Raw genomic sequence first — 144,179 nt, 5'->3', positions numbered from 1 at the left:
TCGTACCTTGAAACCCTCGCAAGGCTTAAAGATACCACTTCTCGAACCACTCGTTACGCTCGTGGCTCAATTTTGGCATCTTTTGCTTGCTCGGGTATTAATATTAGCACGCTCTTACCGCTAGGCCACCAGCGCTTTTTTTAGCGTTAGACAATATTTAAAATAAATATTAAAAAATGACACATAACTAATGAGTATAACAAAGAATTGGAAAGTAAACAACTAAGTTTTTACAACGAATTTATAAAATATAAAAGAATCGTAGTGATCAATCCAGAAATCGTGAACGCGACTAACTTTGACATAAGTGACATCTAGCATTATCTGTAGCAAGCAATTGAGTCAAATTTAGCAAAACGCAACAACCGATCTACTTCATGCTCTACGAGCACACTTAAAAGTTACTACTGCACAACAAAACATGGGTCGTGATTCACGGATCACGTCTTGACTACAAATGTAGGGTAGGTTTAATATGTGATACTTGATCACATATTAATACTATACACCGTGTTTTTTTTATTTCCGTTAATTTCAAGGGTGCATTCCTGAACTTAAATTAAGTAACTTTCTCTAAGACACCGGTATTCCAATTAACTCCATTTCGGAGATAATCAATACTTTATTTTTATGTTATAAGGCCCTCACGAGCGTATACACATACCTTAGGGCCTGTTTACATATTGATTAGTGAGTGAGAGTGTATAAATTTGCTACTAAACGTAAATAATATCTCGTCGAAATGACATTGATATGTCACAGTTTTCAATTGTTTGGTTGGATTAAATGTAAGGCTCATGTTACAGCAACGCTATATGCAACATTTAATTACTTTTTATAAAAACAAAAAATATGACATTTTTTTTTTTTAATTATCTATTACATTTAGTTTCCTTAAACGTACATACCCATACCCTGGAGTTAACGAAATTCAATTAAAACACGGTGTATAATCCAGTAACTTTATACATTAGCGTTTGCGTTATGTACCAAGCGTCTTTCTACTTAAATCGTTCATCGTTTCATCGTTTTTGCATGCTAGCCTCTCCTACTTAGATTGAAGCATAGATATTTTGAGGAATAAGTGTGTTAAAGCATAATGTCCCCGCAGCCGCGCCGGCCGAGCCCGCGGCGTCCCCCCCGCGCGCCTCGCCGCCGCCCGCCGCCGAGCGCGCGCCGCCCAGCCCCATGCTCGTGCAGGTAACGGCTCTATTCGTACACCCACCCACCTACTTACTTACTTACTTACTAATCACCAGTGTCATCGCAGGAAATCTACCACACTTGAAGAGCGATCCACGATCTGTCCCCTACAAACGTGTATTTTTCATTTAAAATTAGACTTTATCATCGTATGGTGCCCGCAATACGGCCCCTTGGGCACCAAAATTGTTAAAGGAAACTTAACTTTATTATTTACATTTAATCTCCAATAAACATAAATATTTTGAGATGTTGCCATATTGCAGGCAGCATACGCTATGTTCTAAATCCGTAACTATTTAAGACCGAGCGACACCAATTGAATGGCGGCACGTATGCGTTAACGTATATACAACACCCCTGTGACACCAAATTACGGACACCTCTACATTTACGACGCACACACGTAATACTGGCACATGGTACACGCGTCGAAGCACGCAGCCTGTTTGTCTCATTAGATATGCTTTACTTCGTACACACATACGGCACATAGGCAGTGTGACATGTCTTATGAGAATTCTCATTTTACAACACAATATAACGTGCTCGTTTACGCACACACGCCCGGTGTAAGCTATTTTTGACACCCCTTATCATAGAAAAGGAAAAATCTATGTATAACCATAGTCCATAATAAGTTTTTGGCAAAATTTCAATTTTTGGTACAAGCTTTTATCACTGACTGTACTTTTCACTATTCAATTTTCAATATTCACAGAGACAATTCTAACAAACCCAAACACCACCACGTCGCCATCATCAAATCAGCTCCATGTCTTCATAATATTGCATTGTCATCCAATTTACATATGTATGCGAAATTTCAGCTCAATAGCCGGGTCCACACTGAGCGAGCATACGCGCGAAGCAATTTCCTCACGCACAAAACGGCCAGTGTAGATATGTCTCGGCCGAGGAAAACACACGTCTACACTGCCTGTTTTGTGTGTGAGGAAATTATGTAATACTACTAACACTGCCCTGCCAAGCTAAAATGATCCATTTCTAATTATATTGTTTTTTTCACAGAGCACCGGTGCGAAACCGATCGTGATCGGCCAACAAGGCAAACTACTGATAGCGGGCCAGGGCGGGACGAAACCACTACTGCTGTCGGCGCCGACACTCCTCAACACGTCTGCGGTGCTGCTGCAGCCCGGGGGCAAGGCTGTGCTGCTGCAGAATATCAAACCGGTATGTAATACCAAGATAGTTGATTTTTCAAGTAGGCATATAACCATAGCTTATGAACGTCAAATAAAGTTACACCGGCTCTAACCCTACACCTTTGATCTGTGAAGATTTAAATCCCTCCTAAATTGTACCCCAGAATGGGACTGGCAAGAAACTTGGCAAGATAAGACACGACCAATAACAAACCAAAGTTTTGTTGTTTGATTATCTTGAACGCGATGACTTTAGGCGGGTCCATACAAAACTAGTCGTACCTTTTCGAAGAAATTAGATCGTTTTTAGGGTTCCGTAGTCAACTAGGAACACTTATAGTTTCGCCATGTCCGTCTGTCTGTCTGTCCGAGGCTTTGCTCCGTGGTCGTTAGTGCTAGAAAGCTGAAATTTGGTATGGATATATAAATCAATAAAGCCGACAAAGTCGTACAATAAAATCTAAAAATTTAATTTTTTTTAGGGTACCTCCCCTACACGTAAAGTGGGGGTGAATTTTTTTTTTGCTTCAACCCTACAGTGAGGGATATCGTTGGAAAGGTCTTTCAAAACTAATAGGGGTCTTCAACAAACATTTCTTGATAAAGTGAATATATTCGGAGATATTTGCTCCGAAAGAAAAATAAAATGTGTCCCCCCCCCCTCTAACTTTTGAACCATAGGTCCAAAAAATATGAAAAAAATCTTGGAAGTAGAGCTTAAGAAAACTATAGCGGATATGATCAGTTTAGCTGTTTTTGAGTTATCGCAAAAAGTTTCCCCTTCATAGTAAAAAGACTTACTTTAATTAATTAGGTACTGATTATGCAAATTTGCCTAGTTGTTTAACTCGCGTGAAAGATACCGTTTCATCCCTTGGTTAACAATTTACTATACTTTAAGCTCCAGTTTAGCTTATTATGACGGAAGAGTAACTACGGAACCCTGAGCTGAGCGTGGCCCGACATGCTCTTGGCCGGTTTTTTTATGATATAGGTGGGTAATGAGCGGATGAATCTCATAATGCTAAGCATTACCTGCCTATGGACAATATTCGAGGGATTGGTTTCCCGACGTTTAAGATGGGAGTATACGCTGTTTTCTTGAAGGTTTAAAGGTTTCGGTTCGGAAATATTGCAGGCGATAGTTAACTGGGAAGTTTCTGAAGAAATGCACAGTTGAGGACTGCCACCTATCTATAAGTGGTGAAGTGGTCTGTGTAAACAAGCCCATGCGACCTTGGACGTCTATCGAAGTTGCGCGTGCGTTTGTCTCGGGTGAGGCGCGTCTATACGTACATATAGTCAGTGGCGGGGTAAGACCAAAATTTTATGTGGGCAAGGTACATTTATCGAGGCCCTCTGGTGGCGAAGGACGTAACGAACATTTTTCCGTTGTGTCCGATATTTGTTTGAGGCGCGAGGCCCCTCGGACCGCGAGGCCGCAGGCGGCAGCCTACGTCGCCCACGTCTAGTACCGCCTCTGCATATAGTTAAATTAAGTTAACTCTGATTTGGCTAGTAACAGTGTGGTAGGATTACCACAAACGTTAAATTCCTTTGAATATGTGAGTGATTTGATGTTCGTGGGGGCTTCTTCTCGTCCAAGGCCCCTCCCTTGGTGGGGGGTTGTTTTAGTGTCAGACTGCCATAGTGGTATATTTACAAAATATTATTACTTTTTGTCGCCAGGTGACGCAGACAGTGGTGCAGGCGGCGCGGCCCACGCTGCAGGTGGTGCCGCCGCCACAGCCGCAGCCGCAGCCCGTGGTATGTAGTTTATTTATAGGGTTGTATTTTGATTTCGTTATGGACATATATTCATATATTAATGGCAATTTTTGTTAAATAAAAAAAAATGTGAGGGTTTTTCATTTTCAAATTAAAATCATCTTAAAATTTTGAAAATGTTAACTTGTATTTCTTAGCGATTTTAATATTACTTTAACATTGTCAGTTTATTAGTAAAGTTTGAATGAATTCCAGATGCAGGTGGCGGCGCCCGTCAGCGCGGCGGGCGCGGCGGGCGCGGCGCCGGCGCTGCTGCCGCGCCGCGGGCTGTCGCTCACGGTGCGTCACACGGGGCCGCGACTAATATTCTACACTACTTACACCTTTTTTACTTCGACATCCAGAAAAAGGGTGTTCTCATCCATAGAAATTCCTTTGTCAATTTTTATATACATTCTCCAATTTCTTGAAAACGGCTGAAAGATAACTTCTTATAGATCTGTTTGTGAAATATTATAGTAGCTTTTTTTCATAGTTACTCATTAATTTGCTCTTCATAAGTGACATTTGGTAACGTATAACTAAATTATACTGTATTTCTCTGTATTACAGCGCGAACAAATGCTGGAAGCGCAAGACATGTTCCGCAACGCCAACAGAGTCACGCGACCCGAGAAAGCGCTCATACTTGGTTTCATGGCTGGCTCCAGAGGTACACCTTACATGTTTACTACATTAACTAACAGAAAATAACAAGAATTGTATATTCGTGAACTTTAAGAGAATTTGAATATTTGCCAAACCTTAAAAATACACAGAATTTGGTTTAAAAATAATAAATGTATATTTGAGATATCTAATCACACTCTCTTTCAGGAAGGATGGACTCTGACTTTCCAATCCAGAGAGTAAACTAGGCCTTGTTGAGATTAGTCCGGTTTCCTTACGATGTTTTCCTTCACCGAAAAGCGACTGGTGAATATCAATTATTTTAATATTTCGTACATAACTGCCGAAAAACTCATTAGTATGAGTTGCAAGTAGCAATCTCTTATTGCTAGGCTACCTACGACTATATTTCATTAAATGAGATCTGACTAAAACGAATCCCTCACTAGACTTAAATTGACCGGGATATAAACCGTGGTTACTTTTTATATTGTTTACGAGCTCCCGATATTTCGACGCAGCCACATGCATCTCGTCCACGGGGCACTGGACACAGCGATCGATTTAAGTCCAGTGAAACTAACCGTGAATCATTAAAAACTGTAACCGATCCCCTCTCTTCCAGACAACCCCTGCCCGAACCTTGGCAACATAGTGACAATAAAACTGTCAGAGAACATCGAAAACGTGCTCCAGTCCGACGACACGTACCTGACGATGCTGTCGGAGATGCACTTCCAGATGAACTACAACAACGGGCAGTGGACGCGGCTGAAGAAGTACCGGCACATCGACGGCATGCTGCCGCAGAAGATCCCGCCCGGCTCCACCGTGCTGGCCGCCCCCGCCCCCGCCGCCGCCCCCGCCACCGCCGCCGCCAACCAGGGCGTCAGTTAAGGTTACGCTACTTGTATTTCTTGTTTTGGCCTGACGATATACAGAGCGTCCCGAGACTATGGGATATCGAGGGAAAGTATCTTAAATATCGTAGATAGGATATTTTGCTGAAAGAAGACTTTACGTTATTTTTAAGATTTTCTATGAATTACTTGCTTCATCGGGGAATCGAACCGACTTAATAATTTTCTTGAAATTTGACTCGAACATTTTACGTTGTTCCTTTCTTTTAAAATACTATGTTACTTAAGAAGATTATTATTTTTTGTCCATTCTTTCGACTGGCATCATAAAAATAGGGGTGATTTTTTTTACATTTAAATCGGTTCGATTCCCAGACGAAGCAAGTTATTCTTAGAAAATCTTTAAATGCAGAATTACTCACTTATAAAAATAACGTAGTCTTCTTTCAGCAAAATATCCTATCTACGATATTTAAGGTACTTTCCCTTGATGTCCCATAGTCTTGGGACGCCCTGTAGACTTTGGGGCGATATCGCAGCGTTTTTGCCTGTGTTCTTTGGTCATATTTTTGAAATATTTCGACATTATGATGATATTACTAGGTGCTTTCAGGAAACGTAACCGGTATGTGACGTTATGTTATTTAATACTTCTATTAACCTTTTAACTGCGGAGGCTAATATATAAGACATGAAATATTCAACTCATTATGCCGCAGTCTGATAAGCAAGACGAAACTTCGTGTAATTTCATACCGGCGGCGACACTAGCACGCTCGGTAAAAAAATCTAAGCAGTTAAAAATTTAAAACTAAGAAACCTATATTTGGCATGATAATGTTTGATAACCTACCTTTAAATGAAACGGTATATAATACAGATTTCCAGCCATACGAGTCCCCGACAAAATTGCAAGACTTATATCGTCTTGAGGCAAAAGTGTACGGTTACACCCAGTGAAGCTTTATTTGACGCTCATAAGCGCATTGTAATTTTCAATTCAAGTCAATATTTTTATTTCAAATAATACAATCCATATTAGTTTTTAGTACATAGCACAGCAAAACTTATAAATCTATGTTAGTGATATAAACAACAAACAAAAGTTAAAACTAATTAAAAGCGGCGCAAGCCCCAGCACTGCATCAGCACGTTTCGAATACTGTTTGAGCTACACCTACTTAAAAAGTAAACATTAAAAAAGTAGACCGTTTTGTGGAATGCCTTTAGAAATCCCTGACTAACATAACAACTAGAAATATCATCAAATTGTTTTTACTTCGTTTAAAATATGTACAAAGAAATTGTCGCTTCAAACGCCCGTGATATTGACACGTATTCAGGGCCTGTTTTGTATGAATTAAGTTTGAAAGTGTGAGAACTGTGCTTAGTATGTTGGATGTGTACATTTTTTGTTAGCGAAGGCCTTAAATCGGTGAAATATATATCGTTAACGACAGAAATTGATTATGTGAATGTGTGACTGTAATCTTGAAAATTTAAAATCCTAGAACCACAAATCATTTGCTATGGTCGTTATTTATAGCAAACTAAAAGTGGTGTAAAACAATGTGGAGGTCAATAACTGTTGTCTCTTTTTAGATCGAGAATGTGCACAACCGGTCAATTTGTTTGATGATCGGCTCTTACACAAATGTGTTTATTGATTATGATTATATAGAAATGAGAATTTTGTACTGATAGCCTTACCAACACTCTTTATCACGGCACCATTACAATGGTTGTTACAATCAAAGATTTATTCTAAAAGACGTGTAAAATACTGCTAATTATTGTTGTTGTAGGGTAATGATGGCGGCGCTTTTATCGTCTATCGTGTTATACGTCACTCTTGCACTTATGCACTTGTTAGAACGTGACACCCACGTTGACAGACGATAGGACTCCGACCGTCATACACGTTGATCACGGCGCTAGAGTCAGACCAAGATAACTTGGCAGCGATTTTGACAGCCTAGGTGTTATTTTAAATGTCAAACTTCTATGAAATTATGACATTTAATTAACACTTGCACAGACTGGGCTATCAAAATCGCTGCCAACTTAGCTTGGTCTGACTCTACGGTTGTCAAGTGCTAGTGTATTTTTCAAACTTGATGGGTACGCTGACAGGTATATTTTAAATCAATTTTGAGAGATTTGGCGTTTTAGGTTATAAATTATATGGAGGTGACACCCGTCACCTTATTCATCGAGTTTGAAAAATACCATAAGGACAAATAATATACATGCAATGGCAAAAATCACGATTTGTACCCGGTGAGTAAAGTCTAAGACAATTTAGTGCTTAGACAGCTGAGCGGTAACTGTGATCGTCAAAAATGTACGTTCGACAATTCATTGACCATAAAACTATGGAAAGGTAGAGGCTAGGAATAAAATGTCCATATACCAAAAAGTGTCCGACAAAAAACCATAAACAGGTGGCGCTGCAATAGAATACTTGAGAAAAAAATCTAATCATAGACAGCGCACTTCACTCTGTCAATAACGCCTAGGTTCTTAGCTACTCTAGCGCTACTCTGGAGAGATTTGGAACTATTATTTATAGCTGACAGCTGGACACTTGCAACAGTTCTGCCTAAGGAGTTTCTGTTCCTTGCCTCTACCTTCCATACATAAAACTTATGGCACAGTGCAGTGTCTGTTTCGGTAGTCGCACCAGGAGCCAGATCTTTTCTTAGACTACCTCTCTATTACCAATATTATTAACAATATCTCTATGCTAATGGCTTACCAGATTGTGAAGCAAGTTCGATATAGTTTAACTACCTATCGGATATTTTGAAGAAGAAAAAAAGGAATGTTGCATTTTATGGAAGTAGGTACATTTGATAATTAACGACGAGATGTGTTTGTGTACACGCTACAAGTCATGAGAAAGGAGTAATTCAATTTGTGTTATAATTATGTTGTATACATGAATAAGCTAGGGACTATATTTGAAAGGAACATTTACATTTAAAAAGATGTTCTTCTATACGAGTATATTTATATAAGGAGCATTCCATGAAATCGTCTGCCGTTGTCCAGTACAAACACGAATTTTCTAAAGATTTGCAGGTGCAAGAGTTTCCTTTTCTGAGACTAATGGTCAAAAATATGCACAGAAAAACAATCGTCTGCTTTAAACGCCGAAAAAAAGTCGCAACACAGGAAATAAAATGGGTCCACACGGGACAGCCCGTGGAATGCTCCATAAATACAATTAAAAATGTGCTTGTCTGAAGATGATTTGATTGTGTTTATAAGATGACCAATTTATACGTGCGATTAGAATTACGGTCTTTTTATTTGACTTTAGGCGCTTTTATATTTTACATAAAAATAACCTTATGAAAAACAGCGACACCTAGTGGTCGTGTTCGAAAATACTATCATGAAGAAAATACCGAAGAGTTATTGAATGTGGAAGAGGTCTAAGAAAAAAAAAAACGTGCCTCCGAGTCTGATATCCAAACTAGATGGCACTTTACAGCGTCCTATGACTTATGGTAACTACAGGTTGATTCACGAAATCTGGCACGAATGGCATGAACGAAACTTTCATTGTATGAGTGACACCTGTGTCGGTATACAGTCAGAGCCACCATTTAATTAGTTAATGTGATACATCCATAGGTATTTTCATTCATTCATTCATCCCATTCGTGCCGGTGTACTGGTGTGCCGGCGGAAACTCCGCAATCGCGATATTTTAACATATTAAATTTCGGAAACTTAACTTATTTTTCTAAATATTCCTTTTTCAAAATTAAAGTTTCCTTTGTAGCTCGTGAAATTTTCCTTAAATCTCCGAGAACTTTTTAGAAAATCTATAATATAATTTATTTATTTTGGAAAATCTAAATACTCTTTGACTAGTAACTGTCCAGCCGACAGACTATTGACAAAAGTCAATTTGACAACCGCATAATGTACGGGTACGTACAGCGACATCTATTTGAAGTTCAAAAGTTGAGGCACGTTATTTTTGACTTTGACCTTTTCTAATATGAGTAACTCTGCAAATACACTCAAAACAAACTGTGTTATGTTTTATTTTGTATAAAACACTGCAGAATATTGAGTGAAACCGGATCGATTGTCTTCATAAATAGTGCCTTTATCAAGCCTTGTAGTTTAAACATAGATACCGAACAAGCGTAGAAACATTTGTGCCAATATTTTGCTTATCATAGAAGCAGGTACAGTCAAGGTATTAAACATGGACACGGACAAAGCGCCAAAAATATCTATAGACGAGCTTATTAAGATAGTGAGTACATATTTTTAGGACCATGCCCGTGTCGATATTTAACGCATTCAGCGCTAATCGACACGTTGTCGTTATGCCTCTACAGCTCCGCTACAGCTTTTAACAGCAGTGTGCTTCATAAAAAATATGCAATAATAGTATAGGGAGCGTGCATGAACTATACGGCAGCACAGAAGCCGGCTATTCATTGGCGCGAAGCATTATCATTTTTCCAGTTTTAGATTTAAGCCACTAGATGGCAGCACCTGCTTAGAAGCGTGAATTGTATTCTCTTTCGATTCAGTTCACATGATGGCAGACCCTCCACCACGCACGGTCTCTATAATAAAATAGTTCAATGTTGCCTGTACCGTAACAGCCATGTATATATTTAGTGGAAACGTCGACAACCGATCCAGTTTTACTCATATTTGGATAATTCCGCATTTTACAATTTATCATCAGTTCTTACCTGCTCACGCTCACAGTGAGTTACACTCGTGAGTACTGATGTGCCGTCGGAAAGTTTCCTAAATTTCCAATTTTCCTTTTGAATGAAAGTTTTGAAACTTAAGAGAATTTTAATAACAAAACTTCCGTGAGACAGACATATTAAATATATTAAAAGCGTGTCACTCACGTATTTTAAGTCAAAAAATCTCTCGACATGTTTCACTCCGTACCGAGGAGTGTCGTCAGGAGCTTGCGTTGACGGACCAGCGCAAGAAAATAATTTCGAAGAGAAATTTAAAGAATCCGAGAATTTCACCTTGAAACGATGATTATGAATTATTTCGGAATTATCCTGGTTCGATGAACGATTTGATACCCTAACTCATGCGGTAGAACACCTGTTTGTTTATTTGTAAATATAGTCTAAAGTAACGAGAAATCATGTTGTAGTTACTATAAAATTGTGTTATCTTATTGAGAATTTTTTTAAAGGTTTTGTCTATGCTATTGCAGACTTGCTTAGATTGACTTGCCTCGCTTGGAATGCTACAGGTCTTTTATCGTAAACGTGTATAGTAGGATTCTTTTTTGTAAACAAAAGTGAATGACTTCATTTGATGATTGCATCATTCTCGTTTGATAAAGAGAAACTAATCTAATAAGTCGCTGCTCTTGTAATAGTACATTACGATACAAGTGCGAAAAGTAGGAAATTCGCAACGAGTGGCGATAAATTAAAACACTACCGAAGGTAATGCTTAAATCGACACGAGTTACGAATTGACTATTCGCACATGTATCGTACAACATTTTACAGTACATATGGCCCTTTAAATTTTCGATACGGTTAAGTAATGTGCTAATTATCGCACTAGTAAATTCCTTTGTGATCTGTAAAATTTTAAAGAAAAGAAAACCTTATGTATTTTTTTCTGGGTTGCTTTTCAGTTTTCAAAAATCGAGCACATTTCGAAATGTACATGCGCAGAGACGTTATTATATGTACCATTTTTACTGATTGGTTTGTGATTATGATGACGTTATTCGTCAAGATTGAACAAAAATCACAAATATAAAAGATGCCACCAGCCCACGGGCCACCACTTGAATTAGGTAATGTTCTATATAAAGGCTGAGTCGAATGTATTCGTGGATACGGTGGCTTTTGAGATGTAAGAGAGAGTTTTGTTTGCGTTAAGATTGCAAGGGGCCGGGCAGTGTTGCCAGGTCTAATTATGTGCGATATTGAGTCTTATTACCTAAAATATAAGGTCCAAAAGTATCCATATCTGTAGACGTGATTTAGGAAAGGTTTCGAGGCGGATTAAGGAACTAAACTATTCATTGTTTCTTCTACCTTTATTGTCAATAGTATGTTTTTTTGTTCTATTTTTTGTATTTATGCTAAAATTGTTTATGAGAAGAATGCTGCTGTTCCAAATTTTCACCATGTATTTTTCATTCTCATTTGGCATTTAAAGCCTGACTGATGTCCTGTCATGTCGTTTTGACAGTAAATCAAACTGATAATAGGGGATATTACGTAAAACTATGCGTAGGGGGCGTCACTAATACACATAACATTATAACACGAAAATCGAAATCTCGTTATTTGCCTCTCCATCGCTCTTGCGTATTCGAGCGATAGAGGTAGATAATGAAATTTCGAGTTTCGCGGTAGGCCGCTGGAAACAAACCGCCTCGATGAATCAATGTCATAGTGAAAACTTCTCTAAAAATCTGTGTAAGGCATAGTGTATATAAGTTACTCTATGGTTTGCAATATGTGATAGTGCTGCTCTCTGACGGCAGAACATTGCAGTAATATTCCCTATTAACGTTATGCGGTTAAAGTTTTTCTGTCTGACTACAACTAAGTCTAATTTGATTTGATTTAGAATTGAAGTTGAGTGATTATTGTATATTTTGTTAGTTTGGAGTGACGCTGCCGCGCCCCGCGTGTATTATGTAGCTAGATTTACGTTCGATGTTTTTTCTATAGATATTTAATATTCACCATGTATATAGTAGATAGTACAAAAATATTAAATGAAAACTATTTAAAATACACATTGTTTCACTTGCTTCTTTATTGCCTCATTTACCTAAATGTCTAGAAAACGATAACTCTTAAGAGGTATAAGAATATTCGAAATCCTTAAGAACTACCTAGAAGAAAGTAAAATTTATTTCAAAACTCCACTCCACCCAGAAATGATGGCAGGAGATATATATTATATACGCGGTGCGGTACCCTAGGAATATTTTTGCTGCCTACGCGAAAGCTACCAATAGCTATTTGTTGCCCTTTCACGCAAAAAAAAACTAGACAAATTGGAATTAAAATTATTTTTGACTTGAATACAACTTGAATACCAATACGATTTTGCTGTCTATGACTCGAAGGTCTTTTTAGAAAAATTACCTATCCAAAGAGAAAAATATATTCTGTATTTGCTTACTCTGTATGTCAAACTAAAGACGTGATTGACAGATGCATCAATTTTGTAAATAAACATTAATTTTTGAGCAACGAGTATAATAATTAATAATCATGAGATTTCTCTTAGTTTTTCTTGCATACACTGTTCATGTCATGGCAAATAAGAAATCCTCTCAAACAAGTAAACTTATTGGACTCACTAAATAGTATCTTATTGGTAGTTCCTTTGTTGTTCATGCCTATGTAGTATGAGCGGCCAGAGTGCTCACAAATATCTGAACAAAGTCTGGATTATAGTTACATTAAAGCGGTTGTTCAGATTTTTTTGAGCACCTTAGCTGCTCCCATATGATGGCTTCTGTACGGCTGATATCAGTGGTTAGCACAAATTGAATACAAAAATGTTTAAAAACTTTTATATTTTCTCCAGCTTCTGCTATCCTATTGCCGTTGACGCCAATAAGTGTCAGCCTGCCTAAAAACATCGTCCATGTACTAGAGGATTTCCAAATGAGTGCAAAATTCGCGCAAGAGAGATTCCATGAGCTTTCCCTTGATCAGAAAGAGCTGAAGGCAGTCTTAGCTCAGGATTTAAAGGAGATTCTTGCCTATCATATGGTCGGGCATGAATATGCTTTTGGAATATTGAAAAAGGCAGATGACTCTGTTAAGCAGAAGTATCGTATCTTTATGTAAGAGTCCGTGTTATAAAGTTATGTCATATATGTGTAATACTGGAAGTCATTTGTGTGCCTGATACATTTCAAGTTGTTGAAATATTGAAATGTTTAAATAAAAAAATATTCAATAATTTAACGGTTTTAATTTCATTAAGTGAGTAGGTACGTATTTAGATGCCATCGTAGGTAAACATTATAATTACATACAAAAATCCATCCATCCAGCGTGTTGCTGAAATCAATCTTGTAGTCACCATTTCGCTCGCTCCAGTTCAGTTAATTGTATTCTGTAGGTGTTCACTACAGGGAGACACCGAGACAACACTGAAACAATACATGAGTATTCGCTTAATCCTAAATTCGTACTTGGCCGGACACTACCCACAGTAGGTAGGTACCTACCGCGTGAGAGCTATTAGTGGTAAAGTGCTTCACACACCTTACTTAACTACCGCGAACCACATTAGATGTGTTGCCTACCTGCCACACTTACGTACGGATTTACGAGTGCGACAGGGAGGCAACACGTCGAACATGGTTCGCGGTAGGCCCTTAGTAACTGATGATAGGGACACAGCCATGCGTTAGACACGATAGTCGATATCGAGATATCTGCATGGCATTCTACATATTGCTGTTACTGAATTAAGTAAGGTGTGCGTGAAGCGTTTAAGGCGTGCGTCTCCCTGAAGGCTTTCCACGAGCCGTGGCAAAAAGCCTGGACAATGCGAAGATGAATGAATCTTTGCTGGATACCAACCGAAGAGGAACACGATCTCAGTGACAAAGTCGACGGCGATACGTTCCTCATGCTTGAGTCCCAGCAGCATGTCGGCGATGGCAACCGGCACTCCGACCACGATGTAGGCGAGCGTGTACCACACGTAAATCTGCATTAGCGAGCCGTTCTCCTGAAAATAAGATCGTAAAAAGACTCAGTGATATGTTCCATTTTAAAACGTTTTTAACGGCCTCCTTAGTCATCTTGACTACGACCCGGGTTCAAATCCTGGTAAGGGCATTTATTTGTGTGTTCATCATATAATGTTTATTCCCGTGTTATGGATGTTTTCTGTGTATTTAAGTAACATATCTATTATATATATATATATATATATATATATATATATATATCGTAGCCACAAGCGTAGCGTATCTAGTAGCCACAACACAAGCCTCGTTGATTTGTGTAAGATTGTCCCATACTAATAAAAAATAAAATAAAAAATGTCCCTCAGTATTTTGTCATGTCGGACATTTAGCACTCAGTTTTTGTCATGCCTATCAAATATTCTCACGCATGCTCTGGGGTCCAAAGACGAGAGAAGAAGAGAAAAATAAAATACTACGAAGACACATTATAAAACAAACAATAATTTAAGCAAAAGAATAGCGCGCACGACTCGATGTTTGCCTGTTGAGCGTTGCGCGCTGGAAAATGGCCTCTGTGTCGCCATCTGTGTAACACATTTGTAAAGTATGAACATAGAGTAACTTTACAATGACTGAGGCGTATAACAGCGACTCGAAACACCGCAGAGCTGCTACGTGCTCCCGCTCAGCGCAGCAATCAACGTGCGATCGCCATCTGTGTAACACACTTGTAAACTACTATCAAGAAACGTTAACTAACAATAACGGAGGCGTATCTATATCAGCAGTAGATTAGCGACCCGAAACTGCGCGCATGATCAATTGCAGAGTCGCTACGTGCTCCCGCTCAGCGCAGCACTCAACGTGCGACTGTGTCGTCATCTGTGTAACACACGTATTATAAACTACTATGATGATACGTTAACTAACAATGACTGAAGCGTATATCAACAGCAGATTGGCGACGCGAAACAGCGCACGCATGATCAACCGCAGAGCCGCTACGTGCTCCCGCTCAGCGCAGCACTCAGCGCGCGCGAACATTGCCTCTAATTGTGCTGCCATCTACAAAAGGACGATTCTATATTTAAAGTATCTACAGACCTTGCAATAAATCGCATGCGGTTTTATATACATTGCAGACTAAATAGGTTCATCGAATAAAATTGATCGACCAATGTAATTATGTTTAGTATTAGGCATAGCAAGTGTAGGTAATTGGTGTTAACCGTTCTCGTAAATAAATAAATGAATCAAATATCGTATACGATTTGTTGCAAGAGGAGTAGAGGTCTTAAAGTTTTGGTTTTGTAGATTTGCACGACTCCCAGTTCATTTCACGTGAACCATTTAGCGTGAGCGATCGTCTACGTATCAAAACAATATACACCTTAACAAATTGTATTAAAACGGGGTAACATTTTGTATATTCGCTTCAATATTCGCTTCAATTGTTGTTTACTCTGAGAGTACACAAGAAAAAAAAAGAGAAAGAAGAGAGGAGAAGAGTGAAAATGACCTTAAACGTGCACCAAAGGAAGTTGAGCAAATTACCCCCCACTCAGATCTGTAATTCTACTATAGATCGTGTTATTCACGGAGACGCGTGCCTTAACTCGTATGGTCATATTATTAAAGGTTAGATTTGACATATCTGCGCGTCATCATGTATGACACGAACTATAATATGTAATAACAAAAAGCGGCCAAGTGCGAGTCGGACTCGCGCATGAAGGGTTCCGTACCATTTAAGACGTATTAAAAAAAAATCTACTTGCTAGATCTTGTTCAACATTTTACCACTTTGGACACACATTTTACCACTTTGGAACTGTCTCTCGCGCAAACTATTCAGTTTAGAAAAAAATGATGTTAGGAACCTAAATATCATTTTTGAAGACCTATCCATAGATACCCCACACGTATGGGTTTGATGAAAAATTTTTTTTTTAATTTATTGACGTATTAAAAAAAAACTATTCACTAGATCTCGTTCAAACCAATTTTCGGTGGAAGTTTGCATGGCAATGTATATCATATATTCTTTTTAGATTTTTCATTCTGTTATTTTAGAAGTTACGGGGGGGGGGGACACACTTTTTACCACTTTGGAAGTGTCTCTCGCGCAAACTTTTCAGTTTAGAAAAAAATGATATTAGAAACCTCAATATCATTTTTAAAGACCTATCCATAGATACCCCACACGTATGAGTTTGATGAAAAAAGATTTTTTGAGTTTCAGTTCTAAGTATGGGGAACCCCCAAAATTTATTGTTTTTTTTCTATTTTTGTGTGAACATCATAATGCGGTTCATAGAATACATCTACTTACCAAGTTTGAACAGTATAGCTTTTATAGTTTCGGAAAAAAGTGGCTGTGACAGAATCGGACAGACAGACGGACATGACGAATCTATAAGGGTTCCGTTTTTTGCCATTTGGCTACGGAACCCTAAAAATGCAAAAGATTGTGTTTGTTTCTGCATTATGACGGAAAATAGTACATTGTGCAACGAGGGGGGTAAGTGTAACTTTGGAAGCGAGGGTGGTAATTCCCGACAGCCGCAGGGAATTAAAGACCCGAGTTTGCAATATGTTTACCCCCGGAGTGAGACACAATGTTTTTCATCACACTTGCGAAGAAAAAACTAAATTATAAACGAAATAATTCTTAAATACGGTGACATTTCAAACATTCGTCCGCCATTTTGTAATTTCTTGACAGGTTAGGTATCGAAGGCAGAGACCTATTCGGCATTCAGCCACGATTGAAAATTATGTAAAAATATTTTAAACGGCTGTTAAATTAATAAAATTAAATAATTTTAAACATAAACAAAAATATTAAATTATAAACGATTATAAAGTAAAACTCATTTATGGTACTTGGTTTGTATGAATAAGTGTTACAATAAGCTATAACTCCCTAGCGAGTTATAGGTTTTTTTCACAATCCATAACTCCCGCAGGAACAAAATAGTACACCTGCATGAAATAAGATCTTTTTCGAGCAAGTGTGATGAAAACGGTTAAATACCCTAGTTGAAAGATATGTTTACATTGCATTGTTCGCCTTATTATAAAGGTGCAAAAGTGCAAACATATTTTTGACATCGACTGTATTGTGATGATGATGATTGTGAATTGTACAGGTGCATCATAATATATATCTTCAACGCAGCTGGCCAATTTTATTGTCAGAGCAAGTTCGGCCTGGCCAGCCACATTAGGGCTCATGCTACACAACGTCCGTAATGTTTACTTATTTAAAGTCACCGTCATGACAACGATGAGGAGGACTACATATAATATATATCTTAAACTTATGTCGACCGGAAAGATAAATTGTCATCATCATCATCCGTCTTCTAGCTGTTTTAGGGCACAGCGACTGCTTTCTACCGCTGAGTGTCGCTGCTGCTAGCGCACCTCTCAGGTGACTGACGTAGTCAACCTTAGCAGCGAATGTGCGGCCACACTCGCAGCCGGTCAGCAGGTCAGCACCCCTCCGCCGTAATTATATGTGATGGCCATAGGTGGTCTGGCCTTTAGCTCGTCGCGCTTAGCATCGTTCTGTACGTCTCTTGACTTCGAATTCACGCACCTGCGTCTGCACAATATGCCTCTACTGTGGACGTTCACCAGCTAGAGTGTAGAGTCTCCCATGTTGTTGGCTCTATATGTGCTATAAATTGTAATAGTCTGACTGTTACAGGAGCAGGTTATGGACCATCGGACTTTACATTTGACTGTGCCACAACAAGAGCTAGCCACACTTCTCCCAACTTTAAGTCCTGGGCAGCTATAGTTATGTGATGAAATTGCTCTAAGAATGTAAGCGTGGCCAAGATACCAAAATCGTTAACGCTCCGTAGCGAAAGAAACGCACCTCTCACTGTCGCACTAATATGGAAGAATGATAGAGAGAGAAGACTACGCTACGCTACGGAACGTTAACAATTGGCACATTGGCTACGGGGGCTGGAGGCAAAGTACCTTAAAACCTTATATTAGCATATTTTACTTAAAGAAAATATTCTTTTAATTTAAAAAGAAACCAAACTACATTCAAAGGTTTTTTACTATTCGCTTGTTAAAAATATTCTTGTGTACTAAATTTTCGATTTTATAGATATTTTGTACGGCAGACGAGTGTAAGCCGTGTTCCTTGGATACATTTTAACATTAACTGTATCGACTTGTGGAATAGAATAGCGAAATTTTATTTTTTGGAATTATAATCGGTTCGATTCCCGGGGGAGACCAGCGAATTTTTTTTTAATGCAATTTTGTTTCTTTTTAAAAATAAAAGAATGTTTCATTTAAATGAGGTAATTTAAGGTTTAAAAGCAATTTCCTTCCAGTGCCCATTCATTTATTCCGCACTGTAATGTTAAGACACGTTTCGGGCATCATAGGGAAGTTAGAAACATTCCCACAACCAAAACCTTGGGGAATAACTTTTTTTTTCAAAGGAAAATATGTAAATACAAACCAAACAAAGAAGAGATATGATTATCAAAGAGGTTTTCAATTGCAGAATATATTCCTCTTCCGCGATCCAGAAAAGCCCGGACATATCCTTCAAAAATTTCATTATTCAATGATTTAATTTAAGGAATTATTTATTATTTGAATCATGCCGCAGGTGAGCCTAGTGGGTAAATCTTTGACAATAATTGACATTGACAAAATTGAGGCAAAACTTCAGCTAATTTTGGTCCAAATAAGACTAGATTCGATTAGATAAAAATAAATAAATTCATTTATTAATAATTATTCAATTTTATTTTATTGAATAATATTGCATGCACCTGATGCATTCTAGGGCAATATTTATCATTTGGAATCTTATATCATTGAACTATCATTACTTTCTAATAATAACTCAATGTATCGAATGAAAAAAAAATAACGTGCTGTCCTAATGCTGTCGCGATATATTGCAGATCGAAATAAGAACGTATGATTGACAATGATATGTCGTAATTATTTTTGAGTGACACATTTCATGTCCGCTGATAGAGGAAATTCAAGTGTTGAAATACAAGGCGATGGATAGGACCATGTTATACGTTTGTCAAGCAATTGTGGTTCTACAAGCTCTGGTGACGATTGGTTCTGCTGATCTTATGGTGGAAAGGTTGGATACAGTGCCTTTGGACGACGTAGCTGATACTGATGGTATGTGTTTGTGTGGAAAATTTGATTGTGATCTGTAACTTACTTTATTGCCGTAAAGTTCATTATATCTGCAATGCAGTGCTGCCCCTGCGTGACATGACACGGGCAAAGGCAGCATCCGGTGTACCCCTTATATTTCATTAAGTGTCCTCTACAATCTCTACATGTTCACGCACGCCTCCTAAAGTTTCGGAACTCCATTGTTCCGTGATGGGAAAGACTTATAATATAGCATGTGGGTAGACTTTGTTGTTATTATTTCAGATTCTAAGGATAACATCCCACATGCTACGCCAACTCAAGAAGAAGCAGCCTCCATGCCCGAAAGCATGGCGCATGCGATGCAAGAATTCATGGCAGCTGCAGATTTGGGACAAAAGATGGCACAAGACGGCGTCCATACTCAAGAGGAAACCGAGAAACAGTACGTAAAGATGACTCAGTTGTTAGAAGAGATGCTTGACTACATGTACAGCGCCAACAACGCTTACAGCTTCCTCCAAGCTAAAGGCCTTGATACTATAATCGTACCAAATATGCATATCACCTTCTCGCAATTAAGAACTTCACTACTCCAGTTATTAAAAGCTCTCTTCGATATAGCACCAACCACGACAGTTACTGTCATCCCTGACACCATTCTAGATAAATTAGTCGACATATATGAACAAGACGATGATCTTGACATCAAAACTCACGCTATAGAACTATTATCAGTCTGGCTTCCAGGAAACCCTCAAGCCCAAACGCGCGTGATGAAGATGAGAGGGCTCCTACCGTTTTACAAACAACTGGCAAAATTGGATCCACTGCTGACAAGATTAACGTTAGAACTTTTCAATAAGATTTTGAACGAGCATATCTCCGCGAGAAATAAAAAACTGCAGAAAAATAAAGCTGATTATAAGACTTTTCAGATGTATCAGCAGATTGGTTTGATTGAGCGCTTATCTACGCCAATGTTGTGTAATGGTTTGCTAAAAATATTCGAGGCAGTATTTCCTACTAGTTCGCCACACAAGGATTATAAGGATATGTTACCGCCCATGTTAAAGCTGCTTCAAGTTATAAAACCACACTGTGCTAGAGTGTACAACGGCAGGCCTAAGGTTGAAACACTGATTAACCAAGTGTTAGAGCAGGTACAAGAACCAAGTACTCGGGAAGACCTGGAAAAACAGATGATAAATGTTACAGAAGTCATAGAGAGCTTGACCGAATTTGCACAGTTAGTGAAACTGAGAGAGCACACCGAACTTTGAAGCAGTTTTGTTTGGTGAGTCGAGAGTTTGATATATTTTAGTTAGATTTTCCTGGATGCGTGATTAGCAGAACTCTAGCTGGGTTTCCAAAAACAGTAGGTACGTAAGTGTTAAAAGCACATCATGGTTTCTATTCTTAAAGTGGAACCACGATGTGCATTTCTTTCTACTCGCTTACATAACAAAATTGAATCTTTATCGAAGTATTAGCATACCGTAACTTAATTCTTAATGTTAATTAATTAAAAATATAGATTAACTAACATCGTCTTACTATTTTTTATAAGTCTAATCTAATCAGTTTTTTTAATCTTTTATACGTTGAACGTGGCAAGAAAGCGTAAAGCCTGGCCACTTGCTTTGGATGCTTGAGAGTATCGAAATACCATAGCGTTTATTACATCTACATGGATGGTTGCCGGACACTTTTTCTAGATGGTAGACTGGCTTCATTACAAATAACCGGCCAAGAGCATTTCGGGCCACGCTCAGTGTAGGGTTCCGTAGTTACTCTTCCGTCACAATAAGCTAAACTGGAGCTTAAAGTATAGTAAATTGTTAACCAAGGGATGAATCGGTACCTTTCACGCGAGTTAAACAAATTTGCATAATCAGTACCTAATTAGGTAAAGTAAGTCTTTTTACTATGAAGGGGGAACTTTTTGCGATAACTCAAAAACAGCTAAACTGATCATGTCCGCTATAGTTTTCATTTAATGTCTTTCTTAAGCTCTACTTCCACGATATTTTTCATAATTTTTGGACCTATGGTTCAAAAGTTAGAGGGGGGGGGGGGGGCATAGATATAAGAAGTAAGGAGATTTATAACGAAGCATAATTTCAACGAGTCTCGCTGTCTCCAACTGTCCCCCACCACATCATTAAAGGCGTGGCCAGACAACCAACTCACGCGCTGTGATTGGCCAAACCGCGCGGTGTAGAAGTCTAGAGCGGCGGCACTAGAGTGAGGACGATTCGATAGAGCTATCGATATTTTACATGTTCTGAACATGACCTTAGAGTTTTGACATTTTTGTTTTAAGTAATAATTGCCATAGACTTAATTTATATTCCTTTAAATTTTTGACCTTATTTACGAGCTAAGAATTTTAAGGTGTAAGGTATATGAGTTGATCCAAAAGTTCTCTTACAAAGGTTTTTACTGATAAAATGTAATACAAAGCTTTTAATTTAAAAAAAAAAACATGTACCATGATGCGAAAGCTTGTTTATGCTTAACTAATCAAATTGGTTTAAATTTTAGTCATTATTTGATGTAATTTTTGTTTAAATTGTTTACTTTGGGATTGTCGTTAGACGTGAGCGCTTCATTAAAAAAATAGTTTCAGTTTATTATATCATATTTCGTCACCAATTGAAAGCAATTCCAGCATGTTACATAGAGTTATGAAGAACTGCGAAAGCAAGTTATAGTAAATTATATTGTAAGTATAATGCACCATTAAATAAGCTTTTAAATCATATGTACGAATAATAAGGAAAGAGTAATCATAATTATCAGTAAAAATCTTTCTGATAGAACTTTTGGATAGACTAAGTATACAATATACTATTATTTTAAACATATTTATATTCTATCGTTATATAAATGAGGCGAAGTGTAACTGGAAACATTTTTCTTGAAAATGATCCAAACAAATAACACTTTTCTCGCTCGTAAACCAGTTAGGGGCCTCTACCTGTAGCATCTATCCACTTTTCTTTAATACTGGAATTTTTCGGGAAACTGAAAAAAATTGCAATTATGAACATATTTGATTATACCTAGTGCAGTTATTCGAATCGTTGCTAAGAACCTGAATAAAATACAGGATGATTCAGGAGACGTGAGCAGGATCAAGCCTGCATATTCGGTAAATTATCAGCAACTGTTTCGTACCAGTATTTGTGAGATTAACGTTAATTTAATTTTTACTGTTCAAAAAAAAGAGTTTTATTTTATTTACGATATTTATGGTCACCCTTTTTGTTTTATCCATAATAAGTGACAAATTGAGTGTCATCGGAGTGTGGTTACTTTTATAAAATCGTATCTTACTCAAGTGTGACATTTTATTTTCTTCATAATCAAAGTGCTGTCATAACGGTTAAAGAGGTTTTATCTTTCTTAATTAAGTGTTGTAGGGTGTCCATGATTGTAGATAATCAAATTTGTCCTTAAGAAAAAGTTAAATAACAGATAAAAAGCGTGATTGTTTTACTTAAATATGATGGTGAACGATTCATTAACATTTACTGATTGTGTAGGCTTAGTCCAGCTCACGTCTCATGAATCACCCTGTATACTTATAGGTATAAACTATAATGTTATAAATAAATTGTACTTAATTAAATCAGTTTATTTTTTGGCTTACCTATTCGATTTTTAATCCAAATTAATAAGTATGAAATTAAACATTAGGTGCATATAAAATAATTGTAAAATTTTACTTGAAAAATAATTACTTTCATACACACTACATCCAAACATTTTTATCGATAACGCTCAAAGATCAATTATATGCACGAGCACCACTCTACTTCGCGGCGTCAATGAAGGGAGCGGTTGGCGGCCGTACCAAGAAACAATAATGCCCCTGTGAATATCGTTAGCGGTTTAATGCATTGCGCCGTTGCTATGGACACTACAAATAGTTTTCCATGCCAAAGCGTCAATGTAGGATGCATAGTCAAATTGCCACGCGTTTGTATGACAACATGGTCTGACTCAGAAAAATCATATGTCACTGGATTTATTTGTTAAAATGTGTGGTTTTATTGACTAATACGTGAAAAAAAATGTGGTATGTAACTCCATGATCCTTATAGTTTTTGGATGCACTCCTATTTCGACACAAAATAACGCTATAATTCGGCATTTCAATAAAATTGACGCGCACATTGTTCAATGACAGCTAATTTGCTACTGTCTTACGGCGGGCTGGTATGGCCACGATGTGGCCATGTCGCGGCGACACGCGCCACGCCTCCGTCAGCCATCTAGTACTTTCTATGATCTGAGGGGGGGGGGACACTATTTTTTTTCTTTCGGAGCGATTATCTCCGAATATATTCACTTTATTAAAAAATGTTTGTTGAAGGCCCCTATTCGTTTTGAAAGACCTTTCCAACGATACCCCACACTGTAGGGTTGAAGCAAAAAAAAATCACCCCCACTTTACGTGTAGGGGAGGTACCCTCAAAAAAATTAAATTTTTAGATTTTATTGTACGACTTTGTCGGCTTTATTGATTTATATATCCATGCCGAATTTCAGCTTTCTAGCACTAACGACCACGGAGCAAAGCCTCGGACAGACAGACAGACAGACGGACATGGCGAAACTATAAGGGTTCCTAGTTGACTACGGAACCCTAAAAATGGCTGGCGACAGAGCAGATGTTTATAATAAGCGCTCATTGCATGGAAGTTCAAGATTAATTTAATTATAAAAAGGTTAAATGCTTAATATCTCCGAGAACACTTCTATTTTTAGCCACCAATCAACCCAGCGCATTGTTATTCCTTATTTGGTCCTAGAAAAAATGACTAAATTAGTATTAAATAGAACACAAAAAGACAAATAAAAAAACTGACACATTACATTATGCAACTCAAAGGAAACAATATCAACTATTTAGGACTGCTAGGGGTGTGCTAAAGTAAGAAACACGTACACAAACCAACTGTAAAAACAATACCATACAAGAAGAATGGACTTCTTCGTCAATCGTTTAGAAACTAACCAAAATAAAATTAATACCAGCCACTCTTATCGATTTGAAATATCGTCGAATTAATAGTCACTCGATAATTCTAATGCATACAAAAACTGCATACGTGTGGTGTGGTCTATAAAACCGCACCCATAGAGTATAGAATGGGCATAGACCACAATGCTCTTTGTGGCATTGTTGGCGGTTGATTTATGTACGAAATGTTGACGACTACTGTGAACGCTAATTTATGTTGATATGTCGTTATGGTACTCATTTCACGATTTCGAATTGATCGATAAATTCGCGGTGATGTTTTGTGTTTAGCTATAATTAATTTTCCATGTTTACTTGCAAATAAAGAAAATAGGCTGCGAGTCATTTCAATTATTTCCAAAATTATCGGAAGAACTAATTTTGATGACGATAACGAGGTAATGACTGCTGTGGGAAGTTTTTTGTTTTGACGGAATAAAAAATAACAATAACGGCACATATCTAGTAGTAAAAAAAATATTATTTTCTTTTTGACCCTATTAAGAAGTTCCAAATTTGCTCCCAGATAAAATTATAGGTATGGACGGACACAGACTAACAGTTGATACATCTAAATTCAAGCCAATTTGGCTGTCAATACTAATGGTATGAAATGTTCAATGTAATGTAAACCATAAATGGTACAACAATTGAAGTCCGTGACTATATTTTCTTCAGCTAAATCTTTTTGGTAGAGGTAGGTTTATTTCAGGTAAATAGTTTAGTTTGTATGAAAGCATGCGCAACATCATTCGGTTTCATTTAATAGATCTCGGAACATGAAGCGCTGGTGGCCTAGTGGTAAGAGCGTGCGACTTGCAATCCTGACGTCGCGGGTTCAAACCCCGGCGAAACGTCACGGTACGAAATATCATTTTATCGTGAGGAAACCGGATTAATCCCAATAATCCTAACAAACCCTAGTTTACCCTCTGGGTTGGGACGTCAGATGGCAGTCGCTTTCGTAAAAACTAGTGCCTACGCCAAATATTGGGATTAGTTATCAAGCAGACCCCAGGCTCCCATGAGCCATGGCAAAATGCCACGACCACGCGAGGAAGAAGAAGAAGAGATCTCGAAACATGACAAATACTAGATAATTATTGAAATCGACCCATTAAGAAAATATTCTAAATAAGATTTTGTTCGGGAACGTATTCCGGTGATTTCCCCTATTTGCATTATTATTATCATCGATATCTAATGAAAGATGCCCGACACTTGGATTTTATTTGATCATTAACGCGATGACAAATCGCGCGCTATGGGTGGCCGCCATTTTGGCTAGTTGCGGTTTCCGTTGCGTTCGGAAGTTGCATCATTAGCATCGATTTCTAATATTGATGTTCCTTCCTGAGTCGTTTATTAAAAGGCATTGAGACACCTTTGTCAACGGATCTAAGAAAATAAATAATATAAGGTATACCAATTAAGTGATATGGTTCGTCGCAGGTTAGTTGTTATTGTGGTAACTACGGTGAAGATAAAAGTTCTGCTGTGTTCGAGTGCTTTGTATTATGAACATGATCTGTGAGACGAAATTATTAGGTACTTAAAAACTTAATCTCAATGCACGCTAATCTATCCCTTAAGAGACCATCGCGGAAGTACTTGCCTTACGTACCCTGACTTACGCCATTGATAACCTACCTATGGTTGCGCCACTGCGCGATATATTTAACTCTGAAAATAAAATAATCCTCTCCAAATCTCGCTAAGTCTACATCTAATTCCTCTTTGTGAATTAACCATATTATCGGCATGTAAGTTTTGCATATATTACTTAGAACTCTGTTCCAATAGGTATACTTACCAGATAATTTAACACGTGCACTGTTCGTGCCCCGTATTATGGGGCACGGTTAGCCTTACGGTTTAGATCGGAACAGTTAACGTGTTAAACTTGTCTGGAAGAAATAGTTATAAAATCGTCGATCAGTTTAGTTTACAAAACTTTTTAATAGATCTCAAGAATTCGCTGTACGATCGAGGAAATTGATTCTTCAGCAGTTTACGGTTTACTTTACATTGAACAGTTCTTAGCATAAGTACAACCAAAATTACTTCAACCGCAAATAGGGTTGTTTCCAATTTTTTGAAACGCTTGTATTACGTTCTATATTAACTAAAAGTTGCCCTAAAATTCAACTTTTATACTAAAAACGGCTTTAAATATGTTAAATTAACAAAATATATTTTGACAGATGCTTTCGCGCCCAAAACGCTCTTTGAAGATTGTGTGACGTCACAGTTTACGGTTTGACACATAACTACATACACACGTAGAAGATACGAACTGTCAACTGACATTTGTCATTTGTTGTTTATCGCCTAACTGTCAACAGTGTCAATCCGAGAGTTGTGACGTCATCAGAATCTTCAATGACGTTTCGAGTTTGGTCACGTGACGTGTGCCAAAAGATATTTTAAATTCAATATTTACAAAAATATGGTCATTACAGGTCCCCTTAAAGTAGTTTAACATGTTCTTATAATCCAAAAGAATTTATTGAGATACAATTCTGCCCTAAGATTTGTAGATGGAAACAACCCTATTGCTAAAGTATTTCCTCCACCGTACTTCCAGCACTTCACGAATTAATTTTTCTATTGTATCTCTTTTTCCCAGGCTAATTCATAAAACCATTTCTAAAAGGATGTTTCAAACTTCAAAGGTGGTCCTTTGGCCAGTCAAATATTATAGTAAAAAATAAACCAACTTCAAAAATCGTGGGAGATATCATAAGGTGTACAACAAGCAAACATGCTTCAACATCGATTGCACAATCACAAAATCGTATCAAATCGATCATAATTAAAAAAAAAGTACGTCAAAAACTGCACTTGTCTATGCCGGAACAAATTCAAAAATGTCACAGATTTTAAAAAGTAAAAAGGTCGTAACTGATGGACATACCTTTTCGCGTAAGTGTTTTTGCTCCTGTTTCGCTGTGTGGGAATGAAATTGTAAGTTTTAGAGTCATGAATGGGCATTGTGCGTAATGGCGGTAAATAATCCTATTTGCATTGTTGGTCATCTTTACGGATCGTAATGCGGAGTGTAGGGTGACTAAACTTTGCAATCAAAGTACAAATAGAAAGAGTACAAATAAAACCCAAATTCGATTACACCAAGCAAATAGTCGAATCGAGCCTGTGACAGTTGACTATGCAGCCATCGAAATTTATACAAAATATTATCGTAAATTGAATTGTAGCGTTGCAAATTCAACAAAATATTTAGGTAATAAATAAAGAATTTAGTCTCCTGTATTAGGTACTCCATGGTCACACTACAACAAAATTCGCCCGGTAAAAAATGTCTCATAATGTCTATGATGCGCAAAGTCAGGTAGCCAGTGCGCAGGCGTGAGCACCTGACCCGCGTTCCCATGGGACTCTCTCTTTACTCGGTGTACAAAGGTTATAAATGCCTAGGACATTCTACGGAGGAATGCCTTTTAGCTAATTATACTCGTTGACCGGTAATTTAGCGTACAATAATGGGATAATATATGGCTATTTGTCGAGGTTTTTATGCTCTTGGTGAAGAAGATATTAAATTGACGCAAACGCGGATTTAAAATTTTGGAAGCTGGAGTGTAACTCAATTGCGTCATATGCTCTGTACCGATGTTTGTTTGATACCTTTTCACGCTTTAACCGCCGAAGAAATTACGATGCACTTTGGTAAGTATGGAGATATTTTGAGTTCCAGGGAAGGATACATAGGGATAGCTCATGTCACGAAAATCGTTATTCTAGGCTAGGCAGTGACTTACATAGTTATTGATAGACAATACAGCTTAATTCATTTAAAGCACAACCTTATCGTTGGCTGAAAACTATGATGATTCAGACTCATTTATTATTTGCAGTAAAAGGGTTAGTTATAGGTCTTAAAATAAGGATAATAATTGTTCCACACTACACCACTACTACTACTATTAATATTTCACACTATACATGATTTGTTTTCCTTGTAATAGTATTAAGTAGAATTTACATACGTATTTACATTTAGTTAGGTTTAGGTTAATAAAATGTGTTTTAGTACAGAAATATGTTATCTATACCATCTCATTGTACCATATCTTAAGCAAATAAATAATATTTATTTATTAAAAATCCTAAGCCGTTGAAAGGAGTAGTTTCAAATTCGAAGCACACATGCTCTCCAAAGGTTGTAGAGGTCCATTAATAAAGAACGGTTTTATAGAAGTTAAACTTCTAAGGGGATCAAAACATGTTTGAATGTATTTAAGCAACTTTATCAAACCTTTCGACCAGTGCAATAAACATAAAAAAAATGTTTCCACTGATATTGTGCACGTAGCCAATAGAATAAATAAACATAATAAAACTAACGGCTCAAAGAACCACGAACTTACGACCTCCTAGTTCGAAGCCACCAGCAAGTGTCAATTAATCTTCCCCGTTACCTAGTTAACGAGATGTAGCATATTCTGATATTTCTTTGCTTATATATTTAGTTACACAGATAATTTAAAAATAAAATATATCACCGTTTGCAAAAAGTCCGCTGTAACCTTTCTACATTTTCTGTCTTGTCTTACAAAAAAAAAACGTTCGCATCCCAAACAATATCATGTTTACACTATTCCCGTCATTAATATCGTTCGTTCACTTCATTCATTCCGCGAGCCACCTGCTGAATGAACCCAGAACAAAGTGCTATAAGTCAGATATCCACGATAAATTATCCTTTGAACAAATTTGTTCGGATTGTAGGCGGGCAGGGTTCAATAAAATATATTTGGGCTTATATTTGTCTAACGGATGAACGTTCGCGAGTTTGTAGATGAACTAAATTGTAGACGGAACAAGTCAACTGCGAAGTATAGATAACAAACTTGCGAGTATTTTTTTGTACGTACAGCTTTAGATTTTTTTTAGTACAAGTACACAATATATATTTTTTATATACATAAACATATATTTTTATAACACTTGTTTAAAGGTACCGTTGAAATTTAAATCTTGTGCTTACCGTCCCTGAAACCAACTTAAACGGTTTTGATTTCTTACACATTTTATTTATTCGAAGCGCTGGTGGCCTAGCGGTAAGAGCGTGCGACTTGCAATCCGGAGGTCGCGGGTTCAAACCCCGGCTCGTACCAATGAGTTTTTCGGAATTTATGTACGAAATATCATTTGATATTTACCAGTCGCTTTTCGGTGAAGGAAAACATCGTGAGGAAACCGGACTAATCCCAACAAGGCCTAGTTTATCCTCTGGGTTGGAAGGTCAGATGGCAGTCGCTTTCGTAAAAACTAGTGCCTACGCCACATCTTGGGATTAGTTGTCAAGCGGACCCCAGGCTCCCATGAGCCGTGGCAAAATGCCGGGACAACGCGAGGAAGAAGAAGAAGAAGACACATTTTATTTATTGACTTATTTATACAAGGAATTCCATCCCAACAGCTATGAAAGATACATGTAAATTTTTAAATATCAATACAAAGCCAAATATAGGAACTCGCAAATAGAAACTGAATATATAATACGTTACACAATACACACTCTGATACCAAACACACTATGTGATACAAAATATTACTGTATGGAACATATAAAAAAAACAATAAAAAAACCACATTTGAGCGATGAGTAAGAACGTAAATGAACACAGCAGTGAAACAACTTAGGTATATTCGTAATATGATGAACAACATAGACCGGATACATTTCTAGGACATAAATCATATTTTAAGAGATTTTAAGAATTTCTCAATTAGGTATTTGTAATAGCATTACGTTACGTCTTTTTCGGTTAAGTAATAAGTGGATATAGAATAAGTAGAGCATATAAGTGATATTACACTTCTGGAATTACTTCAGGATCAACGTTGCACGTTGGCGTGAATGAATACAATTTAATACTCCTCTCATATAATTTCATCTAAATCAAACCAAAAAACTGTAATGTTATCGTATTTAGGTTACCGACTAAAGTACTAAACTATGAAATAGGAAATATTAGATAGATAGGTCCGAGTACTTAAACTTTCATTCCAATGTACGACGAAAGTACTTATTCATCAATATTTCGATACATGTCAACCAAAGTTAGATTTACCATTCTGCTTAGTGCCTACATGCATATAACGCATCTATAGCTGCCGGCGCATCTACGCGACGCTATTTTTTGGAGACGACGGTCACACCTCTGCGCGGTGACCGCTTTTTACAACTCCGTCAACGTGGGAACGAGCGCCGAATTCGCTGAAGATAATACAAACGACACTTTTTTAAACACGCTTTTTGCCCGTTAATCGGTGTTGTTTGAACTTTTAAACTTATGCCGTCTAGATTATTTAGTTTCAATTCATTTAACTCTATCCACATTTTGGACACTTTGGTTCGAAAGATATTTCTAGGGTTTCTGCTCGATAATTCTCGAGATGAGAAATCTGGAGAAATTTGTGCTTTGTCAAGAGGCGAAAAATTTATGCCTCTAGAATTCTCGAGATTTTTTTAAATTAACTAATTAAAAATAAAAAAGAGAAAAATCTGAGCTATATGTGCGGAACCCGCACTTGTCTGGTTTTAATTGTTTATTTAATTATAGATTGTTGTACATGGAGCAACTGGTATAATTGACGAATTATAATTTGCGCCGATCTTTCGAACAACTTGTAGGTATAGTGAATCGCTGCAAATTATTGTACTTAATAAATTGTTAACAATGTTACTGTTAGGATAGGTACCTAATAATTTAAAAAAGTTAGGTACCTATTATCTCTCCTATTTTTATTTTTATATACCAGACGGGTAAGTATAGTTTTTTGTTTGTTGTTGATAAGTAAGTGCAATTCATGGTTACTTAAAGCGATTACCGTTTTGTTTGATTATTGATCTCACCTACGCGACTTCTATGACTCTGATTTGTGATATGACAAATCGAAATAACATGATGTTTTACTTAATCTTCTAAAAGTTCTCGAGATACACAAGAAACTTGAGAAATTCTGGACGAGAATTCCCATGCCTCGAGAAATAAAAAAAGCTGAGAAACCAGAAACCTCATTATTTCATTATTTTGCAAATATTTCACGTACCAATAATATAAATATTCATATCATCATTCATTTTAAATATAAAGAATAAGTAACCAAAAATATTAGCTTTATACCTACTAACCTACCATTAACGATTCTCTATTTAGTTATTTTCGCACTATACTTTTACATGATAATTGGCATAATATACAGATATACATATTAGTAACCTGCTTTCAAAAGTCTTAAGATTAAAATTTCTACCATATGCGCACATTTCCAACTTTTAAATGTATGAGGTAACTTGCATCACAGACCCCCGCTAAGTTTAATGACAGTATCACATATTACTCGCAAAAAGTCAAATTTCGCGTAAAGAGGCCGCATGCTGCGAACGGAACTTCCGATGTTCATTCGTTGAATGAGTGAATGGTTCCGTATTTGGGTCAAACGTGGGAATTGGTCTAATTTGTATGTAATAGCTGATTTTGTCGCTGTTGACGTGTCGAGCCCTTATTAATTTATTGCCGTTTTAATAGAGATATTTTAAAGTATTGAATCAATATATGCTATTTATGGCTAAACTGTTGTATTGTAATGGCATACAGTTATTGAAATCTTATAACAAATTGTAAATATTTCTATTTGAGGGGGATTAAAACTATAGTCAGATGTGCTGTGGTAGTGTCATATGCCATGTCATTTTGTAGTCCACACGTCAAAGCTAGACAAGGCAAATTAAATTATGAATTACTAAAATAATGATAAATATAATGGCAGATCTTTTTATAGACCTCTGGGTGGCTGAACTTATTATAAATTAAATTTCTTACGACTCAAAGTATTTAGGATACCTATTAGTCCTATTACCCATTTGTTCCTTCGAACAGTACAAATTTGTAGAAACACTAGTAGTCTCTTAAAGTTAGGTAGATACTGGGAATAGCGAGTATTTACACAATAATTGCTACAGTTATAGCGCTGATTGGCATTAAAACAGGCAGGAGGCGTGGGCGAAGCTCCTCCAGAGAGCCTTGCTTTAAACGTGTTTCACCGCGTAAAGACGGAGGCTATTTCCACTTTAAATTGAATAGCATGTATTACAAAAGCATCCATAACATATCTTATAAATTAATATCAACTTAAACATTTCCCGAAATTCCTTTTTGCTCGCAAGTGTGCAACAATGACGCAAGTCAAAATATTTTACGACAAATTGTCTTGTATTGAGCGATTGTGTTTTTTTTTTGACCGGAAGTCCGCACTCGATTCCTGAACAATGATTGAATGAATGGATTGATGAATCGGTTTTCGTAACATTGGGCTTTCAGAGGCTATCTCTGTTGGGTATTATAAAGTTTATGGCGACGCTATTAGGGAGTTTTAATTGTATTATTTAAGACTGGCTTCTGGATCTATTCAAGAATGTTTTCTTAGATACGAAGAACGCTTAGTAAATATTCTATCAAATTAAAAAATAGCCCATTAACACAATAATTATTACTTACCTACATTCTTGTATACCGCGCGGGTATGGCCTGTAACAGAAGCAAAAATTAAATTGAAGGCTGTACTCCTCAAACTGACCAACATTTGTTCAGCGACATTTAAAAATAACTTGTCTTGATTGTTAGTACACTTTAAAGTTTATTCCAAGAAGCAAAGTATTGCGTATTTTGATAAGGTATGACAAACGTCTATAACAATGATGAAATCTGATAGTTGGATTTATCCGGGTTTGAAGTTAAGCGACTCATATTTATTTTATATGAACAATAGGAAGATAAACTTCATAATTTTAAAAATTATTGAACAAAAGTGTCACCGTTTGAGGAGTACAAACAATCTATGTTTTAATTATTTGCTCGTGTTACAGGCCACACCCGGTATAGCTATAATTTACAATGTAATTTTTTTGTTTGTAGTTGTTTTGTACGATAGGTTCAGCTGGCAAATACTTAGTCAATGAAAAAAAATGTTGACTACGTTATCTTAAACTATAAGTCAATCCTTTGGGTATTTAGTTATTTTTGTGTAAGTGAATACATCTTTAGTAGATGTACAATATATGTGACGAACTATAAATCTTTTACAAGATTTTACAAAAAACTGAAGTTTAGTGGGCTGACATTTTGTATTTTAATTACAAATGTAGAGCACACCATGCATAAACATTACAGGACCAAACTCGAGGGGGCAGAATCACTCAGGTTATCCTGGCACGGCCTATGTTTTCGTATGTCTGTCCAGGGGGGCTAGCCAAGATGACTCGTCCATACGTGACGCCATATAAAGTCACGTAACTATTTCCATACAATGACATTATTTAAGTATCGATGACGTTTTCTGACAATTCTTTAATAAACGCCGATCGAAAAAAACTAATTTATCGGGATGATATATACAAGTAGGTATACAACTAAACGAAAGGCCACGTGATACATTATTTCAATTTATATTGGCATTTTCTATCAACCATTGTCACTTGGCTAGGACCTCGGACAGCTGGGCTATAACCGCGAAAATCGATGTTCGAAAATTGCCGGAATCTTTTTCCGTCATAATTTCTGTACTAAAGAGAAAGAGCCCCGCAATTTGCGAATTTCGGTTTTTGCGGTAGGCCCCCTGAGTTCGGTTCTTCTCTACATGCAGGTCGCATCCCTACCGATGATTGTGATATTTTTCGAACAAGTTCTTTAGTTATTTTCTATATTTACATGGATTGTTTGGCCAATAAATGTTTGAAATTCAACGTTAAACTGTGACAGGTTAGACTTGTGAGGTCTATTCTACTATAGCTCGCGGAGCCATTCATTAGTTTAAGTATAGGTACAGTCAGCAGAAACAACGCACCAAGAGTATAATATATTCCGGATAACTTTTCCAAATATAGATAAATCTGAGTACATCTTTTACGGTCTTAATTGTTCTACATAAAGAACCATCTTTTTTTTGTTAAGCTGTTACAGAATGACATATACTTGTGACACCTGACGTTTGATCCGCTACTTTGCTGGCTGTACTTACGTACTTAGGTGATTTAAGTATGTATTTTGGCCGTTTCGCTACCGTCACATGGGCGTAAGGTGGAAAATGTATTCACTGTTCATCACTTTTCTGTTATACAATATTTCTTTTAGTAACGAAACGACCAAGCCACATATTTTGGCTTGCGCTTGGCTCTACATGATGTTTGATCGTGCGAGCCATATACTCTCGTCTTGGCAACATTTTACATGAATATGTTTTTGGCGGGATTTATAATATCTATTTTATGTTTATTTTTCCTAATATTTATCGAATTAGGCGCCTACCTAGGTAGGCGTATGTTTTTATGTTGTTATCTAATGGAAAAAAATTGACAATTATATTGTTTGTTCATTTGTGCATTCTTTTTATAATAGCTAGGTACTTATTATATATTCAGGATAGGAAAAAACGTTACTATAAATATGTACCTATAACTACGTTTGAACTACTTCAGAAGGTACGTACTTTTTTCGGATAGGTGCTGCGCTGGATAAATGATAATAAATGTTTTAATATGTTCGTTTTATTTTCTGTTGTACAAAAATATGTATATAAATGCCTTTCGCACATTTCCTTAACCTAATATTTTATTATCTAAAAGAATATGTTTACAATTACATAGCTATACTATTTACAATAGACATTTCCAAAAATATTAACGCAGATTTATTAAACAATTATTACAATTTTTTAATTATTACAATTTCTCTTCAATCACGAAAATAGGAATATCCATTTTGTTTTTTAAAAGAAAGTAGTAGACTACTTTTATCTGCTCTCTCGGTATTACTGAAAGGACTTAATGAAAAAATGAAGCTCTTAGTATTACTAAGTCTGGAGCACATTAATGGTAGGCCTGCCAGCGTAGCCAACATGGTAATCGTTAACGCTCCGAAGTGTAGCTTAGTCATCTCTTTTTATTACTCTTTCATATTAGTGCAACAGTGACAGTTGCGTTTCGTTCTACCGTTCACGTTAGCGTAGTTCTACGGAGTGTTAACGATTGGCATCTTTGCTACGCGCGCTGCAGTGGCAGCATGGTTCCAATTTTATCGCTAGTCACTATGCCCGTCACGTTAGCACTTACATAGTTGTTAGAACGTGACAGGCATGGTGACAAATGATAAAGAGCCAACCCTCTTAGCCCTACTGAGTTTAAATGCAAAACTTTAGGTATTGTGTACTTAGGAGGCCGAATAATTAATTTAACTATGGCTTAATGATGAAGTAGATAGTGAGACAGAACATTGCAGGTAATTTTTAAAATATTAAGAGCACTATCAGTAGCCGTATAAATAAGGATATCCACCAACATGAGGAACTGCTGAAAGGGGCACAAATACCGGCATCATTCTCTCGGCCTGAAGGTAGTGCGTTCTCGTGTGCTTCTTCAGATGGTCCCGGCGCCCAAACTTCTTCCCACAAGTCGGGCAAGGGAACGGGCGGACTCCGGAATGTATCCTCTTATGCCTCGTCAACTCCTCGTTCCTCGTAAAGGTCTTCCCACAGTTCTTCTCGTCACATTTGTACGGCCTTTCTCCAGTATGAATCCTTATATGCCCCTTTAGTTGACCGTTGTTAGAGAAACCTACTTGGCAATGAGGGCACTTGTATTTTTTGGGTCGCTGTTTTCTCGCGTTGAGGAGTTTCGCTTCGTTTTCTTGCTGGAGAATTCTAGCGTATTCTAATTCCATAGCGTATCCTTGTGCTATGGATTCGAGAAGAAGAGGGTCGGTGGGAGCTACTCCGAACGCTTGCGCGATGTCTGCCGCCGGATAGCCCGGTATAAAGGCGTCGTACAGCGGCGGCGGCAAGTTTTGCGGTAAGCTTGAAGGGTGGTGTGGTTTCGGCGTTACTGACTTGGGTTCAACTGGGCTCTTTTCAGTCTTGATAGGAGTTTTGTCTTCTTGTAGTAGCCGGTCGCAGCACAGACTTAGGCTGGCAACTGGAGACTCAACCGTCGTTCCGGAATTGCTAATGGAAGATAAGGCGGACGTTTTATCGTCATCGATTTCAACCGTCGTCGTAGATACTGTAGCATCTTGATGCAGATTGGATTCGCTTTTCTTAAAAGTGCCGCGAATTTTTCGCAGACGGCTCTCTCTTTTGTCTTCTTGTAGTTTTCTCTTGCTAGTTTTCGGAGTTATATCTATATTAGTAGTTTCATTACAGCTTGTTTCCTTCGCTGGGATTTTATTATCACTGATATCCCAAGGCCTAAACAGCCTCGAGTAACTCTGCTGAACGAACATTGTTGCAAAAATAAGAAAATCACGAAATAAAAAAGAGGGTGTCTTCGCTCGCGTCTAAAGTCACAGACTGAGACCCTACTTCATTTCAACAACTTTATATACATTCCTTTAACAATAAATTTAATAAAAGCGCCCAAAAGCAGAGGGATAACCGATGCCATTCAATGGACGAAAGAGACGAAATATTTTTCAATTGTTGCTCACTTAACGTGCTTATTTTTTTCGTCTATGGTCACTTTTATTTTTGTGGCATTATGTTGTTTGCGCTCAGGGACGTAGAGTGTATTTTTCTTGAGTGTTATTTGTGATTTAAGCTTTTTTTTCTAAAGGAGGGTGTCATAGTGTTTGAGATAGGGGTGTGTATTGTTATTTATGTTGATTTTTGTGCGAGGTCGGGGGGCGGGCCCGGGGGCCGGCGCTGCGCTCGAGTGGACGAGCCCGCAGCTGCGGTCTTGTTTGTTTTAATGGTTTCCACGATTGCTCCCCAATTTATGGCGTACATACGCCTATGTGTATGGGCTCACTGTCAATGTTAGCGGTTTATGGGAGACTTAACAATTCTTTTCCCCTCGGGAGTGTCGGGAAATGTTCGGATTAATTTTCGAATGGCAGTTAGAAGGAGCTTTTGGGGGATTTTTTGTATTTTAGTCTGTTCTCTATTCTCTACAATCTATTTAGATTTACCGGCATCCTATATAGTATAGTTAAAATTTTCAAAAATATTTTATTACCAATCTTGCGATCATCCAACTGAAATCATTCGATTGAAATATGAAAAAAACCGAAACCGAACAATTTTCAAATACAAATAACGTTTTAAATTATGTTTACAACCTCAAGTTGTAAAAAAGGATTCCCCTAATAAGAGTCAATTCACCTAAGTTACCTATGCGGAATGTAATTTGCGCGTTTCACGTTTTCGTCTGTTTGACAATTGGTGTTCTCAAAATAATAGTTAACTTGCCACGTATTTCCATTTTTAATGACATTTTTGACTACATGATTTTCAGAGACCATGGGCTTAACTTTTCTTGAACGCTTGTCCATGCCCATATTTTTTTATAGTTTTGTCGTCACATTTTGCGGCTTGGTGGCCATCCATTTAATCGAGCTCTTATAGAAAACTGACTTTAATGTTTCCCTAAACCAAGCCTTAACTTATTTCAAGGAAAAGAACGCAAAGCTATAAGTAGACCTTCGGCTCTTACCGATATGCACAAAATGTTTCACTATTTATTTACGGTATCGGTCATGTATTTTCATATTTTCTATTATATGGTTTCATGAAGTCATTCCTTTCGATTTACCATAATTTAAGAGATTGTATCCAGTGGTATATTGCCATTGGTCCCCGTTGGGCACAAATGGGTAAAGGCGCTTCATCGGTACGAGTGTCCAAATTTTATTCCACGTGCGTTAATTACCTCTAGGCGCTATGTACCTATGTCACCTACCTAACTGTAGGCCAATTGAAAGTTGGTAAATTCGCAATTTGTGAAATTCGGCAATACATATATGCTGCGTGCCTGTCGTCAGTAACTAAAGTAAGATGCGCGAAAACCTTTACTTCTAGGAGCTTACATTTAAAACGAGTGTTTTGTGAATTAGGTAGGAAACCGCTGCCGTTGAGAAAACGCTTACAATCGATCGGATTTCATCTCTACCCCACTACGCATAACAGCTATAAGTGCCATTGTCAAATGCACTTAATTATTTGTCGTATTCTAGCGCAATAGAGTCCAAATTCAAATTGATTGAATCAGAATCAATGACTCTTACGACGTTATGTCTGGTGGGATAAATCGGCAAATCTATTTACACAGCGATGACATAGGGCAGAAGAGACCATGTTTAAAAACAAACATTTAGTACAAATGTAATACCAATACCATCAAAAACAAATCCCAAAAACGAAACTCTAAGCGCCGGTTCAGACGGACTGCTACTCGACTGCAACTTGTATGGGAACTGCACGTCGACGTTGCAGTTGGAGTGCAGTCGGCATGCAGTTCCCATACAAGTTGCAGTCGAGTTGCAGTCCGTCTGAACCGGCCCTAAGGCATGTTTATAAATAAATGAGTTTAAGAACGTTTGTAAAAATCTTATATTAAATTAATATATTCTATTAATATTTCATTTTATTTAAATTAGTTTAAAAAGCGTTTGTATATATTATTTAAAAGAAAACCGTAAGAACTCGTATATCTACTATAACGAAATAAACACCTTTTTTTAATGGCTATTTTTTATTTAATGTGGGTCTAGCCTAGCCTGTAAGTACTTACCTAGGAATTGGCTTTTTTTCCAAAAATGTGTGATTTACCCTAACAAAATATATCATACAGTTCAAGTAAACAACTCAACAAACTCAACTTTAACTTGTGTAAAAATATTTTTTACACAAGTGTACAGTCAACCAATTTGATTCCTAGGCCACTATAGAACCATGCCATAATGACTTCTACGACAGTGCTCATTGAGTGATGCATGTCAAGTATCTAGTAGTTAAAGCGACAAGGTTCTATAGTGGCCTAGGATTCTAATTGGTTGACTAGTAGCACGACGAAAACTTAAGTATAAACAAATTTATTTTGTACGGGAATTAGGCCCCCGACTCGAGAGATTCTGTGTAGCTGTGTAGGTGGCTTAGACACCACTTTAGGGCTTCGAGCCGTCGCAACTTTGTGGAGGCTTACGGGCAAAGCGTCCAGTCCAATGTACGAGTATATTGATGTTACGAATATCTGATCTGGCTTAAAACGGGAAGAAGGTACTGGTTTTAAAGATATTGCTTAATTATCTCATCGTAAATGTAATCGTTACTTTTGTGTTACCTGCCATGATCAGTACCCCTAGTGTAACTGTGATCGACATCATAACGTGACGAACGCGTTTGCGTTAAGTGTCATTTTGTATAGGATTTTGAGTTTCCAAAACGTCCCGCTTGGCGCGCTCTTTCGAAATTCAATACAAAATGAGACTAAACGCAAACGCGTACGTCACGTTTGGAAATCGAATTTATTTACACTAGGGGTACTGTTCACTAAAATACAGCAATTTTCACGGAAACCCAGCAAATATCAAATACATTCATAACTTCCCTGTGGCTCAGTAAAAAGCGTCCAAACTGTCACTGACCATAAAATGGATTAAAGGTATCAATCTAAACAAACCGAATTACAATATTCCCACACAATGGCTCTGATTACTGCCCTTTTGATGGTTTCTAAGCGAATTTCGGAATCGCGCGATCTGTCAAATTTTGGCGCCAATCCATCAAACTTTTTAATACAACTTTGTGGCTTGCATCAGAGCGCTATTCTATTAAATTTATTTTTATATGTGTTTGTTTGTGCACAAAAAGTAGGTTTTTGAAAGGTTACGACATTTTACTGATTTGCGTGCGTGAGAAATTATTTACAGTGTGATTTCTTTTTTTGTGGAAGTTGAAAATCGGATCTTTTAAATTATATTTGAAGTACGAGTGATAAATAATGCCTATCCAATGCGAATTAAGATGCAGTGACTTTTAATATTCATGTTCAAACCATTCATTGTATATATGTGTTTACAGTAGGTCTTATTTGTATCTTAGGTTAGAACATGCATCCGTTAGGGTATAGCAACATAGTTACTTAAATAATACCTAATCTAAAATCTTATATTTTATCAGCTATACATTATTCACCGGCTTTAATTGTATTAATATTCCTGTAGTTGATCAAATAAGTCACCAGACAAACAAAATCTTTGATTGTTATAAACTATTTAAAATAAAGACAAAGCTTCCTTCATAAAACGTAACATTTGGCGTTTGTTGACATATCAATTTAAACTGAAATAAAAATATTAAGTACTTTGCTAAATCCGCGAAATAATAATGTGCTGGTCAATAACTACCTACTTACTTGCATAGGTATGTTTTGCATGCAATTAATGTTCCTAATATTTTTGTTTCAATTAGTATTTAATCCAGTAACCTCGTTTGCGTCAAATCCGGTAGTTTTAATTTTTTGCAGACTTGTTTATGATGTTGGCCCTTTTAATAATCCAAGTTTGTGACCTCAGGCGCCGAACGCAACTTTGTCAAAAATCGACAAAACCCAAAACTATAAGGACACTATTAGGTCTACAGAGACAGTTCTAGTCTCGTAGAAAATTTTCATTTTCATTTTTAAATCTGTAAAAAACCAAAGCTGTCGCGGTCTTTTAGATTTTTGAGAAAGGTGCGTTCATCGCTCGAGGCCACAAACTTGGATTATTCATTGGGGCAACATAATAAACACGTCTGCAAAAATCTGTACCCCTAGTGTAAATTTTATCGACATCATAACGTGACGAACGCGTTTGCGTTAAGTCTCATTTTGTATAGGATTTTGAGTTTCCAAAACGTCCCGCTTGGCGCGCTCTTTCTAAATCCAATACAAAATGAGACTAAACGCAAACGCGTACGTCACGTTTCAAAATCGAATTTATTTACACTAGGGGTACTGAACTACCTGATTTAACGCAAACGCTAATGTGTAAAGTAACTGTAATAATTTATTTCTGTGAAGTAACGCGTGAATCTATTAATTATTCATTTTTAAATCCTTTGGATCATCTACAACAACACTCCAATAAAACTATCAAGATCAAGACAGTTACATTTTAGTCACACAAACCCATCAAATATTGACCGATCACCCTAGTCCTTGAAAAAATGTAACGGATCTTTTAAATTTAGAATATCAGCCCGATTTTAAACTCTTGCACAATTCCCGTGCCTCCGAAACGGGAGGCTTTGACGTCGGCGTTATGATGGATTCGCTGATATTCTTCGTAGTGGAATGAGGATGGTACCGATCGATGTTGCTCGAAAATATTTAAAAAAAAAAACAAAGATTTTTGTTCACATTATACCGTTTGAAAAGATGATGTTATGTTATTGTAAATGTTAATCTTGGCGGTAAAATAGATGTTTTTGCATCGTTATAGGTACACCTATATTGTTATTAAAATGTAGGGGAGGTCAACTATCTCTGCAGCTGACTGTACCACCGCAACCTAGTTATATTTCTTCTAAATACCATATACCTACTACCCCACCACAAAAATAAATCAATGACGATACCTAAACTAAAACAAATTGAGACGCAAAATGATGTCACTTACCTAACCACTATCAAATGGACACTTGAGAGTAATAAGGGTTTTGTAATTTATATCAGCATATTTTTTTTCGCTATACCCTAAGTATGAACTATATAATTTTTGCACTTTTTAAATTCTATAAATAGAAAACCGATAGAAATCCATTTGGCCAAAATTATCCTGAACCAAATCGATAAATCTCGAACACAATCTTTAATATACTCCTCATTCATTCCAAATACCTTAATTTCTTTATAAAAATCGTATAAATCTTGAGCATAAAGCGTAGGTAATTCGAGGTATCTTTTGGTCCAATTTTCTTAACGCGTGACAACTTTATACGATTTTTTGGGTTCTTTTTTGGGAGAGCTCTGCGGTTGTCAATTACTACGCTTGTCGTGAATGACGCAACTTGTGAATGGACTCGAGTTGTAGGCGAATATACGGGCTGTTTGAAATGTTCATGTACTATATATTTTATACACTTGTTTCTCAAGACCCACAATAGTTTTATTACCTAGTTTCTTACTATCATCTATAAACTGTTGAACGGATTTGGATGGAGTAGGGTCCATAACACTAATATATACTAGATCGTAGGCCAAAGTATGGCGGCATCGTTTCGAGCGATGGCTCCATAATCTTTGGTTTAAGATGCTCTATTAGATGGCGCCTCTTTTTGATATTTAACAAATTTAACACATATCAGTCGAAGAATAAGGATCAAAGTGAAATGGCGTTCTAAAAGTTTTCATCATATGTCGAAAGATGGCAGTAAAACTGTGGCTACTAAATTTACTTTGACATTCCACCTTTATTTCAAATAGATTATTTATTTGGCTTATACAAATTTCATTTTTAGTATTGTGAAGCGAAGGTAGGTTGTACTGTACTTGATAGACATAATAGACATGTAGGATTTATTTATATTAAAATTTTCGAAACCCCTCAAAATAATTAAAACAAGAAATATTACTTTGCTAATCCGCGAGAAAAAGCAAAGTAATATTTCTTGTTTTAATTAGCATGGATTTCCGCAAAGTAACGCCTGATTCTATTAATTACCCTCAAAATAACATCAACCTGTACGAGTATACTGTATTTGCGATATCCTGTGTGGTCCCAAATTCATTCACCACTTATCGCCCAACTCATAACCAAGAACAAACGAGCCCATAAATCCAAAATGGCTGACACGCATTGTTCTGTTCATTCATTCTACACTCATTCACTCACCTAGACGAGATGACGCCACGGCGACAATGCACTTCGAAAGGCCTTTGGGTCATGTTTGGATATTGTAATTTATAGATTGGTGAAAAAGTGTATTTTTAAGTGTTTGGGCATGATTACGATGTAGGTAGTCCTATTAGTAACAGTGTATTGAGAGTCTTAATGCTTACAAGTATACTCGAGAAGACCTACTACGAGTCTGAGAATTACTCTATTGGAAGGTGAAAACCGCATAAAAATTCGTTTAGTAGTTTTTGATTTTATCGCGAAATTACAGACATACGCGGCGAGGGACTTTGTTTTATAAGGTGTATTTTAATTAACAATGTATATAAGAAAAGATTTAAGTAAGTAGGTATTTAAAGTATTGATTTGATCATGGTCGTCCTTAAAAAATGCGAGTTTACGAAGGAATAAAGCTAGTTTGTTTTATTTATATTATTTGCAATTTTCATTGAACTCTACTTCTATTTAGTAGGATACTAAAGTAGGCACTGTTAACAGAATTAGCTAAGCGGGTGAATGTTAAAGATGATCACGAGCACAACTTAGTTGTAATGGAAATAATCTGTGTACATTATTTTGACCACCCAACTCGCATGGTTATTTCTGCTAAACAGGCGCCATGTTGTCTTTGTTGATTGTTGACATTTTAAACCCATCATAGTGAAAAGTCGACCTAGCAGCGATCCATCACGCAACCCTTGCCCAGACAAATTGTGATGGAATGGAGAACAAATAATAAATATACCTATATTATAATAGCTAATGGATTGTCACGTAAAGTCCTGTTTAGTTATTTAAAAGTTCCTGATGGATAGGAATAGGGATGGGTCGAATATGGAGTTTGTCGAATACAAATATTCGGTCGAATGTTCGGTTCACCTGTATCATTCTAATAAACTATTTGAAAACGCTTAAACTACATTAGTAGCTAACGATGGATCGCTTTCTAGGCAATTCCCTAGAAACAAACAGGTCAAAATGCAAGGGACTTCAACATGTCTCATCATTTGTTTTACTGACAACGGAAAATCGTAACCTGATGGAAAAGAGTAGATACTTGAAAAGTCCTGAGGAGCCTACATTTTACACTTACAGTGTTGCAATAATAAAACGAACATAGTAATAAATAATTAAATATGTACTGAATATTTGGCACTTTAACCGAATAATTCGGCCGATGTATTCCAATGTTCGTAACATTGGAATACTTGTTGAATATGCCGAATACCGATTAATTACCGAATACTCGGCCCGTCTCTAGATAGAAACATGGAGGCATGAAAATAAGTGGTAATTAATTTAGTTCGCAGTTTTAGATATAGGTACTATGTATGTTAACGGCACCAATCATGGGACATTTAAGAGAAAATTTGGAGTATTTTTGATATTTCACCGACACCTGTAAAATGTCTACCGCTTTAAGCTTTAAAAGTTGAATGTCCAATTCGTCCTTTGTTTTCTATGTATTGAATGAATGCCACTGCAGTTGGTTTCAATATTATTAACCAATTAAAAGTTAAAACTATGGTTTTTTGCTCCAGTCATGGGATGTATGGCGCCATTAATTTTCAAACTAACAAATATCAATGAAAAATTAAACTTAAGCAGCTCTTTGGCTCTTGTTTATGGTAAAATGTTGTCAGCTATTAAAAACTGATGGTAAATACTTGTTTTACAGGATTTGTCTATACCACCCCATTACTGGTGCCTGTTCCATTATAGAGGTGTTTACTATAGTACAATAAGATATATATTGCATGCTGGATCTCGACAGATTGTGATGAACTTTTGTAAATACTAACACCTTTTGTACTCACTTTTACGCAATAAAAAAAAATGAATTATGAATTAACAATTTAAGAGCTATACTTTGATATAGTATGTTCCTAATTGCGATGTATTTAACGTGTTCGCCGACGCTTAGCTGTTAACTCTGTTATTGTCAGCGAAAGTTTTGCTTTGGGCTCTAGCTCTCTAGTTACCTGACAGATCAAATTCAGTATCTAGATTATGAAAATGTCAAACCGATCCGATGTTAAAAGGAAAAAAAAACCGGCCAAGAGCATGTCGGGCCACGCTCAGTGTAGGGTTCCGTAATTACTCTTCCGTCACAATAAGCTAAACTGGAGCTTAAAGTATAGTAAATTGTTAGTTAAAAGGCGAGTTAAACAAATAGGCAAATTTGCATAATCAGTACCTACTTAGGTAAAGTAAGTCTTTTTACTATGAAGGGGGAACTTTTTGCGATAACTCAAAAACAGCTAAACTGATCATGTCCGCTATAGTTTTCATTTAATTTCTTTCTTAAGCTCTACTTCCACGTTTTTTTTTATAATTTTTGGACCTATGGTTCAAAAGTTAGAGGGGGGGGACAATTTTTTTTTTCTTTCGGAGCGATTATCTCCGAATATATTCACTTTATCAAAAAATGTTTGTTGAAGACCCCTATTATTTTTGAAAGACCTTTCCAACGATACCCCACACTGTAGGGTTGAAGCAAAAAAAAAAATTCACCCCCACTTTACGTGTAAGGGAGGTACCCTCAAAAAAATTAAATTTTTAGATTTTATTGTACGACTATGTCGGCTTTATTGATTTATATATCCATGCCGAATTTCAGCTTTCTAGCACTAACGACCACGGAGCAAAGCCTCGGACAGACAGACAGACAGACAGACAGACGGACATGGCGAAACTATAAGGGTTCCTAGTTGACTACGGAACCCTAAAAAATGACGTCACTACACGCTGATCTAGCGGATCGTCGATAAGTTTTTGTTCTGTTCTTCTTTTGTCGGTGTTCACGAACTCTGTGGACTCACGATCTCAGAGATCAGAGTGCGTAGCCAACATGCCAATCCTTTACGCTCCTGCAATTTTCACTGTTGCACTAATATGGAAGAGTGATAGTGATAGAGAGACACAAAGCGTTTCGTTGTCATAGCGCAAGCGATTGTCATCTTGGATAGGCACCCAGAACTTGTGCTTCATGTGCATAAGGACTTTCCTCTGATGGAAAGCCATATATTTTCAGCAACCAAATAAACTTTATAAACTACGTAGACCCTTAGACTAATTTAAGTTATTTTTATTCTGTGTCTGTAGAGTATCGTGCCATATGCTTTAAACATTGTATTCAAAAATCACTTTATACATATTCCAACTAAAAAGTAATAATAATCTCAGAAGTTTACCCTCCTGCTGCGGCCCCCTGGCTCCTCCCCCAGATCGATGCGGTTAGTTCGGCGTGTGACGGTTAAATCAAGGATTAGCTGTGGAGAGTTAAACGTTTGAATATGTAATTACAATAGTTATCCGGGCTTATCAAAACTAAAAAACCAAGTTCTACTCGAGTTTCTGCTTCTCTGCGTAGACTGCGTCGAATGAACACTCTACGGCTTTCCTGCGGATGAAATTGAAATAAGTTTTTGGCAAAACTTTCATTTTTGGTACAAGCGTTTAGATTCACTGTGACTATCACTGTGACTGAATTTTTGTTTCCACTGACAACTAATACTCATCGAGACAATTCTAACAACCCAATTTATCACAGAGTTCCCATCGCCAACTCCTGTCTCCATCATCAGATTAGTTCCACGTCATCATAATATCGCATTCTCCTCCGATTCACTGAAGTATGCAAAATTTCAGCTCAACCGGAAATCGGGAAGTGGGTTTAGTGGGTAAATTTAACTTCTAAGAATTGACCCACATTAATAGAGCAAGTTAAATATAAAAACTTGTAAAAACTGAATACAGACACTGTCACATAATTGTATTAGTGTGGAACATACAAAATGTCATTAATCATAATACTTTGCCACCTCTACATCTCTCTCACGTTAAATTTTGTCCCTTTCTAACAAAACGGAAATGTCTAAATTACGGATAAAGACAAACGATTATTCCACCGTTTGTTAGACTGAACATTTTGAGATAGGTTATTTAGATTACTCAGTTGAAAAAAGTAGGTAACTACATCTCCAATCGGCGCAATAAATAAGCATGAAGTAAAATGTATAGAAAAAAAATGCAAGGCTTTGGTGTTTTTTTAATATTACGTCGGTGGCAAACAAGCATACGGTCCGGCTGATGGTAAGCAGTCTCCGTAGCCTATTGCCGCCTGTAACTCCAGAGGTGTTACATGCGCGTTGCCGATCCTAAAACTCCGTAGCCTCGTTGATCTCTGGCAAACCCACTTTGTCAGTAGATAAAGGCGCGAAGTCATAATTTTCTATTGGAGCACAACCCTTCGCGCTTAAATTTTTTTTATTTGCCGCATTTTTCTACTGACGGAAATGGCGAGCCAAGCTGTAATAAATATTACTTCGAACTCGGCCGAACACACTGCCATGTGTCTCGATACTTCATTGTAAATTACTTAATTATTAGTTTCTGCTCGCTCATCTGTGTAGAATGACGTTTGATAAAAACAATCCTATATCCTTCCCCGGGCCTGGCGCATGAGGATGAGGAGAAGAGCCGACCCCAAATAATGGGAAGAAGATCCTTCCCCGGGCCTAAAACTATCTCCATACGAAATTTCATTTAAGTCGTTTAAGCGGTTTAAGCGTAAAGAGGTTGCAGATGGACAGACAGAGTTACTTTCGCCTTTCGCATTTATAATATTCGTCGGTCATGTTCGCCAACGCTCATGTGGATAGTTTCCACGCGACGCTGCGCAAGCGCTGCGCGGCGATGTTCCGCAGGGTACGCGGTAGCCGCCACAGCCTCCTGGCTGTACTCGTAGGTACTGGACCACCCATCATCATAGTTTAAGTACTAACTTAGTAATTTAAGTTTATTTGTAACTAACAAACTATGGATTTAATCGTTCGAAATAAATGAGTTTTATTTTATTTATTATTATTATTTAATATTAGTAGGGATAACGATACCACTATATTAACAATAGGATGTGTAGATTGCGTAGGAGTATCATATCTGTTATAACTAGTAGTATTTAATGTGGGATATCACTAAGTAGGTGCACGGGGAGTTATCAACTTTGATAGCTATGAATGCCGGCTAAAATGGGTTAGTTTAGTATCAACAGACGCGGCGTATTTAGTTGCTGTTTACGCTTTAAATAGTTAAATGGAATTATAATTTATGTTACTTATATTATGCGTGTGTGTAATTGTGTATGTATGTGTGTTTAGTAGCCTTTAGTAGATACGAGTAATATATAAAGTTCAGTTGAATTAATGTTTGTGAATCATATTGAAACACCGCGCGCTCTACAGAAGGTAGGTACCTACTCGTAAGCTTATACTACGTAAGCGTATGTCAAAGTATGAGTGATAAAAAGATCTTCAATGCTTTGTTAACCAACAATAGATATAAGATAGAGATAATTAATTCGAATTAGTTTTTAAATGTTGTAACATTTGAGCTTCGTAATAAAATCATAATGCATTAACCGATTTAAACAGAATTAATTTTAGTTAATCTTATAATGTCCGTATGAGCTAGCTTTACATGCACGTTGACTGAACAAAATGACGAAGTGTTAATAGTGTTATTATGAAGACATATTTTCATACAACTTTGACCACAAGTTTGACGTTTGCCAAGTCATACTCATAGTCCGACCAAGCCATATATTTTGACTAAGGTGTAGTTTGTGAAGTTAGAGCTTGTAGAGTTAGAAGCTGGGGTCTATGAAAATGTTTTTGATGGGATATTATTTACCTACTAATATTAATCGTGAAACTTTATAGTCACAGTGAATAAAATTTTACATGATATCTATGAATATACTAATGATTGACTTCTCAAGTACCAACCACTTAAACAGTTTAAACACACATAACGTTCCACCTACAAAAAGTGCTAAGAAATTATCATACAAACACAATATTTTTTGTAACATTGACAGAATCAGCCGCGCGAATCTACCGTGATAACCACATTTGAAAGCTCATTCAAATTTTTACCTTAACTTACTAGAATATGGTTTAAATGGTATGGTCCTTTAGATGAGTGCGTAGTGGTAGAAATCACGCATCTTTCCGCTCGGCTGGGCGGACATCTGTGTAGGTGTGGAAAGACTGGAGAGAACAACAGACTCACAGACGCCGTCAATCGCGCCGCCGCTCCGCCCCTGTGGCTATCGACGTGGTGTCTTACAACGAACAGTCTTGGTACTTGAACACCAGAGAACGCTCCAAAGACTGAGCGAAAAGGAGAAGAATGTCGGAAGTAACTGAGGGTGCAAAAGAGATGAAAAGAGTCTTCGATACTTGTTATATTTTATGAGGGAAGACGCTAATACCACTATAACGAGATGGTTGTAACACAAAAGTAGCAAACAATAATTACTCGTAAACCACTCATTACCTAAGTGCAGTGCCATGGAAACACACTGTGCCTAGAGTATTGATAGGGATCTGGTTCAAATATGGACAAACAGTGCCCACCGAAAGGGTTTTACTGTAGGTATACCAATGTTCTTTTAGTAGATAGGAAGTCCTTTTGTTATAAATATGCCAATACGTATGTTTTACCCCGCTTTCCATTTTATTATCCACCATCAGCCAGGCCGTACGCGTCTTCCCATTATCATAATATTAAAAAAGCATCAAGAAGTATCTGTCCGAGTAGTCGCAAAATGTCAAAGAGATTGGTTTCGCAATAAAGATACCAAACAATATCAGGGGCACAAAGCAAAGGGCCGGCCGCTATACACGTCAGCGCGGCATCAGTGTTGCGTGACAAGTCAAAAGATTAACCCTTGCCAATGCTTGCACTTATATACATTATGTGAGCTGTCAAAAATCTAGGAGGCCAATTCACACTTACATTTTGACATAGCAACGCGCGAATGATACTAAAATGACATGATTAGAGTAAAAATGTAAGTTTAAATTGGCCTTGCGGTGAGTTCACAGATATCGCGCTAACGCTTAAGAGGAAAGGGGACGGCGGCTTCTCCACATAAACGTAGTCCCCATTTTTCTCTCTAGGTATTGACATTATGGAAAATATTTTTACATAATTTGATGTCTATTAACTGTAGTTAATAGACATCAAATTATTAATTATTAGTTGTAACTATGCCCCTACGTTTCTATATCCCCAAAGTTATTTATTGCAGTGCTGGAATCAATTATGGGAAAATTAAGTGGACTCACATGGGGATACGAATAAATGGCAAATACCTTCACCACCTCAGATTTACTGATGACATCCTGCTCGTTTCTGAACGATTTTCCGAAATAGATTACATGTTACGTACTTTACAGAGAGCTAGTAGAGACACAGGACTTGAAATAAATTTTAATAAGACAAAAGTCATGACAAACAGCAGTAAAATCCCACTTATTATCGAAGGTACCGAAATAGAATACGTTAATTCATTCATATACCTAGGCAAACAAATTTCTTTCAACAGAAGCAACAATGAACTTGAAGCAGAGAGATGGATAAAGATTTCGTGAAATAAATTTTGGAGTCATAGAGAAGTACTCAAGAGCAAAAATTTACCGATTCATTTTAAAGGGAAGATTATGGACTCATGTCTGCTTCCATCGCTCACATATGGCGCACAAACTTGGAAATTTTCGAATGTAAAGAACAAAATAAAAACGTGTCAGAAGCATGGAACGCAGTCTTACAAATATAAAGAAGATACAAAAAAATAGACATACACTTATTAGGAAAAATAACAAATATGATAGATGCACTAGATTATGCAATAAAATTAAATGGAAGTGGGCAGGCCACGTCGCAAGAATGGCAGACAAAAGATTGACTAACCAGATAACTACGTGACCCGGACCAAGAGGCAAACGCAAAGATGGAAGACCATACATGCGATGGTCCGAGGACATTGCAAAAATTGCTGGCCCTAAGTGGACTCTAACAGCACAAGACCGATCTAACTGGCTCTCTCTGGAGGAGGCTTTTACCCGAGAAGTTCTTGCTTCGTAGCGTAGGAATATTCTTAGTGCTATTAAAAAATCAATTTTAAATTTAATTTGTGTAAAAATAATGTAATTTTTTACTACTTATCATAGTTATCATAATTATGTATATTCCTTCCATTTTTCGAATCATGTTGACATTGTAACTACTTGCAAGAAATAAACTAGTACTACTTCACTGGCTCAGCGACCCAAATAGGATCTTGGCCTCTGACACAAGAGAGCGCCACTCTGCCCTATTCTGCGCCACTTCGCGCCAGTTGGGTATTCCGAGGGCGAACAGGTGTTTTAGGACTTCGTCACTCCAGCGGTATCTGGGACGCCCAGACGGACGTTTTCCATCCGGGTGGCCCACATACGCTCATTTCACCTAACTATGCAAACTTGCAATACCTAACTTCATACTTCACATTCAATATTCCACTACATTAAATCTGTGTATGAGTTAGGTAATTAGTCTCTAGGACATTTTGAATCCAAACCCACATTGAACGAGCTTTATATTCGTGCACGTAGCCAATCAGTATAAAGGTTCTGATTTCCGTGTGTGACTCGCTTTCACAATAGTCCACTGATAAGAGATGATAACGAGGAAAGCTTGTATATAAGCTGCGATGCTAATAGTGGATAATCCTAAACACCTAAAGGGCTTATTCCACTTATCCTGCCATCGGGCCTTACAATCGAGGCCGACGCTACGTAATATTTCATGAATCGCAAAACGATCTCTTGGCCAGATATCGGGGCCAATGTCGCGGCCGATCGTTCGCCATCTAAAGGCAGGATAAGTGTATCGTACATCGTCAAACGCCAAACGAAAAGCAAAAACGTATCGGGATTCGGAGGGCCTACTGCGAACCACGTTCGATGTGTTGCCTCTATGTCACCTGTGAATTTAGAAGAGTGTCAATTGGCGTTTTTATCAACGATTGTCATCTTAGCTAGGCCCCCAGACGTCTGAAAAACGCGGTTCTCGAGCCACATGTGGCTCTTTATAAGTACAGCCTGTAAAACCATTAGCTTAGCACCCGGACCCGGACCTGGCCCCGGGTACGTCCTTAAACTACGTCCAAAAGAGAGGTATGGGCATTGTGAATGTCATCTCGCTTTGTGTGGTAGGGCACACCCAGTGGATGTCATTCCAGATCTATAGCAGAGCCCAACTGGGGATGTACCTCCACCTTACAGAAAACAGCAGCCAAATAACGCTAGACCCTACTCATAGTGTTGTGTTCCTGCCGGTGAGTAAGGTTGCCAGAGCTCAACGAGGGGGGGGGGGGGGGGGGTTAGGGTCGGCAACGTGCATGTAACTCCTCTGGAGTTGCAGGCGTACATAGGCTACGGAGACTGCTTACCATCAGGCGGGCCGTATGCTTGTTTGCCACCGACGTAGTATAAAAAAAAACGTATGCAGGAGTGCTAAGCTAATAGTTTAGCGGACTGTACCTACAATTACCGATTTCAATTCACCCAAAAAATGTACACTCAAGAGTTTTTAAACCAATAAAATCAACATTTGTGGCTCTTCACGGCTCCTACAACTGATTTACTGTGGATGGTTATTTGTGGCTTTGCTTCTCAAAATTTTATCAACCCCTGCCCTAGACTACTATATTTGTCAGACGTTCCGGATATGCTGAATCATTGGGGGCAAGTTTATTCTTGTGGTGATATTATGTTCTGTGGCATCGCCATTTTTTTGTGTTTATGTTTGGAGTCTACATGTCTATGAGACATGAGACTTGAATATTACCTATTTTTACCACATTTAGTGTAAAGTTTTATTTTAAGAAAAGTACAACAAATGACCGGACGGAACATTCTACACCGTGGGGTCGAATAGCCCGACAGATTTTAAAGGGTTATTCTTGACCGCATTTAGAGCCTAAAATGCCACACAAAGTTTTCTGACATCGGCCTTGTTTTAGAGATAATGACAATTCTTTCTGTAATTAATTACTTAGTGATAAACTATGTGACTTGGTTTAGACATAACTACTGACAGACATTAAAGTTTCAAAGGAAGTACGCAATTTTTTCCGTAAATGACAAAAAACTTAACTTTTTCGTTGTAATCTTCTTTTTCTCCAAGATATAAAAATAAATAACGTACCGCGTGCAGAAAACACACACACACAAACATGTTTAATTGCCGAATTTGACCGAAAATCCTATAATTTTTTTGCTCCTTATGACCTTAGGAATGCGTGGTTAAAATTATTTTTTCAATTATGTTTTATGGTTCCTCTACACGAAGGCCCAGCGCAGGCCAGTTCAAGGGACGCATTTATGTGTTATAGGGAGTAAGTGATATTGCTATCTCATTCCACCTCATAGCTGCGTCCCTTAGACTGACCTACGCTGGGCCATCGTGTACAGGAGACCTTACATTTTGACACCCCGTCTATAGGTACCTACAATTGTACGAAGAGTGTCGGATTTAAAACGTATTTTCTAAAGGGCGATCAGTTACTGGAGTTAATTTAAAATTGGCACCAAGTATCAGTCAGTGTTTAATGGCTTTCTACCCTAGTCGGTAGTGACCCTACCTACGAAGCAGAAGGTCCCGGGTTCGAATTCCGCTAAGGGCATTTATTTGGGTGCTTATCACGAATACCTATTTGTTCCTCAGTTATGAATATTAATTTCTATATAGGATATCATCACCGTACCCATAATACAAGCTTTGCTTGGTTTGGGATTAGTTTGATCTATGTAAGTGTCCCCAAATATGTATTTATTTAAGTCCAATTGAAGTCCAACACTTGCTCTCACGCGCATTTTTAACGCCAATATCACACCTCTACCGACCCAAGTGTCGTTTACCCATACACAAGCTGCCGACAGCACAAACCAAACAAAAATTCGCCACATCAAGGCACCGACGATCTAATTTACAAACTCAACTGTCACTTCACAATAAAATAACTTACATTGTAACAAAGTTATCGATGTAACTATAGACGCCGCTTTCATCAAAAGATATGCTTGATATTTGTATCCAGTGGTGTTTAAATCAAGTTTTGCGTATCGGTAAATGTATTTTGGTCAAGTATTGTACTTATTATGTCTTTTTGACTCTTGAGCCATTGATGGTATGGACTGGGCGGGGCAGGCGGCATGTCATAGAGTCACTTTATTTGTTGCAAAGGCACCGCTCAGGTGTCGGAGGTTTTGAAGTATTGTGATGGCTCAATTTCGCAGGCCTTTAGGTGTAACGAGATCGTGTAGTTGTTTGGTAACTTTTTGATTTGCGAATGACATTGTACCTATGCGAAATTGTAGATCTTAAGACTTAATTGTGCCAAGGTTTAAGCGCTTAGGTAAATGTCATTTAAGTTTACCAATGTATGTAGTAAATTTTAACTAACATTATAATCCGCCGTTAAAATTAAATATTATTTTAACATAGCACACCTACGACTCCTACGAGTATTATATAAGTACTTAAGTAAACCATAATGTTGCAAAATTGTCCAAAAATTACCATTTAAATTCTAATTATTTATCTTAAAAACCGCGAAATATATGTAACTATCATCCTGCAATTAATTTACCATCTGCGACAGTTTGTGGCCAACGGCTATTGAAAATTGATCCACCAAATGTAACTTTAACACTATGATAAATAAATTCCAATACTTTTATACTTGAGTTATACAGAGATAACAAGAATGATCGCTAGATGCGTGGACGCAGCAACGTGGACACTGCCACTCTGTACGTGCAAGAGGTTTATGGCAGGTATACATACCTACATATATTGAAATGACTCGTCAACGTAATCAATATGTAAAAAAACAGAAGTCTCCGCTTCTGCACTCGAGGGTTATGGAGAGCTGAGGCCTAATTTCTGGTTATGACTTAGTTAGGAATGTTTATGGGTTGACCAAATATTGTGAACATTTGTCTCATCAAAGTTCCTAACTTTCGGGAATGGGAAAGATAAATTAGTGCCGAGAATTGTTCATGACCGTCCTCTCTGTCGGTAGTTTATCCATTAGTATCATATTTTAATCATTAGAATCTGAGGACTATTACTATCTCACTAGCCCTCTTCGATACGATTTGACTAGATCCAGGTGCCATTTTCCGCATATTGGAGAGAGATTTTGGACGTCTACAAAATAAGTGGAAACATAACGTCGAAATCAAGTGTCACTTCTACGACTTTGTCTACTAAACTGATTCGAAAAAAATGCTAAAATACTTATCTACCTACGAAACTAATTCTAATTATGAAAGAGTTCAAGGTCAGACTGAGACACAAGTCACAGAAAACGAAGCTAATGCAGCTTTGTACACAAATATAAAAAAGGTAAAAAGAAGAACATTTCCAAAGAGAATCAGAAGCTGCAAGTACTTACAACATCTTGTCCATTACTATCTCGTATACCTAATTGAAAGCAATAAACATATACTTGCTTTACTATAAAGTAGGTTTTTTTATTTAGATTTCATTCTTTTAAAACCTCTTTTAGGTACATAAATTTAGGTCTACTTGGGCGGCTTACAAGTTGAGTGTTGTTTGATATCTTGTAAACAAAAAACTATTATAAGTTACAAGAAATCAAACAAAACATTGACTTGTAAACCCCTCAAGTAGACCTAATATTACGAAGCAATAAAGGCTATAATAATAATAAATATTACGTAGGACGAAAGTACCTACACATATATGCATATGTAGATGTGCACGCACTGATACAGTTTTATTCGGATCCAAATTAGAGATAGCGCTTCGAAATTAGTTTCGTTAAAATGCCTCAAGAGGGCTCTCTTTACATATATACTTTCCTTACTCTTTGGAAGATAATCCTTCGCACTTACATTTTTTAAATTTGCCGCTTTTTTACACTGACAGAATTGGCTCGACCGTCTATAAAATTCTTGTTATACCTTTCGTTTTCATAGGGGAGTGTGTAATTTATCCGTCGTTCTCTACACAGCGAGGCATACATTACAGGAAAGAAAATTTGAGAGGACAGTCTTGATCGATGACAATGTCACCGCGAAGTCGTCCTAACCCTGCAGGTATGCAAGCCGCATGTTTGACCCGTGTGGTTTTTTCAGCGGCAGCTGCGGCCATTGTCCCGTGGCCACATGTGCGTATACATACATACATATTATGTAGTTTATCAAATGATTTCCACGTGATTTAACAGGCTTCAGAGCGGTCAGCCGCTTGGTATGCCTAAGGGGCTTGATTGTGGGGAAGGTCAATTAAAACTTGGTTAGTTTATGCTGAATATTTATTAATCCATTTTGCTATCGTTAGTTGATTTAGCTAATAGTTCCGTTGTTGAACTAACTATTATGTGTGAAATATCTTCCTAATCCCATTAATATTTCGTCAAGTTTATTATTTCTGATTGCAGAATAATTGTATGCAGGTACTAAAAGGACTAAATAATGTTGCGTTTCCACCACTTGGTAGCAGTACTTAAAATACATATTTATAAAAATATATATTATACCTAAGTAACGATAATTAGGCATTTTGCACCTAATCAACATTTTCGACAAATCTAAAGTTTCTTAAATACCTATGTTCTAAAACTTTACTAAACCTTTGCCAAACTAAACTTCTAATCCGTTTAAAATTACAAACAATATGACATTCTTGACAAGGCCCGTTCTAATACCAGTTTTTATCCAAAAACCAATCTCACTTTCAACAAAAACAAATACACTCGAATCCCGTTGACCAGCACACCTGTTAAACCTGATTGGCACAACAAAACAATACAAAACGACAGACAAACAAACGTGTAAACACTCATCTCATCTCTAAGCCGACATAATGCCTTTAAAATCCTAACCCAATTTACCGATCAAGCAAAAAAACAGTCTTTGTAACTTCCACCAACTTAAATGTACCATCCATACATATCTTATTCTTAACTTAGTAAGGATTATTTTCCAACGTTTTAGGTAGAAGGATAATAAGGTAGGTTCCTTTTAGCATCGTTGACATTTACCATTGAAGATGCGTCTTTGTATTGCAGTTTACAATAGCTAATGCACTCATGATCTTTTCAACATTGTCATCTACTAAGTACGAGTAACCGCACATTTTTATTTGCGCTCCATAAATTCATATTGTTCTTTATTTGTAGTCTAATAAGGTGGTGTAAAGAGTTTGGTAAGTTGGTTTAGTGTGTTGGTAATTGAAATTTTGACTTATTTAATGTGTGACGGGGCGAGGTGGTGTGGCGAATCGCTGATATTGTAATTGGCATTTTGCCAGCTCAGCTGGTCACAGAGAAAGTCATTGTCGCAATTTTGACGAATATTAATGTCTGTTACTTTAATACCGTAGACTTCAATTTCAGTTATTTATGTTAATAGCGTCTAGGTATCTTTAACACGGATATTGTAATAAATACATTAGCGTCCATTGCTTCCCGCAGTCGGGTAATCCTCATTTGATCATACGATAGACTCTGACCACTCTAATTTTGTACAAACTTGGCAGATATCGGCGGCCGATCGTAAGATCAAGCAGATCGCGACTTTCCTAGGCATATCGTGACAGATGAAAATTTTTGTCTGGTTCCCTAAATCGACAGAGCCCCGTTACGCGGGGCTCCTATTTCTGGAGAACCTACCCTACCTACGTATTAGCTTAATGTGATTAGATGATGTAATCTCCACGGTGCTCCATGTTCGGCGACAGACAGAAAGAGGTGGCAGCAAATTGCGAAAGAGAAGCTATTCCCTGTGACCACGATTCTCAGTAATGCAACCAATGCAAGGAGGAGGAATGTGACTACCGTCAAAACATTACTATCTGCCTGATCTTACAATCGCCCGCCGACACATACACATATCCTTACAAGCCTTACGTAGCACTTGGCATGAAAACATAGCGTGGGCCGACTTTATCCTATTGAGTCCTTCTATAAGCAGCAGGGCTTAATAAAATTGGAAAGCGTTTCGTTAATTCTCATTACTGTTACTACCTAGAACATCCAATAGAAAGTGTCAGCCTAAGTGGTCATACATCAATATTGTAATACACTTTTCTTACCATAGAACAAAGACTAGCCTAGAACAAATCAAAGCAGGGTATTACTGGGTTATCGATTGCATGGCAATTAGCTAAGTTAAATAAACTTTTGTTTTTAGAACTCGGTAGGGTCATGTTATAAGGATGTTTCCATATCTACAGTAGGTAGTTAGGTACCCCTTATCATTGGTTGACTTACTATTACAGTCTCTACGATTTAACCTTTGACTACTTACTTACTATTACAGTCTCTACGATTTAACCTTTGACTACTTACTAACTATCATCATTTATATTTGTTATTCCCTGTAAAATCCACTGGTATAATAGGGTCCCAGCGGTACCGTTTCGACACGGAACCAAGAAACCATGCAAAGCCCAACCCCAGCAATTCCAAATTTGAAGCGAAAACTGTCATCAATATTTTCCCCACTTAATAGAACAAATAAATAAAGAAAACAATTATTTATGGCCCCGCATCTGTTCCGCCCCACCCTACTGTCCCCTTATCTAGCCTCTATTTGCCAAGGCACAATACTCCTTATTTCTATATTTTTAAGGTCCTCGGTATCAGTTATCGGTGATTTTATAAAGTCAAAACTAACAATTGGTATCAACCGCAGGCATAAATGGTGAATATGTCTTTTGTGGCTTTGTTGACTTCGATGACGGTACTATAATGAATTAAATTATTTTTTGCGGGAATAATAAAATAGATAAGTTCACCGGTGCCGCTACAGTTAGTCAGACCACGACAAGTCTGCAACAATTTTGATAGCACACGCAGTACAAGTGTTATTTTAAACGACAAACTTTTATTAAATCTCGCTTGTCACTATGCCCGTCACTTTCGCACTTGACATACTTGTTAGAATGTGACAGGTATAGTGAGAAATGACTGCCACCGCCATTATTATGTCATAACATAATTTAAGAATATATTTATTTCTTTTTCATACCCAACTTGCTTTTGGTAGGATTTCAGACCACTTCATTACTTAGCATAGTTAGTTTAATTTTCGTTAAATTTCCACAGATTTATCTATAATTTGTAAAGTTCCAATAGGTTTAAAAACTCATGAAAATCTTTTTTTAGTCTCTTTACTTCGTTTTTTTAGCATTAGAAATATGGTAAATAATTTTGATGTGTCTTTTTATTGAAAAATAACAACTATTACTTATGAAACCAAAAGCATGTAACTGTTCATATAAGTATGCTATTTTTTTATACAATGGCGATAGCAAACAAGCATACGGCCCGCCTGATGGTAAGCAGACACGTCAAGATCGCTTACCTTCTTTCTCAGGCTTAAACAAAACTGAAGTATAGACAGACTAAAAACCGCACCAAACGTGCAAACTAAAAACCCCACGAATTGGGAAACAATTCTTATAAAGCTGTCCATAAAAGTAATGAGTGTAGATGTGAGTAGTCAAACGTAGGTAATATAAAAAGCATTGAGTATGTTCAGTTTGAACACATTTTCAATTTCACGCAATTTCGGCTTGTACGAATAAAACGACATACCATAACAATATTATAAAACTGAAGCCAAAAAAAGTAAAAGGTAGAAAGCTCTTTACAAAACGTGCTATACGTATCACGATGACGCGATGCACACGATAGGCGTGATGTTCAAATGGTTAACTAATCCTGCCACGGAGTTTAGCACTTCATTAATATGATAAACTAATTACCTAACTGCGACTGCTAACGCCATCTGCGGTTCACTAGCAGAACTAAACACCCAGCTTTTCTATCCACCCACAGTATCCACCCCTCCACAGATGGCGTTGTGTTGCGTTCAAAAGATTGCAAGAGGGAGTCTTATAATATCTGTGCAAATTTATTCAGCATTGAGTTCTAACGAGAATGGAATGCTAATAAGACGCGTCAGATGTCTGATAAGATTAGAGACATTAGAGTAATCCAGTTTGAGTTATTCTTCAATATCTCAATCAAATTGGTTTCAAATCCACTATCTGATTAGGCGATATCTGTTGATGTTGGATTTTGGTTGCCATCGCATCATTGATGTTGATGAATCGGTCATGTACAAAAATAGTTATTTGTTTTCCAAGGGGGCAAAGTTGTTGTTTAACTCTCGTGCTAATATTGATATCCGAGCAAGCGAAGGATTCCAAAAGTGAACTATGATTGCGAGTGTTGCGAATAGTGGAATCATGAGCGTTGTGAGGATTCAAGGCACGAGGGTTAAACAAACGTTCCTCCCGATCCTGAGTGAAACACAACAATGTTCACCACACCAACGCGAGGAAAACACTATCTGTAAAGCATTACAAAAAAACTTAAACTTATCAAAAAAAAATTATCACTCATAAGCGTTACTTAAAAGTCAATTCTATCAGTCAATATGAGCAAACAACTCAAAATTTGCATCAGATTACTTTGCCTCACATGTGGATAAAATACAATGTATCCGTTTTTGAAGTAAAAAAAGAGCCTTTACGAGCTGGTGTGGTGAAAAAAATATTTTATCATTTAATTATTGTTAGAACCCATTCCGGGTTTCTACAATATTTCGTACCTACAGTCAAAATTGATTAAGTCAAATGTATAAGTATAGTCAACGATGATATGATATTTTAGGTCATATAAAATCACCCACAAGAACATCTTGCAGAACGAAGCAAACGAACATATTTTTAAGCCATAATAGCGTGGATAGATGCCTTGTGTCATTTTATTTATCTCTACTTTTTTATTATTTTATGTTTTTTCTACTTGAAATCAGTAGCTTTCCGATCCCAATAGGAGGAGAAAGTATCCCAAGAGTCTTTGGCATTTTTATGACGGAACGAAGAATGTATGGCAGTACTCTTTTTTCTCCTATTTGTATCGAAAGAGCTCGTTACTGAAAATTTAAATAAATAAGAATTTGATTGAAAATCGAATTTGATAATAATAGTAGAATAAAAGTGGAATTTTGAATAAAATTAAACACCTACTGTTCGATATTCTATGACGTACTTGTACCCCTGGGGCCGGCAGTGTTTGTCCGGGCAATCGGTGCCGCCATCTTGAAGCTTCCTTTATCTTAAAATGGCGTTTTTTAGAAAAAGTGTACCTTTTACTTTGATAAACTAACAACTTTTGGGTTATTATAATTTCGAATCACGAGACAATTGACCGCAGCAATTAAAAAAAGTGTCACCAATAATAGTTTCTAAGAATAAAATGCCTGGATTTGATCAAGGCAATTGATTTCGTTGATTATCAAATTCTATTGATTAATCAATACGAAATCTGGCGAAACGTTTTTGATTTATTTGAATCCTACCTGAGCGAGATAAAACAATTCACTCAATTAAATCCAAATAAAGTCACTGCTTTAAAGGACCTCAGAGAAATAGAAGCAGTCATCCCGCAAGGCAGCGTTTTATGACCACTTTTATTTATCATGTTTATAAGTGATTTCTCATTAGCTATCGAAGAAACCATGATTCCTTTTGCATTTTTATGTATCTATAATACTTATAATAATATTTAGAATTACAATCTGCAATGGAAACAACCCGATCCCGACCCGAATATAAAAGCCTCGAAATTATTAAACGTATTTGTTAGTAAACTAATTTAATTAAAGAAATAGAAAGATACTAACTTTTTTGTAAATATTTTATTGCTGGAATATCTCTTTACACAATAACTTCAAATTTCAACCTTTATTCAACAAATAGGCCACAAGGGCACTTTTAAACAATTATAAAACGCAACCAAAGAGAAATTGAAATAGAGGTGGATTTTCAAAGAAATTTTTTCTAGCCACAGTAAATTTACTGCCATCTTTCGACACATGATTAAAACTTTTAGAATGGCATTTGATTTTGATCCTTATTCTTTCACTGATATATGTTAAATTTGTTGAATGTCAAAAAATTGCGCCATCTTACCGGGCATAACACAAAGGTTGTGCTGCCATCGCTTGAAACGATGCCGCCATATCTTTGACCTTTGATCTATTAGATAGCGTGTATGTATATAAAGTCTGTGCGGAAAGAGAAGAGTCGTGGAATGTAAGGGGCCCAATACATGCACAGACGAACAGACTCTAAATAGTAATAACATGTGATGTGAGACACAGTTTTTGCTTGTATGTTACAAGAAAAACGGTATAGCTTCACATAAATACTATAATAATATTTAATGTTAAAAACAGTGACTTTCAATATCATTAGATCATTCGTATCATTACATTTAAAATAAATAAATAATGGCTTATACAAATTATATATTATTAGTGCTATTCTTATAACAACAATGTTAAGATATTTAGGGATGCTACACCAGGAGCAGAAATCAGACGAATTAAATATTATTAATTTGATATTGACAATTTAGATGGTGGACTGCTCTAAAAGTACAAAAACTAGGCAATTACATTTTGTTTTAATTTCCAGTAATCGTTAATTAATGCGACACGTTTTTATTATTCTCAAGCTTTTGTTTAATTGCATATCAAAAAAATCATTTTCACAATACACGTACACGATATCAGATGTGGAATAGGTAATTTCCTATTTTTCGCACTTGTATCGTAATGGACACTATATTTTATGAATTTATGTCGTCTTATAAACTAAATATTATATTGTCTGGCAACCCTAGAACCTCTTAAACCGGCGCGTTACCGACAAATGAAACGAAACATAAAAGGGAAATTGCTACGGGCGTAGCGCGTAGCCGCTACGAGCTACGGCGTAGCGAGCGTAGCCATTACTTTGCCGAGGGGCGTGTTACGAAACGTACATTTTAATACTTTAGGCAATTACCAATATACCGAAGTTAATTTTATTTTGTATATGCAACCTTGAGAATGTTACCGGCGAAATTTAGATTTGTCATGAGTTTTGTATTTCCTACCACAATTACAAGGAAACACTTGACCGTTACTGACTGCTTGAACGCGATTGCAGTCCATCTCGCTCGCTGATATATTGGTACTTACAATCGAGACGGAATACGATTAGTCAAACTGGTGGGTAACAAGATAGATGGCGTTGTTGTCCATAATTATATACTTATTGAAGAATAAATGGACAAACATAGCCCTTATTATTGAACTTAAATACCTTCAATAGAACAATGGTTGCCCCAGTATTCCACGAGAAACTAGTTTCATGTGGACAGAATTTCCACGCGCTGCATAAATTTGCGCACTTCTAGCACACCATGCGAAGAGAATTTGAAAAGTGAGGACCGCAGTTGAAGACGACGCTGAGTGACGTGATATGTTGTCGAGCCCGTAAATAGGAGAACAAGATGCTAAAGTAGAGGCCTGCCCAGAATGGGAGAAAGGTCTGGGACAATATAATTAGTTGGAATTGCTCCGGTTTCAGTTCCGATTCGGCCTGTACGGCGTCGCAAGCCAGGAAAGACCATGAGGAGGAGCGGGGAATACCTTCAATATATAAAAGAACATACCGTGTACTCAAAATAGATTTTATTAAAGTTGATGGCCAACTTTACAAACGTATTATATTGAAATGTAGTTGTCGTTTCTGAATAAGTCGCCGAGTGGCAAGCAGCACTTGTTCCATTCGTTTATCTGAATGAGAATAAACTGAGAACGACATAAACTAGAAAACTTGGTATGAATTATTTATACCGACTTGTTTATTTAATCGTATGCAAATCTTTTGAGTTATTTTATAGGTACATAGAACAACAGGGCAATTCGAAAGCGCACTGACATCAGAACGATATCTAAATTATATCTTTTAGTTACCGTGCGTGTCGATCACGCCAATAAGCTAAGTCCACACTGTGCTCGCGCTCGGTGGATTTTGGTTCAGCAAAGCTGTTAACATCTCAACATGGCGGACGATGATAAGGAAGCCAGTTACTTTAAAGTTTATTGAGGACTACAGAAGCTTTCCACAACTTTGGGATCAAAATAAATAACGAATAAACTCTATACAATTAATATCCCATCAAAAACAATACTTGTCAAAAAAACCAAGTCTCGCAACTCAGTTGTTCTGCGGTAAAAAGTTGTGAGATCCATGTAATACCAAGTCGGTTATTAATTTATTCAGTCTCTACTTAAGCGACTTTCTGTCTTAATACGTCCAGTCTCTAAGACCACGATCGTGGTCCATAACAATTGAAAATCAATTGTGTCTGGAATCTCCGTACTCGAAGCATTAAGTTGTTAAGTAATAATTAACAGCATCTTATAATGACGCATATCAATATTAAAATTCTTTAATGTTTTATATAAATATATTGAGACTTGGCCATCGCACTAAATAATTGAATTTACATGTGTTTTCAGGCGATTGAATTTACACGTGTTTTCAGGCCTGCTGCAAGATGGTCTGCGAGTTTTGCCGACGAAATGTAACATGATTGTTGATGGAGTAAAGAAAAAGTTAAAGTCTTCGTTCCTATTAATATTTTATATGGTTATTTATGCTGAATAACTAAGTAACCAGCACATATTCCGGCAAGTAGAATGCTCTCGTCACACGTTTTTATGCAAAACTTAAAAGCCCTATCTCCCTCGCTCGCCCTATCTCCTTGCTGTGCCACACTTACAAGCTGTTTGAGCGTCTTCTTCTCAACCGGCTGACACAAGCAGTGGATCCTCTTCTTATCAACGAACAAGCAGGATTCCGCCCCGGGAAGTCATGTACGAGCCAGACACTAAAACTAACGCAGCACATTGAGGACGGTTTCGAGCTTGGCATGGTCACTGGTGTGGCTTTCGTTGATCTATCTGCAGCCTACGATACCGTGAACATCAAGATCTTACTGTCAAAAGTTGCCAACGTCACTCGAGATGGAGGCTTCGTTCGTGTACTTGGTGAGCTGCTACGGAACCGCTATTTTCAAGTCCACCTCAACACGGAGAAAACCCGATGGCGACGCCAAAAGAATGGTCTACCCAAGGCAGCGTGTTGGCACCAACCCTCTTCAACCTATACACGAACGATCAGCCAAGCCCACCGGGAACTCAACGTTTCCTCTACGCAGACGATTTAGCCCTCGCAGCTCAGTGTCGCTCCTTTGAAAATGTGGAAGGAACTCTGTCTGAGGCATTGGAGCAACTCGGAAGTTACTATAGGGCTAACTGCCTCCGGCCAAACCCAAGCAAAACTCAGACCTGTGCGTTTCACCTGCGCAACCATCACGCAAACAGACCCCTTCGCGTAGAGTGGGATGGAGCGACTCTTGAACATTGCCCCCACTCGCGATATCTGGGAATAACGCTGGATAGAGCGCTAACCTACAGGGCGCACTGTTCTAACACACGCATGAAAGTTAGTGCGCGAAACAACTTGCTGCGTAGGCTAACTTCAACAAGCTGGGGCGCTACCGCACACATCTTGCGTACCGCCGGACTAGCTCTGTGCTTTTCAGCTGGAGCGTTTGCCTGCCCAGTCTGGCATCGGCTCCCGCACGCCAGTCTCGTAACGGCCGCGCTCAATGACACCTGCCGCGCCGTCTCAGGCTGCCTCAAGCCGACCCCACTCAACAAGCTTTACCCATTAGCTGGAGTGGCTCCCCCTGATATACGCAAAGAGGTAGCCTGCGCTATTGAAAAACACAAACAGGAGAACGGCCAGCGGCACCCCCTGCATGGACATATCCTGCTCGTCTTAAAAGTCGCAGGAGTTTTATGCGGAGCACCAGCCCCCTGCAGGGTGAGCCGCCCGATGTGCGCCGCTTGCTGTGGCAGACCCGGTGCCCTCCATCAGACGTGTACTTGCAGGCTTTGGAGCAACTACCGCCTGGCCATAAAGAACCTTGGCCAATTTGGAAGTCCTTAAACAGGCCCAGGTCCCAAGTTGGTCGCTGTAAGCAAAATATGGCCAAATGGGGATTGCTCCGTAGCTCCTCGACTCAATGTACCTGCGACCACGCAAACCATGGCACATCTACTGGCGTGTCCCACATGCCCGCATCACTGCTCGGAACTGGATCTGAAGGACGCGACAGCCAGGGCTGTCAACACCGCTGCCTATTGGGCTTCCATTGTATAAAAAAGGAACCTCGACACGAAAAGAAGAAGATGCAAAACTTGACGACTAATGTGGACAGTTAGTCGCATGCATTTCGATCCAGGCAACAGTTGAATGCGCTAGGTGAAAAAGTTGAAGAGGAATAGTTAATAGGGCACAGAGTGGACTTTGCTATATACGTACGGTCAAGTACGACCGAAATGCACGATGACTGAATGATATAATTTTGATGTGAGTGTACTTCCGTCCGTCCATCTATTGCAGCTTTAATCTGGCCGGTCCATCGCATAGGTAATCTGCCTCTTGGTCGTGGCCTCGTGGTTTTGCCTTGCACCAAAAATCGCGCCAGTTAAATAAGTAAATGCCGCGCCAGTTAAAAAATTAAATAAGTAAGAGGGATGCTTACGGTACTGACATTACTCGACTTTACTAACGCTTTCAATACTGTAGACTTTGATATATTGATAGGGGTACTAAGTAGCCTTAACATATCTCCTTCTGCAATTAGGTGGTTTCGTAGTTACTTGGAAGGTCGTCGGCAACGGATTAAAATTGAGGACACTCGTTCATCGTGGTGCAACACACTGGCTGGCGTCCCGCAAGGTGGCGTGTTGTCTCCCCTCCTTTTTTCTATCTTTATTAATTCTATTTCTCGTGACCTCCTTTCCTCTTATCATTTGTATGCCGACGATCTCCAAATTTACTCACAGTGCCCGATTGCTAACTTATCTTCTCTGATTCAATCCACCAACTCTGATTTAGAACGCATTCTGCACTGGAGCTCCTGTTATGGAATTAAAGTTAATCCTGCGAAGACTCAAGTCATTATTATTGGTAGCCCTATGAATATAGCAAAGGTGAATTTTGAGAGTCTGCCTCCTATCTTATTCGATGGGGTCCAGATCCCGTACTCGTCCCAAGTTAAGAATCTGGGAGTGATTTTGGATCGTACTCTTTCTTGGGGTCCGCAACTTAATGAGGTTGGACGAAAAATTTTTGCTGCCGTGGGATCGCTTAGGCGTCTCCGCAACTTTTTACCGCTTGCCACTAAAATTGCGCTGGCGCAATCACTTCTTCTTCCTATTCTAGACTATGCTGACATATCTTATCTCGATCTTACAGAAGAGCAATTAAACAAGCTTGAACGTCTTCAAAATGTGTGCATTCGTTTCATTTTTGGGCTACAGAAATTTGACCATGTCTCCAGCTTTCGGTCACAGCTCAAGTGGTTACCGATACGTTTTCGACGTAATACGCATATCCTTTCTCTTCTCTACAGTACCTTATTTATTCCTAATACTCCTGGTTACCTTAAAAAGCGGTTTAGTTTTCTTTCGTCTGTTAGGTGTTCTCAAAATCTTCTTCTTGCTCCCCCTCGGTCATCTAGTAAGTTCTACATCAAATCCTTCACTTTCCAGTCTGTAAGAATGTGGAATGCTTTGCCCATTGATATAAAACGAGCTCAATCCTTAACCATTTTTAAAAAACGTCTTAAAGAGCATTATTTATCACTTTCTTAGTCTTGGTCATTTCATTCATGAAAGTAAATTCTCCTTTATTTTCTCTACCTATTATTGTAATTTAAATAATTTATGTAGTTTATGTAGTGTATGTTTTATTGTTTGTAGTTTATAATTATTATTATATCTCCTTGGATTTCACGGGCCTATAAATCCCGGTCTTTTGATAGGCTCGCATGGGGATATAGATCCAACACGTAGAGGCCTCTTGGAGAGCTTTAATGTCATGTAGAACGCCTGCTGGAACCCGTTCACGGGCGCAACAATAGACACCAATGAACCGGTCGCAACAGGCATTGGGACTATTGTAGTAAAGTGAACAGTATAACGGTCTATGGATTGAAGTTTGGGAGGACAATGAGACTGGGTTATTGCAAAGACGTCCGGACACTTGCCATAACAATGTTTTTACTAGTTATCGAGGCAGGCGGTGACTCGCCGCCCACTAGATGGGCCCCTGAAAATGCCGTCCTGAAGACGACCAGGAGCAACACCGGTGTGAGCGGCTCAGGGGTGTCGAGAGGTGTACGCCGCTTTCTACCCAGTGGCTGATAACAGCCACTGTGCCAACTCGCGTCTTATGCAAGTTTTCACTTCCACCCCTGAAGCATTTAGCTCTAACGACTCCTCTCTGGACGGCCAATGAAGGCAAGCCAAAGCTGAGAGTCCTGCGGGTCCCCTTGGGGTCCACTCCGACCGACGAAGACACGCCGGAGACGGAGACCCTGACCGACTCTCGGGAGTACTCGGGTCCGTGGGGTCGTTACTCCCCAACAGCTCGCCACAAGCTGCCCTGCGGTTTTATTATTATTATTATTAAATGCCCTTATTTTTTCAGTTACAAAAACTACATTGACACCACATCGAGACTGATCTCTGGTGGTTTAACTAACGAGCAGAAATTTGGATCTAGTATCGATGACGACACTACCTGTTCTTTAAGTACATCATAGAAGGAAAAATAGAGGGAAATAGAAGAAAAGGAAGACCGAGAAAAAAGTTTTTTTCAACCAAATAAAAGAAAAAGTTCAGCTAGTACCAGAAGGTTAAGGAGTTGGCAGAGGACCGGACGAGTTGGAGATTGCTCCTTCGACAAGAGAAGCTCTTAAATATAAAGAAGAAGAAGAAGATTCCTAACTTACGAGAGCAGGAGGTTCATTTATTGTTTTTCAGTGTTTACCCTCAAAGTTTTTTTTTCTGCTAGTACCTAAGCCTCTGTGCCTCTTTCGTATCGAAATTAAACATTCATTTGATATCATACAGTATTTTGAACTAATGATTATTATTTATTTCAGACTTTTACCATTCATTTTGAATTTTTGTGATTTTTGTTAGTAGGTATACACAGTAGTTGGTGGTTTTAGAAAACAGTGTACCCAATTAGCGTGAGTTGTTAAGAAAAGTTAATCACTGTCAGTTTTGTAACGATAATTAAGCATTAATTGACAATAAAAACTTGGTTTTGGTGTTCAATTCATAACATACAATGTAAAAAAGGCAAAAAGGTGGTTTCGACAAAGATTGTATGCTTAATTGTCGTTACAAAACTGACAGCGATTAACTTTTCTTAACAACTCACGCTAATTGGGTAAATTATTTTCTGAATACTCCCAGGTACAAATGTTCAAAACATTTGTTAGTAAAAATGAAACAATAAAGTAAATTATAAAACACTATAATTACTAGATTGTGTTTTCCTCTTACATCTCGTTAATTATGACTGAATGAACGCATTACATAGTTGCCCCCCGGTGTTGAACGTTCAAATAGTTGCGTGAGTCATTCGTCAGTCAAACATGTGTTCTTGTCTGCTGCACGAGAGCGGGCGAGTCCATTTTTGGGTGAACCAATGTTAATAGCCGTAGGTTCAGAGAGTGACGGAGTTTTTGAAAAATCGTACCTCTTTCGTAAATCTTGAGGATTTTCTCTTGTGGCGTCATTGATTTTTTGACTTTCACGCGATACGAAAAAATTAACAGAGGTCTAAAACTCACTTGAAAAAATTGTAACAATTTATGCACAAATGATAAAAACATGAAAATTGCTTCTAAAAATGCGTGATAATATTTTTGAGGGAACTCATCGATTACCTACTTTTTTTGTTGAAACTAAAACAAATTAAAATTCAAAAACATGATATCCGCTGTTCTGAGCACACACATCTATCTCGCCCACGGTTATGCTCAGTGAGGCTCAATTTCGGGTGGAAGCTAGAGGGTAAAAATAAAATATCTATCTTTTATCTCCCTATCACTCTATTACGTAAGAGCAGAAGAATAAAAAGACGAACGAATTCGCATTAGGAAGCTTAATATTTTCGGTACCAGCCCCGTTTCCAGTACAAAATGAACAAACATACGTATTCGTGGCAGTCAATGTCTGCGCCAGAGTATCCACACAAGTGGGTAGCCTGTGGGGCGCCAGAGTATCCACGCCCAAATGAGCGGCCGTCCCATACGCCAGGGAATAAGGGTCATTCCGTCGGGCCTCTTTCCGTCTTCGCACACAAGACCGGGTGGCTCCAAAACGGACGGCACGCCCACGTTGACAAGGGCCCGACGGATAACATCATTAAGGCTGGCGTGGCGGGAAAACCGACCAGCGCTCTTCCGGCAGGAAAGACCGTGGCAGCCACGACTATCCACCTCCACTCCACAAACAGCGATGAGGGACTGAGAGACAACTAACTCGGTTGTCAATATAAACGGTATGAAATTTCCAATATAAAGTGAAACAAATGGCTCAACAATTAAAGTCCGTGACTTTACGATTGTCGTCTTGGCTAGTCCCCCCAGTATTTCTAAGCATTAGACTCGGCAAGCTGTTGTAATGACTAGGCTTATTACACGTGGGGTGTTTGGTCGTCCGGGTTTGGTCGGAGTTCAAACCGTTTGTGTGACCATTGATTTAACTCTCCACACGCGACTTAACTACGTGTAAGGTTAATATGGCGTTTATTTCAATGGGCTGTTGTAATCGTACCAAATTAGAGAAAATACCAGCATTCAGTTTTTTAAAATGTGTTAGAGATTTTGTGAGCGTCAGGATGGCGGGTGGCGACTACGACAAATTTCAATTTTATAAAACTGGATTCAGCTGTTTTGGCCTTTTGTTGGCTAAATTAAATTTGGGCATAGGAAGCTTAACATTTTCGGTACCGGGCCCGTTTCCAGTACAAAATGAAGAAACATACGTCTTCTTGGCAGTGAGTGTTTTAAGCGTATGGACATATTGGCTAATTTGAGGAACAAACTCCTTTTACGTTCCTTACAATATAGTTAAAGCAGAGGAAATAACAGAGGTCGAATTCCAAGGGTCTGTAGGTGTGGGCACAGCTAGTATATTAAACATATGCCGTTCAATTTTCATACAAAAATAGTGTATACCTAATTTCAAGTTGCATACATTCGAAATGCATATAAACATAGGACGTTACGGCTATAGACGAGATGCGAGATGAGCCTCTTCAATGTATGAAGATGTATACAAACTGAGCTGTCAATATGTGGCACAACTTTTATAGATATGCGACGTGGCTTTCCGACCATATACGTGAAATATCTTGAATGGGTATTATCTGTGCCACAGTAGGCAATTTCGAGAATGGCGTTATGCCCGTAAAAGTGTTAAGTTACGCTCACGCGAGCGAATATGTCAGTGTCAAACTGGTTGTAGCCGTACAGGGGGCCAGTTTTTGAATTTCGATCGTTCGATTTCGTCACTCAATAATCTGTGAAAAACGGCGAAATGCTATATAAAAAAAATGAGCGATAGAAATTGAGAATATAGCGGTACGAGTGGTCACACTCGTTTTCAATTCTAGCTGTAGAATTTAAGTAAATGCCTAGAAGTGGAGATAGCATTGAAGGAAGCCGCACGTAATCCAGCGCTCGAAATTCAGAAATTGGCCCCCTGTTCTTTTAAATCTTTTTAATAAGCATTCCCGTATTAATAATTTATTAGGTTCTTCCAATCGCGAGGTAAAAGTATATTTATTCAAAAACATAAGTATTTTATCATATTTGTTTAATTTAGTAGGTAGGTAAATCTTAACTAGAATAACACAACAGGCATACATACGAGAATATGATTTTTACTTGTTTTTAATTAACATTTTGTTACAACAAACCTTTTAACCTCGAGTTCTTTTTTGTCTGATACAATGATACATAGTAATAATAATTGTTCTTTCTCTGTTTTTACCCCTTTTTATTAACATCTAGTCGCGACAGTTATAGATAAATAATCCTTATTGATTTAATGCAAGCAACTATTGCCTTTTTAAAGTGTGTTGTTGTTATCCGTCCCCGTCCTACGCAATATTAAAAATAAACGCATAATTGACGTCACAAGATCACACGACAGAAAATAACCTGACGTTGTTCAACTCATTTTACCCATTTAAAATGGGTAGCATTTATATTGAACAAATAATTGGAAAAAATAATTTAATTGCTAAAAGGAATTGATTGGATTTAACTGTCGAATGTTAGATCATAAAATTTATTTATATATTTATAATTTATACCTTTGACCTTTGACCAAACTACTGCTACTAATGAAATATATCAAATATATTGCCTTGTATTGTCGAAAACCTATTGAATTTTATTATAGGGTGTCAGCTCGAACCTTCGAACTAAAAAAGCTTCGACCATATTTGTAAAACAAGCATGTAACCTTTGACCTAAAACACGTAAAATCATTACCCACCGTAAAACCAGAACTATTGCTTCCCGTGACATCGCAGACAACGCTCGCTTCCGTCACTGTTCTATAAAACACTTCATACTATAATACAAATATAAAACATACTCCTATACAGGTCAATATAGACTTTATGCGTTTTGAAATAAGTCTAACACATGCGCAGTACAACTTTGCTTACTCGTATTCAACTAAACAAATGATTTTCAGTCGTAAATTTAATATGTAAGGTTGAATTTAGGTTAAATGGGGTAGAAAAGGTTGTATGTGTGAGGGGACGCCGCGCAGCCGCCCGGCAGTACTCCCCGGGCGCCGAAGCCGCTTGCCGTGCTTACCCACAGTGAAAACCTTTAAAAAAACACCCTAAGTCAATTTTAGCCTTCCATTTACACCCAAGAACACCTAACGTGCCCCTTTGAAAGCAATATAAAAAACTAAAAAATATAATATTTAAAAAAGTCCTTTAAAACCCTTTATTTGATAGTTAACTGTGTATAAAAACAGTTTAAATTTGAAATGTGTGTTCAGTGAAACGTCAGAAGCGCGAAACCTTTGGCAGTGTCTGCGTTACATAACTGTTCCGGGCAAGATCGATACCCTGGGCGTATTAATAGCGACCTACGGTTGAGAACAGCTGGCCGGCCGCCAGCATGCAGACCACGGTAGGCATTCGTATCTAAATATACTTAAGATAAGCCTTTCATATTATCTACTGTGTGCCTTTTTTGACGAAAGAATATTACAGTATAAAGTAAAATTAAGTCCGGTTGTTATAACAACGCTCTTTAAAAAAGATAGCAATACATCAAAATAACTATAAAATTGAATTAATAATAGTTAACACTTAAAAGACCTCTTAAAGATGCAAAACAAGTCTGATAATCATCAGCTATTGAAGATGGACGATACCTCTAATGCTCTATATGTCTCATGTAACATTTTCCTCTGACTGTAGAATATTAAGCCTATAGGAACATACAGAACAACGAAAAAACCCTAGTAATATAGTGTATGCCTCAAAGTTAAACTCTATTAAGTTAGTTGGACCTGATTCATACAAATCTCAATTTAAGAAAAGTTAATCACTGTCAGTTTTGTAACGAGAATTAAGGATTAAGTTTCAATAAAAATTTCTTTTTGGTGTTTATTTCATAAGCTAGAAGCAATATTATAATGTAGAAATAGGTAAAAAGTTGATTCCCATAAAGATTTCATGCTTAATTGTCGTCACAAAACTGACAGTGATCAACTTTTCTTAATTGTCGTCACAAAACTGACAGTAATTAACTTTTCTTAATTGTCGTCACAAAACTGACAGTGATCAACTTTTCTTAATTGTCGTCACAAAACTGACAGCGATCAACTTTTCTTAATTGTTGTCACAAAACTGACAGCGATCAACTTTTCTTAACTACTCACGCTAATTGGGTATACTATTTGCTGAAAACTATCTTAAAAATACCTATACTTATTCATAATATACGGGCACCGAAAAGCAAAAAAAAAACATTTTCCGGCTTAATTTTTGATTGCATAATACATCAGGAGTTTTTTTTTTTTTTTTTTTTCTTTTTATTGGAGAAACAACAGAAGTATGCGACAGGATAATAGGTTACATTGTTAGGTACAAACAATATAGAGATGAACACTTACTTCCTTAAACGCTCTCACTAAAACATACATAAAATAAACGGACTTAACTAAACGGTATGTTAACATACAAGTTTACCAAGTGTTATAGACCAAGCTTATGTATATTATAATTTAGGTACTAAATTCAAATGGAGAAGAAAATAAAATCAGCAAAAAGTCGAAATTAGGTACTGATAACCAATTTGTGCAATATATTATTAAGTACATTGACAGTAGCGATACTAGCAATGATGACGACACACTACTGATGAACATTATGTTGGCCGTTGAGAATATTGAGTATTTGATAACGGAATTTGGGCCTAGTGACATTGAATATATCGATGGAAGTAAATTCTTTATTGTAAGTGTTACAAATACGACGTAAGGGGGCTCGCAAACCGGCGTTACTAGAGGTGGTGGGAACCGAGAACAAAGCATTAGAGCGCGAGCTGAATCGAGCTGGGACTCTGAAACAGTTCATTGAGTTAGTTCATTGTGGCGTGTTTTTTTTGTATTTATTATTTAGGGACTTAAATCAGTTACATGATTATGCCAGCCCCATCGTACCTTAATCTAGTATTCTTAGATGTCTAGTTATGGGACTTGTACCTTTTAAAATAATCTATAACATAAAAATATCTTTTTAGCCTCTTCTGATGTCGGTACAGCTAAGATGCTCTGAAAAGCACCTATATCCAATATATTTACCTTGAGGGCAGTTAGTAACGCATTTCTATCGCTTTCATTCCGTTCACATTCCGTCAAAATATGATACACATCTTCCATAGAACCGCAAACTTCGCAATTCGGGGATGGCTCTTTTCTCATCAAGTAAGCAAACTTTTTTGACGGAATATGCCCGGAACGCAATCTTAAACCTATTTTAATTAACTGTCTATTTAAATTATTGTTAGTAAACCAAGGTATATGAGGAGGTTCCGATTGCATCGTCTTCTGGCGTGTTTTAGGATATTAATTTCAGTATTTATTGATTAAACGCTGACTCGAGAATGCCTTAAGGTGAATTCCGCCATTGATTTTACCAAAAGGTCTCACACCATCGCAGAAATACGCAAGTTGTATTTTCAGGAGCCCGATTCTGATTTTCACAAATTAGTAGCTACGGTTTTGATTTAATTTTGATACGAAGTTGAAGATCGCTCACGCTGACTGGTGCATGCGAAACTAAGTGAAAACCGTGCGTGAGATGCGCACCAATCTCCAAGACGACCGTCAAGGTCGTATTCAAGCCAATTTAAAACGTAAATGAGGATGATTGATCTTAATATTAAATTATTATTTCATTACACTTACACGTACAAAACGGTGTTATTGTATGCCAGCATACTGAGATGGAATGAACTATATTATGCCCACGGGCGTAATAGATTTTTTTTATTTCATTACGCCCATGGACATATTGGGCATAATGTTTTTTTTTCAATTAGCTATAAATGAGATTTATATATTTTTTTTGTGTATGTTTATAAATATGTAATTCTATTAATTTAATAGGCGTTTAAAATATTTTTACACAATTCTCAATCGTGGCTGAATGCCGAATAGGTCTGTGCCTTCGATGCCTAACCTGTCAAGGAATTACAATATGGCGGACGAATATTTGATATGTCACCGAATTTAAGAACTATTTCGCTTAAAATTTAGTTTTTTCTTTGCAAGTGTGATGAATTACACACAATGGTAACTCCGGGGTAAGAATATTGCAAACTCGGGTCTTTAATCCCCTCCAGCCTGTTTCAAACTTCTGCTGCTCCAAACTTGGAAATTTTAGGAAAAAACAAATTTTCTACAGTAGACCTTGAATAACTTCCAACACGCATACGATCTACGCTTAGATTTTTAAGAGAACGAGAATGAAGGTGTGTACGCGTTTCCAGCTGATTATATCTCATTCAGAGGTGAAACCCTTAATTTTTGTGTATTACCTAGGTACAGACCGCAATAGGTAAACACTCGTAAAAGTCATAGATTGAGTATATTTTATTGAGACATTCCGAAATGACTGTGCATACAAAATGTAATATTGTTATATTATAAATAAATAAATAAATAAATAAATCTTTATTGCTTTAAACCTTACATTACAATTCATAATATTGAATAGTAAACCTTACCAAAATACTAACAAATCAAAGTCTGACCTAAATACGAGAAATACTTAATATGTAACAATACATTTCAGGATTATGAATATGCACATACATATAAGAAACCGAGGAGAGGAAGGACCGGAGTTATTCGTATGCCAGTTTTCAGCGCGTGACAAATGAGCTATGCATAATAGGCTTTGCTAACGGCGCTACGAATATTTAACCACTTCAAATATACAAAACCACTATATAAAAATGTAAACACAAATAAATACTACTATTACCTTGGAATATGCCCATACGTACACACAGGCGTCTTTTCATTTGGAAGACAAATGTTGCGACGAATTTCTCATATCCCAGAATTCCATTTTGCAGAATAGTTGGTTATTTACGATACAAGTGCGGAAAATAGGAAATTCTCAACGAGTGGTAGGTGAGTTTACGATCAAAGAGTGTTTTAAATCGACACTAGTTGTGAATTACCTATTCGCACGTGTATTGTAGAATTTGTAGAATGTTTTACAGATTACAAATGTCCTTTTAAATTTTCGACATAGGCACGGAAGATGTTCATTCCCGCACTAGCGCGGGAAATTGGCACCATATCTACTGTAATACTTATTTACAATACAAGTGCAGAAAAGTTTAAATTCGCTGATTCGGCGATAAATGAAAACACGACCGAGGGGGGTGTTTTAAATCGACACCAGTTGCGAATTACCTATTCGCACGTTTATCGCATAACGTTTTATAGTACATATGGCCCTTTAAATTATTGTCGACATGCGACAATAGTCAGCGACACGGAAAGTGCTTTTTCTTTGCTACCTACCGTAACGTTTTCTTTTATGAAATATCCAACGTATAGGTAAATTTAGATTTGATTGTAGAATAAAGCAAAGCATACTAACAGTCACCTGTAGCGCTTTTTTACATTGTCCGATCTGATATCGAATATCTGTTACGACCTCATAAAAGTAAAAAAAATAAAAAAATAAGCGCCGTTTCATATTTATTTAATGATGAAATGTTTAATGATCAAATTAAATATTAAAGGATGACTCACGCTAGACCGGACCGGGGTCGGACCGGGCTTCAAGCGCTTTAGGTGTTTGTTCCTGTTTCTTTTGAAAAGCACCACGTGATCACCGATCAGCCATCATAGAAAATGACGTGTCGGATGCGGGCCGGTCTAGCGTGAGTCATCCTTATATCAAAAATCGTCTAGGAGTCGTCCGACATTCAATATCGGATCGGACAATGTGAAAATGCTCTTATTATCCAATTTTAACTGAACCTAAGTACTTCACTAACCACATCCCCCTAGTTAGATCATTCAAACGATTTGATAGCTGTTGGACCAACACGCGAATCGTCTAATCTGGGCTAATTTGGAATACCGCTCTGTGGTTCACAACCAACTCTGAAATACATAAATACCTGCAAATCAATACTGTGAAGGAAGAAATCCTTCATGCAACTAAAGCATATCAACATAGATTAAGCCACCACTCAAATGACCTGGCAACAAAACTCACAGACAAGGGATATAAAAAAAGGGTAAAAAGTAAAGACATCTTCCCTCACACATAGACAGCAAAAATGTAGAATCTAAATGAGTAGAAGTCTTCACTGGAGGACTCGCTCGTCGCATTCAATCAATCTGCTTATAGTCTGACTGATCGCAGCTATAACTAGAGAAAAAAACATTTTGGAATAAGTTTTTGTCGATTTTTTTTTCTTTGACACAAGCTTTTATCGCTGACTGTACTTTTTTTTCAACAGGCAACAGTACTCGTACTATCAAGGACATTCTAACAAACCCATTCACAGTTAAGTTGCTTTGTTTTTATCACAGAGTTCCTATAGCAACCTCTTGTCTTTATCATCAGGTCAGCTTGATGGTACCATAATATTGCATTGCCATCCAATTTACATATGTATGCAAATTTTCAGCTATGTCGCAAACTGGGAAGTGGATAAAATTTAACTTGCAAGATTTTATTACAGACAGACACAACGAGACAGGTGAAACTAAATAAAAGCTTGTAAAACAATTGCTAGTAAATATATTATTATATTCGTGAATAATAAGAACTCTGTCTTATCTTTGGTTCCTATAAACTTTTTGTGGGCTAAATCTCATTCAGATCCGTTCAGCCGTTAATATCTATACAGGCTGATTCAAGAGACGTGAGCAGGATTAAGCCTTGGTATTCAGTAAGTTATCAGCAACTGTTTCATACCAGTATTTGTGAGATTAACGATAATTAATTTTTTTCTGTTCAAAAATTTATTTTATTTTATTTACGATATTTAAGGTCACCCTCTTTGTTTCATTGAAGATCGCGCCAAATGAAAAATTCTTCTGCGAGCCCTATGCCCCTAATGAGGGATAATAGGATTACATCATCATCATCAGGGGCTCAACGAACATGTCTGCTTTAAGACTGGACCCAGTTTTTCAGATTCTAGTTATTAAGTCAAAACATGATTCCATATCGAGACCTAAACCTTTTGTAAGGACTTGAGGTCTTTAAAGAGCTCTCAAATTAAGTACAAAAGTTTTCAAAACGCATTGTCTCCACAACAACGACTACTTTCCTTAGTGAATGATGATGAAATTTACAAAAGCGGACATGTTGATATTTTCTGCGAGTGTGGAGTCCTCCAAACAACAAAACACATGATCGAATGTTCCCTGTGCTCAACGATGTGCACTGAGGAAGATCTCCTGAGGGCTACACCCAGAGGGCTAGAAGTGGCAAAGAATTGGCAGACAAGAATTTAATTTAAAAAGTTTGATTCCTTGTACCTATGTGTGAGAAAATTCATAATTCATAATAATCTATGAAAATGTGGAGTATGAGCACGTACAAGGCATTTATAATCGGAACGCCTCAATATCTTCATATCCCGAGCATTCGCCTATTCTTCACATTTTTATTGTCTGCGACTTCTGATAAATTGCTCTCGAAAAGTAATATCTAGCGAGTCTGGGACGAGAGCCGAATTTCTAAGTGTCTAGACCAGCGTCTAGGTCAAAACTTTGGTCAAAGTTTGTATATTATTACATTAGGCGCTTATAAAGAAAAAAACTTTGCGTGTGGGTAAATAACCTTCAACAATGTCATTACATAATAATCATTTGGCTACTTGACAATTTTTTGAAAATAATGTCAATCTATCTTGATTTTCCTGGGGAATAAATCTGTCGATTTTTTTAACCTCGTATGTTGAAAAAATCCTTCTCAAAATTGGTTCGCTAACATTGTGAAACAAATTGAGCTCACGATTTATTCGAATCCTAATTGGATTATCATCGATTGTTTGCCTCGAGCCGAATCGGTTCCGACTTCTTTGCGCAATTCAATCAATTAAATGTTCAAGTTTTTACTGTCAGCATTTTACCAATTCTCACAATTAAATAGTATTAGTGGATCAATATCACTGGCGTTTCAAACGTCTTATTTCTAACATAATTATATTAATTATGTCTTTATATTTTAATTTTAATTATGAATAATGATCATAGGCTAAAGGTATGGCAGCATCGTTTCAAGCGATAGCGCCATAACCTTCGTGTTATGCCCGGTAAGATGGCGCCACTTAGATATTTAACAAATTTAACACATATCAATGACAGAAACTGGGACCGCAAAGTTTTCTTTGACAATCCACCTCTATTTCAAATTATCTTTGGTAAGGGTCAAAGTTAAATTTGGTCTACTTCCCGGTTTCCGATGAAGCTGAAAATTTGCATCCATATATAGGTCGGGTGACAATGCAATATTATGATACCATCGACTGATCTGATGATGGAGACAGAAAGTGGCCATAAGAACTCTTATCTGTGATTAATCAAGGCCACCTAATTGAGTTTGGGGTTGTTAGAATTGTCTCGTTGATACTTGCCTGTCGATGGAAGAGTACAGTCAGCAAAAAAAACTTGTATCAAAAATGCAATTTAAAAGTAATGCAGGAATTAAGGATAAGTCGCATTAGAAAGGCCCCGGGCCGAGGTAACCGACACTTCATTCTCTACGACAGGTGCCCGGAGATCACATGATGCTTTCTATAGGAAACGAAGTGTCGGATGTGCCGAAGACTGATGATATCGAACGGTTATTCAAACCTACAATTGTGTATTCTATGTGATCCACACTGAAAAATTCATATTCATTCTTTGAATTCGAATAATTTTGTTCAAACAAATCGAGCACTCGCAAACGTGACGGTTTATCAGACCCTAACTTAATTGTTTTATCGAATATTCGAACTCAATTTGAGGGCTTTCCAAATGTCTTCATTTCCATATTGTTGTCGCTTGAAAATGAACCATGTTTAAATAAAATCAAGGTGGCTATTAGAATAAGAGTGCCTGAGATGAGAGCTGTTTTAGGGAGAGGGTAATGTCTTTGATCTTCTGGCGCGGCTGAAATGTTAATGTGTTCGTAAATAGCGTCATTTGGAGGAGTTTATCTGTATGACTGTATAAGGACAGTCAGTATTATCGTTTGCCTTTAAACGAGCAATTCTTTTATATATATTTATTTATTTCAGGGATCTTGGAAACAGCTGGAATGATTTCGATGAAATTTGCTATATGGAGATTTTCGAAGACGAAAAGTCGATCTACCTAGGTCTTATCTCTAGGAAAAAGCGCATTTTTCATTTTTTTTATGTTTTCCGAGCAAAGTTCGGTCTCCCAGATATTATTCTTTGATAAGGACTAAAGACGGGAACGTAGTTATTTCGGAATTCATTTCTAAGTTCAAATGTCGAGCGAAATGATAGCTGTCACTTCTATCATTTGATCGCTATTATTTCGCACTGTGTGTAATACACTTACACTATACGGGAGACGTCAAAAATCTGTGTACGTTTTTCACCTTATTACAAAGGGTGCTAAAATGTAAGCGGGAAATTTTATTTAAAATTCTACACTTTTTTTTTACGTTCTTTCCATACTGAATCACTAGTTATTTTGATCAATAAAACACTACAATAAAACTCGTATTATGTATGTATGATATTATTATTAGAAATTTAATGAACGCCTTTTTAGAAAATTTACTAAACAAGGTGTATCAAAAGACAAAGACCAGAAATTTTTCGCGTCATAACTATTTTTCTTCTACTTATTTTTTTTTATACCACGATGGTGGCAAACAAGCATACGGCCCGCCTGATGGTAAGCAGTCACAGTACTTTTCCCTAATCATAACTCTGTGCCGAATATGCCCTTATATTAATAAATGGATCCCCACTATTCTTGTTACACCCTGTGTTGTGTTATTATTATTACGTAACCTCTTAACTAGTAAACAGTCCAAAGTAATTATTTTAGGACGTGTATAACTGAAATTTGTAATTTAAATAAATTACTAAAATGCCATTCAAACGACACAAAAAAGACGTATGATAGCTAAAAAACGTTAAAATATGTTAGAGTGTTTACTGTGAAGGTTTGAAACCTTGACAGTCTTTTGGTAGGTAACTGGGAACGATTATGTATTTGAATTTAAAACTATCGCACTGCTAGATGATTAAATATCTGCAGGCGGGCATTCCGAAGGTGGCAACCATTAAGAGTAGTCGATGTTTGTGATCTTGCTGATTAATGAAAAAAAAATAGAATCAAAAATATACGTCTGCGTTTTTTTCTCCACCACAATCTAGGCGACATCCCCTTTACATTACTGTGTTTATCGTATGATATATTCACTAACCCAAATTACAGCCGACGTTGGGGCATCGTTGCTCTCTTGGCGGAACTCGCGGATATGTGGTGGCGTCACCGAAATATTTTTATCGCTCATTTTACACGAATTTTTTGCTATAGCTACTTTAAAAACAACAAAACATATTCATTTTATACTTAAAACTAATTAAAAGATAAACTCTTCGTCAAATGGCGTGGCATTCGTAGTTTTTTTTAATTCAGACACAAACTAGAATCGGGGGCCTTTTTCCGTATCATTCGATATGATGCAAGATATGTCAAAATTATATGCAATTGACATTTCATGTCGAACAAAAAGGCATTCGACTAATATTAAAAATAGAGGTCCAATCGAAATGCTTTTTTTTCAGAATTTGCGTGTCATAATCAAATCGATTTTAATGTAGTTATGAAGCAATTACATCATATTCATCATAGATAAGAAATTTGTTGTAATAAATCAGTTTATCGTAATGTTGGCCATTATTTGCGGATTTTGAAGGCATGATAGAGGGTTTATGATATGTGTGTAGATAAAATATAAAATTATATTGTGAATGATATTATTTACTTTGCTGATATTTCACTATCTGTGGCAAAGGCCTGCTTTCCATTATATCCTGTATATATTTATAACTTGAGTCTGAGAGGCATTTCGAAAGGAACATGGAATTTTAATTAAAAAAGTCCGGCGTTTCTTTTAAATTATAATTCTTGTTTAGTCGAGATTTGAATAAGCTCGCAGCCCGAAGAGTTATCATGTTTAAAATATTAAGTAATAAGTACATACTTACTTTGGATTTTCTACACGGTGTTTTTTTTAACTCCTTTAACTTCAGGGTATATTTAAGTACATGTAAGGAAACTGAATGGCATAGTATTTTTTTTAGTAAAATGTAATAAATATCTGGTAGAGAATGCCTCATGGCATTAAGTCCGCCTTTTGTACTATAAGGTTTTCTTTTGTGCAATAAAGATTAAATAAATAAATAGCTTTTTGTAACATGGTCATTATATTTAAATGCAATTTATAAATATATATATATATATATAAATATATATTTATTTATTTATTATATATTATTTTTAATTTAAAACATATCAATGACATTTCGAATATTGACCGTCCGTCTAGCTAATAACAGTAATAACAAATGTTTAGAAGCAAATGTGTAAACTCATACTAAACACTAATCAATATGTAAACATGCCTTGAGGCAAGTGTACACGCTCGTAGGGGCCTTATCTGATGCACCAATCAGAGTAAACTACCTACTGATTAACCGTCCGCCGGACGGTATCGGCCAGTCAGTTGTTCGGAACTGTCAACTTTTGTTCTAACTGACAGACCGATACCGTCCGGCGGACTGTTAATCAGTTAAGCGATCTTAAAGGTCGTATCAAAACCGTAACTTTTTAAAATTCCGAATCGGTTCCCGTTTTATAGTGTATTATTATTTGTTTATAGGATATACAAACATTAGGATCAGGTTTCTACTGTGAACATCACTGACTTATATATTATGTGACCGCGGCCAAACGTCCCACTTTGTCGCTTGCCATAAGGGCGAGATTTGCTTGTATCTTTATACGAATAACTTGACAAGGCGTCCTTACGACAAGTGACAACGTGGGACGTTTTGCCGGCCGCGATCACATATTACTTCGTAAAGACGGGCCTTACGGGCACTACGAAGTAGGACAGTTCGTTGGTGTACAAATCGCATTTGTGCACATGTTCGTTGGTGCACATGCTCGCTCGGAATTACATGAATGGTAGGCCCGTTCTCTTCTTTTGTTTTTAAATCTTTGGTAAACATACCCAAAGTTACGGGCTATAACGCCTAATTTTCCTGATTGATCCATTATCCGATAAAGGGGTATTTTTATACTACCTAATCCATACCTATCCCCTGCAATATAATTTTAGTTATTTCTTAGTATTGTTACTTATACAATATGCACATAAGCTGTACTAACTATTTACAGGACTGACAAATTGTTATTAGAAAATCTGTAAATAAATAACACGAAGAACTGAAAAATCAGCACACAACTTTAATTCAGCTTTGGTTCTATCTATGTCATCTTACAAATGGCTTCAGCAAAAACTCTTTCAGATAAAACTTGTAAGTAACGTTGATGGCTCAAACGGTTGCGGAAGATTAACGACCTGACGCCATTCAGGCCAACACAGGCCACTCGGGCTAAGTCGAGCCAAGCCGGGCCAAGTCGGGCCAATTCAGGCCGCTCAGGCCGCTTCAAGGTGACCTGTTACCGAATCCTAATGCTTAGCGGGATTTTGTAATATGAGAGGTTTGTTTTTTGGAACTTTTCTCATTTAGGTTTGTGTGATGTTAATCGTTTTTATAATTAAATTCGCATTGTGGAGCTAAGGATTATTTGTCTACTATTTATACTTATTTAATATATGTAGATCAGTATTGTTCGTAAAATGTGAATTGACAAGAGACCAAACTATTTATTTGATCAGTTTTAGCTCTTTAGTTGCACTCTCTATTTGCCCGAAATTATCAATCTAGTATACCCAAAAAAATATATATCAAACATTTTTTAATTAAAAAGAGGTTTAGCTATACAGGTTGTTTTTTTTAGTCACCTGCAATAATTTACGGGGTGAATATATAAGTCATATTGAGCAACTTTTACTATAGGACCAACGCGAAATCAGCGGGAAATTGCGTAAAAAAATTGTCTCTCCCGTACAAAATATCAAAATCAGACCAGCCAATTTCTAGCGATTTTGGGTTTGGTCCTAAAGTTGCTCAGTATGACTTATATATCCACCCCATAAAGTGATAAAGTTGATATCAAAACATAAAAGAATAAAAATGGAAGCGAAAAAACAAAACCAATTCGGTATTGTTACTAGAGGTTCTATTTTCAGACTCGCCGCATAATACCCAACTTTTTAACCTCAAACCCCACAGGACAAATCTGAACTAACCGTAGCTGCCATTGAAGACATTAAGAAGATCGCTTTACGACATTTTGAAGGCTAAGGAGGGCACGAGGTCGAGCGCCAGACGACGCGGCGCCGACGCGACGGTTTCTACATACAGATTATCTATAAGTACTTGCCATTAGGGACTCGGTATACATTTTAGGGATACTAAACGGATATTGACTAGATTCAACTGTACTGTCGCACTTTCTCTATTTACCAGATATAATGTGATGATGTTAAAATAAGTAAGAGGGGAAATGCGTTCCGCATACCACCCAGGCGCGGGGACGAACCTGGGATGGTTATGGGGGATTCCCATATAGGCTTATGAGACCCATGGTTTACCCACTAAAATCCCTCTGTTGCCACCTCCGTGGACTGGTTAGGTCATTTTCCCAAAATCATTATTTCCTTGCAGCGTAATTTCCAGTCGCATTTTTTCCTATTCTTAATTTACACCAGACGTATTTATTACTAACATGATTTTTCCATGCGTAGATTTTCCCGTTAGACAATTTATCCACAATCACCCAAATTGCGTACAGTTAGCAATATCGACGGATCATCTATCATATCTTCATCTTCCTTGCTAGCCGCGTTGTCCCGGAATTTTTACCACGGCTCATGGGAGCCTGAGGTCCGCTTGGCAACTAATCACAAGAATTGGCGTAGGCAATCATTTTTACGAAAGCGACTGCCATCTAACCTTCCGGTCCAGAGGGTAAACTAGGCCTTATCGGGATTAGTCCGGTTTCCTCGCGATGTTTTCCTTCACCGAAGAGCGACTGGTAAGTAAATATCAAAATATATTTCGTACATAAGTCCCGAAAAACTCATAGATACGAGCCGGGTCCAACCCGTGCTCTATTAGTTTAAATTGCCTGCATGCCTGAATTTTCAGTGACCAAGAGCCTAAATCACAAGCGCTGATGGCCTAGCGGTAAGAGCGTGCGACTTGCAATCCAGAGGTCGCGGGTTCAAACCCCGGCTCGTACCAATGAGTTTTTCTGAACTTATGTACGAAATATCATTTGATATTTACCAGTCGCTTTTCGGTGAAGGAAAACATCGTGAGGAAACCGGACTAATCCCAACAAGACCTAGTTTACCCTCTGGGTTGGAAGGTCAGATGGCAGTCGCTTTCGTAAAAACCAGTGCTTACGCCAAATCTTGGGATTAGTTATCGAGCGGAGCCCAGGCTCCCATGAGCCATGGCAAAATGCCGGGACAACGCGAGGAAGAAGAAGAGAAGAGCCTAAATCACAAGGTTAATTTCAGACCCTGCACCACACACACATGTTTCTTAAATTACAAGCGAAATTATTTTGTATGTATAAAAAATGTGTTGAAGCACACAAATTGGTGTCACAAACAATTTAATCATTTCAATAACACCCAAATCATTTTCACCAAATCGCATCTGAATACCAACTCAATTATATTGGAACAGCACAAATGAACCGCTTTATTTCACCGTATTTTGCAAACTTATCCAAAAACCTAATATCAACCCTAAGCCAATAGATTTAACGTCTAAATTTGTACAACGACGTACTCACCTGAAAAGTGTTACTTGAGAATGGTTTTATTTACCAGTGAAAAGAGTTGAAATTGCAATGGAATGGTCCTGGCCTTCATTTGTCGATTGTATTTTATTCGCGCACCATCTCGATGAGAATTTGTCAGCTTGTGCTTTTAAGGGCCCTCTTTGCTTATCGATTAACAATGGGCTGTCGGTAACATTTTATTGCACAGACTTCATACAAAGTCATATGTATTATAAGTATGTATTTATCTATATACGTATATATATCGTCGCCTAGGACCTGTACACAGCGTACAAGCTTTGCTTAGTTTGGGAGGTCGATCTGAAAATGGTCCCCAAATATTTATTTATGTATTAAAGTAGGCACGGTCATGTTTGAAAATATCGATACGGACAAAGTGCAAAATATATGTATACACTACCCTAATTTATGGGCCATAAAGTCGTGTATACATATTTTTGGCACTTAGATCGTGTCGTGTGTGTGTGATCGTGTGTGTGTGTGTTGGGTCGTGTGTGTGTATGTGTGTGTGTATGTGTGTCGTGTGTGTGTGATCGTATGTTTTCAGACGTGACTTTACGAAAGCGCCGCTTAAAAGCTGCATTCATGAAATCGAAATTATGCTTTCAATTTAAACGAAATGCTTCAGTTCATTGAACTATTATTACTACGAATATAATAGAACCGGCACAGAGAACCAGTATTTTGCGCCATGAGTTGTTGTTACTTTGACAACAAACCATAGAAGCAGAGCGTGAATCTCGCGAGCTAAACGCGTAAGCGCCACAAATATTACGGCGCTTACGACGTTTTGGTCACGTGATACAAGGTTGGATTGCGAAAATTTCATTGTTTAATATGGCTTATCTATTATATATAGTAATATTACTATTACCTATTACTCAAAAAAGGTTTTCCGGTTCCGGTGCTATAAACGTCAGTTGATGCAGAGTGAAGCTCCCGTGTTTTAAATCAAAAACTGCGCATATAGTTATTACCTGGGTGAAATAAAGTGAATTCCAAGTTATCCGTGTGACTGTGCTCATAAAACGATTAAAGTGCGGAGAAAACACATCGGTTGAAACGCCAAATTATTGCAAATATCATCTCAAGAAAAAGTGAGGTTATCTGTAATAGACAAATAATTGACGTAGAAACCAGTACCAACATCATAGCACACCTGCGTTTAGTTCAACAATAACGAAAAACGTTCCGTTTTTACATCAAGATGTGCTCGCAACTGTCATCAGAAATGTCACTTTTACTCGAAAAAATGAAGGAACAACTTAACCTCCAAACAATAACAATTACGGAAAATATTACGGCTACAATATTGGATAAAGTAGATGAAAAACTCAAACCAATCATAGAGGAAAATGGAAAACTGAAGAGTGAAATCGAAATACTCCATAGAAAAATTGAAATCCTAGAAACAAATGGAAAGAGAAACAATTTGTTAATACACGGGCTCCCAGAGCAGAAGGACGAGTCACAAGAAGAACTGAAAACCCTTGTAATGTCCACCATGAAAGAAATTGAAGTGAATCTGAAAGAAGATGAAATCAACAGAATGCAGAGACTAGGAAAACGAGAAGTTCGAGATGGAAAAATCAGACCTATTCTATTGGTTACAACAACTCTTCAACGGAAAGTGCAAATATTAAAAAACAAGAACAAGATGAAACCTAATACATACATTACACAGGACTTGTCTAAAGAAGCTCAGCTCAAAAAGAAGGAAAAAAGAAACATCAAAACAAAAGACAATGAAAATGAAAAGAGGAAGAGATCTGAATCCCCAAGCCCAAAATCCAATACAAACAAATTAGACAACTCAAAAATAAGGAGGTGGGATACCTTTCAGTACTTGCGTCAAAGATCAAACTCGCTTTCTGATGCCCACTCAGGCAGATCCGAGGACATTCCCAGCACAAGCCGGACACCCACAACGCAATCATAAAAAACAACCACAAGAACAACCCCCAAGCCGGCTGGTCACCGTGGGGGTAACTGACCACAACCTTCCGAAATCGCAAGAAAGTACAGACAACATAAAAAATTTATATATCAACACTTACAACACTAGAACATTGTCTAAAGAAGAACAGTTGATAGAATTAGAATCTACAGTAAAACACATAAAATGGGACATAATAGGCCTAGCCGAAATAAGAAGAATGGGATACAACATAGTTGAAAGGAAAGACTATATATTATACAGCTACGGAGAAAACAAAGGAATAAGAGGAGTAGGCTTCATGGTTAAAAAACACATAAACCGCTATGTAGAAAACTTTAGATATACCTCAGAAACGGCACGGTAGAATGGTCTCGCGACCCCGTGGCGTCCCCCAATAACGGTAGAGCGGGCAACGCCGCAGGGGATGTTAGTGGGTATTCTCTTCCCCTCCCTCTGTTTAACAGAGGGAGTACCGGGAGGAGCGAGTCCCACATACCACCCCCCAAGTTGGCCTCCCCAGCCAGGGGGTGAGATGCGTAAATGCATTTACCCCTGCGTGAAAAAAAAAAAAAAAAAAAAAAAAAAGATATACCTCAGAAAGAGTATGCGCACTTGACCTGAACCTAAACCAATTCAATTTCTCTATAATTCAAGTGTATGCTCCGATGGAAAAAGCAAGTGATAGTGAAATAAATATATTTTATGAAAATATAGAAGAAGCCATGAGCAAAAGCCACAAAAACATAATTTTACAAGGAGATTTCAACGCCCAGATAGGGCAGACAGAACCAGATGAAAGTGCAGCTTTGGGAAAGTTTGGGTACGGATCTCGAAGCCCAAGAGGAGAGAAACTTGTTAATTTTGCAATGGAAAATCAACTGAAAGTCCTTAACACCCTATACAAAAAGAAAAATAGTAGACGCTGGACATGGATGTCACCTGGAGGCAACACAAAAAACGAGATTGACTACATCACAACAAATTTCCAGAAAAACTTTAAAAACTGTGAAGTCATATCCAACCTACAACATAACAGTGATCACAGAATGCTAAGAGCCACTCTATGCATAGAAACACTTCGTAAATCTAGGAAAAACTTTAGTAGAACTCTAATTACAATACCACCAAAAAATCTGGAAGAACTCCATGAAAAAATTCACCAAAAAATGGAAACTATATTTTCAGAAAAAAGCTCCCACACAGTGCAAGAACTCTACAACAAATTTGAAAATGTATTTAAAGAAAACTTAGCAGGGAAACCTAACACAGGACGACTTGATAGAAATATCCTGTCAAAAGACACACTATTACTAATAGAAAAACGCCAACTGTTAAGAAATACAAATTGCAAGACAAAATCACAAAAAGAGGAACTATCAAACCTTTACAAGATTACCAAAAATAAAATAAAAGAAGATATCAAAACCTACAAACTAAATGTTATCAAAGAAAATTTAGAACAATCAGGAACAATAAAAAAGGCACAAAAAATTCTAAATATAGGAAAACCAATCATGCCTAAACTGAAAAATAGAAAAGGAGTAGAAAAAACCAACAGGAAGGATATCAACGAAATTGCTACACTTTTTTATGAGGAGTTATATTCATTAAAACAGACAAACCAGATAACAAGAAATCAAAAGGAAAAGAGAAATGTAAGTGTGGATCCATTCACAGTTGAAGAAATACAGAAATCAATACATAAACTTAAAAAAGACAAAAGTCCAGGACCAGACAACATTAAAAACGAAAGCATAGATATGATGAAACCAGTAATTGCAGTTCCACTAACGAAAATATTTAATAAAATCTTGCAAGAAAAGGAACAAATACCTATGCAATGGACAGAGGCGCATATATCCCTACTATACAAGAAAGGAGACCCCCATGATATATCAAATTACCGTCCTATTAGCCTAATGTCTAATATTTATAAGATTTTTTCAACAACGCTACTACAGCGCCTTACACCTATTCTAGATAACAAACAGCCTACGGAACAAGCTGGATTTATGAAAGGTTTTTCCACAACAGACCACCTCCAGACCCTAAGTCAAATAATTGAGAAACACACAGAGTTCCAGATACCACTTTACATAGGATTTGTTGACTTTAAAAAAGCTTTTGACTCAATTACTCATACATCTATATGGCAGGCACTAGAGAATCAAGACATTCCAGAAGTATATATACAAGTCATAAAAAAGATCTATGAAAAAAGTACAGCCAGAGTAAAAACAGATAAAATAGGAAGACAGATCCAGATCAATAGAGGGGTAAGACAGGGAGACCCAATGTCGCCAAAGCTGTTCATAGCTGTCCTAGAAGAAATCTTTAAAAATCTTAACCGGGAAGAAAGACGAAAAGGCATCAAGATCAACAACAAATATTTATCGAATCTCCGTTTTGCTGATGACCTGGTAATATTAGCCCACAGTGCAACCGAGCTCAGGACACTACTGCAAGAACTAAATGCACAGAGCCAACAAGTAGGTTTAGAAATGAACGAAGAAAAAACTAAAGTTATGACTAACTCAAAAAAAGTGACTATACAAATAGAGAATACATCATTGGAATATGTCACAGAGTATATCTACCTTGGGAAACAAGTATCTTTCACAGACTGCACAAATAAAGAAATAGCAAGAAGAATTGGACAGACATGGAAGAAATATTGGTCTATGAAAGATATATTCAAGAATAAAATACCAATGAAACTCAAAAAACTAGCCTTTGATTCATGCATACTACCCTGTCTTACATATGGTAGTCAAACATGGTCACTCACAGGAGATCTCATCAAACAAATTCAAGTATGTCAACGGTCAATAGAGAGAAGTGTCCTTAACATAAAATTAACTAACAGAGTTAGAAACATAGAGATAAGAAGGAGAACTAAATTTAGAGACGCGGCAGTACATATTTTAAAGCAAAAATACAATTGGGCAGGGCACATAGCCAGAATGAAAAATAACAGATGGACAAAAATAGCTACGAATTGGAATCCAAAAGTTGGCAAAAGAAAAAAGGGCAAACCAAAAACAAGATGGGAAAAAGACCTCATAGAACCTGAGCTGGAGGACACAGATAGCTGAAATAAGCCGCAAAGTTACTGGTTCTCTTCATGCTCTCAACAGACTTAAACACTTTTTACCTATTAAAACCAAAATATTATTAGTACAAACTTTAATCCTACCAATAATCGACTATGGCGATGTGTGTTATCCGGACTTAAATGAGGAGCTCTTGGACAAATTAGATCGTTTAATGAATAATTGTATCCGTTTTGTTTTCTGTCTCCGCAAATACGATCAACGATACCGCAAAAATACAATTGGGCAGGGCACATAGCCAGAATGAAAAATAACAGATGGACAAAAATAGCTACGAATTGGAATCCAAAAGTTGGCAAAAGAAAAAAGGGCAAACCAAAAACAAGATGGGAAAAAGACCTCATAGACCCTGAGCTGGAGGACACAGATAGCTGAAATAAGCCGCAAAGTTACTGGTTCTCTTCATGCTCTCAACAGACTTAAACACTTTTTACCTATTAAAACCAAAATATTATTAGTACAAACTTTAATCCTACCAATAATCGACTATGGCGATGTGTGTTATCCGGACTTAAATGAGGAGCTCTTGGACAAATTAGATCGTTTAATGAATAATTGTATCCGTTTTGTTTTCTGTCTCCGCAAATACGATCATGTCTCCTCATTCCGCTCAAAACTTGGCTGGTTTCCCATTCGTATTCGGCGCAACATTCGCATGCTCTGCACCCTCTTTTCTGTTCTTAACGACCCTCAGTCCCCCGAATATCTAAAATCTTTCTTCCACTACTATGGTGTCTCTCGTGTCCGTCAGCTTCGCTCTTCTGGCAATCTATCTCTGTCTATACCATCTCACCGAACTGGTTACATGTCCGATTCTTTCTCTATTCAGGCAGCTCGCCTTTGGAATAGTCTCCCTGTCAAAATTAGACAGTGTCCGAACAGGTTTGCTTTTAAAAAATCCTTAAGTGAGCACTTTGCTGGCAGTACTGGAAAATCTTAATGTTTCTGCTTTGTAAGTTCATCTGATTTCATATATATATATATATATATATATATATATATATATATATATATGTATATGTAAGTATATGTATTTGTATCAATATTATTAATATATATGTATGTTTATGTATGTGTATTTTTTATGAATGTATTGTGTTCGTACTTGTATCAATTGTATCACCTATACCTATGTTTTTGCACCGCCTACAACTTATCTGCTTTGCCTAAAGGTTGACTGGTAGAGAATGCCTTACGGCATTAAGTTCGCCTATTGTACAGTGTGTTTTCTTATGTGCAATAAAGATTAAATAAAATAAATAAATAAATAGAATCAATAGGAAAAAACTGGAAAGATATGGCAATAGATAGACAAAAATGGAAGAAAATGCTGGACAAATACCTAAATATAATAGAAAAAGGCGATTCGGAAGAGGCCTAGGTCAAAAGACCTTACGAACATGTTCATAGGAATTGTTAATATAATAAGGAATTGTTAAATAGACTGCCAACAGTTCGTATAATAAAGGCTTTAATAATAATAATAATTACTCAATACTTAAATTATATGAAACTTGGCATAAACATTCACGTAATTATATTATGTATATATATGTTCATGCCAAGTTTCGTGTACTTTAGGCATGTCGTTTTAAAATAAATAAATATAAATAATAAATATTATAGGACATTATTACACAAATTGACTAAGTCCCACAATAGGCTCAATAAGGCTTGTGTTGCAGGTACCTAGACAACGATATATATAATATATAATTATAAATACTTAAATACATAGAAAACACCCAAGACTCAGAAACAAATATCCGTGTTGATCATACAAATATATGCTCTTACCAGGATTTGAACCCGGGACCATCAGCTTCGTAGGCAGGGTCACTACCCACTAGGCCAGACCGGTCGTCAATAACGTCGTCGTCGTCAATAAAAATGAAACGCAACTACAATTATATGGGAGCGGCTTTTAGGCGGCGGGTCGTGTGACTCTTAAGCTTCAAGAATGAGAGCTACCGCGTATAATTTCGCCGCTAGGGGCGTTAGTGTGACGGAGGTGTTTTAAAATGTCAAATGCAAAGAATTTTTGGGGGTTGCAAACTTTTTTATCGTGAATTTTCAGTCCTTATAATTGTGGTAAATATATTTTTAAATCTTTGATTAATCATGGTTAACATTAGATATAGTTCATCAAAAATTTGTGGTTTAAAAAAAGTGCCAACTGAAATTCTATATGCATAATAGTTAAAATTAAAAATTTTGAAAAAACCCACGACAGTTAAAACGTAGTTGAAAAAGGATGCACAAATAAATGTTTACTGCAGCGCTTTCTGGTGAGTTGTCACCGTAACACCTAACTCAGAACATGCACCAATCAAACTCGAATCCATCACTGAAAACCGCATCAAAATCGGACTAGTAGTTTTTAAGAAAAATGGCAACATTGTCTCCGTTCCGTCGTGGGTAAAAATTAAGCAGGTTGATAACACGGCAATTTAGACGTTAAAATATCTTATGTATTTTTAAATAAGCATAATTTTGTGATTTGTTTTTCGAGACTTACATCTCTGTAGATGCTCACTGTGTGGCGCCAACTGGTGACCACAAAAACTGTAGTCCTCATTGTTGCCTTGTGTCATAATACAAATATTAACTTCGTTGTCTTTTACGCGATTGTATGACAACAAAGAGCAAGAAATCAATAAGTAATCATCTGATGGAATTCCCAAGGCCGTAAGTACCTAGTAAGGCTGTATTATAGATGACATCGAATAAATAATACATAGTATTAGTACCTACCTATATCCCACCAAAAAAATAATGTAAAAGAATGCCAATTACGTAACGGTTTCGCTACTTTCGCTATTAAAAGAAATGAAATCTAACTGAAACCCAAGTTCTTTCAAAGCTAAGAGGTTCAAGTAAGAGGAAGCAGTTCCTAGCATACATAATGTTCTTCAATGTTTAAAATGATTTCTTATGGTATTTGCTACTCAATAGTACGTCTCTCCATAGGAAAGACCAGGAAAGAAGGAGTTTTTTGACCCATTTGTACAGAATACCACAACTAATAAATGGCTAGCTAATTTCGTCCCACTCTTCTACATACTTTGTTTAACTGCTACTTAAACCTGAGCGTCCAAAATCTAACAAATGTCCTTCAATTTCTCAAGACCTTCCCTCTATTACATTTTTAACAACTCCCTACTTTATAAGGATGTTAGCAGGGATAAGTAAACATACAGACTGGTACCAAGCCGGTATCACCATACAACGCCACTTGTATATTTAGTATCAAATATCAATATCAAACATTTATTCAGCAAATAGGCCACAGGGGCACTTTTACATGTCCAATTTTTTGAACAATAAAAATAACAAAATACAATTACAAATATGGAATCAATGAAATAATATCTTATACCTTTAAACAAGCAATTCTTGTATATATATATATATATATATTTCAAGGATCTCGGAAACGGCTCTAACGATTTCGCTGAAATTTGGTATATGGGGGTTTTTGGGGGTAAACAATCGATCTAGATTAGTCTTATGTTTGAGAAAACGCGTGTTTTCGAGTTTTCATGCGTTTTTCTTTCGACGCCGAATATGGTCGCTAATTTCATGTTACAGGCCACTGTCCGTCTGGCCTAGCGGGTTAAGACGCGGGCGGCAAGAAACAACCAGTGTTACGGGTTCGAATCTCGTCCGGTGACTAACTTGTTTTTTTTTTATATGTTCAAGCTTATATATAATATTTTAATTTTTATTGTTTTAGACAACTTTAATTTAGTAAAAAAATGTAGTTAAGATTATCACCTATACACCACCATATTACAATAAATAGTTGTAATATAACCGAGCAAAGCTCGGTCGCCCAGGTACTATAGGTACTTTATTAGAGATGTATACAGTCTCTAAATATCGAATTACACAATAAAACTATGATAAAAAAATAAAACCAACAAATACTAAAATTCTTTATAGATGTAGGTATAAGTCTCTAAGTGTCAGAGATAAAATAAAATATAATAAAAAAGATCGTTAAATTATCCTCGGACTCGACTCCGTTTTTCAGACTCACATATTAAGTCTAAACTCGAGTTCTTTTCAACTTGTTAGAGACTCGAGTCTTTTGTAGGGACTTGAGTCCTTTTCAGAGAACTCTTTCTGTGATAAGTTAGTTATAGCACACAAATAATACAATAACACAAAATGTCTTTACTTTTATTTAGGTTAAACCTATGACATTGTTGACGGAGTCTTTATTCGGAGGCTCGGGTCCTTTTGAGCTCTCTTAAAAAAGACTCAATAAATGACTCGCCTCAGGACTTAAAAGACTCGGAAGTTTTTTAAGCGCCGAGTTTTGTAAAAAAGAGTCGAGTTCTTCAAATTCAGATTCAAAAGACTCGAGTCCAACACTAGCTGCGGAACAGACAGACCTATTCTTGACAGTGCAGATGGATTCGTGACTTGGTTGCGCAGTAGCTTATAGTAATGCACCATCAGTAACTACTTCCGCCGCAACTCTAATGTATCCATTCCGACCATACCACTGACAAACAATGATAGATACAAATAAGGATAATATCCCAACTTTTTCCTATAAAGAAATCGAGCAAATTTACTCTAGATTCTTCCTAGCATGAGTGTTAAAATTATATTAGCTCCCATCCTAATGGCAATTGCTCTGACAAACTGTCAGGCGTTTATAATTTATTCTCTCTCTGTATGTGTCACATTCGACATTACACGTGTGCTAAGATAGAAAGCCGTTTTTAATTTTTACTCCTGTAATACTCCTCAACATGGTCCTGGATCGAACCGGATTGAAGATTTACAGTCAATTATCCAGATTATATATTAAACGGAGCTGACGAGTGAAAAAATTAAGAAATTCGTCCGACAAGAACAAGAGATCAAGCTGACTTTGGAAAGGAGGTTTCTGAGATCGTGTTCATGTGGGATTGCTGGACTTGAAGACAGAGTTAAGCCTTCAGTGCTCTTAATTTTCACCCATCACTCGTTATACAGGTAGTAATTAAGTATAAGGATACGATTTAATACGGTTTTAATTGTTTAACTTAACCACGTACCTAACCGAGAGGTTAACTTTTGTCACGTCAGATTGCTACTTCACTTTAATTTTATTTCGTAATTAGTTAATCTGTATTAGTTATTCACTGATATTTGCTTATGCTTTTAATTAACTAATAAATCTACGAACTGTGAAGTTAGTAAATCATTATGTAACTGGACGATTAGACATAGGTAGGTGTTAATTAAAACAATAGGTTAGCTTTCATCACGAATGTTATTAAATAATTGTTACGAAACATTCAATTTATATACGATTATTTGTATTAAAACTCAAACGAAGCAAATAAAATAAAATAACTGTTAACTTTAAAAAAACCTTAGGCAACAACTGTACATTCATATATTGCTTATACATTTAAGTTAATCTTGCATTGTATTGTATAACATTCCAGTTGACAACACACGCCTCTCAAAATGACCGAAGAAAAGGATTTAATCAAAAAACGTGGCAGCTACAAGGGCCGCCTAACTAACTTTTCAAACTACATGAATTCTTTGGAAAGTACATCACTTACCTCTGTTGCCGCCAATGAGTTGCAGTTAAGAGTCAATAGAATGGAAACTTTATTTAGTGAGTACGATGAAATGCAGTTAAAGTTAGAATGTTTAGCGACAAGCATTGACATTCAGTTATCTGAGCGAACTGAGTTCGAAACCCAGTACTTCAGTGCAATTGCTAAAGCACAAGATATTTTAAATTCATTCCACAAAAAGCAAGAAGACCTGGGTAACGAACGTGCAAGTATTTCCAGTGCTAGCAATCATAAGCTAGTTAAACTTCCCGTCATACAATTGCCAAAATTTTCAGGCTCTTATGAAAACTGGCTCGAGTTTCACGATACATTCCTAAGCTTAATTCATTCCAATGATGAAATTGACGAGATAAATAAGTTTCACTATTTGAGATCGTCATTGGAGGGTTCCGCAGCAGTGGTTGTTGAATCGGTCGAATTTTGTTCTAAAAATTACCAAACTGCATGGAAACTTCTGTGTGATCGTTTCGATAACAAGCGTTTATTGCTACAAAATCATGTTTCAGCAATTTTTAACATCGAAACAATTACCAAGGAGTCTTCATTTGCGTTAAAACGTATGATCGACCAATTAAACAAAAACTTGCTTGCTTTAGAATCACTCGGCGAACCCGTAAAACAATGGGACACATTACTTATTTACATTGTATCACATAAGTTAGACGCTAAGTCGTATCGGGAATGGGAAGAATACAAAGGCCGCTTAGATAAAGATAAGCCAATTACTCTAGAAGCGTTTTTAACATTCATGAGAAATCGTTCTGATTTATTAGAAATGTTGGAACTGTCTGCAAATAACACTGCCGGTCGAATTAACACTTCGCACAAAAACACTCCAAAACTGAAAACCATGTCCGTACAAGATTCGAAACAGAATACTGTCGCTAAGTGCCCTAAATGCAGCGGTGATCATTATTTACCTAGTTGTTTACAGTTTCTCGCCCTTAGTAACGCTGCGCGATTGGAATTGTTACCTAGTTTAAAGGTTTGCTATAACTGTTTACGCGGTGGACATTATGCTAATCATTGCAAAAAGCCGGGATGCAAGTTATGTAAGCGAAAACATAACACGTTAGTTCATGTTACCGATTGCAAATCTAGATCGAGCGGTGACTGCGCGTCCGGCCGCGGCGAGGAGGATAATGCAACTAAAAATAATAAATCGATTTTTCCTGGTAATCAATTATCACCTGCCGCGCCCGTCGCATCTCATTCTGGTTTAGGTAATGTTTCATATGATTCCTCGCCCGCCTCTGTACAGACATTATCGGCTCAAATGGTTTCAAATTCGCGACAAAGTAAACATGGTATGCTTGCGACTGCATTAGTAAAGGTTTACGATGGCAACAACAAAGAGCATGTCGCTCGCGCCATGTTAGACAATGGTAGTTTTGCATGCCTAATATCTCAGAGTTTCTGTGACAAATTAAATTTACCAACGAATCAAATTAACACATCTGTTCTTGGTATAAATAAACAGACTACAAAAATAGGAGAAATGTGTCTTCTTCCTATTAAATCTTTAAATGACACATATTCAGTAACAGTAAATTGCTTCGTTCTGCCATCTCTTACTGATGACGTCCCATGTCGTCAAATTGATTTGACGGATCTTAAGATCCCTAGCGACATTTGTTTGGCCGATCCAAACTTTTATAAACCTGCACCTATCGATATAATATTAGGATCTGAAGTGTTTTGGGACTCGTTTCCTACACAGCCTCAGATCATCAGACTAGGTACCGGGCTGCCCATGCTCTGCGAAACTCGCTTTGGCTTTTTGGTTGCTGGTCGGGCAATTACCGACCATCTGCCTTCCAGTATGCAGTGCTTCTTTGCTTCTGGTCTCTCGCACACAGGTAATAATGATTTAAAATGTAATGACGACATCCAAACCCAATTAACGCGGTTTTGGCAACTTGAAGAGGTTAGCCATAAGTCGTCTCATTATTCACCTGAGGAGAAAAAGTGCGAAGAACACTTCGTTGAAAATGCTACGCGGCTAGCCGACGGACGATTCTGTGTCAGGCTTCCTTTAAACAAAGCGAAAGTGTCTTAGGCGATTCATTTAAACGCGCAAAGTATTGCATGCTATCATTGGAACGTAGAAATAAAACCAAGCCCTCATTTAAAGCTTTATATACTGATTTCATGGCAGAGTATGAAAGTTTGGGTCACATGTCGCAAGGTAGGCAGGTCTCAAGGGAAGAAAAGGGTTACATAATCCCCCACCATGGAATTTTGCGTGAAAGCTCCACGACAAAGCTCCGTGTTGTATTCCATGCCAGTAGCCCGTCTACCTCAGGTGTCAGTCTAAATGACATTCAGATGGTCGGACCCACTGTGCAAGACGACCTTCTGTCTATTCTTATTAGATTCAGGCAGCACCGGTACATCATTTCTTCGGACGTGGAGAAAATGTGTGATGGGGTCACGTTCGCCGGGGCGGGCGTGGCCTCATACAACTCCCTTGTTCCAGACGGGAGCAAGGGTTTCCTAATTAGCTCAGAGGAGAGAGAGGGTGCAGGGTGAGACAAAGAAACCAAAGGTAATACTGTAACACAAATCGGCGGGCTTTTATGCCGGTTTATTATAAAATAAAGGCTTCTTAAATCTAGATGTCCTAGGCTAGGTACGACGCGGGGGATGATTCTAATTTATAGCAACAGGATTACGGGACGGCGCGGACCCTAAGCTACTCGCGAGTTTTGGGATCGGTATCCCCTAAGAGTGAAGGGGCGGTTTTGACGGGAGCGAGATAGTATAGGGGTGGATACCCCGGGTGCCTTCACGCGTCTGTAAACACGCCGGCACAACCGGGATAAGGAATCGGGAAGGGGTACGTACTCCAGGTGCCTTCACGCGTCTGAAAACGCGCCGGCTCGACTGGGCTACGGGGTCAGGAAGGGTACGTACTCCAGGTGCCTTAACGCGTCTGTAAACACGCCGGCTCAACTGGCCTACGGGAATCAGGAAGGGTAGGGTGGCTAGGGACCGGGAGCCATAACGCGTCTGAAAACACGCCGGCTCGTACCGGGAGAGCAGCGGTCCTCACAGCAGAAGGCGGTGAGAGCGACTGCCTGCTATCTGAGTGAGTGATCTGTCGATACCCCCCGTCAGGGGGGTATGAGGGGCCGCTACCGCACAATGGCTGCGGCGGCTGTCGCGGGAGCGCCTGCTATCTCAGCAGTGGACGTCTTCTCAATTCCCCCTCAGGGGATTGGGGATGCTGTTCGGGGCGTTGGCCCCCTGCAGCGGTATCAAACCGCCAGCCATGAATATGGCTGGGTCGTCGGGGTGGGGCCTCGGGTGAGGCCCCAGTGGTCGTGTCCGGGTCTTCTCACACCGGCGAGATCAAGCCAGCCAGGTGGGACCCCGTTGGGGGAGGCCCAGCCAGCGATCGTCAACCGGTGTCAGGGTGGTGTCGGTCTGTGGTGTGGTCAATCCGGTGTGGCAGGGGTTGCAGGCGCGAGCTCGCGCGGCAGACCCCTGTGGTCGGGCGGGCGCGCGTGGTACGGCGCTATGCCACGGAGGTGGCTCCAGCGCGACTGGTCCGCGCGCTCGAACATCCGACCCGCCAGGCGAGCTACGAAATCACGTAGCGGTTCTGCTCTCAGGTCCCGGGCTATAACGTCGTTCCTCACATAGCGAGGGGCTTCGACGATGGTGCGTAGAGAGAGCGACTGCTGAGCGTCCAGTCGCTTCCTGTTGCACTCTCCCACTAGCGCGTACCACGCGGGGGCTGCATATGTTAGGCGTGTTCGGACGTAAGTCTTGTACACGCCTAGCTTCACGCGTAGCGATAGCCGGGACTTCAGAACCGGGGCAAGTAAGATGCGAGCGGCACGCGTCTGGGCGATCACGTTCTTGACGTGAGGGGCCATGGTGAGGTGGCGGTCTATGGTCACCCCCAGGTATTTCACCATCGGGGACCACTCGATGGCCTGCCCCAGGAGTGTGAGACGCGGCGGCATCAGCACCTTACGGGATATAGCAATCGCCTGGGTCTTCGACACGTTGACTGATAGTCTCCACTTCTTCAGCCATGGAGGGAGAGCCTCTAGGGCGCACTGGGCTTTGTGCGCTGCGTGTGATAGGCGGATGGATGACGTGATGTAGGCAGCGTCGTCGGCATATAGCGCGAGCGTAACGCCCTCGCTGACCGGGATGTCATCGGTGTAGCGCCCATAACACACGGGCGAGAGGCAGCTCCCTTGGGGCACTCCGGCAAGGATGGTGCGGTCGGATGATACGGCGTCTTCTACCGCCACGTGGAAGCGGCGGTCTTCCAGGAAGGTGGCCACAGTCTTGACTACTCGACGCGGAGTAGTAGACGTGGACAGCTTGTAGAGGAGGCCGGGGTGCCATACGCGATCGAACGCCTTCTCCATGTCCAGAAGAACAGCGACCGTGTGCTCCCTCTTGTTGTAAGCTGCTGCAGCAAGGTGCAGCACGCAGGCAAGCTGGAGCGTCGTCGAGTGTTCCGGGCGGAAGCCGAACTGTTCGTCGCGTGGCTGAATGTGGGGCGTCAGGTGAGGCAGAAGCAGCTTCTCGAAAACTTTCGAGATAGTAGGCAGCAGCGTGATGGGTCGATAGCTCTCAGGACGAAGAATATTCTTCCCGGGCTTGGGAATCATGATGACGCGACCCTGCTTCCAGGGGCGCGGGAAGTGGCCGGTCCGCAGGACTCCGGTGAAGAGCCGCGCCAACGTCGCGATGGCTCGCGGGGGCAGGTGGCGCAGCGCCTCGTTCGGTATGCGGTCGGGGCCGGGTGCCTTCTTCAGCGGGGTGCGTCTTATCATCCTCTGGACTTGGCCCGGTGTGAGGATGATGGGATCTTCGTCAGGAGCTATGGACGTGGCGAAGTAGTCCGCCAGGTGCTGCTTTACAGCTGCTTCGTGCTCGGTGTCGTCGGACGGATTCGGTCTGAACTGCGTCTCCAGGTGGTCAGCGAAAATCTCCGCTCGATCTTCTGCGCGGTAACGTGGGGTACCGTCACTGGCGAAAAGAGGGCGGATGGGTGCTGGTCTTCCTGTTACTCTGCGGCACAGACGATGGATGTCGTTCCAGTCCTCACCAGCTGACTCGATGTACTCGAGCCAAGAGTCCTCGGTGTAAGCCGCGAGGCTTTGCGAGATCTTCTCGGCGAGAGAGTTCAGCTGGGACTTCATGGTGGGACATCGTGTGCGCTGGAATTGTCGACGCAGTTTCCTCTTCCTCTCGATGAGGGTCAGGATAAAGGCGCCTGCTATCTAGGCGACCGCGCTGGCTTTTATAGTGCGCGGCTCGCGGGGCGCGGGCGGGGGCAGCGACTCTCAGTCGCTCGGCGGCCGGCATGCGGCGCGATGGGGAGCTCGGGACAGATCACGCGGCGGTGGCGTGGTATTGTGATGCGTGGCTGCGCGCGCCATCACAGTCCCGTCACCCGTCTGGAGATTTTTACCTATTGGGAAAAATCACCGAATTAGAACATGATGGTTGAAAGATGTTACCTCTCCTCGTTTACTGTTGTTTTGTCTTTTTATTGATATTTACTGGATGCTATTCTATTTATATTTATCCTAAGTATTCGTATTCCTTTTTTCTGTATGTTTATTTAATTTGAGGCATTTTATTTTATGTCGCACCGGTATTTTGTATGCATATGTTTCGTTTATACTTGCTATCTTAATTATGTGTCTATTTATCTTCATTTAGTGTTAGCCTATGTTCTCTGTTTTACCCGCGTCGTTTGTTTTTTAAAGTTATTTATTGTAACTATATTGCTTTTACACTATTATACTATTCCCACTATATTGTTGTTCACTTATCGTAATGCTACCAATTCACTTAATTGTTATTTACCTATCCAGTGTATGTATCCTACTTACTATTGTTATGTGCTTCTATGGTTTTATCCATTTACTATCTCACTTATATAAATTTATTTTAAAGGTATTTTGTATTTTATATGATTATTTTGTATCCTTTTGTTTCGTATATTATTTTCACGGTTTATACTTTTTAGTGGTTTTGTCTTTTACAGCACTGTCTATTTATTTCACTACACTTTATATATTAATATGTTTTTTTTTTTTACTTATCTGTTAAATTTTTATAGGTTTTTTATTATTATATTCACGGTTTATACTTTTATACTGGTAAACTGGTATTGTCTTTCACTGCACTGTATTTTTATTTCACTACACTATGTATATATATATATATTTTTTTATACCTATTCTTCTTTTCCTTCTTGCGGTGGCGTTCGTAGGGCGGGTGCGCGTGGCTTTTTTTTTTTTAAATTCTATTCTGCTCTTCTAATGTATCCCTTTGTGTATAACTTACTTGTTTATTCCCCCCTATATGTATTTTTCTTACTCTAAATTGACGTTTAAGGATCCCATGTTCCTTTTCTGAAGGTGGCTGGTGCCCTCACGGTGTTTTTCTTTTTGTCTCGGCGTTTGTGTTTCTCTCAACTTGTGGGGCCTTTGCTCTTGTGTACATTTTTCCTCCTTACGTCGGGGTTCCTGGTCAGCTGATGCCACTTTTCCTGGTATAATTCGTGTTCTCTCGCTGTACCTACTGGACTTCTGGATAGGCCGTCTGCTATCTCGCTTTGCGTTGCGCTCCGACACACGATATAGGCTAACCGGTCTGTGGGGTCCTTTATGCTGTTCAAGCAGTGTATTGCTTGCTGGTCCGTTCTTACGGTGAACTGGTCGCCTTCTAGAAATGCCTTCATTTTCTTTATACTCCCTCGGATTGCTAAGTACTTTTTCTCTTCTGTTGTATAACTTTCTCTGTGGTATTGGGTACGCATCTTTCTCGGTTATCTGGTTAATTTTATGGAAATCTACACAGGGTCGGTACATTTCACTCACGTGTTTATTTATTATTTCTTGCTGCTTCGGATTTAGTGGATAATATCTTTCCTTTACGGGTTCTGTGTGCTTCGGTTTTATTTTATGTTGTATCTGTGTGAGCGGTGTGGTTGGCTGCTGTTGACTGGATTCGGTGGTTATGCTATTCTGGTTTTGCTGTTGCGGTTCCGGTGTGATCTTGTTTTCTTCTGTGCTTTCTACGGTTTCTTCTCCTTCTCCGGTTTCTTTGTGTTGCCGCTGGCTATATTTATTACCGCGGTCATCTGAGTCTTGGCTTTCTCCTGGCCATTGTATTGACATTCCAAGTCGTTTCAGGATGTCCATTCCTATTATAATGTCCGTGGCTGACGGCAACACTCTCAGCCAGTGTCTGATCGTTACCTCCTTGATTACTATGTCGACCAACAGGTTGTCGTGTGCTTGCGTCCTGATCCCATTTGCTAGTACTATTTCTCTTGTTTTTACCTTATTTTGGTACGCGCGGTCCTTACATTCATTGTATACCTGTTGATTGATGTACGAGTTAGTGGAGCCTGTGTCTATAACACCTCGGTATGGTCTTCCCATTATGCGTAAATTCATGTAGAGGCGGTTGTCGCTCGTCTGTAGACTGTCGGCTGCTCCTACCTTTTCCTGGCCTTTCCAGGTTATTTTCCTGCAGCAGGCTCTGCTCAACACTCCCAGTTTTCCACACTGGCTACAAAATACTTGGCGTCTGCCTCTGCAGGCGTCTGCGTTATGTCCCGGTTTCCCACAGGACCAGCAACTGGTCTTGGGGTCGTACCTTGGATGTACTGTTTGGCTCTTACTCTCTCCCTGTTCGGGTTTCGGTTTCAGGTTGTTGTGGTGTCTGTTGTCCCTACCTTGGGTCGCTTGCTCACTGTTTGCTTGCTCGTCGTCACTCGATTTGGCGTCGTCGCCGGTGTATCGCCATGCTCCTGATGACGTTGTTGTACCGTCTATGGGTGTCCTTATGTTTTCATACTCGGTTCCCAGTCTTAATAGCTCTGGTAAGGTCTTGTAGTCTTGTCTTTTGATGTATAGCTTGTAGCTTTGTAACATATTCTCGTGGATGCGGTATAACTTTTCTCTCTCAGTGAGGTTTCCGTACCTGCGCATTAGTGTTTGTATATCCGTGACGTAATCGGTAAACCTCTCCTGGACTCTTTGCTTTCTGGTGACGATTTTGGCTATGAGATCCTCTTCATAATTAGCAGGAAAGTAGTATAACTTAAATATTTGCAGGAATTGTTCCCAATTGGTCCATGATTCAACGTAATTTCTATACCAGAGCAGCGCCCTACCTTTTAAGATGCGTGGTAGTGCTGGTAATATATCCTCCTTCTTAATGTTGCTCGCATTGATGAGTTCTTCCAGCCTTTCTATGAACTCGACGGCGTCGTCTGTGGTACTGAATGATAGGTTCCACTCCTTTATGAGTTTTGTTATTACCTTTGCTCTGTTTTCTGCCATGTCTTCGGTTTTTTCTTCTTTCAGGATCTCTACCAGGCCCTTGCGTATCTCTTCTACGGTTAAGTCTTCGGTCGGGATGCCACGTTTCGAGGCCTCTTGTATCAATTCGGGTTTCTTCAGTCGGTATATCCAACTTGTAGGCATCTATAATACCTACCGGTAAGTAGCGGTTGTACGGTGAACGGTTATCTGTGCGGGAGTTGAATTTACCTGGATGGAGCGTCGGGACTCCTGGTGTACCTCTGTGCGGGCTAGATGTGATCTACGGGTGGGCGGGATGCGACAGTCCCCCCAAATCGGTGCGGTGATGCTACGTATAGCGGCTGTACGGTATATATACCCGGTACGGTATATGGCAAATATGTATTTATTTATTTATTTTTATCCCTGTCCTACGTGAGTTATTTAGTTGGGCGCTAGATGTGATGTACGGATGGGCGGGAAGCGACACTCCCCCCAAATGGATGCGGTAATGCTACGGTGTAGCAGCCCTACGGTATATATATTTATTTATTTATTTATAACTGTCCCCTGTCCTCTCTCGAGCATCGGTTCCTTCCAGGATACCGTATGGACTCCTACGTGAGTTATTTCGTTGGGCGCCAGATGTGATGGGGTCACGTTCGCCGGGGCGGGCGTGGCCTCATACAACTCCCTTGTTCCAGACGGGAGCAAGGGTTTCCTAATTAGCTCAGAGGAGAGAGAGGGTGCAGGGTGAGACAAAGAAACCAAAGGTAATACTGTAACACAAATCGGCGGGCTTTTATGCCGGTTTATTATAAAATAAAGGCTTCTTAAATCTAGATGTCCTAGGCTAGGTACGACGCGGGGGATGATTCTAATTTATAGCAACAGGATTACGGGACGGCGCGGACCCTAAGCTACTCGCGAGTTTTGGGATCGGTATCCCCTAAGAGTGAAGGGGCGGTTTTGACGGGAGCGAGATAGTATAGGGGTGGATACCCCGGGTGCCTTCACGCGTCTGTAAACACGCCGGCACAACCGGGATAAGGAATCGGGAAGGGGTACGTACTCCAGGTGCCTTCACGCGTCTGAAAACGCGCCGGCTCGACTGGGCTACGGGGTCAGGAAGGGTACGTACTCCAGGTGCCTTAACGCGTCTGTAAACACGCCGGCTCAACTGGCCTACGGGAATCAGGAAGGGTAGGGTGGCTAGGGACCGGGAGCCATAACGCGTCTGAAAACACGCCGGCTCGTACCGGGAGAGCAGCGGTCCTCACAGCAGAAGGCGGTGAGAGCGACTGCCTGCTATCTAGGCGACCGCGCTGGCTTTTATAGTGCGCGGCTCGCGGGGCGCGGGCGGGGGCAGCGACTCTCAGTCGCTCGGCGGCCGGCATGCGGCGCGATGGGGAGCTCGGGACAGATCACGCGGCGGTGGCGTGGTATTGTGATGCGTGGCTGCGCGCGCCATCACAAATGTACCGTCAGATATGGGTGCATCCTGACGACCGCAACCTTCAAAAAATACTCTGGCGCAGCTCAGAGACCAAGCCACTATTAGTGCACGAGCTCAATACTGTCTCCTATGGGACAGCCAGTGCTCCCTTCCTGGCTACCAGGTGTCTCAAGCAAATAGGCCTGGATTGTGACGATGAGAAAGTCAAAGAAGTCATCGTCACGATTTTTATGTAGACGACCTGCTGACCGGAGGAGATAAGCTTCCTGAGGTGGAAGATATTCGTCATAAAGTGACTCACGCACTTTCTTCAGCGGGAATGAACCTGCGCAAGTGGAGGTCAAATGAGCCTCGCCTTCTACGTGAAGTCTCTCAATCCTCTGTGGATTTAAATATCGGATCAAATGAGCCCAGCAAAACTTTAGGCTTAGGCTGGCACCCCGAGTCTGATGAGCTGTATTTTCCAATAGGAAATCTAGTTCCCAAAGGAAATACCAAACGCGATATGCTCTCAGTCATTGCTCAGATCTTCGATCCGTTAGGACTTTTGTCTCCATTCGTGATCACTATGAAGATGCTACTTCAGAGGTTGTGGCTCCAAAAAATTTCATGGGAAGAAGAACTGTCTCCAGAGATCACCAAACAATGGCTAGAACTCTTGGAAGGATTGCCGGCACTGAATGATATTAGAGTCCCTCGTCATGTAATTTGCAACTCACACGTAGCCTTTGATTCACACATTTTCTCAGACGCATCTGAACGCGCGTACGGCGCTTGTGTGTACGTACGTAGTGTAGACAAGGAAGGTCAGGTGTTAGTCAGGTTATTGATTGCAAAAAGTCGAGTTAGTCCGATTAAACCTACGACTACGCCTAGACTTGAATTATGTGGAGCTCTCGTTAGTGCTCATCTGTATGAAAAGGTCATGACTTCACTTCGGGCTCAGGTCAGAAGCACAATATTTTGGACCGACTCGACTATAGTGCTAGGTTGGCTTAAGATGATGCCAAGTAGGTTGCAGCCCTTTGTGAGGAATCGAGTGTCGGACATTTTAGAAATTACCGGCAGTTGTAGGTACTTGGAGGCATGTTCCAACGGACCAAAACCCAGCGGACTTAATATCCCGTGGATTGCATGCAAGCGTTATCGACTCGTTAGATTTGTGGTGGTCGGGTCCTAGTTTCTTACAACAAGACGTGACCTACTGGCCCTCAAATCCTATTACAAAACAATGCGATGACCTGCCTGAAACCCGCGTTGAGGTTTCATTGCACGTTAATCTAAATCATGAGCCATTAATAGACTTCAATCGCTTCTCCAATCTCTCGCGGCTCATTCGTGCTTTCGCCTATGCTCTCCGTTTCATTACAAAATGCCGCAAAAATGCAACGTCTTCGTCGTCCACATACCTCAATCATGACGAATTAAGTAATTCATTAAAGATGATTACCAAACTCAGTCAGAGCGAATCATTTTCAGAATATGATATATTAGCAAAAAAACAAAACTTACCAAAAAAGAGTAAGCTTTTGAAATTCAACCCATTCCTAGATAACGACAACTTAATGCGTGTGGGAGGCCGTCTTTCCAATTCAGAATTTCCGTATGAGAAAAAACATCCCATTATTTTACAGTCCACACATCGATTCACAAAATTATTATTTAATCTGGAACATAAAAGGCTTCTCCATGCACCGCCCCAGCTGTTGTTAGCAACAATTAAAGAAACCTACTGGCCCATAGGAGGTCGTAATTTGGCAAAGGCTTGCTACCATCAATGTGTGCGATGTAAAATCATGAAGGGACAAGTAATTGCTCCATTGATGGGCAATTTGCCAAATTCTCGGTTGACTCCTGGAGGCTACCCGTTTAGGAATGTAGGCGTGGACTACGCGGGTCCACTCATGGCAGCCAGCCGTCAAGGTCGTGGTTGCGCACTAATTAAAGTCTATGTTGCTATTTTTATATGCTTCACAACCAAGGCAATACATTTAGAATTGGTGGGAGATTTAACTAGTAAAACTTACTTGTTAGCACTGTCTCGCTTTATGTCTCGACGGGGACAGCCAGACAACATTTACTCCGATAACGGCACTGCATTTGTAGGAGCCTATAATGAAATTACAAAGTTCCTGAAGGAAAACTGCAACGCTTTGGCTGAGACGTTGGCTAGTGAGAAAACTAAATTTATTTTCTGCCTGCTTATGCACCTCACTTCGGGGGTCTTTGGGACGCGGGTGTCAAATCAGTCAAATTTCATTTGCAACGAGTGTTGGGAAATTGTAACTTAACTTATGAACAGCTTAACTCTACACTCATCAGTATTGAAGCCCTATTGAATTCTCGGCCACTCACGCCTCTGTCATCACACCCGGACGACCTCTCAGCGCTCACCCCTGGACATTTTCTTGTCGGACGCTCACTCACTTCGTTGCCGGTGCAGGATCTGCGGGACCACACTTATCAGCATCTGTCCCGATTCCACAGAATCGAACAACTTCGTCAACATTTCTGGGCTCGGTGGACTAAGGAGTATGTCCCAGAACTGCAACAGCGAATCAAGTGGAGACTCAACCACGATTCCCTCAAGAATAATAGCCTCGTTGTTCTGAAAGAGGACAACCTTCCTCCATTGAAATGGAGACTGGGACGTATCGTAGCCATTCACTCAGGACAGGATGGCATATCTCGAGTGGCTGATGTGAAGACAGCTGGAGGAGTCGTTCGTCGCGCCTTTAACAAGATTTGTCCTCTTCCTGTGGCTACCGATTCCGTTTGAAAGGCTTCCTTTCAACCCCGGGGGCATGTTAAAATTATATTAGCTCCCATCCTAATGGCAATTGCTCTGACAAACTGTCAGGCGTTTATAATTTATTCTCTCTCTGTATGTGTCACATTCGACATTACACGTGTGCTAAGATAGAAAGCCGTTTTTAATTTTTACTCCTGTAATACTCCTCAACAATGAGGGTATACTTGCTTTCCTGCGGATCCCAGACACAAGAACCAAATTAAATCCACCATTTGCTGCGAACATAGGCGTTATATAGCAGCTGCAAAACACGAGTGTCATTGCACTGGCTCGATACCATGATAAACCCCAGGATCTTATTCGCCTGCTTACAGATATTGGTAACGTGCATCCTAAATTCTCGAGTCCAAAGTCAGTCCCAGGTGAGTTACCCCATCAACGCAATCCATCAATGCGTCTTTAATGTGATATTGTTTAATGTGAGGTGACCGAATTCTGGAGAACATAATAACTTTACATTTAAAGGTGTTAAAATACAGTTTATTGTCCCTCCTCCATCCTCCAGATCAGATTTTGCTGCTCAAAGTCATCAGCGAACAACAAACAGCCAGCAATGTGTACCACCTTCGGCAACTCATTTATCATTATCGTAAATAATGCTTGTACTTAACTTACTGCAAGCGTTGGACCAAGCTAACTCTGCACGGGGCTTGCAATGTCAAAGTTCACACTTCTATAAAAATATGAAGTTTATAATGACACACTTCACTGAGTTCTATTCAAGACGGTGCAAACGTAGCTTAGAGGGATTCTATTGTCTAACTTCGTAACACAATATGCGATTTCTTTATTTATTTATTTGATAAAAGACAGTCAGTTCAGTTAGCGATCGACCGCGCGAGCGACCGGTTATATTTGTTATTGTTAACTCACTTAACTACGTATTTAAACTGCTCCATTCAACTTTGAACCATATTCTCTGCCCGTTACGGTCGTCCGGTAATTTGTCGTTGGAATGTCTCTTTGTAAGAAGTGCGGTGATGTTTTTAATGGTGATGGTGATGTGCCGTGTTCACAATGTGGAGGATCTTATCACTATCGGTGTTCTGGAGTTCAGGAGAACACTTATAAAAGAATGACCGCGGATAAAAAAGCAAGTTGGCGGTGTATCTCGTGCCGCCAGCCGGACAGTAATGACCCCTTAACCGAATTGGTTAAGGAGGTTAGGGGCTTCAAGGCACAACTGCAAAAAATGCAAAACGGACTAGACCAGGCGAATCAAGGTATTGCCAGCATTGAGGGAAAGCTCAGCTCGATGGAAACCCGGCTGGAGGATTTCAACGTGCGGCTTACCCTCACGGAAAGTAAGCTTGACCATATTCCGTCCATCGAATTGAAATTAAAGCAGCTGGAGACTGACTTCGCATCACTAAAAGCCAATGAAGGCGACCGGGACCAGTTTTGTCGACTTAATAATATTGAAATTAGTGGTGTTCCCCAGAAAAATGGCGAGAATTTGATATCCATTCTAAGTAGCATTTCAGTCACAGTCGGTTTTGAGTTGCGAGAAACGGATGTGGACTCAATTCATCGTGTGCGCCGATTTACGTCGTCTGTGGGCAGCGGGGACCGCGCGGACCCCAGGCCCCCTGCTATCATCGTTCGTTTCTGCCAGCGCCGCCGCAAGGACGAGCTGCTGGCGGCTGTGCGCGCGCGCCGCAACCTCACCAGCGCCGACGCCGGGCTTTTGGGCCCAGCGGTCGCCATTTACGTGAATGAACACCTCACAGCGGTTAATAAGATGCTTCTTAGACGGGCTCGTGACAGAAAAAATGAACTGAATTTCAACTACCTATGGGTTAGGCAGTGTAAAATATATATGCGCAAAAGCGATAGCTCAAAAGTGTTTGTTGTCAGCAATGATGATGATTTAAAGAAACTTAAATGACTATCATCAAAGAATCTCGTCGGTATTTCTGAGTATGTTCATATAGTGTATATTATATTATTGGTATCTTTTGTAAGCTTGTGGTGTCTGATACTCATAATAATTCAAGACTGTGACTGTAACTTATACTTTTTCATAATGTGTAAAACCCATTTAACTGATTTACGATCTCAATGTTCAAAGGTTAGGCCATGCTGCTTGTCTGAGAAAAAGATATGCCATATACAACTTCCAATATTTATAAACCTAAATTTCCTATATAACTGTATTTTATTTATCAGTGACTAGTACGAGTAGTAATAACATCTCTATTTACTATCAGAACGTAAGGGGATTGCGGACTAAATCACATGCTTTCTTATCTTGTGTTATTAATTCTAACTATGACTTTATCTGTCTATCCGAAACTTGGTTAAATCCTGACTTCTTCAGTAGTGAATACTTTGATAGTAGGTATGAAGTATACAGGCGTGATCACTCGGGGCGCTCCGCTCGGCGCGGGGGCGGCGTGTTGGTGGCGGCGCGGCGCGGGCTCCGCGTGTCGCGCCGGGACGAGTGGTGCGCGGCGCAGCGGCACGAGGAGATATGGCTCACCGTGGAGCCGCGGGCCTGCGCCGGCGCCGCGCTGCGCTCTCCCCGCGCCTCGCCGCCCGTCCGCCGCCGACCGGCCGACCCACTATTGCATATAGCTTGTGTTTATTTTCCTCACAATGATGACCATATTAATTCATTACGCTGTTTTTTCGATAATGCCGCTAGGATAATGCACGCCAATCCAGATGATATTTTTGTTTTTGTAGGCGACTTTAATGTATCTCATGCCTGTTGGTCCCTGTGCCCAAACTCAAATACTCTTACTATGGAGCTTAATGTTGACGCAACTGCAATAGTTCTTTCCGATTTCATCGCTTTGACTGGATTAAGCCAATTTAATTCGTGTTATAATATAAATGGACGAGTGCTTGATCTCGTTATGGCTAACGTAATTTGTGAGGTTAGTGCTAGTTCGTCCCCGCTTACGCCGGAGGATCCACAGCATAAGGCGTTACATATATCTTTGGCTCTTAATTCGTTAAATTATTCACCTCAATTGAAACCGAACCATACTATTAAGCCTATTTTCCGCCGCGGCGACTATAATTCTATCCGTAAGGAACTGTCCGAAACCGATTGGGCATGTTTATTAAATATGGATGTTGAGGAATCGGTTTCTTATTTTTATTCTGTTTTAAAAAGACTTATTTTAAGTTATATTCCTCATAAATGTGTTAACTCGAATAATGGGTACCCGCCTTGGTTTTCTTGTGCACTTATCAAGCTTCGTAAACAAAAATTATCAGTACATAAACGGTGGAAAAGGTATAGAAATCCCCTTGATAGGGTGGAGTTCGTACTCTTAAGATCCAGGGAGCATAAGATGGCTACTGAGTGTTATAAAACATATATTTCACTAACTGAAGATAAAATATATAGTAATCCATCATATTTTTGGTCTTTTATGAAATCTAAATTTCCAACTAATCATGTACCCGATCAAATGTCATACCTAAACGATACATCCAACGATGGTCTTACTATAAGTAATTACTTCAATGACTTTTTCAACTAGGTTTTTGTGCCTGATCTTTCTGTCGCTCCTGACTGTCTACCTGTACCTGAGGACTCACTTATAGATCTTAGTTGCATTGATGTTACAGAGGATTGTGTTTATGGATTTTTGAAGAGAGTAAACGCTGGGAAGGGTAGTGGTACCGACATGATCCATCCTTATTTCATTATTATGTGTGCCCAAGAGTTAGCTGCACCCCTAACTCTAATTTATAAAAAATCATTGTCAGGTGGTTATTTCCCTGTAGTATGGAAAAGAGCCCTGATTACGCCTATTTATAAGAGCGGGGATGCTCACCTGGTTACAAACTATAGGCCAATTAGTAAATTAAATATTTTCGCAAAAATTTTAGAAAAAATAGTTTATAACAAAATTACAGCTGCTTTTTGTCATCATATCGCGCCCAGTCAACATGGTTTTTGCCAAGGTAGAAGTGTTGACACGAATCTACTTACCTTTTCTGATTTTATTATTAATAGGTTAGCCTCTGGGGGCCAGGTGGATGCCGTGTATACCGATTTTTCGAAGTGTTTCGATAAAATTAACCATAATAATTTGATCAAGAAACTTCTCGACCTCGGTATACACGGTGACCTCCTGAGGTGGATTAAATCTTACCTCTCTAATCGTAGTCAAGCTGTGGCCTTGAAAGGGTACACATCTCGTTTTCTCCCCATCCCCTCTGGAGTACCTCAGGGGTCACACCTTGGTCCTTTATTTTTTATCCTGTATATAAATGATATGGCGGCTTGCTTCCGTAGCTCTGAACACCTTATATATGCTGATGACACAAAGATTTATAAAGCCGTGTCTTCGGAGGCAGACTGCCTATTATTGCAAAAAGATTTAGATAATTTTGTCCTATATTGCTCTAATAATCATTTGTTTTTAAACACAGAAAAATGTTTTGTTATCAGCTTTAATCGGAAACACAACCCGATAATTTATAATTATAATTTGTCTGGTAATAACATAGCACGAGTATCTTCCATTAAGGACTTAGGTATCACTATGGACTCGCAACTAAACTATAATGAGCATATTGATAATTTATGTAAACGTGCATATAAAAGGTTAGGAATGATTCTTCGTGTAGGACAGCCCTTCAAACGGCCAAATACTTATAAATTATTATTTTATTCTTTAGTTAGGAGTATCCTCGAATTCGGGAGTGTAATTTGGACACCACAATACCAAGTCCATATTGACCGTTTGGAGAGAATTCAAAACATTTTCTTAAAATCTCTAAGTTATAGAACAGGTACTTATTTTGTAAATTCAACGTTGGCGGCGAAACATTTTGGTGTACCTTCTCTTTTTAACCGTAGGATATACTTAGACGTTATGTTTTTGTTTAAAATTCTAAAAAATATTATTAATTGTCCTAATCTACTAAGATTAGTTACTTTCAGTTGTCCGCATCAACCCTTACGCCCTCGATCGCTGTTTCATATTAGTTTTTCGGTCAAAAACTATTCCAGACATACCTTTTTCAGACGAGTTCCTAGTTACTATAATAAAAATCTATTCGAAGTAGATTGTTTTCAAAATTCGTTGGCTAGTCTAAAAGATATAGTTAAAAGTAAGTTGTTTTAATATATAAGTACAGATATCAGTTATTTTTTCTATCAGATTCAAAAATTTGCATTAAGTAGCTATATAACTATATTTATATCAGTTAACATAATTTATAATTTATGAACCTCCAGGTCTTTTTGTTGTATTTTCCTTTTGTTGTGGTACATCGTTTGTATTGCATTGTTGATATGTTTATACGACTGTTTGGTTTCTAAATAAATTAAAAAAAAAAAAAAAAAAAGACAAAAATAGAAGCGTGACAGAGTGGTCAGAAACAAGACACGGAAAATAATTTTGACCCACTACTTCGCTCAGACATTGAAAGGAGAGCTTCGCTCCTTCTGCTGTTTCGGCTTACTGTAAGTGGAGTATGTGTACGAGTACAAGCGCAAGATTTAGAAGAGACGAAAGAGCTTGTATACGTTGACCTTGATATACGACCTACGACAACAGTCAGACATACAGCGTTACATGAAGACAAAAGTCTGTATATTTTCTTGTCCCTCGCGTTAGCAAGCTTAATAGAGATCAATGCTAATTGGTAGACACAACACGACTACTATATCCTGAGCTCACCCGGTCCATCATTTAGTAAAAAGTCCAATAGGCAGCGGCAACCGAGAGGTCTTGGTAAAATGGTTACTCACTCGGTCAATACTACGTGATGGTTTTATTTATTGTCGTGTGTTGTGGTGTCGGTTTGTGTACAGTGTTTGCATTTGCACAGAGGGCCCTTTTCATAGGAAATCATTCAGGAGAGTTTTATTTTACATTTGCCTGAAATCGGTTTTTGTGAAGATGAAAAAGGGTTACTGAGGTGTACCTATATTCTGATTGTAATAATAGGTTATGAATTAGATCTGGATTTTTAACGGATATTATGGAGTGTGGAATTAAAAGGAGTGAAATCTCTCATGGTAGAACTGTTGCAAAAGTGTCCAGCTGTCAGCTATAAATAATAGTTCCAAATCTCTCCAGAGTAGCTAAGAACCTAGGCGATTGACGGAGTGAAGTGCGCTGTAAGTGCGCTTTCTATGATTTGTTTTTTTTTTCAAGTATTCTAGGTATTTTAGCGCCACCTATTTAAGGTTTCTAGATGACACTTTTTGGTACATGGAGATTCCATTCCTTACCGCCACCTTCCATAATGAATATGGTCTGTCAGTGTCAAAAGTAGGGTTGCCAACCGTCCCGCTATACAAGAGACATCCCTATTCTGTAGCCCTAGATTGTGCGTCCCGCAAACGGCCCGCGCGGGACCCCGATTGGCCCATTTTCGGGCTAGACTAGATTACAAACGGAAACGAACATTCAGTTATAAAGTAAAGAGCACGTAATTTTAATTTGAATAGGTACTCGTAACTACGACGTGAGTAACGCGCGAAGTCACCGTGCGCTCACTCGCTCGCTTGGCACTACGCTGCCTAGAAAGTAAATTTTTCATGCCTTTCAATACGTTGATGGCCAATATACCTTACCCAGTTAAGCCCGTTACAGACGACGCGACGATATATTTTACATAATGTGTAGAAAGATGACAGAAAATTTACGTGGCTACAAAGTTTTCTATGACAATACACCTCTATTTCAAATTCTGTTTGGTTATTAGATCTCATTCCAATTGGCCTGTTAGTGATTTTAGGCGCATCATTAAGTTTTCAATATGAAAAATTAGCAAAATAAGGAAAGATCCGAATTTTGCATAATTTTTCAAGTATTTGACAGTGACGCAGTGGGCGCTCGTGGTCAGAAACTTGAATTTAACAGGAGCATTTCGCCACTAATAAGATACAGTGTGTATTTTCTATGATATAATCGCAAACTAGGTAAAACGATTCTGAATGTTTTTTTTTTTAATTTAGTGTTAACTCCCAAAGCATAATTAACTTTTGTTTTTTTTTTCGAGCGGTAATTTTTTTGTACATCATAATCACTTGTGACAGTTCATTACTCGCGTCATCAAATGCGACGAAATATAAAAGTGGTTTGTTTTTTATAAAACCTATGAAACTGTGCTAACTATCCTTTGGTTATGCGGTCGTATAAAAAAATACACGCTGTATAATACATTCAGCTAACCCTTGTTTAATGCAAAACACCATCCCTTATTTGAAACGCTTTAATTAGGCTAAGGCTATACTCATTAAATTTCTAGAATAAATACCTTCTAAATACATATTAACTATATAAATATCACTACTTCATTTTAAAAGTTAGAATTAGCCTCATTCTCATGGAAAAGATTCCTTGATCTGACATATTTGACCTCTACAGCCAAGTCTCAAGGTCTCAAGTAACCTCTCCCATATCGACGTTATATATTCCTTCAACGTAACAAAGGCACGCCAAGATAATCACGACATAATCAATCTCATCTGACGTTATATTCTCCATCTCCTTCACGCACACTCTCACGAGAGAGATAAAAACAGTAATTCAGTTTTCTATGAGAATGGCATTTGATTTGCGACTTTAACGCGTTGGATCAAGGTTGGAATTTTATTAAAGTGTTTAAAGCAAGGAGCTACGAATCGTGGCAACGCTACGGCGTAGCACGTACGCGTAGCAAATGGGTTTGACAGATTTTTAGGATCGTATTTTTCAAACGAATTAAGAAAAGCTGTTAAGCTTGAGGCGCATTCCAATTCTGAAAATTCAACCAGATCTTATATTTATTTGACATTTTTTACAGTACCATACTTTACAGTACACACATCGGGATTTACGGCCCGATTCGAAGAATGAGATACGATAATGATAAATGATAAGGTAACGATAACTTCTGGTTTGTATAATTGACAGAAGCAGCTCAATTCGGGCAACCAATGTCACTTTGACGTTAGAAATATCGCAGATAGATCTTATCGGAATCGAAATAAACGTAAATTTTGACATGTCGTTTAGTTATCAATCTTTTAAAGATCTTTCCAAGATCTTTAAACGTGTCTTAATCATTCTTCGATTCAGACCGTGAATAATTGGAGACGCCTTTCTGTAATTTTCTGTACAAAACAGTCTGCCGATTTTTGCGGTGGTAGGCACGTCAAATGTATTGAATATAAAAGCGCCGGTGGCCTAGCGGTAAGAGCATGTGACTTACAATCCGGAGGTCGCGGGTTCAAACTGGCTCGTACCAATGAGTTTTTCGGAACTTATGTGCGAAGTATCATTTGATATTTACCAGTCACTTTCTGTTGAAGGAAAACATCGTGAGGAAACCGGACTTATCCCAATAAGGCCTAGTTTGCCCTAGGTCGGATGGCAGTCGCTTTCGTAAAAACTAGTGCCTACGCCAATTCTCGGGATTAGTTGCCAAGCGGACTCCAGGCTCCCATTAGCCGTGGCAAAATGCTGAGAGAACGCGAGGATGAAGAAGAGGGCACGTCAAATGTATGGCTATTTGTACGTATCGTACAGATAGCTAAGTCAGCTAAACATACAATACATATGGCCATTGGCCGAGCTTTTCGACAGAGGGGTAAGCTCGCAAAGGCGCCTCTGGTTGTTAAATCCTCCAAGTACCGCTGTTATGTCATATAGGTATGTCTGTTCTCATCGGGATTCGAACCCATACCGTCGGCTTCATAGGCAGGGTCACTACCCACTAGGCCAGACCTTCGTACATTTTTACAGTACATATGATGCTACTTTTCCGCACTAGTGCGTAAATTAGCACTTTATGTAACTATGTCGAAAATTTAAAGGGTCATATGTACTGTAAAACGTTGTACGATACATTTGCGAATAGGTCATTCGTAACTCGTGTCGATTTAAAACACTCCCTTCGGTTGTGTTTTAATTTACCGCCATTCGCTACGAATTTCCTATTTTTCGCACTTGTATCGTAAATAACTATTAGGTTAAAATCCCAGACAATCTTGTCTTTTTTTCTAGAGTTTAACAAGATCAATGCTTCAGCCAATAAGTGAACGTTTATTACGTTTCTTTACCACCGGTAAACGTAAAACATCGCATCTCACGGAGAAAACAACGTCAGTTACATCTTTTTCTACCGGGAAACCCGAAAAGCGAATAAATGTTGTTTCTCGTAAAAACGTGGGTGAATGGTGAAAATCTCGCGTTAATAAAACGGCGGGGAGTTAAATTTTACTGACGGTAAAATTCGATTCACCTTCGACTCTAGAGAATAACAATAGGGAATATTAGCGCCACTAGCACAGAGGGCCTAATACGCGAAACACAAATTAGCAATTTCGTTATCTGCCTCTCTATCACTCTTGCGTATTCGAGCGATAGAAAGGCAGATAACGAAATTTCGCTTTTCGGGTTTCCCGGTAGGCCTCTGTAAACAAACCGCCTTGATGCATCATGTCATATTTATTCGTAAAAAAAATATCTGTGAAAACTTGTCATAAAACTGTGTAAGGCATAGTATGTGTAAGTTTCTATATGGTTGACTTTAATTTATAATACGTCGGTGGCAAACAAGCATACGGCCCGCCTGATGGTAAGCAGTTACCGTAGCCTATGGACGCCTGCAACTCCAGAGGTGTTACATGCAATGAGGTGTTTCGTCCCTCTAATTTTACTTATGAACAAATTACCATTTTTTAGGAGTAAATAAATGTAAGAAACCGTTCGTATTGAATTTTGTTCATCATTTTATGCTATTTTACAATAACTGGATATCTATAATTTCTTTCTGCATATTATGCATTTACTGATTACGCCTCCTTTGGGATTTCTTGCTTATATTTGGTAGTAAAAAATATAGGTGTAATCTTTATCTATGGTAAGTCACTACTGACACTTTATCGTTTATAGTTTATTTCACTGATGTATAAGTAGAAATATGGTAATAATTAAGAATATTGTGGGGACGAATACACCGTCTGCCGGAAACAACATTTTATTAGGCAGGTTTAATATCCCATAGCTCAGTATTTCAGTATTTAGTCCACTCAGGGCGTCCGCTAGCTGGCGCTGCACGGAGCGGGTGAGCGGGTTAATGAGAAACAGTATGAGCAACGCTAACTGGCGCGGACGCGTGCGATGGATTTTACTTCCAATTCCACGTGCGTACGCCCGCTCCGTGCATCCGCACAAGCTAGCGGACGCCCTAAGCCATTTGCCTCTGCTACGGATGCTGCCTCTGCGTGCGTTTCACCTACACGGGCATACCTGAATATTCTCACCTAGGGTCCATGGGGTCCCAGCACGCACAAGTTTTTTGCAGAAATCGCGAAGCATCAGGGTGGACGTAACTGGTGACCGAAGAGCTGGCGGCTTCCTCGCACAACGTATCAGTATTGTGATACAACGAGGAAATACCGCCAGCATCCTTGGTACAATGCCTCAAGGGCCTATTTTAAATTTAAGCTAGTTATAGTAATCCTCTGTACAAAGATAAAGAAGAAGGTGTAACATGTAAGAAATAGTTAATTAATAATAGTTTTTATGACATACGTGAATTTTGTGACATTCACGTTTGAACTTCCTGTAGTTGGGAGCTTTTGAATAATAGTTTTACCGTTGTACTTTATCTGTTTTGAAATCATTAAAATCGCTGTCCTGGTGTTCGCATTCCCACATTGTGATTTCCGTTTATCACTTAAATGCGTCATTATCTGTCCTTATTACCTTCCTCTTATATTATCTACCCTCTCGAGTCCATTCATGTTGTAACGGAGATTCCGAGGACAATTCAAATTAGGACTAATGAAGGTCGAGAGTTAATCTGGCTTCGACAAGCGGAAAACCCCTTTTTAAGTTTTATCGGCTTGATTGACTAGTATCGAGTGGTTTCACGGTTGACTTATCCTTAGATAAGGACACATCAAGTATGATCAACGTTAACGGATAAATTATAATTGTAATATTTGATACAAACGGCATGCTAGTCCCAATATAGCAGAAGTAAATAAAGGTTCTCTCGAGGGACTACCACAACGGGATTCTTTAAAAAGAAGTGTACAGCTTTTTATAAATATAAGACAAATTTTAGCACAAGTAAGAAAAAAAATCTACAGATCTCTTAACTATTATTATGTGTTCCCTTTTCATTATGTTTCAATATAGAATGTTTACTTACTATTTGCCGAATAAACATTTCTTCTTCTTCTTTTCCCATTATTTGGGGTCGGCTCTCCTAGTTATATTTTGCCAGGCTTCTCGGTCTGGGGTCATCTCAGGTGGGATTTGGGCTTCTTCCATATCCCTCTTCCTCGTTACGATTGTCTGGGGAACATATCCAGCACCTTGCGTGTCATGTGTTCGGGCTCTCGGCGCAACATGCCCAGACCATCGAAGTCGCCCTTCAGTTATTTTTTTTGGGTGAAGGTCTATCTTTAAAACTACCACGGATGTAGATGAAAGATACACATTGAATCTAGATTATTTTGTTGTTGCAGAGGATGCGGCGGCCGCGGCGGCACCGCTGGCTGACGGTGTCCGTATTCTTCATCGCGTACTCCGTCGGCCAGGCGCTCATGAGCTCGCCTGGAGACGAGGTAATTCAACTGTAGGAGGCAGCTATATAATTATTCTATATAAGCTATATTATTAAAAAGACTAAGTTCATTACTGGCACGCGTTTTTTTTTCTCCGATAGTTTCTACGACCTGCGATTCTATTTTGGTTGAAAAACAGTATTCAAATTTGCTAAACTACGAGTATCTGATTTCAGTATTCATATTCATGGATTGCCAGAAAAAAGACAATAACTTTCCAAATAAACAAGGCTAAATAATGTACAGTATCGGCGGCATGTGTTTATACAGTGTGTAAATCAAAAACGATACGGGCGATAAATAGAATTTATCCGTGTAATCATTAATTAAGATGAATATTTTGTTACACTTAATTATGATCCCGTAATTAAAGTTCGAACATTTTCCGAGCAGCAATGTGATACATTACGAGACGTAACATGACATGACATTGCGAGATCGGAGCTTTTAATAGTAACTGCCAACAAGCGTTGACAGTTACTTGAAAAGGCTCGTATCTCGTAATTTAATTTACACTGTATTTACTATGGTGCCTACAATTCACACTGTATTGCGTATAAAGATCATGGGAATTTTCTGAAATAGCCAATTTAAGTATATGGGGAATATTCATAAATGTATATACACGGTGTTTTTTTTAAACTCCGTTAACTTCGGGGTATAGCTACACTTAAGCTGGCTGGCTGGCTGGGGGCTGGCGGGGTACATTTAAGGAAAGGGTCATTCTAAGTTAAAACCTTACATAGAAAATGTCTAATTAGCAGGGGCGTATTTACCATAGGGCCAAGGGGGCCATGGCCCGAGGCGGCAGACTGCAAAGGGCGGCAAACTAAGCAAAGCTTGTACTATGGGTCATCATCCTGTCCTGGCCGGTTTCGGCCCCGGCGACTGGGTGTGTACTAGCTATTGAGAGCGACGATCGTGAGCTCTCAGGTGGCTATCAAATTGCGTTATTTCTATAGAAAAAATTCGCGCTCGCTGCGCTTTTATTTGAGTTCTTTGTTTCAATTTAACCCTTTTCTAGGCCGCACCAATCTACAAGGTTTTCCCAAAAAATCCAAATATATTCCAATTAATCCAGCTTTGGTGATTCAATTGAAGACAAGTAACATTTCCTGAAAGTGTAATCTAATTTGAACCTTAAATCGGAATGCTAAAGTTGAAATTCTAATGGCGCGTATGTGGTCGATAAATCGTACTATGCCTGGAAAAGGGTTAAAACAATGGGATCTGAGTCCTCATTGCAAGTATATGTATACCCGTATCAGGAGAACCCGCTCTTTCTTAATGTAGGTACATAATAATATTCATATAACTTAAGCTAAACTTAAGAAATTATTAAAATAAAAACATTTGCTATTATTAGTGAAATTAAAACATAGTGATCATTGATCACTTAATGGGGCGGCGAATCTATATGGCCCGGGGCGCCTAATTTTTAAATACGCCTCTGCTAATTAGATAATTATAATTAAACAATATTTTTATTAAAACGACTCTTCTATGTATACCTGCAATGTCACGCGAAACTGACTTTAAAAAAGGCATAACTATTACAATGCGCTTATTAACGTCAAATAAAGCTACGCTACGCCCGCTCGAACCATACACCTCTGACCCGAGAAGATTTAAATCCCCCATCAATCGTAGGTGGGTATCCCAATATGGGGCCGGCAAGAAACTCGGCGGGACACATCTTTTCAAAATATTACTCGTACATCTTATAATTAACATGCATTAAATAAATAAAAATACAATTTACTGCTACTTTTAAACACCCTTGAAATTAATGCACTTAAAAAAACACTGTGTAAGTAAGTAAAATTTATATACGCAAGCAATAATGGTAGGTATTTAGCAGCTATAATTCTAATACATTTTTGTTATCATTTTAGCCAAAAGAGGGGTCCACGCTGCCCGAGCCAACTCCCACGCAGTTCACGTCGAAAAAAGAAACGGACCTTACCAAGGAAACCAGTGCAAAAGGTAGCTAGGCACACATATTTAGTTTTTTGGTTTAACTTTTTTGGTTTCGTTATTACGATTTCGATAGAGTTTTCGCAATAATATTATTTTAATGTAATACGGGTCCTACGGTAACTGAACTATAATTGATTTAAGTAGGTAAGGTAGACTTCGAATAAATATTATAACATAATGGCTACTCCGTGGATTCTAGAACCACGGCGAGCATCCAAAAGTCCCAAGCGTATATATAAACAAAACTATAGTTTGGTAAGCTATTTGCGTCAGAAGGAAAAGACAGCAAAATTGAAAAATGTAGGCGCGAATGGTTGTCCTCCCATAGAAAATTTGAATTTCGCGCCTTTTTCTACTGACAAAGTGCGTTTTCCGGAGTATATATAAAATTATTAAAATAAATATTTCAAATTTCCCCAGAAATAGAGCCCACTCCCCCTGGTGAGAAAGAGAAAGTTCCAGAGGAAGAGGAAGACAAGGGGAGGAAGAAATTGCTGAAAGGCACCGAGGAGCCCGACGAGGAAGATGAGGGCGAGAAGAAAAAGCAGAAGGACGCTGGATACGAGCCCTCTGTGAGTGCAAACTGTTAAATGACATTTCGTAAATAATCTTATTGCAAAGACAGTCCGCAGCAAGCTCGGTTCTCCTTAAAAAAATCTCCATTTTAAAACGACTAGCTTGATTGCTCTGAAACTTTGTACTTAGGACAAGGTATATCTATGCCTGTACTTAGTTTACGTAGCTTCAGATAACATAGTAAAAAAATACAGTGAATTTAAGTTTTTCATATAGAACTTGTTTGGGCTCTTTTTCTTTTGTTTTAGAAGCTGGAGCTATATAAAATAAGTACAGACATAGATATACATCATGTCATTGTGTGTGGAAAGTTTCATTACAATCCAACATGTAGTTTGAAAATGAGAACGAAATTCCGTTTGTATGGGAAGATGAAATCTTGCCAAGTTTGCTGTGGACTCCTAAGAGCGGTTTCACGGACAATGTCGTGTCAATGTCGATATCGAGTGTAGGTTCCTACATCCGCGTAGTCAGGCCGCGGGGTTTACTGGGGCGCGCCGTCCCTGCTTCAGCGGTACCTATACACACTATAACAAAAATTATACATACACATATACGCATCAAACGAAATTTATCGGTTCAGCTGACGGGGGTCTGACATGTCGGAAATTATCGGAAGTGTCTATCCGATATCGGATGTTGGATGTTGGATTAGAAGGCTTAAGGCATAAAGTCCGCCTTTTTTGAGATACCTTTTTTTGCCCTGCAGATTTCTTAAATGATTAAATAAATGCAGAAAAAACATATGTTATACATTTTACTTCTATCGGATAGGACAATATAGAAACGCTCTAATAACGGCCCGATTCAAACTTTAAAAAATGTTATTTTTGATACTGACATATCCAATCCATAACGTATCCATTTTATTAATGTTATTAGCTTACTAGTGGATATGGATAAAAAATGGAGGTTATTTGCACATTATTTCCAATCATAATTGATATATGTTTATACACCTTTCACTCACCTGTATACTGAAGGTTCCCTTTGCACAAAGCCCTACCCTAACCATTAATTTGTTGCTTTCATCGCGAGGAAAGGCATCGAGATCAAAAGGGCTACAGCCGAATTGTAAAAGCTCTTTTGTAGATGCCGTATGCAAATCGTAATCTCATCCTTCGTATGGGGTCCCATTGGTTTGGAAATGCAATAATATAGTAAAGATATATATAACTCCGTATAAGATAAATAAAATCTAAGAAAAAAGCGTCGAAAAATCAAGAAAAATTTATGCTCGAATAGATGGCGATATATACTTGAGCAGATGGGGACACCGTTTGATATTTAACGCATATCAGTGAAAGAACATGGGCCAAATATAATTCTAAGAGTTTAAATTGGTACGTTCTGAATTTCCAACTAAGTACATAAGTACCTAAGTAGTAGTATTTGTGTACTCGCGTATAATCGTTTCTAAAGCTGTGTGTGCACAACAAGTAAGCATGTGAATAGATAATAGTAATTTCCTTCGTTTAAAAATCACACAATAGTTATAGAATAGAATCGTTTAAATATAGTTAATACAGTAGAATTTGTGATACACATGGCGATGGCGCCTTGTTGCTTTGCGATCCTAGCAAAATGATGGCACTTTTTCTATGAAATTCAATTTTAGGAATTTTAGGAGGAGACTCACTTGGACGGCCCGATTCGAAGAATGAAATACAATAAAAATAAGATAAGATAACGATAAGTTGTGGTTTAGATAAGTTCTCAATTAGAGATCGTTTGAAAGTCGTATAATTGACAGAAGCAGCTCGATTTGAGCAACCAATATCACTTTGACGTTAGAAATATCGTAGATAGATCTTAGTGGAATCAAATAGTGATTTTTGATGTCGATCGTTTCAGCATAATATATTCTAGGTTTATAAGTTGAAAAAAAATGAATATCGGCCAAGTGCGTGTCGAGCCACGCTTAATGATGGCGTGTTATATATTAATAAATATTATACATTAATGCGTCTATTGTAAGTTCCACTGTAACTACTGAAGTATTAAGTATTGATCAAACATGTAAACAAGTTAATTACCCTGTACAATAATATGAAATGCTTCAATTTCATAGAATTCAGTATTTTTGGATAAGGGGTGGCTCATTAGCACACTGTTTGTTGCGAACTTTTCATGCCCGTGTTGATCTCAATGTTTGGCCCAGTTCCCAGGAACTCTATAGGGCCGGAAATTACTTGTGTTTCATGCGATAATGTTATGTTGTGGGGTAAATATATAAAGTTCTGTAATATTAAGTGATGAGAGTACTCCTAAAGGGCCCCTCTCCTTCCAGTGTCACTAACAGGCTAATTCGAACGTACACCTGATATTAAACTGATATTTGAATCATATTGGAATCTAATATTATTTGAACCTTAATACTATCACGATAGTTGCTTTTTCAACGACATGGTTGTTTCGGCACCTGCTGTAGAACGCTCTTAAAAGAAACAAAGGCTTTTGTTTACAGATTAGGGTCCGAGCCCGAAAAATCAGCCTGTGTAAACGTGAAGCTTATTTATAAAGAAAGTAATAAAGAAAATACGTTTATTTAACGCCACAACGCCCACAACATAGTACATAAAAAAGAAGCCATGCAGATATAAAAAAAAAGTATTTGGACTCTAATATTGGATCCCCACTCAGCATAATGCCGCGGCAATCCATCGCGCTGGTTTTTTGTGGGGTCTTGCCTTAATCTAGAGTTAATGGCGACGCCAACGGCACACAAAAAAGTTAACATTCAAATTATTGATATAAAAACTAAACATACGAAATAAAAAACACAAAAAAAGAACATACACATGACCATTACAATATTAACTAAAAACAATCATTAATTTGCCATGAAAACGTAAGTGTGTCAGTAACTGACATGTTACTAGGATGATTGTACTTGAATTTGTAACAAGTGTGCAATTACGTCTATGGTCATCTCTCTAAAATCATCTGTTGCTATTATTTTAAACATAGACAAAGAGAATTATACTGTATTTGTCTTACGCTCTAGTTCTAGCACCCAAAAAAAGAGATGAGTATAGTTTTCCTGGTTCTTACTGACTGATAGTGTTTGCGTGACTATAATATACATATACCTACCTCTAATGTTTGTATTCGTTGGTTGCAGAATGTAGTGCCGACGGTTCACCCCTTGAGGAACTGTACTCCTCCAGCTATCGAGCAGGTAACATGCCAGTATATTATTTGACAGTTCAGGCCGCGTAGCAAACATGCAAATTGCTTACGCTCCGTAGCAATCGAAAAGCTGTCACTGTCGCGCCAATGTGGAAGAGTAAAAGAGAGACACAAAGCGTTTCTTTGTCGTAGCGATAGCGATTGTCACCTTGGCTAGGCCGGCAGTTGTTTTATTCGCGCTAATTTTCTAATCAAAATGAAAAGAGACGAGTTCACTTTTTTATACTACGTCGGTGGCAAACAAGCATACGGCCCGCCAGATGGTAAGCGATCACCATAGCCTATGGACGCCTGCAACTCCAGGGGTGTCTCATGCGCGTTGCCGACTCTAAAACCGCATCCACGTTGAGCTCTGGCAACCTTACTCACCGGCAGGAACGCAACACTATGAGTATGATCTAGTGTTATTTGGCTGCGGTTTTCTGTGAGGCGGAGGTACTTCCTCAGTTGGGCTCTGCTCTAGTAGATCTGGAATGACGTCCGATGTACTGCGCCCTACCACACAAAGTGAGATGACATTACAGTCCCTGTACCTCTCTTTTGGCGTAGTTTAAGGACGTGCCCTGATACGATTTAGGTTATATTTTAATTTTATACGAACAATATTTCAAGATACCGCAAAGCTTTCAAATTTCAATTTATTTCCTCAGATACAAGGTTTAGATGACATCATAAAAAATTAAGATTGTGGAAGCTGAAGAACCAAGCCATTTTTTTTTGTGCAAAAACCTGACGCTTGATGATACGGTTATGCCTTTTTCGTTTGTTTTCTCGACTTGGCGGATCATTGCAGTAGTTTGTAGGGTGTAATGTATTATTATTACAAGTATTTAAACCGTAACTGTTATGCTTGTACACAGTTCCCTCGGCCACTGATGGGGCAAAACGCACGCAAGCATGGAGGCCTGATAATACACGTCCTAGTGGCTGTGTTCACGTTTATCGGACTCGCTATCGTGTGCGACGAGTACTTCGTGTCGAGTCTTGACAGGATCTGTGAAGGTACGTCTAGGACTGATTGGACAAATCGCACGCAAGCATGGAGGCCTGATAATACACGTCCTAGTGGCTGTGTTCACGTTTATTGGACTCGCTATCGTGTGCGACGAGTATTCGTGTCCATTCTTGACAGGATCTGTAAAGGTACGTAGACTATAAGATTTGTTTAATGTCATCTGCTCCGACATGCGTCATGTACACCTGCCAGGCGTGCAGTCGTGTTTGCTACTCCCACATTAACTTACTTGACACTACTTGCATAGTCTGTAGTCTTGTATATACCTAACACTACTTACATTGTCTGTAGGGGCTTCCCACGAGAATGTCGCTTCCGTAACGCCATTCTTCTAATACTTTAAAAATTCTGAGTAAGCTATATTGGACCTGGTAATATTTCATGACTTGTCATGCTTGTACACAGTTCCCTCATGGACTCAGCATTTTCAAAAATATTATAATAATGGCGTTACGTAAGCGACATGCTCGGTCATTACCTAAGGCTAACAAATTCGCAGTATCTTTTCGGCAATTTTACAAGGCAAAAGCTACATTCTCCTGAAATGCGCCAGTAAATCCTGTAATAGACTCGATCACGAATATATGTCATAGATGATGTCCCATTACATATTATATATTATTTATTTGTTTGTGGTACCTATGTTACAGAGCTAAAGCTGGCGCCCGACGTGGCCGGCGCCACGTTCATGGCGGCCGGCAGCTCGGCGCCCGAGCTCGCCACCGTCGTCATTGGCGTTTTCTGTGCGCAGGACGATATCGGTGAGCAACTTTTAAAAATTCGTCGTAGGTGTATCCATTGACACTCAAATTGGGCGACATACAACAGAAGTCCTAATTTTCCTTTGTATGGAAAATCGGTCATTCCATTTTCTCTTAAGTCCTCTATCGTTGATTGCCGCACATATTCGATACATTATTGGTTTAGCTGTGGTCTCAGGCGACACACAAAGATGAGAAAATGGTGGTAATCAAGCACTTTTAGGGGACACTTTATTCCTCGCCAGACAGGTGACGGATTAGTAATAGCTTCCTAGGACGAAGGTGCTCTTCCATTTGTCTTATTAATTAAGTTTATAAAATGATGGAGTTTCACAATTAATCCTGATCAAGTCAAAGTGTGACCCGTAATTATCCAATAGATTAGAAATAATGTGACGGTATTGTATAAAGTGGAATCCATCAGGATTATTTTTATTTTGAGAATATTTTTCTGTCGACACTATTACCGGCACCGTTTTCTTAATTCTCTAAATTGGTTAACGAGTTCCGACGAAAAAAAACATTCCTTAATCATAAATTATGCTTGCTTTGTGATCTTATATACTTAAATGTATATTGCAGGCGTGTCAGGCGTGATCGGCTCCGCAGTGTTCAACATAATGTTTGTGATCTCGGTGTGCGCGCTGTGCGCTGGCACCGTGTCGCACCTCAACTGGTGGCCTTTGTGCCGCGACTGCTTCTTCTATGCCGTCTCTATACTGGTCATGCTGTGTACCATCGCCAATGGATACGTCTCTTGGTAAGTTATTACAAAAAACAGCCTGAAAGTCACTCATCCTGTCAGTTGGTATAAAGTTTGCAGAAAAAATGTGTATTAGCGGGCGCCAGCACCCGCTCTCATAAGCTCTTAAGAAACAGAAACAGCAAAAGAACAGAAGACGTATTAGCTACGAGTCTTGGTAAAAAAAACTATGACCATCAGGCTGATGCTACTAGAACTCCTTGCGATCACCGAGTCCCACCTCAATTGGTGGCCGTTGTGCTGCGACTGCTTCTTATACGTCATCTCTATACTAATTATGCATGGTACACCCCTTCGCTACTGGATATTGTGTCCTGGTAAGAGGGTATATTAGACAAAGGTCAATTTAAAAAAAAACCTGAAAGTAGTCGATCCTCACTAACAGCTGACTAAAAACTATTGAGCCTGTCGATCTTCCTAAATACTTCAAGAAAGATCATATAGAAGGGTGTGCAAAGATTGAACCTGGCTTAAGCTTGAGAGAAACCGCGTTAGACCTAGAAACGTGTTCTGGTCAGGAACCATGATCACCACTGCGGCAATGGATAAAGCGAAAACAACTTCGAGTAACATTGCTTGTACTTTAGACTCCTTTTGATCATTTGATCTTCTTACCCAGACCCAGGAAACTAGGCCATGTTTTTCGCAAACGGATGTGTGTCTTGGTAAAATATCACTAGTTTATATATACGTTCTTGAAAGTAGATACCGTCAATTATTCTTATGCAGTAATTGTAATTATTTTGTAGGCCCGAAGCGCTGTTCATGCTGATAATGTACGGCGTGTACTGCGTGGCTCTGCGCTTTAACAGCGAGCTAGAGCGCTGGGTTTTGACCAAGAAACTGCCCTTCAAGCTGCCAACACGGGAGGAGCAGGCTGCACTCGTCACATACAAGTAAGTCTGAATCTGGCTAGTTTGCCAGACTCAGTTGTCCACTATGGGTGACAACAGATCGTGGTCGTCAGTTCGAGAGTCAACCCTTCAAGACTCTGATCACGATGGTCAGCTTAAAGACATTCGTTGCAAGATAAGCGTTTTCCAAAATAACGTGACCATAAGTAGTCTTGTATTGATTGCTTTCGATGAACTCCCATGATACCTATGGTCCCCGATCTTTTAGGTATTCGTTCACTTCAAGCTCAGTGAGGAGAAGAGGATGCTGACCTTTGCTTTCTATGAAATCCCCATACTAAATTAGTGTACCTATCTTGTCATAATTACTAAAAAATCTGGGTGTTTTACTTGGGATGAAGCATGAAATGATTTTTTTTTTTCCGGCATTTTACATGTCTTTTACTAACTTGAATTTCTCAATAAATATTATAAATAACAAATAACCTCAATGATATTACTCATTATTATGTGCAGGAGCGCGGCTGGGGCGGCGGCGGCAAAACCCGCGGGTGACGAATACACGCAGATGGAGGGACAGACCAAGGAGACTGCCCTGCAGAACCCCCCACGTAAGAAACCAGGAATAACCCGCTCTTTTTTTCTTACTTTTGCGCTCCATTCTGAAAACCAACTTACAATAGGGCCATTCAGATACCTACTTAAAATAGCGCATAAATTGTAAATCCTGCTCATGGCACCAATTAAATAACTACACATATTTTCTCCTTAAATCTTGGATCTGGCACGTATTTTAAATGATTATAGCTCTTTTAATGTCGTTTTGCTCGCTCGCGAGTCGAAGCTGCCGTGCGAACCCGTGCGCCCGGTGGAGACGCGGCCAAATAGAATAATTTGTAAAGCGCGTGGTTACTTGACACCCACTGGTATCTCCGTTTTGCAAAGTTGCATGAATGTTTGGAAAGTATAGTTTTTCAGGGGAGCATAAGCAAAAGCAATCATACTGTCTTTTTCTTATGCTAGTAATAATACTAGCCAAACTAATTTCTTGATTTGCCTCCAGCATACAACCCGGACGCCGCATACGACAACGCAGCGTACAACGCTGACCCTGCTGCCCAAGCTTGGGACCCCAACGCCACCTGGGACCCTAACAGCTCTTGGAGTGACCAGGTACTGACTTCCGATTCCGCGAATATTAACTATTTCATTAAGCCATGTTAAGCAGAATTTGCCCCTTGTTATTACCAAAATGAACTTATGATCCACATTCAATATTAAAAGACCCAAGGGCTCACCACCAGCTATATGGTCTGACTAAAAAAAAAACTTCCTGAGGCGATTTCCATAACCTCCTCAGGCGATTTCCATAAAACGGTGAAGGCAACACAAATGGAGACCGATGAAAATAACTCCACAGAGCAGAGAGCTGCACGATCAAGTGGCAATCAGAGAACGAAACAGAAAGAAGAAAAATTCTATAGAATAAAAAGTAACAAAGACTAGTAAATACCTTGGACAAGTTGGACTTCTTATATTATGATATAATCAATCTGAAAGCCTAAAGATTTATCCTCAAAAATTCTTTACGTATGGTCTCGGCTCGCTTCTTGCGAATTCACCATTCCATATTGCAGGTATAAGTCTATCTTCTTTACGATTTGGTCTTAAAGCAGTTCGGCTTAGAATATAAGTATAAATGTTTGCAGTCCCAGCAACCGGCGGCTCCTGCTAGCAGCTGGGGCGACACGTACAACTCTCAACCGCAGCAGCAACAACAGCAACAACAACCTGGCTCTGCTGCTCAAACGCCAGGGCAACAGCCACAGCAGCCAGCGCAGGTGGGCAACACAAACCAAATATTCTAATAAATATAAAAATTCGAAGATCAGTTTCTAGATCTACAAAATTCATACCTATCTCAAAGAGCCTTGGTTTGTTAATAAAACAGTTAAACTGTTTACTGCTAAAGCGGTCACATGCTTTCAAAGATAATATTATAAGTAGTTATCGTTTCTCGTATTACTTGTCTAAAATTTCTCAGTAGAGTCTGCGCGAAGCGAGAAGAGTCGTGAAATATAAGGGAACCAACACATTTCTGGCGGACTGTAGCAGAGGTAGGTGTCAGAAGGTTTGAAGCGAAAGACGAATCAATCGCGCAGTGTCAAAAAGTGACAGTTATTTTATCACATGGACAAAGCCATCCATAATACGCCTGCAGAACAATATAAATCTGCCCTTTTCAGTGGCAATAGAAAAGTGCTCTTGTCAGAGCAGCCATCACTGTTTCTCTGTTTATCACGGAGTCAATCAAAACTGTTCTTATCAGAACCATTCTAAGTTTCATTTGATGCACACGACGTCAGTCGATGTTTTGGTAGGTATATATATATGTATTTTCCCACACATTTTGTGACTCTTCTCTTTCCGCACAGACGACCAAATTGATTCCGGATTCTGGCTCTGGATTTAGAACACAGGAGCGAGTAGAAAAGACAGATGCTGGTGAACTTTGGATATAAAAAATTTACAGTTATCTTCGTTGCAGGCGGCGCCCGCAGCCCCGGCGTACTACAAGGCTAAGGAATACAACCCGGAGACCGCCATCAACCCGCTCGTAAAGCCCATCGGAGCAAGTAAATAATTGTATATTACAGGCAGGGAAGTAAGAAATGTCTCAGATCAGGCTTTCTTATTTACTGACCGATGTATACCTACTATTTTATTGTTACTATATTTCACTGAGCCAGAAAGCGGCAACTTCATTTAGTGCCGCGGGCCGAAAGTAAACGCTTTTAGACCGGAAAACAATAAAAAATACAATTGTAACTAATCATACGTATTCATTTATTCTTACAAAGGAGCATAAGCCGTGGACGCGTCTCGTGATTGATAAGTCCATCCTTGATATAGCCAGGAAAGACGAAAATAGCACGCATCTTGACCTGAACCTCTTGATCTAGTCTAGGTTAAAGTACGAAAATTATGCTTGAAAATCCGTATAGGGTAACAGCACCAGTGGCCAGCCAGGGACCAGTAGTCAGCCTTTTAAGTCGTTTATTGGTCATAAATATCTGGTATATTCGATTAAACAAATCGCGAGTAGTCAAATAGGAGCTCAGTACCCCTAGTGTAAATAAATTCGATTTCGAAACGTGACGTACGCGTTTGCGTTTAGTCTCATTTTGTATTGGATTTAGAAAGAGCGCGCCAAGCGGAACGTTTTGGAAAGTCAAAAATCTCATACAAAATGACACTTAACGCAAACGCGTACGTCACGTTTCGCTGTCGAAAATATTTACACTAGGGGTACTGATTCCTTATTCGTTAATACGTAACGCGGCAGATGCGGTGAGGTATCGGGGAGAAGAAATATACTCGTTCATAAAGGTGATGTTTGTTGACGAGAGCTAGAGTGTCATGTCCGCCATATTTTTTACTGCACGTGGTGTTCTTTTAACGCGTGAGAAAAAATATGTTTTAATATAAAAAGTTACTGTTTTTTGTTAATGAAGGGTTAATTGGTTAGTTTATCTATTAAATTGCGTTATATTTAAATAGAAATATCAATATTTAACTTATAAATTGAGGAGGTTGACCACTGGATACCACTTTTTTACAAAAAATCCAGTGCCCAGCCTCCCGCGGCTGACCTTTGGGTTATTAGTTATTTTTTTTTATTTTCGATCCAATACGACCGTTAGAACCGTTACATTTACATTTTCAAATTTAGTTAGGCATGTCTCAGTCAATTTAAAGTAAAACCCAGTAGTCAGCCGCATTTGAAATAACGTTTTAATGCGGCTGACCACTGGGTTTCGCGGATCCAGTACTCAGCCATTATCTTCCTTGGTACGTCGCTGCCAAATATTATGAACTTTAACTCATTTAAATAAGGTTCAAAAGTGTATACATACTTTTGTTGAGAAATATTCCAATATCTAACGGGCCCCTGCACGGGTTTTACCAGCATTTAAACCGATTTTAAAAATAATGAATTCTATTAAATAAACAGATTCATTAATAAAAAATAAGAAGATAAATACAGTGTTTATTAGTTTGCAAGAATAATTTTAAGCACCTATGGCCTACAAATTTCGTGGCATGAGAATTGTACTTATAAGAGTATAGGTACCTACCTATACTCTAGCTTCCTACCTAGGAATGATAAATATTATAATATCGTTAACTTTAATACAAATAATAGTGTTTTTTATTTCATTGTTATTAATAGTTTATAAAGGCTGAGTACTGGGTACACAAAGGCTGCTTACTGGATTTTAGAGGCTGACTACTGGAGAAAAGTGCCATTTTTTGTTTAATCTTAATTATAGATATTATAAAGAGGATTGTTATTTTTTGACATAGTTTGTTTTAAAACTATAATAAACAATTGATCTAACCATGTTATGCGTCTATTTATCCGACTAATCCTGTAGAAACGTCGAGAGTACAAACTTTAAAAATGCGTTATAAGGCTGACTACTGGTGCCTTTACCCTATTTTATGTTGTCCACAGGAAAATCGAATTCGCATACATAAAATATACCTTAACTCATACAAATAATTTAATCATTTCTTTCAGACCACTTCCAACTAGCGGCTTGGTACGTGGCGTATCCGGTACACTGGTCCTGCCGGCACACCATGCCCGACTGCCGCGGCCGCTGGTATCCCATCACCTTCCTCATGTCCATGCTGTGGATCTCCTTCTACTCCTACTTCATGGTGTGGATGATCACCATCATCGGTAAGTTCCACCTAGCAATGGTCTTAGCACATCATGCCTGACTGCCACGGCCGTTGGTACCCTAACACCTTCCTCATGACCACACTGTGGATCTCCTACTCCTACTTCAAGGCGTGGATTATCACCATCATCGGTAAGCTTCCAGTTTTATAACGTTATAACACTTATTCCAAAGATTGAAATGACCGGGATACCTTCAGACAGGAGTAAGATATGTCACGGTATAACCCCGACCCTCAGCAATAAAGATGATGACCCGAGGAAGGTAGAAGGACACGAGCATTAAGTTAAGTAAAAATTCAAGTTTCCACCGTCATGGTGATAAGAAGCTTAATGAGTAAAATATTAACTGAGCACATTGACAAGTTTAGTCAGGTAGCTGACTATTATAATATAACAAAGAAAAATTCTAAAACCTTTAGTACCTGAGGTTGCATATAAATCAAACCATTAAATTGGGGCGATATAACCGTGCACTCCTGCCAACGCAACTGGACTGCATCAGATGTTAAAGTGATAAATTCTGCAATTTTTAAATTTTCCAGGAACTTTCCATCAAGTGATAAGTGATAGTGATATCAACTAATGATATTGTTTTCTGTCCAGGCTACACTCTGGGCATCCCGGACACGGTGATGGGGCTGACGTTCGTGGCCGCGGGTGTCTCCGTGCCTGACGCGCTCTCCTCGCTCGCCGTCATCAAGGAGGGGTGAGAAGCAAGAACCATAGCGTAGTTTATTGTTTCTTTCCTGAACCAGATTTTACACTAGCTTATGTACTTAATATATTAATGGACTCCTGCTACATCTAATCGACAGACTTATCATCACAACAACCTACCAACCATAATTAGAATAACAGTAATGCATAGATACCTATTCAAACATGGCGGCATCCCTGTTGCTCACAATGGTCACAGGCCTCATTTATTGGGTGTTCTCAACAGTCAGACTGCATGAAATATGCTGGCGACGCTGTCACTCCATAGACGAATTACATAGCATACACTTACATACATACATATAATCATGCCTCTTCCCTGGAGTGCTAGGCCGAGACCACGGATTTCCACTTTTTACGATCCTGACATACCTCTTTCGCTTCCTTTACTTTCATGACATTCCTCATACACGCTCGTTGGTTTAGGGTGCTCTTGACCTGGCCTTTCTTCAGGATTTCCCCGATTTGATCAGAGAAAGTCCGCCGAGGTCTACCCCTTCCAGCTCCCTCTTCTACTTCTCCCATACACTCTCTTTGTTAACCTTTTTTCACTCATTATTTCCACGTGTTCAAACCATTTCAACGTTCCTTTCTCAATTTTTGTCACTACATCTTCGTTCAGTCCACACTTTACCCTTATCACACTGTTCCTATTCTATCTTGTAATTTTACACCACACACACTTCTCAACGCTCTCATTTCCACTGCATTCTCTTGACTCTGATGCCTCTTCTGCCATACCCAACTTTCGCTACTGTATATAAGTGTAGGCACCAACACCCCTCTATGCACAGTGCTTTTTGCGACACCTTCTGGCTGCGTTGAGTGCCCCATTCACACGAACTACATAGCAATACTTATTTTTTGTTCTAACGACAATTAACGATTACGATCAGTTTTTAACTACCCTTTTATTTTGTCCTTCATTTTATTCTGACGCATTAACAGTACAATATCATATCAGATACGGCGACATGGCCGTCTCGAACGCGGTGGGGTCCAACGTGTTCGACATCCTGGTGTGCCTCGGGCTGCCCTGGTTTATCCAGACTGCCATCATCCAGCCCGGCTCACACGTCAACGTCATCAGCAAAGGTACTTATCTGTCAGGGTTACTGCTTCCTATCCTGAAAATATAGATTGGAGTACATAAATTTACCTGACGGAAAACTAGTTACATCATTGGGAAAGACACATAAATGTGATAGATCCAGATTGCCCTCTACCTGTAGATCAGGTAAGGAAAATGTAACTCAGGAGCGAAGAGTCATTGCCAATAAGACTGTCGTCTTAATATGTCCATTGAATGTTACGAGTAAGTTAAGTCTTTCATTGCGTGATACCAAAAATGCTACGCCATAGTCCGTAAGGCATTACTAACCATAGCGCTTTCGGTTAAAAAGGCTAACCTACTTGCAAGCTTGAAAACGTAATAAGTTTTCCCCAAATTAATGTCATAGGTATACGTCAAGTTTAAATCCATTTCTACCCTCTTATACATCAACAAATGGCAAAAATTGTAGGTAACTCTGCTTTCCAGGTCTCGTCTATTCTACCTTCTCCCTCTTCTCGACCGTGATCTTCCTGATCGTGGCCACCCACGCCAACGGCTGGAAACTGGACAGGAAATACGGCGTTGTCCTGATGATATGGTACCTTCTCTTCATCACCTTCGCCAGCCTGTACGAGCTCAACATCTTCGGGAACTTCAACCCGCCTGACTGCGAGTCTCTATATTAAATTGTCAATGGTAAGTGACCTTGGTCAACAGTTGGCTATGCGTCCGTGTTGCCAGTTTTTAAAAGCATAGAATTTAGTTTGATGTTGGAATGTATTCTTAGGCTCACCACCGTTGTGACGGAATTCAGGTAGCAATCCCGATTCTTTGGGCCCTTCTGCTTCAAACGCTATTCAATTTGTTTGTTCGTTGAAATTTATTGTATAATTGAATCTGAATTTTAACGAGAACTTGAATTAAATGACAGATTTTGAAGAACTAACAAATAATTCAGGAAAATCAGACAGAACCATAGATATTTCGACCCGAATTCCGTCGGGTTTGTGATGAGCCTTAAATAGATGTTCTCTTCTATTTTACGTATGTTGGCTATGAAATCTTTGTAGATACTATTTTTGTGACCATCACAAACTTTATGCTGGTAAATGTATAACATATTATGTATATGTACCAAGTTTTCTACTACATAATACCATTGTCTTATGATGAATAAAACATCGATGTTGTTCTCGCTATCTGTAAATTATATTTTATGTTTAGCATTTAACTATTCTATCTAATTCTAATTACGTAGGTTATTGTAGATATATTTAAAGCATATTAAATGTTTTTACATTGAACTGTACCTAAAGATCGATATCAATGTTTCGATCTAGTGTTATTTTTTTCACACAAATGAACTAAAGGAAAACTTCTGGTAACATTCTGTAAAAAACCTTCATCTCCTTAATGCAGCCGCGTTACTGCAGGGCCTCTAGAATAGTGTCGTACCGTAGTCGTACGGTCAAGGTATTAAATATCGATACGGATAAAGTACCAAAAATATGTATACACGACCTTATTGCCTATATATTAAGATAATGTGGCCCTAGTGAAAAAGAGTACAAGTCTCTGGCAGTTTATGTGTATAAGGGCATAAGTGTTACGTGGAACTTACACCCCTTTACACCTGCGCTGCCAGAGACTTGTACCCTTTTTCACTATGTACCTACATATTTTTGTCACTATGTCCGTATCCATATTTAATACCTTGACTTTACCTAAGCAAAATTGACCGCTGTTTGACTTTTGACAAGTGCAATGTTCTTAGGCCCAATTTTACCAGAAACCTGATGTTACCAAGCCGACAAGTAGCGCCCTCTGAGATATTTCTATTGCTATTGTACTTATAATTTTAAGGAAACGGCGTATTACGTTTACGATTTATTGCAATGCTCAAAAAATAAATGACGGCACTTATATAAAGAGCTCCATTAAAAAATGTAGGTTCTTGGGGCACTTTTTACGAGAGTTGACTTACAATTTGAACTACTTTAAGTATTTCCAAGCAATAGCAAGTAATTAATGTCCGTAATGAAGTCGTCAAAGGCCTAAGGTTTGTAAAGTTTCTTATGAATAGAAATGCTAGATGTTTTCCTGAAAATACGATAGATTATTTGATAGCTTGCACTGGATTCACTAATTAACTATAAATATATTTTTTAAATTAAGCAAATTAATAAACACGAAAATGACAAAACAACTAATTATGATGTCAAAACCAAACAGCGAAAAACATAGGACTTGGCCAAAGGGTGTACCGCGACAATCGGAATTTCGTTATCTGCCTCTCTATCGCTGTATTACCTATACAGCGATAGAGATGCAAATAACTAATTTTTCGGTTTTCGCGGTAAGTTGTCAGATTTTTTTTTCACTTTAGCTTCACGAGGATGTTAATATATCAGAGTCTGTGCGGAAAGGGAAGAGTCATAAAATGTATAGGAAGCGTGCATGAACTGTAGGAGGCAGCACAGGAGCCGTCAGATTATTGGCGCGAAATGTGATGTTTATTGTTCCGACGTAGCCCACAAGATGGCAGAACCGACTATGCACAAGAAAACACGTGACGTGTAAATGTATATGTTTATGGTTCCGATTCAGGCCACAAGATGGCAGACCCTCCAACGCGCACGGTCCCTATTGGTTCGCATATTCAACTCTTTCCGTATACAACTATAGTGATTTATTACTATGTAGATACTACAATAGATTCTTGACAAGTAGTAACCAAACAAAACGTAAATAATAAATCGAATTTAATATGTTCGATGGAACGAAATCATCGAAGTATCACGAATTAACAGCATTGAAAAGTATTTTTATTACATTATAATTAGTAAAAAACCGTTTTGTCTCCGGCAAAATATATATAAAACTAGACCATTTCTCAATTCTAAATCTAATATCTTCCATCTTGTACCAGGTATGAAATAGACTGATAAAATATCTGTTTCCAATAAAATACCTCAAAGATGACCAGATTCTTCCTTCTTTAACATTATTTGTACAACATTAAGTAGTTGACAATAAAAAAATATCACATTCTATGATTAGTAGTGATATGTTAAGTTAAATAGTGTGCGAGATGGTATGTAGATGTATTTTAACGCTTGGAAACCTATGGTTTGATTACGATGATTCATAAATATATCCCTAATAACAGTAAAGTATTTAGATGCAATGTGTGGATGGCAAAATAAAATTGAGGTAACTAATTTTAAGACCATAATTGATAAAAGTCATAGCCATCATGGAGCGGCAATCGAATGTATTGACGATATTGATATCATCTCGAATTCGAATCGGCTTCCAGACTTGAATAATATGTAAGGTGCGTCAACACCGCAGTTTACTTTTGTATCGCAACACTGTGCAACACGGTACAGATGTAGTGAATAATCCTTTCCCATCTTATGTCAATGTTCCCATCGTATTTTCTCGGGATCGTTCGTATTTTTCATGCTACTTCAGTCAACCTCAGTACATTTTGTACTGAGACTGACTGAAATAGCATAACACGTTCATACGTTTCCGTAAAAAAACGATGGGAAAGGATTATTCACTACATCTGTAACATTAGGTAACTTATAAATCTTGTCATTCACGACGACGCATGCCTTGACTCGAATTATCATTTTCTTAAAGGTTAGATTTGACAAATCTGCGCGTCATTGTGGATGTCACGAACTAAACCTAGTTTATTACGTTTGCTCCACAAAAATCAATGGCGGTGTGGATACACCTTTAGAAAAGGCGCAGCACAACTTTTCGAAAACGGAGCATTCCACGTATATGTCGCTAATAAAATGCTACTCTAGTTACCAATTAGTATGAGAATACTAATGAGAATGTTAGGAAACGAACTTCTGGTCGTAGCATTTCGTAAAGCACACTTGTGGAATGCTCAATGCATATTTATTCTTTACTGTCTACGAACTCTGCTGGGTCTACGGCGTAGCGCTTCGTAGCTCCGTAGCGAAACTGCACGTTCAACAGTTGTAAGTTGTTCGCTACTACAATCTCTATAGGTATTAATATATGTATCTATATCTTATTGCATAATTTGGCTTAAAAACAGATGCAATTTTTTACCGAGCATTTGATAAAATGATACTTCGAATCGTATTACCTATCTATATCATTAGCAAATTGATATAAAAGATGTATATAAGTATATTATGTGGTTAAATGTGATGTATTTATGCAGATAAACATAATAGTCTTAAGCATTATATTATAACTTATAAGTCGGTAGTTACGATGAAAAGGTATGCCATAATGCCCTATGCATAGGACCCTGTTTTCTTAATTAATTATTTCCGTAGGGTAAGTTACAGATTTGACTACGAAAAAGTCTGCAAACTACCCACAAACGGCTATAATAAATACTTAATAATATTCATAGACGGAAGTTTTTAGAAAATACTGACCCAATTACCGTGAGTTGTTAAGAAAAGTTAATCACTCTCAAATTTTGTGATGATAAATAAAGCATACAATTTCAATAAATACTTGGTTTTGGTGTATATTTCATAAACTAAAAAGCAATATTACAATGTAAAACAAAGCAAAAAGTTGATTCCCATAAACATTAACTTTCCTTAACTACTCACGCTAATTGGGTACATTATTTTCCGAAAACTCCACGACACGTACTATTTTTCGTGTTGAAAACTGATGCTTGATTCTCATAAAAATCATTAGTATAATCATTTATTTTATTTCTCGTATATTATTGCTTCTAAATGTTGAATGTAACGTGATCGCCTTCAAATAAAATTGTACTATTCTGTAAATGTTTCGTAGGCATTACCTAACAATGCGACAATAATTTTGTCTATTACTTCTTTATGTAAAAATCTGTAATATTTAATTTGGCATAACGCCTGTTTAAGGTATGACACCTTAAAATATAGGTGAAGATTTCATATGTGTGATAAATATACCCTTTATACTATTTAAATAAATCTTCTTTCGAAAATAATACTTATGCTTAACTTTAATTGTCAACGTCCAGGAACCAAATATACAAGGTGCCCGTGAGCATTGCGAGAGATTTTAACGGTGCATTCCTGATGGCAACAGAAGCAAAAATTGTTATATGACTTTTTGTGAAATTCGACAAAAAATTTCTTTTTTTTTGTTTTATTTCCTTTTTTTGAACACTCCTGTACATAAAACATAATTTTTATTGATAAACACATGACCTAAATTAAAAAAAAAAGTTTTTTTTTATTTGGGGGTAGTCTCTCGAATACATTTTTTTAATTTTTCGATGTCAATAAATAAGTATGTCCAGACCAGATGTGTTTTGTACCGACTTATGGCGAAAGAATGATTTCGAAAGACATTTAATTATCTATGAAACTAGGCCTAATCCAGAAAATTTTATATGACATTTTAGTTTCAAAATATTACCAGGAATGCTTAGTTAAAATGTCTCGCAATGCTCACGGGCACCTTGTATTAGTATTGTGATTGTTTTGTCCTGTAGAGTTTCAACATATTTTTATATGTGTTATCTTATTAATTAATATTAAAAATGTACATAACTAGCGTTATGCTAAAGATCTTGCGGGTTTTTCGAAAACCTGTAGGCATTAGTTTAATAAACAATACCTAAATTTAATGGACAACGGACAGAAAGCTCAAGTCTAGATAACGACTAGACTTCTAGAGACACAAGGCTAAAAGTTGAGTCTAGGAAAAGCAATTTTAGTGTGATCTAAACACTAGGTCATGAGAAATACCTACAAATTAACTATCCTGTAAGGTTATAGGTACTTACAGATTTAGGTTAGTAATTAGAAGACGATCCGAACGAGAGTCAGAAATCTGAAATAACTAAAACTATGTGAAAGGCATTTAAAGGACATGGATATTTAGGACAGATTCCACGCCCTAGACTCAACTTTCAGTTCACAAACTAGGTCAAACCTGATCCAGAATGATACGGCAGAATTCAACATCTTGCTACAATTAATAATGTCAATTTGATGTGAAATCAATTAATACTGCGTAAGAAATCGCGAGTAAACGCGAAATGTTCTAGTTTATAATAAAATATAAAATGGTACAGTAAAACTAATATGAAGTTGGAAACCTGTAAATGCGTAAATCTGTTTCAGAAAGGAATCATCAGTCGGATGGCAGGACCGTTTGAAAAACCTCTCAAGTCCCGTGGACGCGGTTTCGCGTCGGCAGCAAAGTTACCTCAGAGTCCCATGGACGCGATTTCATAAAAACTTAGGGACTTAGCAGTGTTTGACATATATGACTGGGACGGGACTCGAGGGGTTAAGATTCGAATACATTCAATAGAAATAAGCTCTGTGGCAGCACTGAGTAAAATTCTAAAGATCAATGTTTAAAGGTACTTATTTCAAACTGATGGATCTTTTTTTGAAAATATTTTAATGTAAAATATATTAATAACTCTTCTCTACATGGTTCACATAGTGTAATGTATATTTCGGCTGCGCCACCAGCCAATAATCATAAGAACAAAATCAGTAGTGGACCATTATAAATAAAACTAAGCCTCCTCGTACCTAAAGCAATAGGCTTTCTTATTATTTTATATTCTGAGTTACCTAGAACAAAATTATTTCACCTTTTGAGCGCCAGACGGCGAAGGAACATGGACGGACGCCAGGCGACCGCGATTATTTAAGCGAAATTTAACTTCCCGCGTAAGTTCCTATCGCATTGGCGAAACTGTCGGCTGTAGCCGTCGTTGGCTTCCTTGGCAAGTCTTTCAGATGTCGGCCATAACCGACGGTGGCGGTCAAAAGGTTAAAGCCGCTCGCGCTTTTGAAATATCAAGAGAATCGCAGTAGTAATAGTATAAACTCAGTAGTTCAGTGTTATAGATGTTTTCTACTACGACAGAGCTTTATTCATATCCTATTACGGTAAGTAGCGTTTAGTTAGCCGCTTGAACTGTGAAAAAATGATACGAGGTCAGTTAACGGCATTTTCAAGTAAATCACAGTAGGAAGGCAAAAGTAGATGGTCTTGAAAATGCATCGCTACCTATGTCGAGTACAGTCAGCAAGAGTTAACTAAGTTATCCGATAATTTTGGTACTGACTGTACTATAGTACTGCCGAACAGTAGATAGGTGATCAATATATGATGAACTTAGTTTTATAATAACTAGATCGTACCGATTTGCATTTCATTCATAATGACTCATCTACTTTTCCCTTTATACTATTCTAGACATAACAGATATTACTATGGTGTTCGTAGCTTCAACACAAATTCAGCACTTAATAAAATATATAGTGTAACACAGTTGTTTTTCTAAGACAGTTTTTAACTAGTTTTGTAATATTGTGTACGGTACGGGATTTCAGACGCATAGTATAATCGC

The 144,179-nt window shown here is 38.5% G+C and overlaps 5 protein-coding genes across 6 annotated transcripts in view; 3 read left to right on the top strand and 2 right to left on the bottom strand.

The window, feature by feature from the left end:
* LOC133529460 (negative elongation factor A) overlaps positions 1-5,766 on the top strand; it is a 12,874-nt gene extending 7,108 nt beyond the window's left edge. The window contains exons 6-11 of the mRNA XM_061867172.1: positions 1,112-1,200; positions 2,236-2,400; positions 4,062-4,139; positions 4,356-4,439; positions 4,713-4,812; positions 5,395-5,766. Coding sequence (XP_061723156.1) covers positions 1,112-1,200; positions 2,236-2,400; positions 4,062-4,139; positions 4,356-4,439; positions 4,713-4,812; positions 5,395-5,666 — 788 coding nt within the window. The 3' untranslated portion in view covers positions 5,667-5,766. The remainder of the gene's footprint in view (positions 1-1,111; positions 1,201-2,235; positions 2,401-4,061; positions 4,140-4,355; positions 4,440-4,712; positions 4,813-5,394) is intronic.
* A 7,820-nt stretch (positions 5,767-13,586) lies between these two features.
* LOC133529669 (uncharacterized) lies at positions 13,587-18,931 on the bottom strand. The gene is made up of 4 exons (XM_061867438.1): positions 18,832-18,931; positions 15,267-15,401; positions 14,224-14,374; positions 13,587-13,787 (listed from the first exon to the last, which is right to left on the bottom strand). Exons 1-4 carry the CDS (start codon positions 18,913-18,915, stop codon positions 13,714-13,716), a joined length of 444 nt encoding a protein of 147 aa, XP_061723422.1. The 5' UTR covers positions 18,916-18,931; the 3' UTR covers positions 13,587-13,713.
* Positions 18,932-19,264: 333 nt separating this feature from the next.
* On the top strand, positions 19,265-21,238 carry LOC133529668 (uncharacterized). 2 transcript variants are annotated; one of them, XM_061867437.1, is made up of 3 exons: positions 19,265-19,520; positions 19,785-19,944; positions 20,250-20,371. In XM_061867437.1, exons 1-3 carry the CDS (start codon positions 19,391-19,393, stop codon positions 20,362-20,364), a joined length of 405 nt encoding a protein of 134 aa, XP_061723421.1. In that variant the 5' UTR covers positions 19,265-19,390; the 3' UTR covers positions 20,365-20,371. The 2 variants fall into 2 exon arrangements, with proteins under 2 accessions (XP_061723421.1, XP_061723420.1); XM_061867436.1 differs by having other exon boundaries at positions 19,785-21,238.
* Positions 21,239-35,344: 14,106 nt separating this feature from the next.
* On the bottom strand, positions 35,345-37,386 carry LOC133529864 (zinc finger protein 629). The gene has a single exon (XM_061867669.1). The coding sequence runs from the start codon at positions 36,837-36,839 to the stop codon at positions 35,868-35,870; it is 972 nt and encodes a 323-aa protein (XP_061723653.1). The 5' UTR covers positions 36,840-37,386; the 3' UTR covers positions 35,345-35,867.
* A 34,974-nt stretch (positions 37,387-72,360) lies between these two features.
* On the top strand, positions 72,361-139,096 carry LOC133529459 (probable sodium/potassium/calcium exchanger CG1090). Its single transcript, XM_061867171.1, has 17 exons — positions 72,361-73,029; positions 121,032-121,130; positions 123,026-123,116; positions 123,531-123,682; positions 126,811-126,867; positions 127,739-127,880; positions 128,544-128,654; positions 129,237-129,414; positions 130,167-130,313; positions 130,788-130,882; positions 131,335-131,444; positions 131,981-132,112; positions 132,820-132,907; positions 134,857-135,021; positions 135,628-135,730; positions 136,706-136,836; positions 137,282-139,096. Exons 1-17 carry the CDS (start codon positions 73,018-73,020, stop codon positions 137,479-137,481), a joined length of 2,013 nt encoding a protein of 670 aa, XP_061723155.1. The 5' UTR covers positions 72,361-73,017; the 3' UTR covers positions 137,482-139,096.
* Positions 139,097-144,179: the final 5,083 nt, after the last annotated feature.

Source organism: Cydia pomonella, chromosome 21, assembly GCF_033807575.1.
Source record: "Cydia pomonella isolate Wapato2018A chromosome 21, ilCydPomo1, whole genome shotgun sequence".
NCBI classification, from domain to species: domain Eukaryota; kingdom Metazoa; phylum Arthropoda; class Insecta; order Lepidoptera; family Tortricidae; genus Cydia; species Cydia pomonella.
Note: the sequence above shows the minus strand (reverse complement) of the source record. Positions and strands in the feature narration are given on the sequence as shown.

What these genes read in the sequence shown, in the direction of transcription:
- LOC133529669 (XM_061867438.1), bottom strand. Translation starts at nt 18,915, where the DNA reads ATGTCCGGGCTTTTCTGGATCGCGGAAGAGGAATATATTCTGCAATTG. An exon ending in TGATATACGCTTCAGTCATT is followed by an intron (nt 14,375 to 15,266) that starts GTTAGTTAACGT and finishes TCTTATTTTCAG; the next exon opens with GAGAACGGCTCGCTAATGCA. An exon ending in TGAGATCGTGTTCCTCTTCG is followed by an intron (nt 13,788 to 14,223) that starts GTTGGTATCCAG and finishes GTATTGTTTCAG; the next exon opens with TGTTGTCTCGGTGTCTCCCT.
- LOC133529864 (XM_061867669.1), bottom strand. Translation starts at nt 36,839, where the DNA reads ATGTTCGTTCAGCAGAGTTACTCGAGGCTGTTTAGGCCTTGGGATATC.
- LOC133529459 (XM_061867171.1), top strand. An exon ending in GCTGCACTCGTCACATACAA is followed by an intron (nt 130,314 to 130,787) that starts GTAAGTCTGAAT and finishes TATTATGTGCAG; the next exon opens with GAGCGCGGCTGGGGCGGCGG. An exon ending in TGCCCTGCAGAACCCCCCAC is followed by an intron (nt 130,883 to 131,334) that starts GTAAGAAACCAG and finishes ATTTGCCTCCAG; the next exon opens with CATACAACCCGGACGCCGCA.
- LOC133529668 (XM_061867436.1), top strand. Translation starts at nt 19,391, where the DNA reads ATGGATAGGACCATGTTATACGTTTGTCAAGCAATTGTGGTTCTACAA. An exon ending in CGACGTAGCTGATACTGATG is followed by an intron (nt 19,521 to 19,784) that starts GTATGTGTTTGT and finishes TTATTATTTCAG; the next exon opens with ATTCTAAGGATAACATCCCA.